The sequence below is a fragment of the Pelodiscus sinensis genome, chromosome 3 (genome assembly GCF_049634645.1).
Source record: "Pelodiscus sinensis isolate JC-2024 chromosome 3, ASM4963464v1, whole genome shotgun sequence".
NCBI classification, from domain to species: Eukaryota; Metazoa; Chordata; order Testudines; family Trionychidae; genus Pelodiscus; species Pelodiscus sinensis.
The window spans coordinates 137,460,195-137,604,373 of record NC_134713.1 but is presented as its reverse complement, the minus strand read 5'-3'; the positions used below and the strand labels follow the sequence as shown (position 1 = coordinate 137,604,373).

Here is a 144,179-nt window from a genome sequence, read left to right as displayed (position 1 = left end):
ACTGCATGTGTATTTTCCAACTCCCCTTGTTTGAATAGGTACCTAACTTTATGCACCCAAGTTTCGATATTTTGGCCATAACCTACTGTGCCTCACTTTACCCAGGGATGAAACAGCTACCTCCATAGAGGAGCTGTGACACTTCATAATTTAAAGTACTTTTGAAATGAACTTTACAGGTTAGGTGTAAAATGTTATCTGGTAATGAGACAGTGGTGACAAATTTATTTACTATGTTAGGGATATATCTTGATTAAGGGAGCATGAATTAATTGCTATTGTTTTCACTAGAGTGCATAATGGTATTTAAAGACAAAGAAGTGACAAATTCTAATTCAAGCCTTCTTTTAAAATCTGTATATGCTCTCAGTACTACAACAAATGTTAAAGCATTTTTTGATAGACTGAAATATTGTTAACAGGATTTTTAGTATGCTATTTTATCCCCAACCCAAGTAAGAGTAGTCATTGCTTCTTGTAAATCAGACTTGTCCTTGACATGATTAACACCTCATAAGCAAGCAGAGAGACAGGATGCTATATAAGGTAAGTTGAATTTATGCATTTGTATGCTGCTTAATAACTTTTTTGGTCAACTAGTACACAAAAATGAAAGGTCAAGTCTCTATGTAACTGGACCTCTGGATAGCCTTTGGACAAATGCAGTCATCCATGAAGTCTTTTGGGCTTCTAGCAGCTACTTAAGTGTTTACCATACCACACTTGGCAGGGAAACTTGGGTTAAAGACCTCCAACTTGGATATGTCTTGGTCTTAGTCTTGATAACAAACACTGCATGAAAGGCCTGCTGGAGCAAGAACAAGGTAACAGCAAAAAGTCCGTGGTCTGGTATTTCCCAACAGTCCCCTTTCTCATCTTACGTGATCTGGGCTGTGTAGGGTTGCCAGATGGTTTCCCAAAAAATACCAAATATGTGGGCTAAAAACTTTTTGAGCAAAAAAACCACTGCCATGAAGACACATACTATGTTTAATACTTAACTTTATTACAAACAGTCTTCATCCTACCCCTTTTCTATGTAAAGAGGCTTAGAAGTAATTGTGCAAATGTGCATGCTGCTTTCATTGTTTTCTATTTCTCTAAAGCAGTGGTCCCCACTGGGGCTGCCTGGGGGCAGGGCCGCACGCCCAGGGGTGGGGCTGCCCATATGCCACACACCTGGGGCTGGCGCCGCTCCTGTGCAGCGTGCCCAGGGGAGGGGATGCCCGTACGCCGCGTGCCCAGGAGCTGGCAGCACCCATGTGCCGCACACCTGGGCTGGCACCGCTCCTTTGCCGTGAGCCCAGAGCCGACACAGCCCTTGCGCTGTGCACCCGGGGGCGGGGCTACCCATATGCTGCGCGGCCAGGGGCCAGCACTGCCCATGCGCCCGGGGGCGGGGCCGGCCCCGATCACTTGGCGGGAGCACAGAAATGATTGTAGAAAACTCCCAGTGCTGATTGTGCCCCACCTCCCAGCCACTCTTTTCTCCTCCCCCCCCGCGCCATCAGGCTTCTGACATTCCCAGAGCGGTGATCATGGTCTCGCCTCTCAGCTGGTACTCCCAGGCTGGGAGGCAGGGCCACAATTGGTGCTGGGAGCCTATGCTTGTGCAGACGCCTAGCAGGGGTGGGGAGAGTGGCTGGGAGTCCCACTTCCAGTCCCTGCCTTCCAGCCACTCCAGGCTTCCATCCGGTGCACAGTTGGAAAAATCAGACAATACCAGACATTGAACATGTCTCGTATTTTCTGATTTATTTATTTATTTATTTTTGACCGGCCAGAGTGCAAATACCAAACTGTCTGGTAGAATACCGGACACTTAGCAACCTTAGGGTGTGAGCCACAGCATCTTCTGAGTTGCCTTAACTCTTCGTGCCCATCTCTAAAAGCTGATCATGGAGGCCTGTGCTGGCTGGTGAAAGGGATGGGTGCTTTCATAACTCCCACTAAATGTGCAAATTGTGCCTTCATGGCACTTAATTTCTCCAAAGGATGGTATTGCTTTAAAACTTTAAACCACAGCTAGAGTGTTTGATTTAGGGTAGTGAACCTGCTGGCTCAACATCCAGCCTGAAGGGCTCCATAATCCCTCCTCTACAGAAATCCCACCCTGCGGTCAGGAGGAGGTAGCAGATTGGAAGCTGTGGAGGGAAGGCTGGTCAAGAGTCAGGAAGGAAAGTAGCCTGTTAGTAGCAGGGGGCCAGGAGCAGCTGCAAACTGGAGATGTGGGGGGAGGTTCCAATGATACAACAGGGGTTGGTCAGAGGCTGAATTCTGCCTGGAGAATCTGCAGGCCAGTGTCTGCCCCTGTGTGGAAAATGGTCTGAAGGAAGTATCCCTGGAACTGGGCCTGAGAGCCAACTTGTGTGTATACCCTTCCAGTGTTCTTGGGGCCTGGAATAGGAGCTGTTTTGTGCATTGCCAGTAACTAGCAATGTAAGTTTCTGGTACCTAGTGAAGAATCCCTGTACTCCAAAGGATGAGTGTCTTGAGGACCCTTTTGGGGGGGCTGAAAACTGGAGATCCCTCTATTTAGAGCCCCCTGCAGCAGTTGCCTCTGAGCTGGTGGCAGACCCAGCAAGCTAGCAGACAGCCAGTGTTCCTGTAAGATGAGTGCTTGGGCACCAGCCCAGGAGAGATTGCGGTGCTGCCCAGCTGATTGGCAGAGCATTCACAGCTGGCAATATGTGTTTTTATTGATAGTGAACATCTGCACATGTCTTAGGGCAACACAGAGAAGGTAATGTGCACTTTCTCATGATTTATCATTCATGGAATATTTGCTGTTTTCTTAAAGCTGGACTCAGGCTATTATCAGAGAATCTCAGACATCGTTTTTTTTTTTTTTTTTTAATTAAAGTTTCTAGCCTTCGCTGCTGGTAATGTGGAACCTAATGCTCCAACTCCAAGAGGCAAAGAGAACATAATGTTTTTTTAAAATCATCCTTTTTAATCTCATGATTGTGGCAGCTTGATGTGCTCTTTTTCCGCTCTCTCCCCTCCCCCCCACCCCCCGGCCCTTTCCCCCACTCCATGCTTAGGGCTGGCAGTATTGTACTTTATCTTGTAAAATGGTCAGTTATGCTATACTGGTTGGATTTCCCTTCTTCTGACCCTCTTAGTGTAGGACAGCCTCTGGCTTCACCAGCACTGCTGGAACTGAGTGCTTGCCTCCTTCAAGGCTTCATTTGCATTGGTTTCCCCCCTCTCCTCCCTGCATTCTTGGGATTGTCCTCTCTCATTTGTTAGCTCTGCAGTACTTAGCATCCATTGTCAGCAATGGCAAAAGGGTTTGAGTAAAGAGTCTTTTTAGTGTAGAGAAGGACAAAGTTGTGTGGATGAAGGCAAAGGGAGTAAAGCTAAATGAGAGAAGGGAGAAGCCAAGAGATCTGGAGTGGGGAGGTCATGGAACTTTCAAATGCTTTGTGGTGTTGGAACTACACAAACTTTTTGTTGGAACAGCCTTCCCTCTAATTTCTTGATGCATATTTACAATGTTAAACATTTGTCTGGAAATTATAAACTGATAAACAGGAAATGTATTCTGGTAAGCAAAGAGCAGGAAAAAGGAAAGCAAAGAGCAGGAAAAAGGAAGAGTTAGCAATCACACAGGAACAAGGCTTGTTAACAGAGAGAGGAACAAACAATATTTATGCATAAGCCATTATCTCTCAGGATAGGGACTGATACCTAAGGTTACCATGAGATCATACGGGACAGCAAAAGGCAGTTTGTGTGTGGGGGGCTGGGGGGGGGGGAATAATGTTAAGGATCAATAGATTTGGTGTTAGCTGCTGCCTTGGTTATGCTCCAGGGAAAGATTTACCACCACCACCGCTTTCATCACTATTCAGTGCCAGGCTCAACCACAGAGATCTTACACAGCTTAGTTTTATAAGCTTATATATGGTGTTAGACAATAGACCTATCCCAGCTGAGCTGTTGGTTCTTTCAGAAGGGTGTGTGTGTGTGTGTGTGTGTGTGTGTGTGTGTGTGTGTGTGTGTGTGTGTGTGTGTTAATGGCATGGCTGTGCGCACAAATAGAATCCTGATACATAGCCAACTAAAATATAAAATACCAACAAAGCTAACCTGTACTTGTGCTAAGGTAGAACAATAATATACTAGGCACTCACCTATAACACTCTTTTGTACAGGAACATTCTATTTCAAAAGAACTTTAGCAAGCTAGGGCGGATCCTTTTTACATATCCTCTGTTCCTTTTTAGCACACATGCTACACGTTTCAGCCACAAAACCTTCTTCAGAAAACCAACTGTTTTCTGTACTGTATCCTTAGTCAAAAATACATTGTAGTGTTTTAATGGTTTATTGTAAAAACCAGATGATTTTCCTGCAAAGTCTTAGTCATAAGTACTGTAGTATTAAGATCCATTTAATAATCAGGGTACTTGTTACCACTTCAGTGTGCTAGTAAAGAATAATTTGAATTTGCTTCCAAATTTAATCTTTCTGCATCTATCACATTCATAATTAATATGCTGAAAACAAGTTCAGACCTGACTGGCTTGCTGCAAAACAGCCATGTTGGACCTTATGTTGAGGCTCAGCTGATTTCTTTCTAGGCAAAATTATAAATGTGCTTGATTGTATCTTCACTTCTTTGAGACTGGTCCTGCTGCTACTGAAGTCTGATGTAGCCAGGTGCTTTTATGGCCTAATCACCATGGTACCTGTGTGGCTGAGAGTCATTAGTGGATTTTGCCCTCATAATACTGCTGGGCAGTAGGATGCCTTAAATGCATCTTACAGATGGGGAACTAGGACACAGGGGATACTTGCTTCTGGTCACACTGGGGGCTGGGAACTGAACCCAGTTGGCTTAGTATTCCAGCCACTGTCTCATCTTACCAGCCTGTTCTTTACATTGATCCAGTTTTTCCCATTGACTTCAGAGACTGGATCCTATTCCTACTGGTCAGTATGGGCCTGATTGTGCCACCCCCTTCTTACAAAGAGTGGTACCTTATTCATCAAGCAGCCCCATTCATCCCATATCAGGGGTAATTATTAATTAAGTACTAATCACAAGTAAGGATGGGAAAACTGGGGCATGAGGCAAATGCATCACGTTCTGTGGGGTGCGCCCTGTGCTATGGTCCATGAGAAACGCCTGGATGTGGGAGACAGATGAGGATGTTACACCCTTGTATAAGCTCTTTTTAAACATGGTACCAATGTGGAAGAGGTGGTGTATTGCTGAGCTGGGGCCAGGAGTATCCACACCATGAAGGCATTTTCCTAGTTCATCTGCGTACAGGCAGTCCCCGGGTTACGTACAAGATAGGGACTGTAGGTTTGTTCTTAAGTTGAATCTGTATGTAAGTCGGAACTGGCGTCCAGATTCAGCCGCTGCTGAAACTGACCGCCAGTTCTGACTTACATACAGATTTAACTTAAGAACCCCAAGCTTCCCAAAGTCAGCTGCTGCTGAAACTGATGAGCGCTGATTCCAGGAAGCCCGGGGCAGAGCAACTCTGCCTCGGGCTTCCTGTAGTCAGCGCTGGTCAGTTTCAGCAGCGGCTGACTTGGGGACGCCTGGGGCAGAGCAGCTGGGGTGCTGCTGGGTTGCTCCAGTAGCACCCCTCGGCGCTACTGGACCAACCCAGCAGCACCCCAGCTGCTCTGCCCCAGGCGTCCTGATTCAGCCACTGCTGAAACTGACCAGCAGCGGCTGAATCAGGACCTGGGGCAGAGCAGCTGGGGTGCTGCCGGGTTGGTCCAGTAGTGCCCAGAGCGGGTGCTGCAGGACCAATCCGCAGCACCCCAGCTGCTCTGCTCCAGGGTCCAAAACAAAAGCCTGGTCTGCTTGGGGGGGGGGGGCACACTATCCGTGCCCCCCCCCCCAGCAGACCAGGGACACGGGGAGCAGAGCGGCAGCGGGGTGCTGCGCCTCTGAGGCTTTGCTCTGGCAAAGTCTCAGAGGCGCGGGACCCCTCCCCCCCCCCCCGCTGCTGCCGCTTGGGTCCCGGTGCCTGTGGTCTGCTGGGGACAGTCCCCAGCAGACCACAGGCACCGGGTCTCAAGCGGCAGCAGCAGCGGTTCCCGCGCTTCTGAGGCTTTGCTCTGGCAAACCCGCCCGGTGCCCCTGGTCTGCTGGAGACGGTCTCCAGCAGACCAGGGGCACCGGAGCAGCTTACGAACGGGGCTTTCTCACCCCGGAGCTCGCAGGTAGCAATCCGCTACCTCGACCTCCGGGGCGAGAAAGCCCCGTTCGTAAGTGCGGATCCGCGTAAGTCGGGGACTGCCTGTATCTCTCCAACATCCACTCTTGACTACTTAGGGACTGGGTTTGGGCGCAAGAACTAAATGGAATAAGATCAGTGGTTCCCAACCTTTTTTTATTTTTATGCTGTGGACTGGCAAACCTAGTCACAAATTTGTGGTGGACTGGTAATATTTTATTTGCATATTTATTATGCAAATAAGGAGATAAAAAATGTTACCAGTCTGTCAAAAGCCCTAGCTCCTAGGGCTGCCGTGAACAGCCAGCATCAGCTCTTGCAGTTGCCCTGGCCCCCTGATCCTTCCCCCAGTTCCAGCTCAAACCTTAGAACCCTCTAACCCCTCCACTACCACCCACTGACCCCAGAGTCCTCGGCCCCCAGGCCCAGCTTCCTGCCCTCAGAGCTCCTCGGTGCCAGCCCCCCAGCTCAAATGCCTCAGCCTGCCCCTTAGAATACCCCAAACTTCCAGTGCCAGCCTCCTGTTCCCAGAGCCCCACTGCACCCAGGGCTCCCCCACTCCCCAATATTAGTCCTGTCCCCAGCCCCCCAGTGCCAGCTCCCTACCCCAGATGTCCCAGTGTCAGCCTCACCACTTAGAGCCCCCACTCCCAAAACCTCCGAGCACTAGCCCCAGGAGTCCCCAGTGCCTGCCCCTTCTTCCCCCCCCACCCCCACCTTGCCCTGCACTGCCTGCCAGCTGAGTGCTGCTGCCTGGGTTGTGGCTGCTCTAAGGCTGCTGTGCAGGGCTCCATATGGCCTTCCTATGGTGCAACAAACAGCTCTTCCAGCTCTGGGAGGAGACCCCACCCCTGCCTGGAGCTGGTTGGCTGAGAGGCAGAGCAGGACCTGCCTCTCCCAACAGCCATGGCAAGAGGGGAGGCGCTGGGTGGTGTAACCCAGCCCTGGCCCCCAGAGCCATTGTGGCCTGACAGCCAGTCGCTTGCAGTCTGGCACCCATCCATAGCCTGGTGGCTGGGAACTGCTGGTCTAGTTAATACTTAGTCCTGCCATGAGGGCAGGGAACTGGACTAGACGATCTCTCAAGGTCCCTTCCAGTTCTGTGATTCTATGTCAGTGAGACTTGCATGTACGTTCCTCCCAAATCAACTTCTCAGTGCACCAGTAGGAACATGAGAAACTCCACTGGTTTGCCAGGCAGGCCTTGTAGGATTACTGACTGGATTTTCCCGGCTTACATTTCCCCTGCAGGTGTGCTGAGCTCAACCAAGAGTGATTCCCAGAAAAGGCGCTGTATGTGTGGCTGACAATTTGCCATTTTTGACTGTTAAACACAGCTTCGTGCATTAGCTTCCTTCACCCAAAGGTTGAGTTCGGTGGCACAGCAACATGTGTGGCTAAATGAGGTCAAGCAGGACAGCTCTTGCCAAATGATGGAGGATGTTAGAGGAACCCCCCCCCTGAGCAACCTCCAGCAGAAGGCTGCAACAGGTTAGGCATACCCACCTCAGCTTCCCTCCTTCAGAGCCCCCACTCATTCTGTGTAAGGGTTTTTGACTGATTAATACATTCTTGATTGGGTGGGGGGGAGCAACTTGTGTTTCTCAATGACCAGTCCATTGACCAGTGCCAATCCTGAAGATATCCTTGACACAGTTTAGGAAGGCAGCAAGCTAGTCCATGGTATCAAAAGGGTTAAGGAACACTGGTCTAGATTGCAGACAACTCTTCAGGGCCAGTATTGTAGAGGAAGGAGCACAGTTACATTGTGACAGATCACACTGGTGGAATCATAACAACAGGATCAAATAAAACATCTTTCTAATGCAAAGTCATGCTGTGGTGTTGAGCAGTGATAAGCATGGTACAAGGAGCAAGTCTCTGTTTTTAGGCATGTAAAATAATACATGCCACAAGATATTCAGCAACGTACTACAGGCAGTCCCCGGGTTACATGGATCCGACTTACATCGGATCCCTACTTACAAACGGGGTGAGGCAACCCCGCACTAGTTGCTTCCCCCCAGCAGACCAGGGAGACGTGAAGCTAGCGCCCCCCCGCCCAGCAGACCAGGGAGACGCGGAGCGGCTTTTCTCAGCAGATACCTCAGCTTGAGAATAAAGGACTGAGGGAAGTGAGGTGTGGGAGAATAGAACTGAGCTCTGGAGAAATGTTCGGCTAGAGTTTCCCCTATAATATGTACCAGTTCTGACTTACATACAAATTCAACTTAAGAACAAACCTACAGTCCCTATCTTGCACGTAACCCGGGGACTGCCTGTAGTAAGTAGAGCTGCTTGGGAATTTGATTTTTTTTTTTAAACAGAAAATGCCATTTTATCAAACCTAAATCTGTTTGTGGGAAAGGGTCAGCTTAGATCAGGGGTGTCCAAACTTTTTTCAAAGAGGGCCAGATTTGATGAAGTGAACATGTGTGAGGGCCGACCATTTTGCCTGACATTCTTTGAACCATTAAAATTAAATGCAAATTAACTATTTTATGCAAAGTTTATTGCAAACGGCAAACGACATAACACCAACTATACATGTTGTGTCCAAATATATTTATAACTGATTTAGACCAACTGACATTAACTGAGATTTTACAGTGTAGTCATCTCAATTGAAAAAAAACTTGCCTACACTAATGTGAAGGGTGAAACTGAGATCTGGACTGCAGCACATAGGCTAGGTCTGGTTCAAAGGCAGTGGTTTTGATGCGCAAAATGTCACGCAGGTGAGAGTCACTTAGTCTTGTCCTCACGCGGTTCTTGTTAAAGTTCATAGCAGAGAATGTCTTCTCACACATATATGTTGAGCCAAACAAGCTCAGCATTTTCTTAGCCAATGTTCGAATCTCTTGAAACCGGCTCTTATCCAGTTGGCGGTAAAAGTTCACAAGAGAGAGCTGTTGGTGACGACTGCGTAACTCGCTGTCACAATGCAGCTCAATGAGCTCGAGCTGCAGCTGATCTGGAGCATCATCGGGGTCAACAGAGAATGGAGAGGAGAAAAGGCTGATCTCCTTTTCAATAGCTGCAAAGTCCTGAAAGCGCCGTTTAAACTCCCCAGCCAGAGATGCAATGTCTGCTGCATACCTGCTCGTTTGCGCACTGATATTGTCCTGTGGAAAACTGTTCATTATTTCCTGCAACGCTGAAAAATGTATGGTATTGGGCTGTGTTTGTGACAACTGCCTTATGAAAAGTTGCAGCTTTGTCCCAAAGGCTTTGAGGTGTGAATAAAGCTGGTTCACCGCTGCATCTTTCCCCTGAAGACTCGTGTTCAGTACATTCAGATGCTTTGTTATGTCAACTAGAAACCCCAAATCAGCCAGCCAAATAGGATCAGATAGTTCTCGCATTGGTTGTCCCTTTGTTTCCAAGAATTCTCCGATTTCCTTTCTGAGAGGTCAAGTAGCTCTTCAGTCACATTCATTTCATCGTCCACCCCTCTCATAAAAATCAGCAACTGAGCTGTGTCAGATAGGTCCGTGCTTTCATCACAGGCTATTGAAAAGAAGTCAAAATCCACTCCTTTGGATGTCAACTGTCTCTTAATATCTGATGAAATCTCTTTAATTCTCTGTGCTACAGTGTTACGAGCCAGGCAAATGTTGGCAAACTCTTGCTTCTTCTCGGGACAGATATTCTCAACCATTTTCATAACGCATTCTTTGATAAAGTCACCCTCAGCAAAAGATTTGCAATTTTTAGCAATTAACGTTGCCACCTCATAGCTCGCCCTTGTGGCATTTTCATTTGACTCACGGGCTCTTATGAAAAATTTCTGTTGTGACATTAAAACAGCTTCAAGTTGCTTCAACTTTTCACTGTGGTCGTGCCCTGTAAGCTTGTCGTATGTGCTATGTCTCGACTGGTAGTGTCTCTTGACATTAAATTCCTTATAAACAGCCACAGTCTCTTGGCATATCAGACAAACACAGTGATTCTCTATTTCAGTGAAGAAATATTCCACTTTCCACCTGTCCTGGAAGTGGCGGCCCTCACTGTCAACTTTCCTTCTCTTATTTACAGTCGCCATTTTTTTAAATTGACCAGAAGGGGAAGGGATCATGTGAGCGCAGTGCCAGAGGTTTAATACACTGCCCAAGTAATACACTGCACTAATACACTGCCCAACAAGAATTCTCTTGCCTTTGTGGCTGTTTGTGGCGAAGTCTCTAATGATGAGCTCCACGTGCCTGAGCCCGTTTGTGGCGAAGTCTCTAATGTTCGCAGCTCCACGTGCCTGAGCCCGCCAGGAAGCTGACAGTGCGCAGGGCCAATCACAGATACTGAGATTGAGCAGCTGCGGAGTCCGTCCCTGCACTCTCAGCCCCAAGGTAGAGGGCTTGCAGGGTCAGAGGCGGGCGGAGAGCGCAGGGCACGCTGGCCTCATGGCGGCCCGGGGACAGGGCAAACCCGTAGCCAAGCGGGGGAGCGGGGCTGCGGACGTGCCCTACATGGAGGACTTTAGGACCGCAGTGGCCGCCATGGACGGCGGCGGCGCGGCCGGAAGCGGCGCCAGTTCAGAGGAGCGCCGGGGAGCCAGGAGAGGGGGAGGAAGCGGGGGCTGTCCCCGCACTCTCAGCCCCAAAGCGGAGTGCAGGGGCAGGGTTTGGGACCGCGGCGGCGGCCCGAAGCGGCGCGCTGCGCGCGCCAGTTAAAAAAAGCACCGGGGAGCCGGGAGAAGCGGGGGGCCGTATTAAATCCGACCGCGGGCCGCATTTGGCCCGCGGGCCGGACTTTGGACATGCCTGGCTTAGATGAACCTAATTTGAATATATATGTATATAAAAGATGTATTTAATTACCACAATGCCTGGTTTTTGACAATTTCCAAAAGTTTGTTTCCTAGTTTGGAACACCTTTTTACATTTTTTTTAAAATACTTTAGTTTATACCAGAAAAAGGTTAATTTAAAAAAAAACCAAACGTTTGGCAGTGGTTCCAATGAAATGTTTTGACTGACCCAATGCACAAAACATTTAGATTACTAGATCATGACTTTTATCCCAATTTATGACAGAAAATATTTGAAAACTTTTGCAGTTCAGAAAAATAGTTTCTTTCCCTCTTCTGGTAAACTACCATATTTAGGGTTGCCAGGTGTCCAGTTTTGAACTGGACAGTCTGGTATTTGAGCTTTCTGTCCAGGAAACAAATTGAGAAAATACTGACACACAAATGTCCAGTATTTTCTCATTCTTATCACGAGTATGGTATGTAGTTGCGTACTGCCTGGCTGGTAGACATGCTCACGCAGTACACAACTACTCAGTAGAGAGGAGTGGGGGGCGGAGTCAGGGTGGGATGGAATCCCTGGGCCTGGACTCACCCGTGCACCCTGCCAGGACCGTGCGTGGGACAGGCAGCACCCCGGAATTTGCATGCGCCCAGGCCAGCCCTGCTCCCTGCTGGTCGGTTCTCCCACTCCTCTTCCCCTCCCCCCCCCCCGCCTTTTCTGGCTAGCCCTGTTTGCCCCAAGCCCCTCCCAGCCAGCCCTGCTTCCTGCTGGGCATTCCCACCGCCACGACCTCCTTCTGGCCAGTCCCCACCCCCATCTGAGATCAAGTGTGTCCGGTATTTTTTTTTTTTTTTAAATCATTTGGTAACCCTAACCATATTCCCAAATGTGACTTTTATAAAGCACTGGATATTTGCACAGTTCTTCTATGGATGTAAACTGGTGTTTCTCCATCAAAGCCAAAGTTTGAACATTTTTGCCTAAGCCTCTACTTTTATTACATTTAGTATAAAGTTCACTGTTGTGAGTACATTAAGACTATAACAATGGATTTATGCTGTTGGTAACTTAATATTCTCAATGGAAAAATACATATAAAACAGATTCCTCCCCAAGGCCCATTTCCCTTCTCCACTATAAATAAGATTATTTAAAAATAGTCAATTAGTTTTGTAGTTAAACAATCATTCTGAGGGATAATACTAGAGAGAATCCCCTAGCAATTTTATCTTTAGTAAAGACGTGTGCCACTAGAGTGTGGGATGGTGTACTGCACCTTTATCGAAGGCAAATAACACATTCTTTGCAAATTCAAGGCCTTTTATTCTTTAGTTTAAAGTTTAAAACCAAATGTCAGAAATACAAGCCAGACAGTCAAGCAAACCGAAGTCTGCAGAAAAGTTAGTTTTGGCAAAAATAGCTAAGAAAATGGAGCAAAATAAAATAGGGGAGGGGAGAGGGTATTCTAGAAACATTGTAGGCATTCATGTAAGGTTTTCACTGGACTAGGTTACCTAGGAAGGTGGTGGAAGTTTTAAGTCCTGGCTTGACGAAGTCCTGGCTAGGATGATTTAGTTGGGGTTGGTCCTGTTTCAAGCAGGGGGTTGGACTAGATCAGTGTTTCTCAACTTTTTTTTAATGAAGTAACTTTAAAAAAAAAAAAAAGTACCCCCAGTACCTACAATCTTTCTACCATTGCGTGTCTGAAAACTGTAACACATTTGTTTAAACCACTTAATCATAGCCAGCCAGGCAACGACATTTTTGGGTGTAAAGTACAAAAATAATGAAGTGCTGTAAAATTTAAAACAAAAAATTCAGTTTTCTCCAAATTTCAGTGGGGTTGATGTGCCCCACCTCCCCCAACTTCTCAGGTACCCCTAAGGGTACTCGTACCACTGCTTGAGAAACACTGGACTAGATCACCTCCTGAGGTCTCTTCTAGCCCTAATCTTCCATGAGTCTAAGCTCAAAAGCTTATCTTGCTCACCAACAGAAATTGGTCCAATAAAAGATACCACCTCACTCACCTTGTCTCTTATTTATTCAAGACAAACTATATCTGATGTATATTTTTGTAATACAATGTACTACTTTGTTTTCCCTTAACCTCGGTCTATTTTAAGGCTATTAGTATTGAAATGGAAATGTCAGGGTTAGTCCCTGAATGTATACAAGCTACTATTCTATTGCTTTGGTTCTCTCCGCATAGGGTCCTACCTTGGCTCACAAACTTTTAAAAATGTCCATACAGTCACCTATGTGAAAATGAAATCGCTTGGCTGCCAGAGCGTTTCTAGAGAGCTTTTTTTCCATTCTGTATTAAAAATATTCCAGATGAGACTGACATCATCTTGCTCCAAATCTTGCCTTACTGTTTCAACTCCCCCACTTTCCCATGTTTTCACTAGCTGGAACTCTTTTAGCAGCTTGTTGGTTCAGAGGGGTAACTTTTGACTCACTGTTTCCTCCTCCCAAGTCTAAAAGGCAAACATCAGTGAGGTAGTGTGAGGGAAGGCTTTAGTTGCAAGAGTCTAACTCCCTAGTGAGCAGTTTATTGGCCTGTTTGAAAAGCTGAGGATGTTTTTGTAGCATGTAACCCAAGTTGATCTTGTTAATAGCCTTTTTGGGGTGTAACACCAGAGTGTTGAGTGTGTGTGTGTGTGGTGGGTTTAACATTTGATTGAACCCCTATTTGTAAATTTAAAATATTGGGGTTTTTTTATTTGAAGACTTGCCAGGCTTGCCCAGGTCTTTCAGGGCAGGAGACTGGCAGCATGCAGGAATCAGAACTGGGCCTTGGAGGTGAAAGGCTGGGAGCATGAGGGATTATAAGATTGAGGGTTGAAGGTAAGGACAGAGTCAGGGTGTGTGTGTGGGGGGGGGGTGTCTCATTTCGCAGGGTCTTCTCTCTTCCCTGGTTGTCAAGGGGTTTCTCTCAACCCCCTGACACTCCTCCAGCCATCAGGGGCCTTCTCTCCTCCCTGCCTGCTCCAGCACTGCAGCCAAAAGCTGGGGGCAGAGAAAGGGTTTGGGGCACTATTGCGTACTTCCTTTCTGTGCCACTCCCTTTCCGTGTTGGGGAAAACAGTCCCATTTTCCTGGCACAATCAAACCCTGGCCTTACTTCAGTTATGATAAGAGGAAGCTGCCTACCAAATTTGGTGGTACCATCTCTTTGTTTAGGAGGAGTTCTTGGCTGGACAGACAGACAGATGCACGCTTCTAAATTATATAGATAGATTTGCAGTTCTCTCTTCTCGAGAGGCTTGTCCACACCAGTTTCTTCCTAGGGTGTGACCACTCAAAGGGACTTTGCCATACCTACACTGTGTATTCCTGATGTGATCCAGTACGCTTCTAGCATGAACCCAAACAAGAGAGACTGCTGCAGTAACACTGTCAGAAAACAGAATTCCCTAAAAGCCAGCTGCAGATTCCAGAACCAGTGGAATCAATGGCAGAGGGAGGAATACATGTGTTGACAAGAAGTCTCAAGCAAAATATTAACCCCTTGCCAGCAGCAGCTGTGGCGCCACCAGCAGCATGAGTGCAAGTGGACATGGGCACCTGATCACAAGTGGCTATGGCTTAGTATCTCAAAGCAAGCTAGGTGTCTAATTCCCCTCTCCAAAATGTGAGCTAGGTTGCTCAACATTCATTTCAATAACAGGTGCCTACATCCCATTGAGTATCTGGATCTGAAAAGTATGACTTTAATGGACAACTTATGAACTGATGCAAACTATATAAATGTGAACATCTTTGCAATACATGGAAAACAGCGAACGCGCGATTTCTTTTACCGGAGTCGTAAGAAACAATCCACTCTGAGGGCATGTCTACACTGCAGAGTTTTTTTTTTTTTTTTTGAAAAACGGCACTTTTTCGGGGAGAAATCCAGTTACGTCCACACTGCAACTGCATTCTTTGAAGAAAAAACAGAGGGTTTTTTCACAACATTGGTAAACCTCTTTCTACAAGGAAGAAGCCTTTATCTGAAAGAGTTCTTTCGGAAAAAGGCATGTGTGGACGGGGAAGAGGGAGTTCTTTCAAAAGAAAAGGAAAAAGCACAGCTGCTTTGGTGGCCACTCCGTCCATAGTAATCCCAGCTTAAACATGAAATAGCGTCCACTCCAAATGGATGCTATCTTTTGAAAACTCAGATCCTTTTTTTGATGTGCTTTTGCTGTGTAGATGCTCTTTTGGAAGAAGTTTTTCCACAAGATCTCTTCAGGAAAAGCTTCTTCCGAAAGAAGCCTGCAGTCTAGACGTAACCTGAGTAAAACTGCTTCTTTTCCCTCCTTCAGCACTAGGTCGCTCGCATAATTTTTCCTATAGGCACCAAGTGCTAGTGCTGTTTACCGGAAGGGAAAGGGACATCGCTAAGATCTATTGCTAACCTTATATTCTCTGGGGGTGTGTGTGTGTGTTCTGAAGACACCATGTTCTTTAGTGGCGTGTCTAGTGTTACAGGTGCAGCCAGGGTTCTGTCTCAGGTGACGTTGAGTCCTGGCAGTATAGTGCTGTTTGCTGCTGCTGCACTTAGGCACCTGCATTACAGCCTCCCTAAACTGTTTAAAACTTAAAACAGGATGCTAGTAAATGGGGAGATGACTTGACTCAAATTCCAAGCAATGTATTCCACAATGATTTGCAAGTGATTATAAAGGAGCCCTGACACACAGAATCCTGGTGCCCCATGTATGTGGTTAGGCCTTGGTTGTGGTATTGGGGCTGAAGCTTATATTAAGGCATCAGTGCACACTGGTCACTTTGTAACCAGCAATCACCTTAGCTACTCGTGACCTTCTGTGTCTGGCTTCTTTCCTTCAGTGAGAAGACGTGATTTGTAACATCAGTGCTTCAGAAATCTGCTCCATTGCTCTTTCTAAATACTGTTGTTCTCTTCATCTCTAAGCTTCCTCAATAGGCTTTTTATAGTCCCTGCCTCGGGTCCTCTTCTAACTCTGTCTTGGATCTCCCCTATCTACTTTTCCCCACATTCCACAGAAACGACACTCCCCAAGGTCACAATCACTTCATCATGGTTAAGCTTGTTGGCTGATACTCCCTTGTCAACCTTCCCTCTTCGATCTTTCTGAAGATTTAGATCCTTCCCCACTGACATTTTTCCCCTCTTTTGGCTTTCATGGCCTTGGATGCTGAAAGAAGACACTTTGGCAATTCAGTTCTTCTTTTCTGCATCTCTCACTCCCAGGTTATGTAGCGTGGGGAAGAAGGATCAAGGAATTTCAAGTGCAAGTGGTGTTCTCATCCACCCTTCCTGTTGAGGGAAAATGTCCGTGTTGGGATTGTTGAATTGAGGAAGTAAACACGTGGTTGCGCAGGTGGTGTCGGAGAGAGGGCTTTTGGTTTCTTTGACCATGGGACTCTGTTCCGGGCACAGGGATTGCTAGGAAGAGATGGGATCCATCTAATCAAGAAAGGAAAGAGCATCTTTGCGGGCAGGCTTGCAAACTAGTAAGGAGGGTTTTAAACGAGGTCCATTGGAGGATGATGGCCTAAGCCCTGAAGTAAGTGGGATACCAGGGAAGAAATACAAGGAGCAACAAAGGAGGACTCCTGATTTGAATGGAGAAGTTAGGGCCGTCAATTAGTTATCTAAGGTGTCTGTACATGAACGCAAGAAGCCTGGGAAACAAGCAGGAAGAATTAGAAGCTCTGGCACAGTCAAAGAACTTGATTGGAATAATGGAGACGTGGTGGGATGACTCACATGATTGGAGCACTGTCATGGAAGGGTATAAACTGTTCAGGAAGGACAAGAGGGGGAGAAAAGGAGGAAGAGTTGCACTGTACGCCAGAGCAGTATGGCTGTTTAGAGCTCTAGTATGCAGAGGAAGAAAAGCTTGTTGTGAGTCTATGGGTTAAGTTTAAGAGGTGGAAGCAACAGGGAAGATGTGGTGGTTGGTGTCTGCTATAGGCCACCACATCAAGTGGATGAGGCTTTCTTCAGACAACTAAGAGATCACAGGCCCTGGGTCTCATGGGTGACGTTAATCACCTTGACATCTGTTGGGAAACCAATACAGCAGCACACCGACAATCCAGGAAGTTTTTGGAGAATGTCAGGGATAACTTCCTGGTACAAGTTTTGAAGGAACCAACCCAGGGCCATGCACAGCTTGACCTGCTGCTCACAAACTGGGAGGAACTAGTAGGGGAAGTAGAGGTGGATGACAACCTTGGAAGCAGTCATCATGAAATGGTAGATTTCAGGATCTTGACAAAAGGAAGAAAGGAGAGTAGCAAAATACACATTTTGACTCCCTCAGAACTGATGCTTGTATCCCCTGGGATGCTTGCATGAAGGGGAAAAGAGACCAGGAGAGCTGGCAGTATTTTAACAAAGCCTTATTAAAGGCACAGGAAGAAATCATCCCAATGTGCAGTAAGAAAAGCAAATATGGTAGACGACCAGATTGGCTTATCAGGGAAATCCTCGGTGAGCTTAAACACAAAAAGGAAGCTTACAAGAAGTGGAAATCTGGACAGATGACTAGGGAGGAATATAAATCTATTGCTAGAGAATGCAGGGGAGTAATCAGGAAGGCAAAAGCCCAACTGGAATTGCTGCTGGCAAGGGATGTGAAGGATAATGAGAGGTTTCTATAGGCATGTTCGCAATAAGAGGGTCATCGGAAAGGGTGTGGAGCCCTTACTGCATGAGGGAGGTAACCTAGTGACAGATGATGTGGGAAAAGTTGAAGTACTCAATGCTTTCTTTGCCTCTGTCTTCAGACAAGGTCAGTTCACCTTCTTCCCATACTGTGTTGCCTAGTGCAGTAGTCTGGGGACAGCCATTGGTGGAGAAAGCTCCTAACCTGTTCTGTTTAGAAAAGCTAAACATACACAAATCCATAGGTCTGCATTTAATGCATCTGAGGGTACTGAGGGAGTTGGCAAATGTCATTGCGGAGCCTTTGGCCATTGTCTTTGGAAACTCGTGGAGATCAGGAGAGATCCCAGATGATTGGAAAAGCAAATGTAGTGCCCATCTTTAAAAAAGGGAAGGACAATCCAGGGAACTACAGACCAGTCAGCCTTACCTTAGTCCCTGAAAACTCATGGAGGGGATCCTCAAGGAATCCATTCTGAAGCATTTGGAAGAGGGAAATATGATCATAAATAGTCAACATGGATTCACCAAGGACAAGTCATGCCTGACCAATCTGATTAGCTTCTATTATGAGGTAACTGGCTCTGTGGACCTGGGAAAGCTGGAGGATGTGATATACCTTGACTTTAGCAAAGCTTTTGATACGTTCTCCCACAATATTCTTGCCAGAAAGTTAAGGGACTATGGATTGAATAAATGGACTGTAAGATGGCTAGAAAGCTGGTTAGACTGTCAGGCCCAATGGGTAGTGATCAATGGCTTGATGTTAGGTTGGCAGTCTGTTTCAAGCGGAGTTGTGATGGACCGGGCCAGTTCTGGGCACAGCTGAGGGCATCTGCTCAGGGCGAATTGCTTAAATGCGGGGCTCTCTAGCCCCCATACTGGAGACCTTCCAAAAAGGGCCACAAACCAGTCCCATGGAGCACTTCAGCTGCCTGCCTGAAGCCTCGTGAGCAAAACCCCTCCGACACCACAGCAATATCCATGCCCCAGATGGCCCCAGGCCTCATACACAGGTGAGAGGTCTTAGAACCCAACCTCACCTACCCTGAACAAGTTCTGTCTGGTTCCAAGAAACCAGCCACAGTTCCCAGGTCAATTTACCCTCTGGATCTTACCCACAAATCATGCTGAGCCAGTCCTTTAGAATCTAACATCTAAAGGTTTATTGCTACAAGAAAGAGAAGTATGAGAGTAAGGTTGTTAAAGTATCATACATTATATGCCTTAAATCACCCAGTTCTCGATGCAGGCTTGCAACAGAGATGCTATAGCAGCTGGCTTACAAGTCCTTGGTGCACATCCTATGTATGCCAGGATGGGTCCACAGTTCTTCCCAGCTCGTGAATCCCTGCGAGGCTGCATCTGGTGTCAGGAGCAAATCTGTAGACCAAGATGGAGTCGGCCACATGGCATATTTATACCTCCTTCCTGGTTTCTTCCAAGCTGGCTAGAGTCACATGGCCAGTGGCCAGGTGTGTCTTTGGCCTCCAGAGATCCATTGTTCCCTGGAGACTTGCTCATTAGCATGTACATAGACAAACATTCCTGGCTTATTACTCAACCACATACAGAGAAACTTCCAGTCTCTCTACAGAGTACATATTCATAACTCCACCCCCAGACATTCAGATATATGAAGAGCATATACAGAACAAGTAGAAAGTAAGCTTTGTTTGACACCTCACATGGCCCCCTTTGTACCGACTTTTGGGTGAACACCCTCCCCACATGGGTGCAGCAGTGACCTGGCTGCTCCCCTCAAAATCCAATAATGTGACAGGAGTGCCCCAAGGATTGGTTCTAGGACTGGTTTTGTTAAGCATCTTTATTGATGAGGGGATGGATTGCACCCTCAGCAAGTTTGCAGATGACCCTAAGCTAGGGGGAGAGGTAGATATGCTGGGGAAGGGGGCAGGGATAGGGTCCAGAGTGACCTGGACAGATAAGAGGATTGGGCCAAAAAAAATCTGAGGTCCAACAAGGACAGTATAGAGTCCTGCACTTGGGACGGAAGAATCCCAAGTATTGTTACAGGCTGGGGACTGACTGCCTAAGTAGCAGTTCTGCAGAAAAGGACCTGGGGATTACAGCGGATGAGAAGCTGGATATGAGTCGACAGTGTGCCCTTGTAGCCAAGAAGGCTAATGGAATATTAGGGTGCATTAGGAGGAGCATTGTCACCAGATCTAGAGAAGTGATTGTTCCCCTTTATTCTGTACTGGTGAGGCCACATCTGTAGTACTGCATCCAGTTCTGGGCCCCCCACTGCAGAAAGGATGTGGAAGCATTGGAGAGGGTCCAGTGGAGGGAAACCAAAATGATTAGAGGGCTGGAGCACATGACCTACGAGGAGAGGTTGAGGGATTGGGCTTATTTAGCCTACAGAAAAGAGTGAGAGGGGAGAATTTGATAGCAGCCTTCAAATTCCTGAAGGGAGCTTCCAAAGAGGATGGAGAGAGGATGTTCACAGTAGTGACGGATGGCAGAACAAGGAGCAATGGTCTCAAATCACAGTGGGAGAGGTCTAGGTTGGATATGGGGGGGGGTCACTATTTTGCCAGGAAAGTGACGAAGCACTGGAATGGGTAAGCTAGAGAGGTGATGGAATCTCCGTCCCTAGAGGTTTTTAAGTCTCGGCTTGACAAAGCCCTGGATGGGATGATTTAGTTGGGATTGGTCCTGCTTGGGCCCGGGACTGGACTCAATGACCTCCTGAGGTCTCTTCCAGCCCTAGGATTCTAATCTTTGCAGGTATCCTTCAAATCCTTCAATGTTTTCTCTTCTTCTTGCCTTACACCTTATGTCCATGTCTTTAGTCTTTGACTTCCAAATCTGCCTCTTCTCATCTTTCCCTCATTGTGGCCAGTGGGTGCAGTGCTTTGGCTATCCCCAGATGGTGGGCACTTCTTTTGGATGTTGGCAGAAATCATAGGGTGAGGTTCTACGGTTTCTGTTATACAGAAGATTAGACTAAATGACAATAATGGTCCCTTCTGGCCTTAAAATTTATGTATCTGGGGTAGGAGCAGCCCACAAAGGGTACATCTACGCTTCATGGCTATTTTGAAATGAGCTATTCTGGAATAGTTACTTCGAAATAGCACATCTACATTAGGGAAGCCTGCCTGGACTAATTCCCTGCAGCGTAGATGTGCTATCGCAATTTAGAGGCACTGGGGAGAAGTAACTTAGAATGGCCTTGGTGAGGGGCTATTTTGAAATAGCAGCAGTGGAGCGTCCACACATGCCTTATTCCAGAATAGGTGTTATTCCTCCATAGAATGAGGCTCACAGATTTTGGAATAAGCTTCTTATTAGTTCAAAATGACAGAATGGCTCTGTAGACGCTCACGTTGTTTCGAAATAATGCTAGTTATCTCGAAATAACAGTGCAATGTAGACACACCTAAAGTGTCCTGTACCAGCACTAAGCAGATAACCAAGAAGGTGTCAGGCTCCCTGATTGTCCCTGCCCTTTCCTGTCTGCTATACTTAAAGAGGTCTGGCAAAGCACACAGCTGAGAATTTTGGTCATTATTTCTAAGCCAACACAATTCTTCTGCCTTCTTCACTGTAATCTTTGAAGCAATGGCTGGCTTTATCTGTCGGCACTAAGATCATCAGTGCTTACAAGTAATAAAAAGTAAATGTTAGCTCAACTCTGGTTCTGCATATCCATGATTACAGATAAAACCTTGTTAGTTTAAAAGGTCAGGTTACTGCTTAGATTTCTCTTTTTTCTTCCCGTATCCAATCATGAATACCTTAGAGACTCTGCTGTTTCTCTTCCTAATATGTGGAAGAAGATCAGTTATATAGGAATATGGCAGTTGATCTGAGAAAGCAAGGCACTGTAGCACCTTAAAAGTGAAGTGTATGTGTATATGGAATAATACCCCCATTCAGTGCAAGAATAATGCTTTGATCACACTAAAAGAATGCAGGAATTTGGAATTACTGTGTGCTTTATATATGGACTCCATCATTCAAATGGATCTTATTTGCATTTCAGTCAGTGAAGTTGATAAACATGAGTTCAAACAGCTAAAATATATAATAAAGCAAATATATACCTCTTACTGAGGAGGGGGGAAATCAAGAGAATTAACTTTCATAATAGATTTATACTGAATTTGTCTATCTGCTGAGGAGAGAAGGGTTTTCATAAATGGTTTACATAAACAAATATGTTACAGGCTCTCTTTGTTTAAAAACAATGGTCAAGTTGCCTGTCATATTTCAATAGCTACATGGCAACTGAGCTAGCATATTTAATTTTTGGATAGGCTACCTTACATTGTTAAAAGTATATTCAAGGCTGGACTAAGGGAAAGCCAGGATGTGAGTCACACCATACAGCAAGGTCCTTTATGGCTTTCTCATGGGTCCTTTATGGCTTTCTCAGTGGTATTGAAGGGGTGAGCTGATAAGTTTTCCAGTGGAATGTTTTTTTCCATCAGAAAATGCAGATTCATCCAAAACTGTGAAAATGGGTTGACTTCAACAAGACTTAGAATGGAAACCTGCTTGTGGCATGGCAGCAGCCCACCTCAACAGCCCACAGGGTTCCTAAGCTCCTCAGAAGCTTATCAGGCAGGCCAGGAATTTAGGCCTGAGAGGCCAAGATGATGGGATGTTTTTTTGGAATTTCCATATCCGTTTTCCTGAGGGCAGTTTTTGGAAGATGGCCCTCCAGTGGAAAGGTTTTACGTAGATGACCTTTGGTTCCAATTTGGAATGGATTCATTTTCTAAGGAATTTCTGCAGGACAAAAATTCCAGTTCTTGCACAGCTCGAAACAAGAGCTTCTCTCAGATAAGCCAGGGCAAGGGCAGCAGCAAGGAGCATCCTTCTTCATCCCAGGAGCTGTAGGAAGTGCACCCTGCTCTTGGGTCCTCTTTCACTTTTTGAAAATAGGTACAAGTGGGGAATGGATTGCTTACTGCAGCAGCTAGCGATGTCTGCTTTGGGGAAGGGGAGAACCAGGGCTGCAGGCTATTTTAGCTGTTCAGCGCACAGTTTTCTGCTGAGTTGGTGTTTGATGGGCCATCTTGCCCTCACCCACTGAGCAGTGGGTCTTGGAGATAACAGTCCATTGAGATACATGAGGCAGTTAGCTACACTCAAAGCTATTGTTTCAGGCTGACTACAGATTGGCAACACATGGGTGCCTCAGTTATGATCTGATCATCTTTCAAACTTTTCTTTGCAAACATGAGTGCTAGATATTGACATTTTTTAAAAGGAAAGCTGAGATGCTGAATTCATCACAACATGAGGCACTTAGACCCTATTCCTGCATGGTACTTATGCCTCCACCCAGCTTTGAATATATTCTTTTTCTTTACAGTAAAGATAGTGGAATAAACTAATAGGGCAAATGGCAGTTACCATACAGTAAAGTTTAGCTTTACTCAAACCCCTGTGTCAAAACGAGACTCTGTGAAACCCATAAGCACATGTTTGAACCCCATTGATATAAGTGCTTTGCTGAATTGGAGAGTCACTTCATACTTGAGCAAAGCTTTTGTTCAAGTCAGTGGAAGCTTTTTTTCCTGGGTGAAAACAGAGCTTCCACTTTTCACCTACCATTTGAAGTTTCAGCAATGTCCCACCTGCGAATAAAATCTTCAGTTTCATTTCACACTGTTCCATTTCTGTTTTAATCCCTTTTAGTTTTCATTCAAGCTTATTTGACCACTTAAGGGTATTTGTGCAAGCACAAGCTGAGTGGTGCAGCCTTGTAAGGCATCTGGTCAAGAGAAAGAATTAAACTTGTAACGAATAAGAGATTTGCCATAAAAACAAGCAAAGAGCTCATTCCTCTTTCATTGATTCCATTTTAGGTTGTAAGCTGAGAAGCGAATATTTTTGTTAAAAAACCTGTATTGTACACAATACCAGAAGGTTAAACATGTGGTCCTCCCCCTCCCCCAGCAAGTGCAAGGTTTTGGCTACAACCCAGCAGACGTTTTTCGTCGTCCATTAAGATTGTCTCCTACACAATGTTCCAGGGGAGGATGAAATTCCTTCGGTCATGTTGTTATAAACATTCATCATTACAAACACACTCCTAATAGAACAGGAGACAAAATGTAAGACTGTGCCACGTTGAATGTGTTCTACGTATGGAGCATCTAGAGGCAGGACTCAACCAATAAAAGCCAAAGATCATAGAAGCCGCTGTGAAGCAATTAGAGAAGACAACTTGCAGATAGGCTCAGTAAAAGGAGAGAAACTGAAAATGTAAGACCCTGTACTACTGAGATACCAAAGGCAAGAGTAAAGTGTGCTGACTTTTTTTTAATTATTATTTTAAATAGCTGAACAAACAGGAAAAGTGCTGAGATCTCCCTTAGGAATATTGTGCTAAACAGATCTTACCTGGGAGCACGCCAGAACCAAAGATTTAGCTTTCATTTCCCCCACTTGTGCTGGAGGCTCTCTGCATCTTCATAAGAACAGCGTGCACTCCTCGTGTTACCCATCTCTTCCTGTTCCCTCAGGTCCCACGTCTTGATTTTGCCACTGAACAGGCTAAATCTGAATCACTTTTTTACTCCAGTTTACACTGAGAAATTAGATCAACCCCCAGTTATGTTTCTCAGGGGTATGACAAATGTACACTCCATCCACCATAGTTAAGTGGTTGACCTATTGCCTTGTGTAGATAAATATAGCTGTGCTGATGGAGGAATTCCTATGTCAATCTAGCTCCTGCCTCTTGGAAGGGTGGATTGACTTTTCTATCATCATGGGAAGCATCTGCACTGTGATGATATAGCAACACAATTATAGCACCATCGCTGTAAGTCCTCTGTCCTCTTTCTTTGTCTTTGCTTATTTGCCCCTCCAACCTTCAACAGTTTTCCTAACTGGCTCTGCTAATTAGACCTCTGCCCTAAATAGACAGGACCTAGCCTTGGGTGAATTGGTGCTGCAGACAGATATTTTTTGGCATTCAATCATTGGCTTGCTTGGAGTCAAACTGGAAGAGAGAAATCTACGTACCCTGCCATTTCCTCGGGTCTATAATTCGTGCACCCGACCTCTCCCACATTCCACAGATGAACGGTTTGGCTGATGCTGCATCCACAGACACCTCACCATCAGTTACCAGCCGATCCTAAATGGAGAAAAGAAAGTTGTTGGGTAAATTTTCTTAAAAGGAGCTTTCTGCTGCTTTCACCCATCGGAGTCCCCACAAAGTTCCTTGCTGCCACAGTGTCCCGATTGGTTGGCTTTTAGTCCTATGCTTTGGGCCACCACTACTGTTTAATAGGCCATTTTCCTTTATGGAAAAGTCCTATGGAATTGAATAGAGGTGAAACTAATAAGGTTCTACAGAAATGTAACAGGGTTGTATTAAACTACTCTGAAAACTCATAGTCTCTATTAGTGAATGAAGGCTTTTATGCATGGTTTTATTTGTAAAACCAACCTACACAATTCTATGATGGGGATGTAAATTTCTATTAAATTCAGTAGGATTGTTGTAGAACACCTACAGAAAAGTTATGTTCTACTACAGCCTGTAGGACCTTTCCATATGGGCCAAAAGCTTTCTGGCTGTGCCTGGCAAACATCTCCTTCTTTGAAAGGAAAAAAATCCATTCTATCTTTTACTTTTCTGTTTCTTCCTTTACTTTGCTTTTATAACTGTGCAGTTTCTTTTTTTTTCCTGCTTCTTTGTTCTGATTTCCATCATTCCCTACAATATTTTTCTTCAACATTTCTCCTGCAATTCTTGTACTATGGCAACTTGAAGGATAAACCCATGTTTGGAGACGGTTTTGTGTTGGAGTCTGCTAATACACAAACCTTGTGATCAGTGGACTAGTTCAGCTCCAACCTCCAAAACAAGAAGAACAAAAGGAAAGGGAGCTATATGGCTCTCTGAAACTAGCAAACCCATGATAGTAACTGCTGCCCTGCTGGTAGAAAGATTTGAGTCCTGCAGTAATATTGATGCACAATATAATTTCTTCCTCTGCTTGTAACCTGCCTCTCTCCTTCTTTCACAGCATCCCTCATTTTCTCTAGTCCCCATTTCAGGATACAGCTACATGGTGAGCCTGCAGTGAGTCCCAAAGTCTGGGTTGACAAACTCTGCTGGGACGGCTAGATCAGTGGTTCTCCAGCTTTTTCTTTCTGAAGCCCACCCAACGTGCTATGAAATCTCCATGGCCCACATGGTCCAGTGACTTTCTGCCTAGGAAAGCCAGGACCAGCAACTGTGAATAGCAAGTAGGGCAAGTAGGGCAAATCTTCCCCCTGTGTCCTTCCCCCAGGATTTAAGCTGTAGCTTCAGTCCAGGGATGGGCAATCAGGATGGACTGTATGATACTTTATTTATATTGACCCTCCACAGGCATGGCCCCCCACGGCTCCCACTGGCTGCATTTTGCTGTTCCCAGCTAATGAAAGCTGTAGGAAGTGGTGTGGGCTGCAGGGATGTGCCGGCTGCTGCTTCCCACCGCTCCCATTAGCTGTATTGTACTGTTCAGCCACTCTGTTGCTCTTGGTCTAATATAGCTTAAAGCAGGTAACTTCAGCAGTACCTGGCAGAGCATTAAAGGCTCTTACATTAAACACATGCAGTGTGGATCTTGCTTAGAAGGAAGCTCTGTGATCAGCCCATATCTGGGGCAGGAGCATGACCCACCCAGTTCCTCTCTTCTCTATCATTCTGTCTTCACCTTCCTTGGTTCCAGACCTCTCTGTTTTTAGCCTACTCTCTTCTTTCAATAGCTCTGCCTAGAAAACAAGTCATAGCCAAACTAAAAAAAGAAATTTGCTGTTCAGTTCAGCAACCACAACCTTATGCAAAATGTCTAAAACTGCTGGCACCAACATTTAAAACTGAGTGCCTAAAAGTAGGCTCCTAAGTTCATATTTAAGCACCAAAATAAATGGACTGCCTCTCAAGAGTGCTCAACACCTCACATTTTCCAGCGAAGTCGGACATTTATATCCTAAATATGGATGCTGAAGGAACATTTTAGGTCTCCCATTTAAAAAAATCTTGCTCAGTCCTGTAGACTTTTACTGAGGCTCTTTCTTACAAGAGATTTCCTGTTTGTTGCCAGCATGAAAATGCCACAAGAACTGTAGCAAGACCTTGTCACATTTCAACATTTCCATGTGCAGTCCTGACTGGTATCAGACGGTAAAAAGCAACTTGTGAAAAAAATGGGTGGGGGAGGGTCTGCACGTTTTCAAAGTTTATAAAAGTTCCTTTCAGGGGATGGTGCAAAAGTTCAGGGCAATTCTTATTTTTTTCTAAAATGTCTGTCCCTAGTTAAAACAGCAAATTAGAAGACAGAAATCCTGGAATGTAATATGCACTGACAAGGGTCTGTGTTGATACAAATAGTATGCTAGAGAACAGGGCTGATATGTGCTAGGATAAGTGAGGACCTTACCCAGACCTCTCTGATCCAGAAGCTGCTGCACAAACTTGGAAAGATGCCAAAAAAAATTAAGTCAGTAGGAGTAAAGGGGACTTGATCTCTCACAGGATCAGGCCCAGCGTCACTCCAAATATTGTTTAAAGGGGACTGCTTTGTTTCAGCACTGCTATTCATGAGCAATTGGAGGGGTACTCAAGCCTCCTATAGTTACAGCTCTGAAATAGTGATGTTTCAGCAATTGCTTACCTCTTCCTGACCGCACGTTACATTCTAGCACCCCCTTGTGGATGATCACAAATACGAGCCTAAGATGAGACAAAGGTGATGTAAGGAGCCCTAACAGATAACCTGGATTTTTTTTTTTCAAGTTAAAACAGATCCTTTCAATATTTGGAGGGCCACAGAAACGGAGGGTGACCCTTACTTTTCCTAGAGAGAGCTCAAGAGCAGCCAAATATCAGGCATTTTCGTATGTGTGGCTGAATATGGAAGAAGTCATAGCTAGTATTTCCAAATACTCACCTTTAACCTGTAGGGTAGCGCCATACTGCGTCTGCTTTCAGAAAGTAACAATTGTGACTTGCTTGCCCTGCAATATCGCTGAGGATTTTAAAAAAGGCTTGCTGTTTTATAGTGTGATTTTTGTGTTCCCACTTGCTTCCATGCTGAATTACGGTAGGTACTCCCAGTGTCACCTGTGTTTGCCCAGTGCTTGTAGATGTGCCTACAATCAGCACCTTTTACTCAGACCAAAACCTATTGCTAGAGGCTCATTCCCTTCCATGTCCTCATCGTCTCACCGAAGGGGACACAACAGCAGCCTGAACATAAGATAATGTATGGGCCACTGAGGCCTGCTTAAAGTGGGTTGAAGAAGACCATTCATGGACTAGGTCCATCTCTGAAAGCAGATTTTTAGTGAGATGACAATCAGCAGCTGGTTTCCTGAATCAGAGACAGCAGGAACCATGGAGAGACATCCAGAACTTTGCCCCCTTTAAGAAGTGGCTAAGACACACAGAGGTAGGGATGTTAAATATCGACTAATTGACTAATCGAATAGTTGATGCATTTTGCATCGACTATTTGATTAGTCGATAGGGTTGTTAGGTGGAGACATCCTATGGCTGTTGCTATTCTTCAAAGGTGAAAGCTTGTGTGTCCAAGGACAGGTAGGGAGGGAGGGGCCCAAAGCTGCGCTCCAAACAGCATTAAGGCTATGTCTGCACTGCGGTTTTGTGTGTGGAAGAGGATATGCAAATGTTATGCTCATTTGCATATCTTCTGATTTTTTTTAAGAGGTTTTGCCACTAAAAAGCCCCGTGTAGATGAGGCCATTTGTCAGAAAAAAAAAAAAAACCCCTTCTCCGCAAGATACTGTAAACCTCAATTTTTGAGGAATAAGGAATTTTGCAAAAAAGGGTGGGTTTTTTTTTTTACCCCCTTTCCCTGACAAATGGCCCCATCTACACGGGGCTTTTTAGCGGCAAAACCTCTTCTGAGAAAAGAATCGGAAGATATGCAAATGAGCACGCCATTTGCACGTTCTCTTCTGCAAAAAAAACGGAGTGTAGACATTGCCCTTGGCCCTGCCCCTTCCGCCAGAGGCTCTGCCCCTTCTGGGGCACAGAGCCACCCTTTCCCCCCCCCCCCCCATGCCTTTCTCTGGTAGTCGACTTTACAGGGTCTGGGTACGTGCATGGAGGCTGCTTGGAGACCCCTCCACCTTTTGGATAGTAATAGAATCCTGAGGGGAAGAGAGATCTGTTCCCATCCCCTTCTCTGGAGCAACAGGAGTGTGGCAGGAGGTCCCTCAAGCTCACCCATTCTGCAGCAAAGAAAGTTAAGGTAATATGGAGATTATCACCAGGTGAATGAACACTTGTTCCTTGTTCCTTTCCTTGGGGTCCCATTAAAGGAATTCACTGAGCTGCCACTCCTTTTCTTGTGAAAGGAGGGAAAATCTCAGCAATGCATAAGCATATATACCATCCAGAATGTCCCCCAACTTAATACTTCTCCAACAGCCCTTAATGTTTTTGTTTATCTTACTGCCCCTGTATAAAACTATGGTACGCCCACATCTTGAATACTGTGTACAGATGTGGTCTCCTCACCTCAAAAAAGATAGTTTGGCCTTGGAAAGGGTTCAGAAAAGGGCAACTAAAATGATTAGGGGTTTGGAACAGGTCCCATATGAGGAGAGGTTAAAGCGACTGGGACTTTTCAGTTTAGAGAAGAGGAGGCTGAGGGGGGATATGATAGAGGTATATAAAATCATGAGTGGTGCGGAGAGGGCCGATAAAGAAAAGTTATTTATTCGTTCCCTAAATAGAAGAACTAGAGGACACCAAATGAAATTAATGGGTAGCAGGTTTAAAACTAACAAAAGAAAGTTCTTCTTCACACAGCGTGTAGTCAACCTGTGGAACTCCTTGCCAGAGGAGGCTGTGAAGGGTAGGACTATAATAGAGTTTAAAGAGAAGCTAGTTAATTTCATGGAGGTTAGGTCCATAAAAGGCTATTAGCCAGGGGATAAAATGGTGTCCTTGGCCTCTGTTTGTCAGAGGCTGGAGAGGTATGGCAGGAGACAAATCGCTTGATCATTGTCTTCAGTCCACCCTCTCTGGGGCACCTGGTGCTGGCCACTGTCGGTAGACAGGATACTGGGCTAGATGGACCTTTGGTCTGACCCAGTTCGGCCGTTCTTATGTTATGTTTATGCTGGTCTGATGTAAATGGAAATCTTAGGCTGTGTCTATGTGCCTGTAATTCTTCACTCATTTAGCTCCACTGGCAGTAGCAAAGGTAAAGACCAGAGTGTGGAAGGGGCTCATGGCTTGACATGGGGTAGAGTGACCTTGGTAAACTCTTCCCTTTGGAGATGCTAAAAGAAGACTGTCCTGTGACATCTGATTGAAATATTAAACACCTGATTCAAATGTAGCACAGGGCCAGAAAGGGTTAATCATCTCATAGGCTGACTGACCCAGGGTCCATCTGTAAAGATTTGCTGGGAAGATAAGTGGTTGTTACGGTAGAACTTTGAAGTGCAAACTTGCATTGTGAGAGCAGTAGATGGTAGGTATTCAAGTATTGTGATGTGAACAAACAATCCTGGTCTCTTACTAAGACTTTGATTCAACATCAGAAGGGAACGTTAATGATGAAAATTGATTTAAGTAATATGATTGTTTATATGTCTCTTTGAAGGTTGTGGTAAACTGCATGGATACGTCTAGACTACGGTGCTATTTCAGGATACTGCAGGTATCCCGAAATAGCTATTCCGTGTCTTTTGAACCAGCCTGTTCTTTTGAGGAAAAAAATTCGAAAGAATGGGCTCACTATTCTGATGTCCCTGTAAGCCTCATTCCATGAGGGTTAAGGAACATTACAGAATAGCGGTTTATTTCCAAATTTGGCACTGTGTAGATAGCTTATTTTGAAATTAGATCGAAATAAGATATGCAATTTGCATAGCTCAAATTGTGTATCTTATTTCGACCTACAGGTGCAGTGTAGATGCACCCTAGGTGACCTGTGTAAAAGGTAAATAACCTTGTGCTAATTGCCATAATGTTTGGGAGACAGAAGGTCTATTGTGCTGTCCCAGACCAAGAGACTGCTGCAAAAGTATAAAGTCCCTTTGGATAGAATGCTTTTTGACACAGAACTGCTTGAATGCTCATGGGGAAAGCTCGAAGCCATAAAGGATAAGATCCCAAGAGATTCTGACTCCCTTATAATGGGCATTGACTTAATATCTCTGTATTGCTCTGAAAAGATCCATCTGCAACTACAAGATCACAATCTCCATTATGTATCTGACCCTCAAGAACTGAACTCATGTCTGCATGTATATTGATCTTTTAACCAATATTCTTGTTTTTTTTTAAAGCCCTGACCATCTAGAATCCCATCTCAGGGATGCCCAAATTAGCCATGGATGGGTGATAAGCCCTTGTAGCCAACCTCATCATACCATCCCCTCCATAAACATACCAATTTCCAACTTAAAATCTAGCTTGTTTCTTGCCCTTCCCACTCCTTTTGGAAGGCTGTTTCAGAACTTCACTCCGCTGATGGTTAGAAACCTTTATCTAATTTCAAACCTAAATCTGAGGGCCAGTTTATGTACATTTGTTTTTGTGCCAGCATTGCACCTCAACTTAAATAACTTCTCTCCCTCCTGGTTTATTCCACTGATATATTTATAGAGAACAATCGTATCATCCCTCAGCCATTGTTTTGTTAGGCTAAACAAGCCCACTTCTTAGTCACCTCTCTGATCATCCTAGTAGCCCCTCTCTGCACTTGTTCTTTCATAAACTAAGGATGCAAAAATTTTCACAGTATTCCAGATGAGGTCTCTCCAGACAATAACAACATGTCTCTATCTCTACTGGAAATACCTCACCTGATGCATTTTCGGATCACATTAGCCCCTTTCATGGTCACATCACAGTGGTGGCTTATAATCTTTCTGTGATTCACAATTACCTCCAGGTCCTCCTCCTTTGTCACTTCCAACTGATATGCTGCCAGCTTTTAGCAAACTTTTTGTTGCTCGTCCTTCAGCGCAAGACCTTGCCCTTTGCATTACTAAATTTCATCCCATTTCTATTACTTCATTTTTCAAGGCCATCCAAATTTTCCTGTGATAATCTGATCTTCCTCTGCATTATGTATACTTCCCAAATTTACCGTATCTTTAAATTTTATTAGCACCCTCTTACTTTTTGTGTTGAGGTCATTAATTATTTAACATTTTCATATTGTTCCCAAAACCAGTCCTTAAGGAATTATATTAGTGACTTCCCTCCAATCTGACAGCTCATTTTTCAGCATGACCTGTTGCCTCTCTTTTAACAAATTCCTTACCTACCTTTTAATTCTAGAGGTTGGACCTCTCCAGTCCGGCATTCTCTAATCTGGCAACACCTGTAGTCCAGCATGATTTTAATTAGCCGGATATCCACTTACCATGGGTATGGCCAAGTTTTCCACAGTTCCATAAAGTTAGTTTACAGCCACCAGTCCTGGTTCTGTGTTCTATGCTGTTGTTTAGCTCTAATTTACCCCTAAATGGCTTCTAAGGGCCCAGTAAGAAGTGGAAGTGCTGGTAATGCTGCTAGACAATATTGATCTCCAGTGGTTCAGCAAATTCTCTGGTTCAGCAACAGTTAGGTCCCAAGGGTGCCAAACTAGTGAGATTCAACCTATAGCAATAATCTCCATCTTCTCTAATTTAACTTCTATTGATGAAAGACATGCTTCTGAGCTCCCTGAAGCTCTTCAGGCCACTGCAGTCTTGTCTCTCTCACCAACAGAAGTTGGTCTAATAAAACATATTACTTCATCCACTTTGTGTGTCAAGTATATTTCAAATTACTTTGTGCTGCCCATGACTACAGTTACCTTCATGCCTCCTGAGGCACCCTTCAAGGGTTCTTAATGGAACAGGTCTTGCTGTCATTTCTATTTGGAAATTGTTTGCATCCCCCACCCCTCCGTGGCTGCTATCTCAAATAAAATGTGTAATAAAATTTGAGTAGTGGGAGTGCAATCTTCTACACTCTCTAGATCTCATCTTCCTGCTATTCCTTTCTCTTGTTTCTGCCTCCCTAGAGTTCAGATCCTCCCTTCAAAGTGCATATCCATTTCTGACTCTGCTCTCATAACTGTCAGCAATTTCAGACTGTCTTAAACAAAATATTTGGTAGTATTTCCTTGGCAATTTAAGTAGCATTAAATTGTAAAATGAAAAATAGATGTAAAAATATTCTAACCTGGCCAAACCTGATGGAAAATGTTATGTACAAAGTATTGAAACATCTTGGATCTAAATTTCTGTGTCGTCTTGACCTTTTCTTCAACCCTTTTCAGGAAACACTGCATTAGCCTCCAAAAGGAAAATTTCTCTCCGAGCCAAATATAGCCTGGGAGTTACTCGGTGCAGTTCGCATTGAAGTCCATGAGAGTTGTGCATTTTTACTGAAGCAAAGCAAATCTGCCATATGCTTCCCAGCGTAGTCTGCCTCCACTGTGACTGAAGAACCTTTAGATGCCCTATCCCCTCAGAACATGCTCCCGCAATGTCAGTATTGTTGTAGTCATGTTGGTCCCAGGATATTAGAGAGACCAACAGAACTAAGTCCTACAAGCGATATTACCTCTCTCATCTTGTGTCTCTGATGGAAGTTGATAACATTTGTCCCTTCTCAAGAGGAACTCAGCACCTTGCAGAGCTGGGCCCCAACTGTCTGCATTTGCCACAGCCATGCCTCCAGTTAGTGAATTACCATCATTACACTTTTGTTCTACAAACTTGTTTCATTTAGCAGCAAACTTAACTATATGACTCTGCGCATGAGAAGAGAAAATCTCTTTTCCCATTAATGTCTGTAACACTAATTGAAATTTGTAAAATGAAAAAAGCCCAATGGAAAATAGGCATTTAAAAAAATGGTTGTGAAAAGTTATTGACGAGTGACCCTGTATCAGGATCCCTACCCCTTAGTTAAGGCACATTTGTTAAGCTTGGGAAACAACCAGTGCTTTGTGGCCAAGGAGATGAGCTCCATTTGGCCGTAAGTCACACCAAACTCATCCTGTCATGCTCCCCCCACCCCAATCAGTTGTGGAATCTGCCCAAACACACACACCTACATAATTGCACAGTTAGCCAAAGAGCGTCTGCTGAATTGACCCAAAGGCAGAGCAAGGGAGTAGCACTGGGGATGGGGGAAGAATCGGGGCTAGAGGCAGAGATGGGTTGAGGGTGGAGAAGTAATGAGGCCAGAACTGAGCTGGGGGTGAAACACGAGACGGAGTGGAGCTGTGACTGGTGCCAGAGCCAGGCTTCAGGTGGAACAGCTGCTGGGATGGGGGTGGAGTAGGGGCACTGTAACTGAGGGGCAGAGCTGGATTAAGTGGCACTCCTGCTATGCCTTCTGTGGAAGTTGGCCTGCCCCCCCCCCCCCCCCCCCGGCCAGGTTCTTACACATACCAGAGGCTTGAGCATGGTAAGGCTCTACCACACCACCTCCTCTCTGTCCCACACGACTTGAATCCAAAATGCCCACAGTAGGCCCAGGGTTGCCAGTCTAGGTTGGATGTATTCCTAGAGGTTTCATCACAGGACATAGGCTTTGATTCTTCTTCAATTCCTGGACGCTCCAGGACAGGGATGGATAACCACAAATAGGGCCCTTCTTCACTTCAGTGGGTCACAGCAGCCACAGACCACTGGTATTCCACCAGTGGCCCCCCATGTACCTCCCTTTCCTATGTGCCTCTCGCACATTGGGGCACCAGAGTCCTGCACTTACCTGCTCCTCTACCTCCATCCCAGAGTTGGAACTCTGCAAACAGCTGACTTGTGACGTTCTAGTTCGAGGAGGTAGGGAGAGGTGTAGGAAGTGTAGGGCTATAGGGGAGCCAGGATGGTTCTCCCTTGACCAGAACAATGTCTGTATTGTCAGGCCTTGACCAAAGTTAAAGTACAAATCTCTAACAAAGCAATCCCTAGGCCTGTCTCCTATCTGGTGCACGTAAGCACACAGGCAAGGCAGGGAAGCTTTGAGAGGCAGGAATGCTTGCACAGTCATGCAGAGACTGCATAGTACTGTGAGACGAGGCCAAAAAGTAAGAAACAACTGGGTACTGATACATTCCATTTTTGAAAAGTGAAAAATGTGAACACCTCTGCACCTCTGTGGGGCAAGACAGAGGCCACGACCTCTCTTCTGACAATCATAAAGCTCTTAGCATTGGAACTGTGTGTGATTTATAGGCATAAGTACATGTATATTCATATTCTTAAAATTGAGTATCTTGTGTATTGTCCTAGGTGTAGGTGGTGTTATATTATAGTATATTATATTGCTAACTATCCCATGTATTGGAATAGATCTGTGTAACCTTGCATTGCTTTCCTTTACTATTCTATGCACAATAAAGTTAAAAAGGGTTTATCTGAGGTATTTATTGGCTCCTCTTGTAATTAAAACACATTGAACCACGTGACAGGGTCTCCTGTGCCTCAGAGCGCGAGAGGCATGTGGGAGAGGGGAGATTGCTAGGGGGTACATGAGCTGCAGGTAGAGCCTCAATGGACTGCATGTGGCCTGCAGGTTGTCCACCTCTGCTCCAGACAATTCTGGAGCATTGGCAATTCTAAATAAGCCCCTTTTCACCTTACACCTTGCAGAAAGGGTGTAAAGTTGGGGTAGGTGGAGTTTGCCAGATTATTGCCAATGGAGATTTCCCCTGCACGGGTTCTTTAAAGTCACTTTGTGCTGTGTCTATTGAACAGATCTTCCCACCATATCTCGCCACCCACACACATGCACTTATACCCAATGTATGCAGGCTTTCAGACAGTTGGGCAACTGGTCAGGTCTTTACTCAAAACAAAAGACAGTCTGTCAGAGCTACCAGGCAGATGGGAGTATTATCCCTAACAAAGTTATGATGTTGAGCAAACTTTCATTAGAAGCCTATGTGTCTGCCTCAGCATGATCTGCTTAGACCCTTGCTTATGGATTGGCTGGATCGTTAGGACTTGCAGGAAATTACTTCAAATGTCTCAGCAAGGTCAGAGCACATCAGGCTCATGTTCAGAACATGCATCACACAGAATACCATATGATTTAGTAGGGGGTGCCAAATTATAACCTTAAAATAATCTCTGATCCTATTTAAATATAGCAGTAATTCTGACTGCCTCATTGGGAGCTACTTTTCTTACTAGTTTTCACTGTTTCCTTCATGTTGTTTGACTTTCTGACTCCACAGGTCAAAATGCTGACTTTTACACTTTGGCAAGTACATTGGATCACAAACTGGACAAGCTCTGGTTCTAATTTAGAATCTGCTCTTAAGAACCTGTGGAACCAAAGAGGACTCAGTTTACTAAAAAAAAAAACAACTCACTAAATAACACTACATAGAGAAAATATAGCTTCATAGCAAACTGTTGTATCCCTCCTCACTGTCCTTACACTACACTTGAGTTATGACATGTGGTTATCCAAAAACTGAGTACTTTTTCAGATACAGTAACTCACCTAAATGACGAGAGCTGACAGAAGCTTTTGTAAGATACTGATATATATTTATTGGGTTGCTTTTACAGGCTTTACAATTTCTTAAGGGCCTTTCCTGCTCTCAGGGGTGAATGCAATTGAATAATACTGAATTCCTGTTTTAAAAAAATTAACTCTTTTCCTGTAGTAATAGAGAGGTAGCCATGTTAGTCTGATCTTGCTAAAACAAAAGGAAAAACTATGTAGCACTTTAAAGACTAACAAAATGCCTTAATAGGTGATGAGCTTTGCCCACAAAAGCTCATCACCTATTAAACCATCTTGTTAGTCTTTAAAGTGCTACATAGTTTTTTCTTTTCCTGTAGAACAATTGGAAATTAAAGGGGTCAGGTTTACGCAAAAGGGGCACTGGCAGTTATGAATGCAATGCTTTAGGAGATGAGATGGGTCCCCCTTGTATAAAATTAAAGGAGAATTATGTAGCTTGTTAAAAGACAGGTGGTAGCATGCAGTAAAAGATAGAGGGGATAAAAATCATTCTCCTTGTCCTCCAGTCAAAGTACAAATTTATTGAAAGAGGTCCTGTAGAGTGGGGGAGGGGGGAATGTAATCCTCGTCCATAGGCTTCATTAAAGAGACATAACTGTAAGTGTGTGAGGAGTAAAATAAATTACTAGACACTTGTCAATGTACAATGTTTGCCATAAAATGCATGTAAATTAAATCAATTTAAAAGTTATAGGGTAGCTTCAGATTCACAGTGGCAACTTTAAAATTATGCAATAATGTTATAACTTTTTGTCCTGTGTCTAATACATTGTACATATATTGTTTTCTTTTTCTACTTTTGTAGTCAAACAAATTGCCAAAACTGTACATTTCCCCATTCACTCAGAACATGTCAGAGGGAAGAAATGCCTATATATGCTAGCTAACTCTTACTTGGGATTTGTGTAACTTTTTGGTAATGATGGGGTCCTACGAGAGCACTTTGTAAACTGTTAGATACTATGTACGAAAGATTTTAAGTGTAAACATACCTTGTGTATATTCCCCCCCCCCTTTTCAGTGGCATGAACTTAACTATCCTTTGAAAAAATGGCTGACGACTCCCATTTCTCAATCCTAAAAATAAAATATACATAAAATCATTCACTTCCTAGAATGGTAATTGAAAGAATTTTTGGCATCTTAAAATAAGATTTACTTGTCTAGATAAATCAGATGACACGTTAAAACACTCTGTTTCAGAAGATTACCATAATGTCATGCCAAAGTGTGTTAGATGTTCCTGGCTTGTTGCATGGCACACAAAATAGCTTTTAAACATGGACTATTTTTGAAGAGGCAGAAAGTATTGAGTCAAATGAAAATGATGGATGAAGTGACCTTGAAGGGTTGCAATTGTAAAATGTTATTAAACATTAATATTGTGTAGACCCAAAGAATATATAAATGCCCATAAAAAAGCACAGTTTTGAAAGTAAGTACATTATCTTTTATTCACATAGGGCTGTATCGGTGATGTTCAACTACTTAGAGGTTGCCCTAGATCAGGGTGGAGAACCTCCAGCCAAGGGGATGCATACGGTTTGTCAGGATTAGCTGCTGATGGGCTGTCAGATGGTTTGTCTACCTGAGTGTCTATAGGTATGGCCAATCACAGCTCCTAGTGGCTGCAATTTGCTGTTCTCAGCCAATGGTGGCTCAGTCCGTGCTTCTTCCTGCAGCTCCTGCTGGCCAGGAACGGTGGCCACGGGGAGCTGTGGGCCTCTTTAACTGAAAAAACTTGCCAGGCAGTGGTTAACCCGCTAGCCAGGCAGTGGCTAACCCTGACGAAGCACATGCGGCCGGTGTACTGGAGGTTCTTTTCCCCTCTGCCCACCCCCCCCAACCTGGACTAGACACTTATTTTGTAAATACAATGAAATAAATAAATCAAATTACATGTATTTCTGATCCAGCTGCGTACATGTGTCTTCTGTTAATCAGAGTGATGTTGCCTTGTTGGGAACTCTATTTCTGCAGTTTGTCCACTTGAACATAGCATGTACCGAAATGCTGCTTACTACATACTACATTTGGTAATGTAGTATTGCCTTACTGGTGTAAGCCCCATTTTACACTAGTACAGTGTGTTTATATTAGGGTTTTGCACTGATGAAAGTATCCTAATGTATTTGCATAATTGCAAATTTCACTAACCTAAATGAGCCCTTGCTGAGCCCAATCTTTCTTTTCCAACATTTGCAAATTCCTGCCTGCATTCAGCTGTGTTTCTATTGTACATGGCAAAAGTGCTTGTTGATTGCATCATTGTCACAGCTAATACTTAATGCGTGATTATACAATTTACATTAAGTATTACTTACAGATGTAAACAAGTTGCAAATGTAGGCCCTGATTCAGGCCTCAAATTAAAATTAAGCACATGCTTAATCACCCTTCCTTTACAGGGACATTTTCCTGAATCAGGGCCTAAGACTGTGATACTGTTGACATAACTGTCGTTTACTGCACAAACCGCAATTGGCATGTCTAAATAGTTCTTTTTACTTAGCCTGATACATGTTTAGGGGCTCAGTTGTAAATTCTGGGCACTCCTCAATGTCCTGTTGATTTCAGTAGGACTTTTGGATGAATAAGGAATGGGAACCCATGAATTGCTTTATAGCATAACACTTTTCTAAATATTAAAAATACAACTTTTTGCATCACATGGTCTGTTGCATTTAAATGTGTTAATGTTTTGTATGTATCCTTGAAACAATTGTAAAAAACAAAATAAAATAAAAATTAAAAGTGAGATTTTATTATAGACATTGAAAACCATTTATATTCTTTTGTTAATCTTAAAGCAACTCTTAAACAATTCAGAGCCTTCTTCAAAATCTTGAAATATTTATAAGAGCAGCAGATAAGCATTTGTTCTAAAACTCACTACATATTGTGGGAGCAGATCATTCCCACTGCAATTAATATAGTTTTGTCAAGTTGCACTGAACGAAATATTAATGTTGCAGGCTCTGGGTCTAATCCTGCCATCCGTATCCATGTAGAACTACAAGTGACTTCAGGGAGTCTGTGTAATCTACAGAATTAATCACTATGATCCTAATTCAGCAATCTATCCTTAGTTAGATAAGCATACTTACTTTAAGCATGTATACTGAATAAGGATGGATTTAAGCATGTGTTTAAATGCTTTCCCAAACTGGGAAATATGAATACAGGTTGGACCTTTCTGGTCTGGCACCCTCAGGACCTGACCAGACCCAACCGAGGGAATTTGCTGGACCAGAATTTATTGGCCCCCAACCCACCATCCCTCCCTGATGCTGGCTCCAGATATGCCCCCTCCCGCCACCATCCTACTGTGGCTCCAGCGGCCTGGGCTGCCATCGCCCTGCTATTGAGGTTGCCACATCCCTGACCCTGTCACACTCCCAGCTGCCATCCCTCTTGCCACTGGGGCTCCCAGCCAGGACTCCCTGGTCCAAGAACATCTGTGGTTCTGCTGGACCATAGATGTTGCGGGACCAGAGAGTCCTGGTTTGGGGAGGTCTAACGTACTTTATAACATGTAATTCCTATTTAATATGCCCATTAAAGTACAAAATAATACATTTGAGTTTGGGTGATTGAAAATTTGACAATAATGGAATATCAGTTAACAAATTGATATTGTCAGTACATTTTCTTTTTGAGGTTCGCATTGCCAGTCAATCTTCAGATGTGACAGAACTGTTGCTTCACTGAGTTGCTGTATATGTGTAAAAGCTAATAAAAACAAAGAACACAGATGGAGAAAAGCTATGTAGTTTGTGATCCTCTTGCTTAATTCTAATATTGGCTTCTGCACAAGAAAAGTGAGTTAATATCACAATTGCTATAACATTTGTTCCCACTAGGTGGCATTGATAGCATTATTTAACTGTAAGACTCAGTGGCGGGTTTAGAGTTAATAGGGCCCTGAGCTCAGCTTTATTTTTGGGCCCCTCCTGGGAACCCAGACAAGAAAAAGAACACATTCTTTCTGCCGCTCCCATTTTGCATTCATTTTTCTTCATCCTCCTGTATTATTGCAAGTAATAAGAAGTAAATGAAAATAAAGTGAGGTACCTTGATTGTTTTTTGGAGTCTAACTTTTACTTTTTTTCTCAGACCGCTTGAAAATTGCGGGGGTCTCGGTGGACTACTTAATGGTCTTTCCAAATACTGTTTGTACCATTAGTTAATTATTGTAAAGTGCTTTGGATAAGAGTGATGTATTTAAAAAAAAAACCCACAACCTTTCCTTAGTCCACCGGTGTGGAGTTCTCAGAGCACAGTTAGAGAACTTCTGGTCTAGATGAAAGCTTGCATTGGCATTAAGCTAACATGGAAAATGTGTAAAAAATAAAATGTTTAGATGAACAAATAAAAGATAACTTCCTCTGAAGAAACGTATTCAACTTATCCTCCTGAAAGTGAGGGGGGTACAGGTCCATTGGCCACCTGACCTCCCTCCCATCCCAGGCTCTCCATCCCCCAGATGCTCTCCCCTTGCCCCATGGGAAGCACTCACCAGGTGGCAGCCAAGAGCGCAGCCAGCTGCCAGAGAAGAAGTGCTTTCCTGCTTCAAAGTGTGGCTTTTTCCTGGTAGCTGTGTAGCTTGCAGTCTTTCCATTTCCTGGCTGCACCTACCCCTGTGGTGGGTGACCACGGCCAGCCGCCCTCCCCACCCCGTGGGCAGCCACCACTCACCAGGAGGCAGTCAATAGCACGAACAGGGGCTGGAAGGTTTCAGAGGAGCACTGAGTAGCTGCACAGCCAATTACAATGTGATTGGAAGGTCACTGAAAAGAACACCTTACCTTTCCATAAATGATATTGAGCTCTTTAATGAAGACTTTTGGTCAGGACTCTCGTTTTCCTTCTTACCCTGAGGAGAGCACCTTCACCAGTCTAGCACATTTGTTCAGTCGTGACTCAGAGGGGAAAATGCCATGTATTGAATCCATAACACACATTGCTGCCTAATTTATCTGTTTCTCAGCATGCTCCTGTCCAAGTACTGACCCACCACAAGCCTGGGAGAGCTGACAGGAACACAAAAGCGAGAAGCGGTGCTTTCCTGCATCAGAGCCCTGCTTTTCTCTGGCCAGCTGTGGGGCAGCCCCTTGCCTCTGACGCCTTCCAGCTCATGGTTGGGATGCTTGCTGCCTCCTGCTGGCTGTCCTGAGGCTGCAGCCTCCAGGTGAAGCTCCCTGCTCTCCTGCCCTCCACCCCGCAGAATGGCTGCCCCCTGTGTGGGTGAGTGCCAGAGCCAGTGCTAGACTGCCTGGCTCTGGGGGCCCCAAGTCATTGCGGAGGTGGAGGGGGGGGGAGGCCATGCCACGGCATGGTATGATTCATTGTAAATCTGTCCCAGGTAAGACTGAGCATCCCACTGATGTTCAATAAACTTTTTTCATCTTCTAGTAAAGAGTGGATAAGTTTAATTTGTAGGTGGTATTCACACAGGAAAAGTGACACGTGAAGATAAAACTAGGTGAAAACTACACAGGAAAAATAAAAACCCTGAATTTAGATAGTGTTCACCCCCTCTCCCCCTCCCCACACACACCACACCACACCACACCACACATTGTTGCTTTATTACTATTTCTCAGAGTGATAGAAAAGAGGGCAGGACATGTCCAAGCAGATGTTTTGAGAGAAATTTGGGACTGGAGGTATTGTGGGGCCATTTTTGCAGGGTGTAACCAAAAGCTGGTGGAAACACAGGGGCTGCTGCGTCTAGACTGGCATGATTTTGTGCAAATACTTTTAACGGAAAAGTTTTTCCGTTAAAAGTATTTGCGCAAGAGAGCGTCTACACTGGCATGTGCCTTTGCGCAAAAAGATTTTCTTTTGCACAAAAGCATCTGTGCCAGTGTAGACGCTTTCTCGCACAAGAAAGCTCCGATGGCCATTTTAGCCATCGGGCTTTCTTGCACAAGAAAATAACTTGGCTGTCTACACTGGCCCTCTTACGCAAGAATACTTGCGCAAGAGGGCTTATCCCTGAGCAGGAGTGTCGGAGTATTTGCGCAAGGACCACTGATTTTGTACAGTACAAAGTCAGTGTTCTTGCGCAAATACTCACACCCATTGTAGACAGGCGTCAAGATTTTGTGCAAAAGCACCTGCTTTTGCGCAAAATCTTACCAGTCTAGATGCACCCAGGGTATCTGAGTTGTGGCAGATTGCTGGCAGAAGCACTGACCCAGGCCTGTGCATCATGCTTTAGGTACCACAAGTACATGCTTGGCTGTTGGGATTCCTATCTATGGGTCACAGCAGAGCTTTTAAAGCACCTACGGTGACCCAGCCCCTTACTCGTCTCTGTTGTACCCCAAAATATGACACTGTACATTAGCATACCAGTCAACTGCTGAAAAATAACACCTGAGGAACTTGCACCATCCAAAAGATCAAATGCCTCCTACAAAGCAGAGAGGTTTTACAGAATTATTTTTGCTACAAGCAACCTAAATCACAGATTAAAATTAGGGTTGTATATAGCAAATATCCTACCACATATTGTGGGTGCCTTCCTTCCTTTCAATTCTTCTCATTTCACCACTTTTCCTGCTTTATATTGATATATTAACAAGTTATCATTTGCCAACAGTGATTTTTTCAATGTCTGGTTATTTTCCCCTTACATCAAAAACTTTCAGGCTTTGTCTATACTGCAGGGCTTTTGTGCAAAAACCTTTTTGCGGAAGAGATCTTCCGCAAAAACTTCTTGCGCAAAAGCGCATCCACACCTCAAAAGTGCATCGCAAAAGCGATGTGCTTTTGCGCAAGAGAGCATCGACACTGCATGGACACTTTTGTGCAAGAAAGTTCTGATTGTCATTCACAGAATGGCCATCAAGAGCACCTGTGCTTTTTCTGATAGGCTCTTTTTGAGCAAAAAACTCCTGCGGAGCGTCCACACTTGCTTTTTGCACATGAGCTGTAGCACATAAAGGGAGGAGAGGAATAACTCTACTGGCAAAAGCCTTCTGTCCTGTCGATTTCCTATATTTTTTTTGCACAAAAATGCACTTGAGGTGTGGATGCTCCACCAGTTTTTGCACAAAAACCTTGTAGTGTAGACATAGCCACAGCTTCTTGGTGGGGGGGGGGGGGGGGCTCAGACGCTCCCCCTGTCTCAGAGCTCCACTCTGAACCACAACTTCAGAGCGCAGCCTATACATCTATTTTTAGGACACTAGTGCAAGCACTGCTAGCCCAACTCTGTCAACCTGGACTTGCAGGCTACATCCCATGGGCTCCAAAATGCTGTGTAGACCAGTGGTTCCCAAACTTTGCGGCATCACACCCCCTTTTTGATTTTTGAGAAACCCTCATGCCCCCCCAGCCACAAAACTTGAGCCAAAAAAAAAAAAGGAACAAAACAGCAAAACTTAGGGGGGGGAGGAGTGGACAAAGGGGGGCTGGGTCACCTTGTGCCCCCCCTGGAATTTCTTCATGCCCCCCAGTTTGGGAACCCATGGTGTAGACATTGGCTTGGTTTCCAAGTGCTGGACTGTGGCAACCTGAGAGCAGGGCAACAAAGAGAGGGGAGGAAGCCACTGGCTTGGCCCCTCTTCTGCACCAGCATAGGTGACAACCAGAATTCTGGTGCTTGCACTCTCCAGGTGCATCTTCATTGCACCCTTAGTTCAAAATAAGCTTCACAATTTGAGCTCTGCAAATTATGTAGCTACTTTCCAGTCAATTTCAAAATAGAGCCCAATTACGAAATAAGCTATCTACACAGCGCCAAATTTTGAAGTACTGTAACCCACAACTCTGAAATGTCCCTTATTCCTCATGGAATGAGGTTTACAGGGACGTCGGAACAGCAAGCCTGTTATATTTCAAAATAACGGGCTTGCTGTGTAGACGCGGGATAATGCTGCTGTGTAGATGTAGCTTCTGAGGCTGTGTCTAGACTGACAAGTTTTTCCGCAAAATCATCTGCTTTTGCGGAAATACTTGCCAGCTGTCTACACTGGCCATTTGAATTTCCGCAAGAACACTGACAATCTCATGTAAGATCGTCAGTCTTCTTGCGGAAATACTGTGCTGCTCCCATTCGGGCAAAAGCCCTCTTGCACAAATCATTTGTGCAAGAGGGCCAGTGTAAACAGCACAGTACTGTTTTCCCCAAAAAAGCCCCGATCGCGAAAATGGCGATCGGGGCTTTTTTGCGGAAAAGCGCGTCTAGATTGGCCACGGACGCTATTCCGCAAAAAGTGCTTTTGCAGAAAAGCGTCCTGCCAATCTAGACGCGCTTTTCCGAAAATGCTTTTAACGTAAAACTTTTCTGTTAAAAGCATTTCCGGAAAATCATGCCAGTGCAGACGTAGCCTGAGTGTTCGGGAGTTGGGTAAATAGAGCCAGTGGTACTCCACACTTTAAATTGTGGAGGTGGAAGCTGGAAGATAGAATGCCCTGCTCCCATTGCTAGTGTTTAAAGCAGTGTTTCCCAATTGGTGCTCCTAGGTTCTGTGAAGAGCCAGCACTCCCCTGCCCCTTGACGAAATGTGGCAGTGGTTGGTTTGTTTGTTTCTCGAGAAAATGCGTTGGGGTTGTAGGGATTCCGTGGCCAAATAAAATTGGGAAACACAGGTTTAAAGACTATTGCTGGAAGAACTGCATGGTGCTGATGAAACAGCACACCCCTGGACCAATGGAGGCATTTTTCTTGCCTTAGTGTGCCTAAGCCAGCGTCTGCGGCAAACGCCTTTTGTGAGGTAGAGCTCAGCACCGCCCTATTAGCTGAATGATAATTTAATTCCCTGGATGCAGCACTAACTGCAGCCCCTGTACATATTAGTCAGACACTGAACATTTCAGGAAGAAATTTTGTAAGCCAAGTGGTAAAACATTTCTAACACACACATGGCATAGCATGTTAGATCACCTCTAATTGCACAATAGGAACAATGGAGGACAGCAGTGCTCAAACTGTGGGTCAGGACCCCAAAGTGTTTTAATGGGTTGCCGGTAGACTTGTTGGAGCCTGGGCCTGAGGCTTGACCCCCCACTACCTGTGGACAAATCTTTAGGCATTGGTGGCCAGGCTCAGGGTTACAGGTCTCCCACATGAGGCTGAAGACCTTAGGATTTGAACCCCCCCCCCCCAACCCAGAGCAGTGGGGTTCAGGTGGACTCAGGCTTTGGTCCTCTCTCCTGGAGTCATGTATTAACTCTTGTCAGAAGGGGGTCATAATGCAATGAATTTTGAGAATCCCTGATGCAGGGTACTCAGAGGGAGAGCTATCGCTTGTATTGTTTCTCATGGTTGGAAGCACTACACCTGCCCCCTGGCTGGTCCTATTTTAGCTAGCAGAAGACTAACCAGAGGAGCTGCTCAGCACAGAATTACTTAGTGCCCAAAACAAAGTTTGTTGGTGACATCACACTGCTTTGGACAATGAAAATATGTTGGCACTCCATCTGAAAAATCTACAGCCCTTGACAGTCAGCCTCATCACCTCACCACTAGATAGTGCTGGAGAACTTGAAATACTCATATGTTTACTAAAATTATTAATGAAATAGTTAATAGTATTGTTGTTATTCAACTTCATTTAGATGAATGAAGCATTTTATCCCCCTCTGCAAAGTATTGTTTTAGTTCAGGCATGTCCAAAGTCCGGTCCGCGGGCCAATTGCGGCCCGCGGTCGGATTTAATACGGCCCCCGCTTCTCCCGGCTCCACGGTGTTCTTTTCAACTGGCGCGCGCAGCGCAGCACGCCGCTTCGGGCCGCGCTGCCGCCGCCGCCGCAGTACTAGACCCAGCACTGTAGGGCACGTCCGCAGCTCCGCTCCCCCGCTTGGCTGCGGGTTCGCCCTGCCCCCGTGCCGCCGTGAGGCCAGCATGCCCTGCGCTCTCCTGTGCTGCAGTCCAGATCTCAGTTTCACCCTTCACATTAGTGTAGGCAAGTTTTTTTTTCAATTGAGATGAATACATTGTAAAATCTCAGTTAATGTCAGTTGGTCTAAATCTGTTATAAATATATTTGGACACAACATGTATAGTTGGTGTTATGTTCCTGTTCATATTTTTTGAACTTAAAAGTTGATAATATGTAATGTACTTTACAATGTTCCTGACATATATTTCAGCTTCCTGGATTTTTTTTTCATCTGGCCTTCAGATATGAAAGGCAGAGTGATTTAACACCTGTTTAGATTTGTCATCCATGTGACGAAATGAAAAGTATGCCGTTTGCAATAAACTTTGCATAAAATAGTTAATTTGCATTTAATTTTAATGGTTCAAAGAATGTCAGGCAAAATGGTCGGCCCTCACGCATGTTCACTTCTTCAAATCTGGCCCTCTTTGAAAAAAGTTTGGACACCCCTGTTTTAGTTTATCCAGATAAGGCTGCTTTGGTTTATATTCAGTTCAAATGCTGCAGGTCCTCATTGCAAAAAGTTATGTTTACATTTAAATAAAAGCATACATCCTTCAGGGACTGATGACTGCGGCCATTCACTAGTTGGAGACAGGCTGAAAACTTGGCCCTTACAGCTTTACGTGTCTTGCCAACTTTTCATAATTTATTACCTCACAGTCCCAACATTCATTCCTCTGACTTACTAACAATAGTTCCAAGCCCTGCCAGCCCCTAAGAAATATCTGCATCAGAAAGCCCAGCTAGAGGTCTAATTGTATAAGAACCAAATGAGACTTCAGAAGTCCAAATCACACCCCCTGAAGTATGGAAGCCAGTCCAGTCCAGATGGGGAGGATCAGAGGAAAGGTGTTAGACCAGATCAGACTTGCTTAGGAGAGCATGAGGTTAACCAGATCCAAGGGGCACAAATGAATTTGTAGGAGGAGGCAGGCAGGAAGGTGAGGCTGGCTCAAGAGGAAACTAGTTTAGAATGAAGCTTCAGGGGGTAGCCGAGTTAAGTCTGTACAAAAAAACAACAAATGGTCTGGTAGCACTTTATAGACAAAACATGTAGATGGCATCATGAGCTTTTGTGGGCTGAAGAAGAACTTTACCTCTGTGAATAGTCCTGTTAAAAATCAAAGTATGGTGTATGAGGGTGGGTGCACCATGCAATGTAAAAGCCTGTGAGGAAATAGCACCCCTTTCTCTATTGTACCAAAAGATTAGCTATGTGTCATTTCTTTCCCTTCGTGACCTAACCCCATCCCATTTATCGACTCTCATTTGCTACCACTGCCTTTGTTGCCCTCCAGTTAAACTTTCAAGCACCTGGTGCTCTCTCTCATGCCACTCCTCAAGCTTGAGAGGTGCTAACTCTCACCATCCGCAGATCAACCTCATTATCCTTTTTCAAAACCTTCCTTTACTGTAATGCCTACAAAAACTGCACAGTGACTCAGCTGCTGTCATGACAAGACCATTGGCTGTCATGCTGACCATTACTCTCATATTGTGTCCTTGTCCTTCCCAGCTATCTGTCCAGATCTACCAGTCTCTTGTCCTATGCTCAGATTGTAAGCTCTCTGACACAAGAGCCAGCTTCGTGTTCTATTCACACAGCGCCTAGCACGGTAAGATCCTGGTCCAGGACTGAGGCACCATGGAAACATGAATAATCAAAAATATATCCCAAATAATGGGAAGGCTTTTAGAAGAACTCAAAAAAGAACTAGATAAATTCATGGAGGTTAGGTCCATCAATGATTATTAGCCAAGATGGGTAAGAACGGTGTCCCTAGCTGCTGTTTGCCAGAGGCTGAAATGGATAACAGGAGAAGGATCACTGCTGGTTCTCTTTTCTAGTCACTCCCTCTGGGGCACCTGGCATTGCTCCAGGTCGGCGGACAGGATACTGGACTAGATGGACCTTTGGTCTGACCCAGGAGGGCCATTCTTATGTTTCCTGCAAAATCCCTGCCCTGCTTTGGCTTCCTTTCTCTGAAGCGCCAGCCACCAGTAACCATAAATGCTGGAACTAGGGCACTGGGGGAGGAGGCTACTGCAACTCTTGGCATGCAGCGGTTTCCATTATGCGATGGGGTTCAATGGCTCCCCGCCCCCTGCCTGTCAAGCAGCCCTGCCCAAAGGGCACTGCTGCAGGCCCACCGCCCTCACTGAGGGGGGCTGGCTACGAAGCGCCACCCCCACCCTGGGTCCCTGAGCCAGCCGGCCCGCGCACGGCCCAGCCCGAGACCACTGGGCGCTTTACAGGCGGTCTCAGGCCAGGCCTCGGAGCGCTACTTCCCTGCCCCCGGGCGGGCGGACGGCTCGGAGCTGGCCGCAGCCCTGAGGGTCTCTAGCCCCGGCGCGGCCCCGCTCGCCCGGCCCATCCGGGTCTCGGCAGCTCCGGGGCGGCCCCTGCGCCGCGCCCGCCCCCTCCGTCCGCACAGGCGGAGCCGCGTCTGCTCTGCGAGCCGGAGCCCCGCGCTGCCCGGTACGTAACCCGGGCTGCCTGCACCCCGGGGTCCCGCCGTCGCCCCCGGCTGCAGGACTCCGCGCAGCGCTGCGGGGCTGCACCCGCCCGGGGATCGGGCTGCGGAGCTGCCTGCGCGCCCTTTGCCTGCTGAGAAGGCGCCTGCTCGGCCAGTGCAGCTGCCCCCGCGGGCAGGGTCTGGCTCCCGCCTTCCCCCGGGGGACGGGTCTGGCGGGGGTGTCAGTCACCCGCCTCTGGACTGTGCCCTGCGCACCGTCCCTGGCTAACCTGCCCCGGGGGGGAGTGAGAGCCGCAGTGACCCTCCGAGCTGGGGCTGGTGCACCTTCCTCGACTCCTCTAACGGCCCCTCTTTTGATTGATTTGTGCGTGTCTCAAATAGCCTCCTTCTGGGCTCAATCTGCCAGGTGAACTTCTCTAGAGTCTGGAGACCTTCCCTTTGGGCTGACTTTTGACCCAGGGGGTGATAACGGTGTTCTGACTACTCCTAAAAATGTTGTTCTGACTACTTCGGTGCATGGAAATCTCTCAGACAACTGTCAAATATGGAACTGGCCACAACAGGAAAATTACTGTGCTTCTTTAAAAATAACATTTTAAAATTAGGCAGATACAAGCCATAGCTTTTTTTTAAGCCTCTGTATATGTACAATAGACATTTTATACACTACATCAGTGCCTGCCGTGAAATAGGCTTGTGCCATTCCATAATGCCATAGCCAGGTATTTTGCATGTGGGAAAAATGCAAACTAAGGGAGCCCTTTTTTATTTTCTTTGAGGGCACTGCAGGGTGGCGGGGGGGGGGGGGGGGGGGGAACAGATCTGCATGCAGAACTGACCTCCCAAATACTTATATATGTGTGTACCTTTTAAGTGCATGAAGTGTGGGTCAAATCTCAAGTTATACACAAAAGTCTTTGTACACTCCCGGCTTAAGTTTTGTAAGATGCTGTGAACATATAAATCCCTAAGGGTATGTCTACACTACCCTGCTAGTTCGAACTAGCGGGGTAATGTAGGCATACCGCACTTGCAAATGAAGCCCAGGATTTGAATTTCCCGGGCTTCATTTGCATAAACGGGGCGCCGCCATTTTTAAAACCCCGCTCGTTCGAACCCCGTGCAGCGCGGCTACACGGGGCACGAACTAGGTAGTTCGAACTAGGCTTCCTAGTTCGAACTACCTAGTTCATGCCCCGTGTAGCCGCGCTGCACGGGGTTCAAACGAGCGGGGTTTTAAAAATGGCGGCGCCCCGCTTATGCAAATGAAGGCTGGGAAATTCAAATCCCGGGCTTCATTTGCAAGTGCGGTATGCCTACATTACCCTCCTAGTTCGAACTAGGAGGATAGTGTAGACATACCCTAAGTAAATAAGTATTCTAGAAAGTGTTGCAGTTCAAACACAATGGAATGTGTAACATCAAACTACACAGATTTCTTCTCTTAATTTCTTTGGAGTTTTGTAACAGATTAAGTCACACGTGTTTGTGGCACATGGGAAGTATCTAAATTAAGGTCTTTGCAACATTGTCACTTACATTGCAGATAGGTAATATTTTATTACTTCTGAAGCTAATGGATGTATGTGATACCTAAATATATACAGTATCTTCTGGCTGGTATAGTCTTAGATTTATGATTTAAGAGTAAGAAACTATTTCTGATGGTGCAAATGATTTCATTTTCCCTCCTTCATTTTCAGACAAACAGAGAAATGTCCCACTCTGAAAACAAAAGCCTGATATTGGGCATCATGGCAGGGGCTGCTGGAATAAGTTTGGTCCTGGTTTGGTATCATAAGATCCGAAAACCTGGGGCAATTGTGAAATTGCCTGCATTTCTGGATTTACACAACAAATTTAATTCTGTGGATTTGCAAAATGAAACTCGTAATGAGCAAGGAAGACAGCTTCAGATACTGGAAAAATTGAATGGCTTACTATTGAGTGTAGAAGAACTGAAGAGAGAGGTGAAGTTGCTTAAAGAAGCTGTTCCAAAGCTGGAAGAGCTTGTTCGAGATGAGCTGCAAGGAAAGGCTGATGTTCGGCGGATTAGTCCTTCACACAGAGCAACCAAAAGAAGAAGAGCCGAGACAGCATATAGTGCAACAGAAACCACCAGCTCTGAGGAGGCAGACAGTGAAGGAGGGTAAGTCTTTAAAATATTTCATGCACAATACACCTTAAAATAGGCATGCAAACAACATTTTAGTACCATAAATGTAGATATATGTTCTGTAAACAGCAGCCTAATTTATGTTTCATGTGTAGTCATTAAATATTCTGTATCTCCACATCTGAAAAAGTTTTCCAAATCAGTAGGACCAGATCCTGTACCCGGCTCTGGCTGATTTACACAGACCTGAGAATATCTTAATTTCGATGAAATTTTGGTCAGAAGAAAATGAAGCATTTTGGGACAAGTGGGATAGAATGGTTCAACATTTTGTTTCAACATTACTTTTAATTTTGAAATTTATTATTATATAAAATTTTGGAAGTCAACATCAGAATAAAATGTTTCAATTTTAATACAACTGTCCCATTTTGATTGACTTGAAACATTTTTTTCCAAAATTATATTTTGCCTGGAATTTTAAATTTTTTGGGTTTGTTCCTATTCAGAATGAAAACAAATTCTGAAAAAAAAATGAAAAATTATATGTAACATAATTTGTAGCTCCTACACAGCACTGCTCTTAACCTTCTCTTGGAGGTATCCCATATCACCACTGCATCAGATGGGATGTTTAAAAAGAAGCTCCTTCTGAAATGTGTCAGTGTGCATAGCTCTTAATACATTTAAAAGGCTAAAGGGCAGTGGTGGGGAGGGACCAGGCGCGAGCCGAGACCAATGATTCCTGGCTCGTGCCCAGTCCCCTCGCCACTGCACCTCTGCTTTTTAAATGTATTAAGAACCTGGCAGCTCCTAATGCTTTTAAAAAGCAGAGGCGCAGTGGTTTTCCGTCTCACACCTGGTCCCCTGCTACGCCTCTGCCCCTCTACCCCTCTACCTCATGGAGATGGTGCTGGAGGGAACTGGCTTTTAAGACGGCTCCCCCCTGTGCTGGCTCCTGCTCTCTTTCTCCCCCCCCCCCACCCTCCACCCATGCCTCTGATAGAGGTGGCAACAGGGTGGGGGTGGAGGAGCGACTAGTTGAGTCACTATTTGACTATCCAATAAGCTTATGCTTATCGGATAGTCGATTAGTTGCTTACATCCCCACTGCAGATATTTAAAATATTTTATAAATGTGAGGAGGATAGAACAGTCAGTGACTAAATGTATAGGTAAATGAAATGTATAAGTAAATGTTCCTCAGTCCTGCCAACAGTTAAGCAGAAGCTTAAATTATGCATTTGAATATTCCCATTGCTCTGTGTGAATAGGGTTACTAACATGTGAAGCTATGTATGGCTATGTGTAGACTGCCCTGTTAAATCAGAAAAAGATATGCAATTTGCAGTAGACAAATTGCAAATCTTTTTTTCAATTTACTTTCAAAAGAGGCTTTTTCAAAATTTGGCGCGTCTGCACGGCACCAAATTTTGGAAAAAACTGCTCTTTTGAGCCATCATTGAGATTATTATGATGAAGCTTATTCACTTGTTATGATTTCCACCACAAAATATTGGTCAGCCATGAGATGTTTACAGATTTTCAAGTGAAGTTGTAGAAAAATGGTCATGTGTGATCTGGTCATCTGAGCTGATGCTTTGTATTGTCAGGTTTACATAAAACCCTTTGGAGTTCTGTGATGGGCTTGCTGTGACTGACATGAGTGCTTCTCAGAACAAACTTGACCTTGGCATTTTTTGCTTATGTGCGAACATCTTGCAATAATCTAGCCTGTGTTTCAGCCTTGCAATAATCAGTCTGTGTTTCAGCCTTGAACAGGGAATGTTTTGCAGGAAAAAAACCCAACAACAACAAATGGGGGAGATGTTATTTCTGCTAGTTATCATTAATGATCATAGATAACACTGAGACCTTGATTCCCCATCAGTTGGCGCTCTTTGCAACTTTACACTAACTCCAAACATTTTCAGTTGGTAGTGAAACAAAACATCCCCTTTTGCCTGACTCTATTCTGAATATTTCACTTATTTTGTCCACCTCTCTTTGCTTTTCAGTTTGTCATCAAACAGCTTTATATTCCTCTTTTTTTCCTCATACCGAGGGGTTAATTTAGATTTATAAACTACAGTGCCAATACTTGAAATGTTTGTTATACAATAAGCAGCTGCATACTTTATTAAAGTATCCAAGCAAACTGTAAAGATACAGTGTAATTTGAATTCTGGTAGCTTTCTTAAAATGATCACTTAAAATGACTGTTCAGGAACTAAATATCACTGTGCACAATATAAGTTATTTAAACTATCCTCAGCCATTCCTGGCAGCACCTTAAAGGGTCTTATGATTAGGATCATACTAAATTCATGGTCCATTTTGCTAAATTTCATGGTCATAGGATTTTTTTTAAAAATCACAATTTTACCTATTTAAATCTGAAATTTCATTGTTTTGTAACTGTAGAGGTCCTGACCCCAAAAGGAATTCTGGGGGCAGTTGCAAGGTTATTGTAGGAGATTTGGGGTACTGCTCCTCTTACTTTCGTGCTGCTGCTGCGAGATGTCATCTTCAGAGCTGGGCACCTGGCCAACAGCCACTGCTCTCTGGCCACCCAGCTTTGAAGGCAGCACAGAAGTAAGCGTGACAACCCTCTCTCCCCCAAATAACCTTGTGGGCCCCCCTGCAACTCTCTTTTGGGTCAGGACCTTCAGTTTGAGAAACACTGGTTTCCCCTGTGAAATCTGTATTGTATAGGGTAAAAGTACACAAAAGACCAGATTTCATAGTCCATGATGTGTTTTTCATGGCCATGAATTTGATAGGTCCCTACTTTTGATGAACACATCTGGTAACAGGACCATGACAGCTCCAAAGATAGTGTTGAAAACAGAGTAAGAACTCACAGTATTCCTATGCTCTAACCACTAGGAAATGCCTCTGGCAATCATGTTTTGCAGATTCTTAGTTAGGCAGAATACATCAAGATTATTTGCTTAATATGCTATTGATAATTAATCTATTTTCCAATTCAGAATAGAGATACTATAGTGTAAAATGTTTTTGAACTTATCAGGAATTGAGCTAACTTCTTTAAAGTTGGGGAACTGGCACTAATTACCATAGAATATTTTGTCAATATTTTTAGAATATTGAGTTATTTCTATAATTTTAGCTATATTACAGCTCACACTGATACAGAAGGAGAATCTGAAGAAGAAAAAGGATTACCTGCAGCATCTGCAAGACCAGAAAAGGAAACAGAATTATTTGATCTTCTGCAGCGCATGGACAGTTTGCATTGTGGTTCAGATGGTGATAAAAAGGAGAGCTTCAGACTGTTACATGAGAGAGAGGAAAAGGTACTAAGGGATACATATGCAATTATTTTCATAGTCCTGGCTGTCAGTTCACTACTGCATATGTTATCCTTTTAAGTCTTTGAAATGTTAAAGCTAAATACAGAAAATATGCAAGGTTTTGTACAACAGTTTACATTAATAACAAACATTCTAAGTGTCATCACATCAGTATTTTTGTTAGGGTAGCTGTAAAAGTTTGTTTTGGTTTGTACTAAAGTTAAACTATATCCAGTTCTAATTTGTTCATGCTTCTTAAGGAACAGACATGTTATGGACTTTTTTAGGCATAAGGAATAGTTTTCCCATTTTTTAAATGTATCTAAATGGAAAAGTCCTACAGCATTAAATAGGGAAGAAACCAATAGAGTGCTAAAGAAATTTATCATGTGTTTACAGAAATAACACTAAAAACCAATAGGGAGAAACCCACTGAAGCCAGTGAAGTGGTGACAGTTTACATCACCTGAGGATCTCACCGATAAAATTGAATAGAGCAATGGAGAGTGTGTTTCCAGCATCCTATAGAATTCTATAGGAGAGTAGGACAGGGCGCTCACCTCTTGAGTGCTTCCTAATGGCTGGGTGTGGTACTGCAGACCTTTCTTGCATCTCACTGCAGATTTGTGGGTCTTCAATGGCTTAGCTCTTTAGCTAAGTCTCACAGTCCGTATGAATCCCCTCTAGGGTAACTCGGTTCCATCAGTGTGCCCTTAGCAGTGTGTTCAGCAATGCCTGTGGACCTTTTGAGTCTAGCCTTTTTCTCATGCTTTTAGTAAAGAGTCTCGCCTGGGACTTCAGCCCTGCTCCTTGGCCTTTTAAAATTAACCCCTTTTCTTGGGCGTTTAAACTAGATGTGCCCCCTTTCTAATGTTTAGGTCATTCCCGCACTTGCTGGTGAGGGACCTGCCCCACCCGGCTCCTCCAGGTCCCAACACCCAGCAGCCACTAACTGCTCTCTCCAGTTTGCTGCTGTTATTCCTTGGGCCTTTCCCCATGCAGCACCCTTCTCTTTGCCATATCTCAGAGCTTAAGTTCTCGGAGCGTCTTCCTCCTCTCTGAATGCAAATACCACCGGAAGCCTTATGCTTTTCTCTAGCACTCCTGTGACCACAGAGGAGCACCCTTCCCAGCTCCTCTGGTCAGAGACAGCTATTCACCCGTTTGGGCCTTGTAGCTCCTTTTATCTGAGTCTGCTGGGCTCTGATTGGCTTCTGCCATGTAGTCTGTCTAGTCGGGCCTATAGAACCTATCTTTTCATAGGGCAGAGGTGGTACAGTGATTCTTAAACTCTTGTACTGGTGACTCCTTTCACAGAACAAGCCTCTGGGTGCCACCCAGTTTATAAATTAAAACCATTGTTTTTTATATTTAACACTCTTATCAGTGAGGTGTAGCAAGGTTTACGGTGGAGGCTGACTGCTTGTGACTCCCCATGTAATAATCTTGCAACCCTTTGAGGGGTCATAACTCCAGTTCGAGAACTCCTGGTGTAATAGGACTGCATGGCCTCAAGCAGGGGGCTACAAAGGCCTGGTATACCCCATTACAGGGGGTTATAATTCTCTATTAAATTCAAAAGGGTGATGTGAAAAACCAGTAGAAAGCTACAATTTTCTGGTACACTCCCTAAGACTGGGATAGTCAACTATTTTTTATCAAGGTCCAGATTTCCTGGTGAAGCTATAGTCAAGGTCCATACTCTAGAGTAATTAATAATAAAGCAATAACGCAATAATGATAATAATAAAGCAATAACAATAATAAAAAGATTTTGGAGTCTGTGCAAAACTGTCTGGCGATGCAAATTTGACCCATGATTTGCCTGTTTACTACCTACACTAGGACTTTTTCTTTAAAATGAGTTTGACCTGTCCTTGAAATCACTGGAAGTTTAAGGTGTGGTAATCAATACAGTGTGCACTCTTCCTACATTTCTTCTGGGTAGGCAGAGATATTAGTGATTCTGATAGGATTCCTCATTTGAGTGTAGAAAATAGCTGTCAGATTGGTAGCTATGATACTTACTGTGAGTGTATGATGCGTATTTTATTTCATACATTTAAAAAAAAAAAAGCTTACTGCATGATATATTTTATAACAGGTTACCTTTTTTTTTGTGATGATGAACAGTTTTATAGAAAGTCCTTTTGCACAAATAACCCAAAAACCTGTACAAATCTAATACACCGGTACTAGCTAAGTCTCCCGGTATTTATTTCTCTTTGTAGAGGAAACATTAATCTACCATGCTCACCAAACATAACAAAACTAGTATGGCAGAAATAAAAATAGCCAAATGGGGGTGGGGCCAGGAGGGAGAGAATAAATATGCTGTTAACTTATTTTAACTATTATTCAAGGAAGCTATATAAAATTATCTTTACATTTTGGTCAATTTCATTGTCTAATATATCTGCTTCTTCCTTTTCCATTCAGTATGGAAACCATGTGGAGTTTCTTTGGAGATTTGCACGAGCTTATGGAGATATGTTTGAGATGACTACAGATGTTGAAGAAAAGAAGAAATATGTTGCTAGTGGTAGGTGGAGTAAAAAGCTGGCTAGATAAAATGGCACCTGACTGTTGTGAAGAGGCTCATGCTGTCAACTTATTGTAGTCCAAGCAGTTTTGTAATCTGTTTGATTATGAGAGCATTTAGACCTTGATGAAAATGTTTTGTGTGATAAAACTGCCACAAGTTTTGGAATCAAACACTTAGTTTCACTCTGCTCAGAAGAGTTCTTGGAAGGGGTTTTGCCAATCAGGATTCACTCTAGTCGATGCTTTTAATGCTTAAATGTGAGCCAGACTGACACAGAATTAAAATTAGCAAAGATCATCAGCCTGATGACAGCTAAATAAATGCCAAGGCAAAGCCAATATTTTTTCCCCTAGGGTAAAGGTAGAGGTCCAGGGTTTCCTGCCCTACAGTCTAGTAACCTTGTCTTAGGTGAGGAGGACTGAATATGACTCATTCTGGAGCCTGGGAATTCTGGGGACTAGAAGCAATGCTAGAGACTGGAAAGCAGAACATGCTGCATCCACATCACCTCGCCTGTCAATCCATCATCTCATCCTGCATGTCCTGTAGTCTGATGAATCTCAAACTGGTCAAAACTGAATTCCTGATTTTTTTTCTTTCACATTACTTTCTTTTTCCTTTGTAACTTTCCAAAGCATCACCATACTGGCCATCACTTGAGTTTATGATCTAGACCAGCATATCTTTAAGTGTGTTCCACAGTCCACTGGTGTGACGTAGAGAGAACAGAATTAAAAATGGCTGCCCTTAAAGGGGCAACACTCCTTTTTTTTTTTTTGCGCAACAACTTTTCCCTGGGGCGGTGTTTCCCAAATGGTACTCCACGGAACCCCGGGGTTCTGCGAAGTGGAACTCAGGTTTCCCCCAAAAAATTCTTCTCCCTTGCTCCCTGCAGAGCCCATAGGCAGCTCCTGCTGTGGCTGTCCCCTCCCCAGCCCACAGGACAGCCCCTGTCCCACAGGTCCTCCAGTGCTGCGCAGCCTCCTCCTCCTCCACATATGCAGGTGGCAGTTTTTACAGTGTCTGCTGTTGCTGGGAGGGGGAGGAGTGGCCGAAGCTGAGGAGCTGCTCCCAGACCTTGGAGTTTTAAAACTGCCGCCTGCAGGGAATCTGGCTCATGCTCTGCCGCCCCCTCCCCTCCCACCACCTGGGGTGTGTTCGGGCTCTGTTGTCCCCCCTCACCACCTGGGATGCACTCGGGCTCTGCTGCCCCCCTCCCCTTGGGGCATGCTGGGGCTCTGCTGCTCCCCCCCACCTGGAGCATGCTTGGGCTCTGCTGTCCTCACCCCCTTGGGGCATGCTCGAGCTCTGCTCCCCGCCCCACCTGGGGTGCCCTCAGGCTCTGCTGCCCCCCCACCTCGGGGTTTACTTGGTCTCTGCTGCCCCCCATGCGCTGCTGCTCTCTCTCCCCTGCACCCCTCCCCAGCTCTGCTGGCGGGGACGGTCGAGGTTTCTACTCGGAGGTCTGCTTTTTTTTTCTTGACAAAAAATAAAATCATTGGTGTTCCCCATAAAAAAAAATATTGTTTGGTGTTCCTCAATCTTAAAATGTTTAAGAAACACTGATCTAGACAGTGCTTGGTCCTGCCATGAGGGCAAGGGACTGGACTCAATGACGTCCAGTTCTAATGGTCTGTGATGTTATGATTCTATAACTGGGAGGCTGTCGTTTGCTTTCTCTTCCCAGTCCTGCACGTTTAAATCTAAATCTTTTCACTTCTTTCTCTTCCAGTGTCTTTAGCATCTCTAGTAATTCATTGAGAAATGCTCATCCAGCCTGTCTTGATCTTGACTATTGCAACATTCGTCTCTCTTCCCTCTCTCAGATCCACATTGCTTCCTCCTCTTCCATACAACACACTGCCACTAAAATCATCCTACTTGCCCATCTCTTGGATTACATCATTCCCCCTGTACTTCATTCACTGGCTCTGCATCAAATTTAGTTTCTCTTTATTGCTATCAGACCCCTACATAATCCACCCTTTCCTTGCTTATCCCTTTGTCTTGTTCTGAGTTTTCATTAACCTACTCCGCTTCCCCAGCGATGCCAGCCTGAACCATTCCTTTGACAGCTTCTCTCCCACACACCACCTCTCCATGCCTTCTTTTGTACTACACATAGCATGTCCTTTCTGAGCTGCTCCTTAGGATACCTGCTTTGTCTGTCAGCCAGTCTCTCAAGAAGATTCATCTTTGTCATGATTCCTGTCAGAAACTTGCAGGCTGATGTTGTCTTGTTTCATGACTGGCTTTGATATGTTAATAATAAACACAAGTGTATCTTTGTTATCTCCCCTTCCACTTACTGCCTATTTGTTTACATGTCTCCTTTGGGCAGGGAAGTTGCCATCTTTGCATGGAACGTGCTCAGCACACTGGAGCTACCAGTATAAACAATAATAATATATATATACACACTTTGGACTCAGATAATTTGCTGCTGCACGTGATTAATTTTAGCACTTGATGGGAGATAATGATAAGGTGCAGGGCAGAGATGAGAAGCAATGGTGGTATGTAAAGTAGGTCATTGGTATTTATGTGATCAGCTGTGTTGAGTGACAGTCTGTTCAGATATTTATCCTGCAGTGGCTCGATATTCTGAGTTCTAAAGTCTCTTGCAGTGATTTTTTGTATGTTTGTTTTTGGAAGAGGCTCAGAGAGAACGGTTTCTAAAGGGGACTTGGCACAGTCACTTATTTTTAATTCCAACTGGACAGAGGATTATTTGTTTTACCTCTTGTTTTTCTAGTTATTTATAAAAATAATAATATTAATAAAAAGTGTGGCTTAATTGGTTACAGAAAAGGCTTTAAATACAGCAAGCTCATCCTCCGGACTCCTATTCAAAATTTGACTTGGGCCAACTCACTTAATTTCTTTATTCCTGAGTCAAAAGGAGAACATCACTGAAAACCAGTTGAGTGCATCTGAAATGAACTATTCTAAGTAAACAAAAGTATAAAAAATGCATTTGTGTATATTGAACGTACTGTGAATCCATAATGTTACAATATCCCTTTCAATGTTTAAATGGAATGTCAAATTGGTTTCTTTTTATAGAAAATTTATATAATCTCAATATGTAGTTCCTGGCTTTAATCTAAGATAGTGAGGTCCTTTAGAACAGGTTGAACCTCGCTAGTTTGTCACCCTTGGGACCTGACTATGGGAAGTCAGTATTGTCTAGCAGCATTACCAATACTTCCACTACTTACTGGGCTCTTAGAAGACAATTAGAGGTCAATTAGAGCTAAATAACAGCACAGAACACTGAGAGCAAGGACTGGTGTCTGTAAACAAACTTTAGGGGACCACAGGAAACTTGGTCATGTCCATGAGAAGTGGACATTCAGCTAACTAAAATCATGCTGGACTATGGATGTTGCCAATTAGAGAGGTTCAACCTCTCTAATCTTTATATATCTTTATTTCTTTTACAGGAAAAATTGTAGCTGAAAAAGCTATTCAGCTGGATGCCATGAGTGCTGAGAGTCACCAGTGGTAAGTTTGAATAATGGAGAAATGTTGTTTGTATTAAGGGTTTCTGCAAAGTCAGAAAGCTGAAATTGTCTATAAACAATGTCCACAACAAATCCTATAGCAGTTAGTTACAGGTTGCATACTTTTATTGCTGTAGATTATTGGTTGACTATCAATTTTGCAGGTTAGCTGTTTATAATTTGCTGTAAACTTGCTTCAATTTATGGTGAAATAAGGCACTGTATCATTTTCCACTAAGTATAATGAAAGGCAGGAATGAATATTTGATTACATGAGTATCTCCTATAATTTTCCATTGTCTTTGTTTTCTTAACCTAAACTATGCAAAACAGTTCCATGTTTGACATTATTTTCTTTGTGATATTATTTTTCCAAGCTCATGCAAATGCACCCATCCAAAGTTCTAGATGAACTTAAATATGTAGCAATAAAAGTTAAATAATAAGCGCCACATTTGAAACCCTTTTCCATATTGAGCAGTATCTTTCTATGCAAGTAATCCCTCTGGAATCCAGAGTTTTAACACATTATGATAATAAATTAAATGGAAAAAAATCATAGGAATTTTATAAGAATAGCTAATTATGAAAAACAACAAAACAAAAAGTAAACAGTGTAAAAGAAGAGAGGGACAAATGGGAAATAACCGCTTATGTGAACATTTGGAGATTATGGGACATTCGGATATTAAGTTCTGCATTTTATCATGTTACTTGATGAAATGTTGTTAGTTTGGAATTTCAAGATATTGGCCAAATGTCCATCCAAAATTGAAAATTCTCCCACATCCTGATACAACAAGAAAGAAACTGTGAGAGTAGTGAATGATTTGCAGCTTTAATAGGATGCCAACAACTTAGGGTCTTATGGATCAAAGGAAAAAGGAAACTCCAAACTCATTTATTCAGCTCCCTATTGTTATAAACCAGGGGGTTATTTGCTGCAGCACTTTAGTTAATCTCATAATACATTGTGAGGAGTAGGTGACTGGGGTATGTAGGCCTATACAGGTTAATTCCGATAACATAAATTGTACCTGAAAAAGAAGAGTAGATGGCCAATGCAGACTATGAAGATCAAATGTGAAGTGTTCTTTATGAGGAACATTGCATTACAAATAGGCCAGTAACTTCTAGACTACCAGAACTTTTTTCTATAGTTTTACTTTTGAAAATTAATATATGTTTTCCTGTAGCTTTATGTAAAAATTAGAGTCATGAACAAAAATGACACATGAAAAGTTGGTACTAGAGTTTGGCAAAATTTAGAATTTCTGTTGCAAGAGAAATTCCAACATTTCAGAATTTTTTTAGTCTCAAATTGGAACAAAAAGTCAACATTTCCTGAAAAAAAGTTGAAAGAAATATAGTTTGATGATATCAAAATGCCCTCATTAAGGCACTTTATTTCAGTAAGACCAAAGGGCTTTGTGTGTACTACTACATTCTACAGTAATTTTAAGGTAATATAATATAGTTGAAACAAATTGTTTTGATCTTATTAAAATAAAGCACTTATCAAAGTCTAAGGCTACATCTACACTGGCATGATTTTCCGGAAATGCTTTTAACGGAAAAGTTTTCCATTAAAAGCATTTTCGGAAAAGCGCGTCTAGATTGGCAGGATGCTTTTCCGGAAAAGCACTTTTTGCGGAAAAGCGTCTGTGGCCAATCTAGACGCGCTTTTCTGCAAAAAAGCCCCGATTGCCATTTTTGTGATCGGGGCTTTTTTGCAGAAAACAGAACTATGCTGTCTACACTGGCCCTTTTGCGCAAAAGTCTTTCGGAAAAAGACTTTTGCCCAAACGGGAGCAGCATAGTTTTTCTGGAAAAGCACTGATGATTTTACATTAGATCGTCAGTGCTTTTCCAGAAATTCAAGCGGCCAGTGTAGACAGCTGGCAAGTTTTTACGGAAAATCAGATGATTTTCCGGAAAAACTTGCTAGTGTAGACACAGCCTAAATGTTCCCATGAAATGTTTTAAGTGTGACTGTCAAGGCTGTTCCCCACTCTGCCGAATGCAGGAGTTGGGGGCTCACAAGAACACTCCAAAACCTTGCCTCCACAGGCTCTGGTATAAAAACTCCTCTCCCCCCCCCCCCCAATCCTAATACCCAGATTTTGGGGAATCCGTTGCTACCACCCAGGTAATTCCAAGAAAAAAAAACAGGGAAGAGATCACTTGGGAAATCTCTTTCCTAAGGTAAAACTCTCCCCTCCCCCAACCTCCATTTTACTTGGAGTTGGGAAAAACAGGGAATCCAAAGATAGCCATGGACTCTGTCCTTGTCACTAGGCACTGAGTCCTAAGGACACAACAATCAACCAATCCCGGTTAATTAGAAAAGAAAACAATCCTTTATTATCCAAACAAAACTGCAGTTGCAAGCATAGTAAAGTGGCTAGATAGAAAGAGCCACCAATTGATATAGATACTCAGAGAAAACCCCTGGGCTAACAGACTTAGTTACAAAAGAAAAACCCCCACAATTAACAGCTCAGACGTTAGTTCCACATCCCCAAACAAGGAAAACAATAAATCCCGATGGACTAGCTAAACTGTTCCCTACTTACACATTGTAAGAAGTCCATTCTTAGAGAAAGAAGTGTCTCCCATCTCCCTCAGTACGTAGAAGAAACTGCTCTAAACCTCAAACAAAGGACAGAGAGAGAACCTCTCTTTTCCATTATGACAGTGACAAATCAGCATACCTGACAGAAAGATATTCCATCAAAAATTGTCTGTTTGTTTCAGGTTGAGTTTCCTCAGTGCTGCTATTTTATCTATTATTTACTTCTTTTCTCATTTCTGATGAAAGTTTTGTTGCTGTTTCTTTCCAGTGTCAGTTTGCTCATTCTTTGCTATTTATCATATTAGTCTGCCTGCTAGGTTGAGGTCTCCACTTCATTGTGTTGTCTCTGAACAGTTATTCTTGAGAGAATTGCTGTACTCCTAAAATGGTGTATCCTTCCCCTTCATTGATGTTCATATCACTTCCCCTTCATCCATCTCTACTTTCTGGCTATGGGCCATTAAAGAGGTATTTTATGGAAGGGGAATTTCGGCTTTGCAAGAGGACATTACCCTTCAAGGCTTTTAATTTATCCTCTCTTCCATGCTGACCTTATCATAGTTTATAAGTAAAATACTATAATGACAGGCCTCCTCTAATGGGAAAGTACATACAAACGTGCGGAAACCAAAATTAGACCAATCAAAAAACTTGTTCTAGAGGCTGAAGTGTGGAAGGAAGTTCCATGCTTCTTAACATGGGGTGTCTCTTTTTTTTTCCAGCAAAAGTATATATGTTGTATAGTTTTTCATCCTTGTATTTTAAGTGCATACTTTTCTTTTACTATGCAACCAGTGACACAGTGTCTTTTCAAAGACATAAAGGCATTGTAAGTTTCATTAGTTTGGAAAGATCAAGTGCTCAGCACTGGTGGTGATTTTAAGGATTGATATGCTATAGACTGTCAAGTAGTTTATAATTCCACTTTGTTTTTGAAGAATATTGCAATATTTTACATTATTCCCCCAATTAGTATAGGATAAGGGTTATCTATAGTTCACTCTGCACATGTGATACAGATGGGCTGCAATAACAAAAGCAACAATAGTATAGTATAATTCCTAGCAGTCAGCTAAGTCTACTTATCTGCTTTTATTAAGGTCATAAACTTTTGTCACTTGAGGCTATGAAAAAAACACCCCCTTGGCGGCATACGTTTTGCCAGCATCAGCACTCGTGTGCACAGTGCTATGTTGGCTCTCCCACTGCCATGCTCCTGGAGCTGGGAGGAATCTGGTGCTACAGAAGTGCTCTTATAGCTGTGCTGCTGTAAGTGGAGACCTGCCCTAAGTTTGTATAGTTCTTTCTCTTCATCTTTCTTCCTTGATGAGAGACACTTATAATCTAATAACAAGGGGGAAATGAAATTTAATTAGACCATTCAAAATTGTACAGCAAATTATTATTCCTTGCTCTTGTGGAAGAAAATTTGTTGTATAATTTGGCAGTAATGTTTCCCTGGATTTTATTTTGTCTGTCTGTTGGGAACATAACATCTATCCGTCTCAGAGGGTGAAGATGATAAGATTTCAAAAAAGCATGTCTCGGAAGTTGATCTCTATTAATTAGGAGCTCTAATTAAACGTAAATAAATTTCTGTATGTACCAAGCCAAAGAAGCTCAGCAACCATGAAGTATAATTGATTGAAAGGGAATGTCTGTATCCAAGGACTGTTAATTCTGGCTGTCTTTTCCTACCCATTCAGATTATTTAGATTTATTTGTCCTGATAACCATATTCTGGATGTTCTATGTTAACCCTGGTGACTTTTTAGCTTGTTCAGAAAAGTCCTGTGATATGAGAACAAGTGATGGGCATTCTCAGCAAAGACAAATATGCCTTTCAACCAAGAAATATCGTTGTGTCTGCCAGGAACTATAGGCTGGAAGCTCTGGCTTCAGCTGGGATTGTGTGGGCTGAAGCCCCAAGCTTAGATGCCCTGATCCCTGACTGGAGCCCTGGGGGGCAGAAGTTGGAGCTCAAGCAGGAACCAAAAGCCCTGGAGGGTGGAGCCACCAGCCTAGGTCCCTAAGCCCAGGCAGGAGCTGGGGATGGAGGGAGGAATCCCTGAGCTCTGGTACCCAGAAACCCAGCTAGAGCCTAGGAGGAGGAAGCAGCCCCCGAGCCTGGGCAGGAACTGTGGGAATGGTGGGGGGCAGCTCAGGCAGGAGCTGTGATGGGCAAAAGCCTGCAGGGAGAAGGAAGCCCTCAGCCCAGGTCTTTGAGCCCAAGCAGTACCTGCAGGAGGTGAAAGTCTAGAACCCCGGAAGGAGGGGAGGAAGGAGCAGCAGCAGCTCTGAGCCCCGGCAATGACCACTGGTGGGGCAGGGAGTGGAGCGGGAATCCCTGAGCCTGGGTAGAGCTGTGGGGGCTGGAGCTGCAGAGGGTGGAAGCCCCAAGTCCCACCTGACGCCCTCGCACTTCCAGCCCCAGCCTGATTGATTTTCAGGGAGATTGGGTTTCATGGGGCAGGGCCAATTTCACAGAGGGGCTGTCAAATTGATATGGGAGGGTCCTACAATTATATCAGCAAAAAAAATCGCTCGGTTAGGATGCACGGCAAGAAATGGGGCGGCCGCTCCCCAGAGCTGGTGGACATTCCAGTATTTATATTTACCAAGCCAGCACAAAACAGCCTCAATAGTACCTTATTGGTCAATCAGAAATCTAAACAATGCAGTTCCCTTAAAGTACCCAGCCTTAGGCCTCCACCCAGACGTGTCAGTCAAAAAAAGTTCTGCCAATCCCAAAAGACTGGACACATTACCTTCCAGGTCAATAAATAGTGCAGACTAGGGATGTAAGCAACTAGTTGAGTAGTCAACTTATCAGGTAGTCGAGTCACTGCTCAACTACTCACTTCCTCCACCCCGTTGCCTCTGTATCAGAGGCAGCAAGGAAGGGAGGAGCAGGAGCCAGTGCTGCGGGGAGCCATCTTAAAAGCTGGTTCCCCCAGCATCATCTCCACAGTACGGAGTGGGAGAGGGGAGGCAGAAGCACAGCAGTCTGGGATCCAGCGGGAGCTGGGACTGCTCAATCCTGGCTCCTGCCAGCTTCCAGACATACCCCCACTGCGCCTTTGCCTTTTGAATGTAGTAAGAGCTGGGCTGGCTGCCTACTACATTTAAACTGCAGAGCTGCAGCGGGGCACCTTATCAACTAATCGTGTAGTTGATACAAATTGTATTGACTACACAATTAGTCAGTTACCTACTTCTTAACATCTTTATTGCAGACCTTATCCCAAATATACACTCAGAGCCCATTCTCATTAACCAAATTAAGATGTATTTTAAAAGGAAAGGGAGAGGAGAGTAGTGGTTAAAAAAATCAATATACATACAGACGTGAGTTTGATTCTTGAGGTTCAGTTATATAAAAGAGATAGTGATCCTGTAGTTGCAAAAAGTTTTTAGAATTTAAGTCCATGGCTATAGTCCAAAATCCATATTCAGAGTGATTCCAGCCAAAGACTAGGACCTTGGTCCTGGTGGTTTAGGTTTCTCTTGTATGAAACCTGAAGCAGATCTAAGACTTCAGTCAATGACCATTAAATGAGCCACTAGGATCTCCTGGGATCTCATTTTTTATGGCTTGCAGTTTTTCCTATGAGAATTCAAGCAGATTGGAGACAAAAAGGATTCTGTCCAAAGAGACCGTTATAGTTGCAGTCTCTTGGCCTGAGACAGATCAATAGACTTTTGATTTAACCTTCTGTCTCCCAAACACCATGGCAATTAGCACAAGGTAATTTATCCATTACACATGTCACATACAGTTTACCACAACCTTCAAAGAGACATATAAACCATAATACCACTTCAGTCAAGTTTAATCATAAATGCTAATGTTCCCTTCTGATCTTGAATCAAAGCCATAGTTACAGACAGGGATCCTTTGTTCATATCACAAGACCTGAGCAAACACCTACCATTCTACTGCTCTCACAATGCAAATTTGCACTTCAAAGTTCCACTCTAAGCTAATGTAACAGCCCTCTTGTCAGTGTTTTTACCAGCAGCTTGGCAGATGCTCAATATTCTTCAAATTAAATTGAGTGGGATAAATATAGAAAGTACTGACCAAAAAATAATTTATCGGTCAGTCAGCCTTGGCAATTGATCTTTCTGCAGCCACTAATAATCTCAAAATTAATGCATGCATCCAGGCTTCAGCTGATGAGTGATCATGCCTTCATTTATGGTCCTTAGATAGATCATGAAACCTTTAGGTTGTTTGATTAGACATATTTAAATGGTTACTTTTAGGCAAACTCTTGATAATGAAAATCATAGCTGTAATTTTCATCTGTCCAATCCAGGACTGTGCAAATATCGGCCCACAGGCCTGGCAGACCTGACCACTATATTTAACTGAGTATCCACAAGTATGGGCGATCACAGCTTCTCTTGGCCACGGATCACTGTTCCTGGTCAATTGGAACTGCAGGAAGTGGTATCTCAGTCTGTGCCACTTCCCGCCACTCCCATTGGCCGGAAATGGCGATCCATGGTCAGCAGGCGCTGCGATTGCCCATACCTGCAGAAGTGAGATAAATATAGTGGTGGCGGCCTTCCTGGCACTAACCCTGGCAAACCACCACTGTTTTTTTGCCCACCCCTGGTTTAATCAGTCTTGTTCCCTTTGAAGAGGGATTAGAATGACTGTAAGATTTTAGCCAAAGATGTAAATGTTGAAGATGCCCCTCGTATGTTTGCCTGTGCAGCATTTTTACCAGTGGAATGTGTACCAGTGTCCATGGGAGCAGAATGCAAAAAGTGGCATTTGACAGCTAAGAAGCTTTTTTTAAAAAACCTCAAACAGAATCTTGTTTTTTGATGTTTTATGACCAAATTCATGATTCATTTGGTCAATTTCATGGGATATAAAATTAGTCAATTTCACGTTTTCAGAGGTTTAGATCTGAAATTTCACGGTATCACCATGGACAGCATCCCAACCCAAAAGGTTGTAATAACAGGGTTGTGGGAGTGGTCCCCTCTGCCCTGGTGTGGCCTTCTGAACTGCACAGCTGGAGAGGAAGGCTGCTGGCCAGATGCCCAGCTGTAAAGCTTGTGCCACTGCCAGCATTGCTCAGAGGTGATGGTAGTCATTGGAGCTCGAGGACTGGACTCTGGATCTCCCACTTCCCTTGTGACTGACCTAATCACCAGGCTACAGACACACGTCTCTCTCTCCAGTGACTTATCCAAAGTGGGATGGCTTCAATGGGTGAGGTTTAGGGAGCCCAACATCAAAATATCCCATAGTCCAGTGATTGGCACACTCACCTAAGAGCAGTGGGAGAGTCCTTTTCATTTCTTCCAGTCAAGCCAAAGGAGGAGCTGAACCTGGGTCTCTCACATGCCAGGTGAGTGCTCTCACCATTGAGTAGAGATGTCGGTGGTTAACTGGTCAATCACTAAGCATCACCCTTACTGGGTGATGCTTACTGGTTAACTGGCAGCCTGGCTGGGCTGGAGCAGCTCCTCACCTGCCTGCGGTGTGGCACAATGGCCCCAACCCAGCCCGGCTTGAGCGGCCCCTTGCTCACAGTGTGGTGCGGTACATGCAGCCTGGCCCAAGCAGTCCCCGTTTGCAGTGAGCCCAGCCTGGCTGGGGCAGCCTGTTGTGCGGCTGACCTGGCTAGACTGGAGCAGTCCCCCTCCCGCATTGCAGGCTGGGGGCACTCCTGCCTGACTGGGTCCATCGCACAACAATTAGGGGGTGCTCCATCCCACCCATGATGGGAGACACCTCTAGCCCAGCTGGACCCTCTGCACCACACCTTGAGCAGAGGGCTGCTCCAGCCCAGTTGGGCAGGAAGCAGCCCCCTTGCCAACCTCTGTTTAAGCGGTTAACTGGTCAAACAACATTTAACAGGTTAATTGATTAAAACGGGATTTTACATCCCTACCACTGAGCTAAGGGTTATGTTGGGCGCCACTGCCACCACCATTTTCTCCTTTGGCCATTTTGTGTGGAGTGAGACGTGTGCTTAACACATTCTCACAAGAAATAACTAAGATGACTAAACAACCTGACTCTCGGGGGAGGAAAGGGTGGAGTTGTTCTTACCTGTGGATCTCCAGCACAGATATACCCTGCAGCCTGGATTTAGGCATCTGCCTTTGTAAAAGGGATGGCGTTGACCTCTCCTATTGGCTGTCATTGGTGGCTCTCTGCCTAGTGTGCTGGCTTTTGTGAATCACATTCTCAGGCACCTATCTCTCCGCATATATTGTATAGGGAGTTTAGGCTTCTAACTCAGGTTCTGTGGATCCCATCATGGCGCCAGTGCTTTTTTTTAGGTATCTAAAAGTTAGGCGTTGCAAGACACAGTTCCACCTAGGTCCTTTGGTGGATCCAGGCCTCTGCGGCTAACACTGCCAACTAGGCAATCATCTGTTTGCTCTGCGAGCTTAAACTTTGACCTGTTATTAAAGGTAGTTCTGTTTTATGTTTGTTTTGTGAAGAGCAAAAGTCACAACAGTAATTCAGTGCAGAGCACTTGTAATTTCCAGAATGGCTTATTGCGAAGGCATGGAGAGTCCAGATATGAGAGAGATGGTTGTGTAAATGCCCAGCCAGAAGGTACTGGCAGCTTCTTCCGTCCCTTGAGAATCCAAACATAGGGATCTAAAAGCATTCTCAAACTGTGAACTTCATGAACTGAAGGGAAACAACTGTCTCAGCCAGGACACACATTATAATCACCCCATTGTAATTTTGGAAGCTTACTGTATCCTAATATCATCATTTTGACTTTACCAGAATTAAGCTTCACCCAACTCACAGTTGGTGTTCTGCTCCCAGTCCTAGCAGAAGTTACTACTGTGCATGCATGAAATTTAAGTTTGGAAATGCTTTAACTTGGCTATTATACAGCTGTGCATGTGTGACTAACAAAAAGGGGCCCGGTCCTCTGGTCTAGCCAACCTGAACATTTCAAATTTGAAAGTACTTGAGTTGTGTGAAGATGGGAGAGTGCTATGGAAGGGGAAGAGAGTTATTTATATGGAGAAAAAGTATCTTTGTATTAACTCTCATCTAACACAGGGCTGAAGGGATTTTACACAAAGTTCCCAGCAAAATAGAGTATACTGTTAGGCACTCACAATAGCAAAAATGTTCTAGACAATTCAGGGTTTGAAAAGGAGTAATGACTATAAAATATTTCCCTAGGGAAACAAAGGTTACCAAGAGTATGAAATACAGGCAGTCCCCGGGTTACGTACAAGATAGGGACTGTAGGTTTGTTTTTAAGTTGAATTTGTACATAAGTCGGAACTGGCCTCCAGATTCAGCCGCTGCTGAAACTGACCAGCGGCTGACTACAGGAAGCCCGAGGCAGAGTTTCTCTGCCCCGGGATTCCTGGAATCAGCCGCTGATCAGTTTCAACCGCAGCTGAATCTGGACGCCTGGGCAGATCAGCTGGGGTGCTGCCGGGTAGGTCCCCGCAGCGCCGCACCGCGGCGCTGCGGGGACCAACCCGGCAGCACTCCAGCTGCTCTGTCCCAGGTGTCCCCAAGTCAGCTGCTGCTGAAACTGATCAGCGGCTGATTCCAGGAATCCCGGGGCAGAGAAACTCTGCCTCGGGCTTCCTGTAGTCAGCCGCTGGTCAGTTTCAGCAGCGGCTGAATCTGGAGGCCAGTTCCGACTTACGTACAAATTCAACTTAAGAACAAACCTACAGTCCCTATCTTGTACGTACAGTCCCTATCTTGTACGTAAGCCCGGGTCCTCAGCGGCTTTGCTCCACGTCTCCCTGGTCTGCTGCCCCCCCCCCCCCCCCAGCAGACCAGGGAGACGCGGAGCAGCTTTTCTCGCCCTGGAGGACGCGGGCGGCGGGACCGCGGCGCGTTTGGGCGGTCCCGTCGCCCACGTCCTCCGGGGCGAGAAAAGCCCCGTTCGTAAGTACGGATCCGACATAAGTCGGATCCGACATAAGTCGGAGACTGCCTGTATATGCAAGGATAATACTTTACAGCTAAAGTTAGTTTCTAACATGGAAGCAATATTTTTACACACTTGTATAGCTAAAGCTCTTAATGCTGGTCTCCTTTAATTATCCATTTATTTTATATTATAGCTGAGCCAAATAGTACTACTCTGCCTAAGATGGAGTAGCTGTTTCCATTATTAACAGTGGTATTAGCGAGAAGTACTGATGAACCAGTAGGATGCTTTAAGCATTCCAAGCCCGGCAAGTGGCAGAATTGCTATTCATTATTTTTTAATTGCATTTTAAAAATCAGTCAAACCATGCAAAACAACTCACCCTTCATTCAATAAATATGATTATATTTTGAAATACTCCACACGTTAATTAGAATTATTACAGGACATTTTCTGAACAGAATGCCTCAACTTGTTTAGAAAAGTGTGATGAAGCAAGATCCATTTATTCTCCAGAAAAATGGGTGTATAGAAGTTAGAAGATGGTCCCAGGACTGACGAAGGGCTAAGATCTTTGTTTCCCTGTAGAGTTTTTCATATTTGACACACTGCTATAATGCACATGAAGATTAAATTCAGATTTATCTTACAAGTTTTAGTATTTTGTATTACTAAAGCAGACTAGTTGGAACTATTTCATTTGCAACTACAAAAACAACTTAGAAATTCATCTTTGTTCTTCTGGAGTTGTTCTGATTTGGATAGCCTTTTAAGTTACTTAGATGCTTTGGCAAATATTTTAAACTGCCTCTTGTTTTATTAGTGCAGGAGAATAACTTAGGGCCCTAGCATATCTGCTGAGAATCATGTTTCTGCTGTCAAGACACAGGTGATAGAGCATGTGTAACAAAGGCTCATTTATCTATAGGTGTCTTTGTTTTTAAGCCAGACATATATCCTAGAACCATCTGCAATTTGTGTGTTAACATTTGGCCTGGTTCTTCTGAGCATGCTGAACGAACTCACTGTACTTCCGACTGTAACAGGTATGCCCTCATTTGTCCTAGTTTTGGCTGAATGCCAGTAGACCAGCTGGAATACCATCCTGGGAAAGGTTGATTCATTGTATGCTGATATTGAAGGAGCTCCATCCACTTGCATAGAGCTTCATTTACTTCATTTCAGCAGGTTTTCATGTGGGCACTGGGGTCCAGCCAACCAGAGCTCATTCCAAGATCAGATCCTTGGTGACTGCTGAAAGCTAGCTGATTTTTCTTGTGTGTGTTTGTGCCAAGAAGAATGCTAACTTTTGTACGCCCATTTTTCTTGATAATAAATGGATCTTCCTTCATCACACTTTTATAAACAAGTTGAGGCATACTTTTCAGAAAATGTCCTGTAATAATTCTAATTAACGTGTGGAGTATTTAAAAATATAATCACGTTTATTGAATGAAGGGTGAGGTGTTTTGCATGGTTTGTGCAAAGAAGAAGAATGCAGGAGAATAATTCTTGTTTTTCGTAAGTTTTTCCTTCTAGAAGTCTAGCCATTTTACCTTTGTTTCCATTTTTCTTGCTTTGCATGTTTTCAGCATCTCTTATAAAGTGAAAAGCATATTTCCAAGTTCATAATTTGATGTAACTTTAGCAGAAACAATGGTGGCTCATCTATAGTAGTTACAAGTATATCCATTATGTTTAGTTAATTAGCATGTTTGAATATGTGGGTATTTGCGATATTAGTAGCATACCAACATTAACTCAGTCATAATGTCATTGACTTGTGGGTCCCTAGTCTTTAAAGATTTCCTCTTTATTTTCCCTCTCCGGGTATTATAAAGTTTTATTCTTTTTAAGCGGTACCTGAACATTTTATTTTTCACCAATTTTGTAATAGCATTATCATACCAACAGTTACTAAATATTCCCTTCATTAAACGTGTCAGTGGGTTCCTACTGGAACCACTAGATGGGGCAAGTGACTGTGGGGTGGTGAACTCTTGAGAGAGGTTTCCTAGCAGTGCCTGGCTCTGAACCCTGAACATGCATGTAAATGATGGATGTGGATAAAAGGGGTTGTTAATATTTCTGTAGGTGTAGTAAAAGCCATACCCCACTTTTATTCCTTTTGCTAGCTTTGCTAATAAAAATGCCAGAAGTCCATACAGGGATCTTTATGCACTGAAGACTCTTTCATCTGTCTATTGTTAAATTCCTCTTGATTTTTTTTCCCTCTAGTGAAACATTTTACCAGTGAGAACTGTTTATTATTATTTGTCTAATAGTAGCATCAAAAACATTGGACAGGACAATGACTGGCACATGTCTTGTTAGTCCCATTCCTGTTTTTAAGGTGCATCTGTAACTAACCAGAGTTGTTCAGATTGGTGAACACATTTAGTAGAGTATCAGTTTGCAAATAAAGATAAGACTCCCCCCTTTTTCATTTGCATTCAAATGCATCCACACCTGGAGATCTGGAAAGCTATGAATTCTGTTTTTAGCCAGCCACTCTCCATAAATGATTGTCCAACGTGCTTTGCAATTTTAACTCCTACACAATTAATTAATTTGTATTCACAAGTTGCTGGCATTGCTATTTATTCAGATACAAAAGTGTAAAGTAGAACATTGCAGCGAGTATATGACAAAGATCCTTATTGTTGGACAGCGATGGATATTTTAGCTTGCTTGTTTTTCATTTTGTATGTTTTTTATTCACAGATAAGCTCTATAAAATACAAGTACTTATCTGAACTGGTTTAAGCGAGGGCCCTTTTTTCCTTGTCACGCACAGACAGGAAAATACTGCAAGATGCTGGATTAGCTTGTTCGCTTTTCATTGTTTTCTTTTCCAGCAGCAATCCGTTTAGCTATGGTATGCTGAGTTTATCTGATTAGCACCTAATGAGTAAAGGGAGACATGTTGCTTAGGGTTGAGCAATTTATGCCAAATAAAGTTTTTAGTACGGTTCCTCTCTCTCTCAGGAGCTGAACTTTCATGACCTTCCTAGCTTCATCCTCCCACCACCCCCACCAGCTCATTTCCATGTGAAATCATGGTATTTTAGTTGACAGGAGTGCCAGCAAGATTAGGAAGATTCTGTTCAGTGGACATGTTGCTCAACAATGACTGACAATCTGCCTGAAAGTCACATGAATTTAACAGCTGTTATTATCCCCACTTCCAGGAAACATCGGCAGTATCAGAAATTAACAGTTCATAACGTGATTACTTTTATCATTGATTTTTATAGTAAAAACATTGGATTTATTTATAAGTAGTAAAATATTTTTGTTCTTGTGCAACAATTATAGTATGTTCATTTAACAAGAATTCCTAGTGAAGCTGAAATTTAAACCATGCTTAAAATAGATGAATACTAACACAGAATGTTCTGCTCTTACTGGCATTTACTTGCAAACTTTTCTGCATAATTCTTACTTCTATTTCATACTTCAATTTATATTTTCTCTTTTAGATTACTTCTTATTTTGATTTAATAATACATTGTGAAATCCTACATGTCATAGCTGAACTCTACAAGATCCAGGAAAGCATATCTATGGGTTTATGCCGCTTTATTACTTCTATACAGTGGTATAAAGAAGTCTTAAGGCAAATTATAGTCCGGCTCAGGGGGTCTGTATTCCTTTCAGTATTCATGCATGGTTCTATTATAATTGAAGTAATATGTGTGCATCAGTAAGAGTGCATAAATTCTTGGAGAGTCAAGAAGATGATAGTATTGTCCAGATAATACAAACGTAGAGAGGGAGTCCATTTAAAAGTATTTTTAAAACAGCACATTTTCCCCACTTACAACTTTATATAGTTGTTGAGTGGCCCTAAATTTCCTTTTGAAATGCTAGTGTCACTATACCTCATAATCTGTTATATATTTTATAGTGTTTGTGTAGCTGTCTTTGTGTCCCTTCGTCCTTCTGTGGGTCTGTTTGTTCAATAACTAAATGGTTAGAGCTAGGATTACCAAATTAGGTATACAGCGACTTCGTATTATAACTTAAAGCAAGATCAGGGTTTTGTTGTGCCCAGACAATGGGACATGTATGTAATGCAATTGTTTCTCATCAAATGGAAAGGGAGAGGTGTGATAACAGAGACAGTTACACTGATGAAAAACCACCAGGGGGCAGCAAGCACCCCAGCCTCAAGGAGCAGCTGCCAGCTAGGCCCCACAGTCCCTGGCACTCCCAGGCTGGCTCTGGGGAGAAGCCAGCAGGCAGGCTGGGCCAGTCCCAGGGAGAAGCTGACAGGTGGGCTGCGCAGCCTCCACCATTCCGGCCTGGCCCCCCGGGAACAGCCGCCAGCAACCCTCACCCCTGAAGCCCTCCCACACCTCCCAAACCTTTGTCCTGACACCTGCACCCTCACCCTCTGCTCTGAGCCCTCCTACCCTTTGTTTCTGACTCCTGCATTCCTCACCCCCTGCCCTGAGCCCCTCCTCACCTCCCAACCCTGACTCCTGCACCCCCCCCATGCCTCCAGCCCCGAGCTCCCCTCATCCTCAAGCCCTTCCCCTGACTCCTGCACCTCCTCTTAATGACCTAAACAATACCGGGTAATTACATTTGCTAGTTTAATATCATTTGAAATGTCTCACAGCTATAAGCAGTTTGGAATGAAGGCCTTGATCCTACCAAGCACTTGATGTACACGTTAAACTTTTATGTATGTGATTTGTCCGATAGAAATCAATGTACATGACAGTTAGACATTCCAGAACTGGCTCTAAATGAATAGCTCCACTGGGACCTCACAGCTTCCTTGTTAAAATGCTGCTTGCCTCCAACAATTGATCATGGGCTCCTGTTGAAAAGGGCTGGGAGGGAAACCACAAGATGTGATAGGGCAGTTTATTTAAAAAGAGGTGAATTTTTCTTGTGATTTTTTTTTTTTTAATAAAAAAGACAAATTAGGGTAACAGTTCCTAAGATGCCCTGAGAAAGAAGGAATGTGATAGAAGTCAGTAGGAGACTTGGCTTGGACTAGAAGGAGCAGCGTTCAGTGACTTGCTGTAACAGAACACAAATTTTAAAATGTTTTAAAATGTAACCAAAGAATACTAGAAACACCGGAACGACTAACATCCTGGAGGAATGGAGAAAGGGGATGTTCTGAAAAGTGAGTAGGATATTTGGAAAACTTCTAGAAATCTAGATAGCAGGAAACCAGTGACAGTATTGTTTCATTCAAGTACAGCAGAAAAAGCCAAAAATAAAATACAGACGATTGAAAGGGCCTATTTATATTTTGACTGTTCACTCGTGAGTGTAAGCACATCATGCAGAGCTAAGAATACTCTGGCTCTATTTAGTGCTACATCATTGTGTACAGTGTAATCTACTTATATAGATTTCTATAATGGAAAAATCTACCTGAAGTGAATGTTAAGCTGGCATTCTTAAGTCAAGAAAAGGCCTAGTTAAGGTTGTGCACATAGTCTTAACTCTTTCTTCTCCTGTACATAAGAATGGCCATACTGAGTCAGATCAATGGTCCATCTAGCCTGGTATCCTGTCTTCCGACAGTGGCCAATACCAAGTGCTTCAGAGGGAGGGAACAGACCAGACAATTATTGAGTGATTGAGCTATCCCCTGCCAGTTCCAGCTTCTGGCAAAGAGAAACTAGAGATATTCAGAGGATGACGTTGCATCCCTGCCAGGTCCATCAGTGGCAGTGAGCCAGGACAATTGTTCATGAATATTCAGAATGGTACAGTTTTTAATTACATGATCACATATTGTTTCTCAAGTACAATATCATAGACTAGTCTCTGTGTAGCTACATCTTGTACTTCTGTTTGTGCTGCTCTCCATATGCTAAACTGAACAGATCTTATGGTGAGCTTTGCACACCATGAACTATCAGTTCTATCCTTTTGCTCTCTCTCCCTATCAAACCTCTACCGCACCATATAACTGATGTGACAATTATTGCGTTATTTAATTGGTTAACCTGTTATACATATTGTTTAAGGGCTAACCAATTAAAAGGAGGGAGCAAGGGGGCTGCTCTAGCCCTGCTGGGATGGAGTAGCCTCCCCACCACAGGCAGGTCAGATTTGTAAATGGCACTTCAGTGCCCGAATTACTTGGCACCTTTGAAAATGTTATCCTTCATCCTTCATCTTAAGCAGTAGAAGCTCATGCTTTCAGCTCTGTAGGAAGATCCTGGTTTCAGTTTCCACTGATGGCCCAAATCAGTTGTACTTTCGCAGTGTCCAACAACTTTTTGCTGCCATTTTATGATGTTTTTTCCAAATATGCACAATTCATGTGATATTTTGAGCCAGCCAATAAATCTTCAAGAGTATTCTAGCAGTGTATGATATAATTATGGAAATATTTTATCATTTGATTCAAAGGAATTTGACTAAAAGGATCATAAATGTGTGAACTTTTTTTTTCTGCTTTGCTTTCCCTCCCCTAGGTTTGCAATCATGTGCGGCTATATGTCTGAGTTTGACAGCATACAAAACAAAATCAAGAATGGTGGTCTCTTTAAGGTATGTTTTGGTAGTTTCATTAGCAGCCATTCTTAATTTGCTTTCCCCGATAGTAGAAAAGGAATGCTTTTGCAGCAAACTAATTTAGTCTCTAGGTATATTTCAGTGCCAGTGTTATGGTTATATGTTCTCCTACCACATATTGTCCATTAGCTTTCAAACTATAAGGATTTAAATATGACTTCATATGTCAATGTCAAGATTTTTGCTTTATTTCTTGACCAAAGCAAAGTGGGGGGAAAGTGATTCTGCCACTGTAATTTAAAAAAACAAGTGGAAAATTGAAACACATATAACACTAATTCAGCAATTTCCTACAGTGATCAGTGTCACCCTTGGACAATAATACTGTTGTTTAATGTTTTCCTTTTGCAGATACATGTATATTTCATATTCAAAACTGTGGGGTGTGTCACTTAGCATTGTAACATGGGGGAAGGCCTTGCCGGGGGCTTTGTCCTCAGAAGAAACTGAGTCTCTGCCACCAAAAGCTTAAAATCTTAGTTGTAATTTAAAAGCATCCAAGGCAAAGTTTAGCCATGTGCTATTGTATTTTAAATATTATCTATTTAGGCCTGTCTGCACCTCTATGATCCAGGTTGAATACCAACTTACTGCACAAGTAGTTCCAATGAATAAATGAGACCCAGAAATAGACATCTGATGTACTTAGGCTGCCAAGCACTAGGGTAGCAGAATTGTCCCATATATTACTATTCACTGGTATCAGGGCATATTGCATTAGACAGTAAATAACAAAAAAGGAAAAAAAAGTACAACCAATGAACTCCTGTGCCAAATAAGGCAGTTTATATAAATAAAAATGCTTTCATAATTAAGTAAAATTGTTAGCAATTGTCTAAACTGAAAGGAGGTGTTTAAATTGGTATGTGAACAAGCATATTGTGTAGTGCCCATCTAGTACATATCTCATTTCAGAGAGTATTCCACCCTAACTGCACCAAGATGATCATTTGAGGGGTTTAGGTGAGAAGTTATAAGATCACCATTATTTTAGTGATCGGCTTGGTTTAAAAAAAATAGAGATGTTGGAAAAAGGAAACCTGCAATATCTGACAATTGAGTTATTTTGAGAGGAAATAATAAAAAGGGGTAGAAAACATTTCTTCAAGAAATTCCTTATTTTTGAAATCCTGATTATGCAGTAAGGATTTATCTCCATAAATGAGATCTGAAAATGGAAGAGAAAGGTGGGCTTGGAAGAAATGTCTCATTTAATTTGAATTATCCTTTCTGCTTTTTTATTCAGATTCTTTTTAACTCCTGAACTGCAGGGCAGAGGGCGTAGGATCTGTACTTCTACTGTAATTCAAAAGTTTGGACTGTGGTTCACTGTTTTAGACATCTATGTCAAATTTATTCTAGATTCCCGACTGTTTGTCGATTATATGTTTTTTTGCCAGCCACATCACAGAAAATCAGGCCCTGCTTCTGAATATAAAATGTTGCATGGTGCACCAACTCATAGTGGTACTTATGCTTCACGCTAGAGAAGGATACACTTCAGTGACTGATCATTAGTTTGAGTATACCATATCTGTGAAGCAAAATAGGATTGTTTGCACTGGATTGATGTGCTATGCTTTTCTAATACCAAATACGTTTAAAACCAAAGTTTGGAATGCACCCGTCTTTTTTGTTTGTTTTAAAGATCCTTCAACTATTTACTTGAACTTTATAGTTGTTAGGTCACTTTCTAAATGTCATGTGTCCTGGTATGTTATGTGCAGAGTTGTTAAAAAATTGTGTTTGTGGTTTTCTTCTGTAAGCAATGGTATTGCCACTTAAAATATTTACAGAACACTAGAACAACTGCAGCAAAAGCAGTCACAAATGAGAATTTAAATAAATTTGTGCTAAATTTTGTATTGTAGTTTTAAAAAGTTGGAAGACTGCTCCAAACAGAAACGAATATCCTATATTCTTTCTTTTGAACTTCTTTTTAACAGGAGCATCTAGATAAAGCAATTGAACTTAAGCCTCAAGATCCTTTTTTATATCACCTAAATGGAAGATGGTGTTATTCAGTAAGTTGTGTTCTGTGCCTAATATTTGGCTGGAATGTGCTGAAAAATGATAATTTGTTTACACTGGAATACTGTAACTGAAATCTGAGAGAAATGACATCTTTATTGAAGTGGAAACTTTGAAATTGTAAACAAAGCATTGCTGTGTTCTTCTCATGAAATAATTTCCACCTGCCTGGTTATTTAATACAAGCTGTCTTACTCCCAGTCGTTATCACAGGTGTTAACTATGCCATATACTCATTTTTTAAAGCCCCTTGTTTTGAATTTTGCTTTATTATTTCTGCATATCAGTGAAATTGTAAATAAGATCTGGAGAGGACACATGGATGGTTATGCGGTAGGTCACTAGTCTGAACTTTGGGAGATCTCAGTCTGCCACAGACTTCTGGTGTGACCTTGGGTATGTCACTTAGTAGTGTCTGTGCTGCAGTCAAATGGGGATAATAATAATAATTCCTCATCTCCAAGGATGTTATGAGAAGATATTTTAATGAGAGGATTTCTCCTAGCACCAGCCTTTTTAAGAAGCAGACATTTGTGTGGTGCTGAAAGACAATTCATTGAGGCACAAGGCTCAAGGAGTACCATGTGTGTGCCTTTACATTTCCACTGTGTGGTTTCCATGATGTGACGACAAACACCTTCTGTTCCATGAAGATATGTCTATACTGCAGCGTTTTTCTGGAAAACAGCCGTTTTTCTAGCAAAACTATACTTAAGTCCACACTGCTATTGCGTTCTTTCAACAGACAGTTGAAAGAATGGAGGGGTTTTTCCAACAGCAGTAAATCTCTTTCCACGAAGAAGAAACCTTTTTCCGAAAAATGCGTGTGTGGACACAGAAGAGGGAGGGTATGTCTACACTACAGCACTAATTCGAACTAAGCTAATTCGAACTAACGCATCCAGACTAAAAAACTAGTTCGAATTAGCATTTTGCTAATTCGAACCAGCATGTCCACACAGAGTGGACCCTGAACTGGGGTTAAGGATGGCCGGAAGCAGTGCCGGCAGGACATCAGATGAGGACTTAGAGTGTGGAGCTGCTGTCTCAGGCTAGCCGAGGGCTGTGCTTAAAGGGACCCGACCCCCACCCCGGACAGACAGTTCTCAGGGGTGCCCAGCTTGCAAAGCAGTCCTGGCTTGGATTGCCCGGAGTACCCACACTGGGCACATCACAGCACTCGGCCATCAGACCGGCTGCACTTGCCGCAGGCTGCCATCTGGGGAGAGGAGGCAATTGGGGGGCTGCAGGAGAGGTTCCACCCCCAGAAGCCCGCAGAGCCAGCACAATCATCCCCATCGGGGGCTCGTACCCCATTCCTCCCTCACCTCCTTCCACTTACCCCTCTCTAGCCCCTCTTCCTGATGTACAAAATAAAGGACAATTGTGTTCAAAAATAGAAACTCTCTTTATTGAACAAAACTGGGGGAGACTGGGAAAAGGAGGTGGGAGAGGGGAAGAGAGAGGGTGGGAGAGGGGAGGGCAACTAAAATGATCAGAGGTTTGGAACAGGTCCCATATGAAGAGAGGCTAAAGAGACTGGGACTTTTCAGCTTAGAAAAGAGGAGATGGAGGGGGGATATGATAGAGGTCTATAAAAGCATGAGAGGGGTGGAGAGGGTGCATACAGAAAAGTTCTTCATTAGTTCCCATAATAGAAGGACTAGAGGACACCAAAGGAAAGGAATGGGTAGCAGGCTTCAAACTAATAACAAGAAAGTTCTTCTTCACAAAGCAAATAGTCAACCTGTGGGACTCCTTGCTGCAGGAGGCTGTGAAGGCTAGAACTAGAACAGAGTTTAAAGAGAAGTGAGATCAATTCATGGAGGTTGGGTCCATGGAGTGGTATTAGCCAGGGAGTAGGAGTGGTGTCCCTGCCCAAAGTTTGTGGAAGGCTGGAGAGGGATGGCACGAGACAAATGGCTTGGTCACTGTCTTTGGTCCATCCCCTTCAGGGTCCCTAGGGTTGGCTGCTGTCGGCAGACAGGCTACTGGGCTAGATGGACCTTTGGTCTGACCCAGGACGGCCATTCTAAGCTCAGGGCTCAGGGTCGATGGTCTCAGTGGACCACCTTGATTTTCATGCAAACCTGCTCCTGGGTGGCCAGGCTGGCAGCTCTCCTGCCCTAGACGGCCGCTTTCCTGTGCCTAGTGCGGAGGTCGTGGACGAGGTCCACGATGTCTGCACTGGACCAGGCGGGTGCCCGCCTCTTGTGGTCCCGAGCAAGCTCCCGGGAGACGCCAGTCTGGACCCGGGAAGAGGGGGTGGGCTGGGGGCATCAGGTGGCTGGCTCGAGCTGTGCCAGGTGCAGGGTCTGCTGGCTGGGTGCTGGCAGGCTTGCACCTGGCACGGGCACTGTAGTCAGCCCGTGCACCTTTAAGGGGTCCGGGGCCGGAGGGGGGCAATATAGTTTCCCTGGTGTTGGCCAGAGTGGCCACCAGGGAAAGCTGGGGAGGGCTAGCCTCCCACTAGTTCGAATTAAGGGGGTACACACCCCTTAATTCGAACTAGTAAGTTCGAACTAGGCTTAGTCCTCGTAGAATGAGGTTTACCTAGTTCGAACTAAGCGCTCCGCTAGTTCGAATTAAGTTCGAACTAGTGGAGCGCTAGTGTAGCGCCTATCAAAGTTAATTCGAACTAACGTCCGTTAGTTCGAATTAACTTTGTAGAGTAGACATACCTGGAGTTCTTTCGAAAGAAGAGGCCTCCACAAAATAACACAGGTGCCCTGGTGGCCATTCTGTCCATACTAATCACAACTTAAATTCAAGATAGCGTCCAATCATTGTGGATGGTGTCTTTTGAAAAAGCACATCAGCTTTTCATTGAGCTTTTGCTATGTGGACACTCTCTTTCGAAAAAAGTTTTTCCAGAAGATCTCCTGTGGAAAAGCTTCTTCTGAAAGCAGCTTGCAGTCTAGACATAGCTTGGGAAACTGATATTTATGTAAGCAGGTTTGATTTAAGAATATTATGCTTAGTTACTTGTGAAGCACTGCACTCAGTGGAGGAGCATTTTCCTTTGGTAGCAGCTGTCTCCCGTCTGGTGCCCCCGCTGATGTTTACTCTGGCACTCTCATTCCTGTGACTCAGCCCTCTAGCCAGGTGGTGACTTAGTCCACCCTTTCCTGAATAATAATTTCCCAACTCAAAGGAACAAATCCCCCTCTTCTGTCCTTCCTATAATCTGTACTCTGCACTCTTTGCCCTACTCTTGGAGCTCTGCAGAACTCCTCCTCACTCTGTCACAGAGGGCTGTCTCCTAAGCCACTGTCCCTTGCGCTGCTTCTCTGGAGGGACAGTCTCAGGGTACAAGTTCCTTTCTGCAAGCCCTTCTATTGTTTCTTTTCCCTTTAGTCTGGGACTTCTTCCTTGCCCCTGTTTCAGAGCTTAATTCCCTTTTCAGAGTCTTCGCCCAGTCCTGCTCTTCTGTCTGGGCATGCATTTTGGGGGTGTTCCCTTCTTCTGCTCCCAACTTTTCTTCTCAGCCTTCTCCTAGTCTGGAGGATCCCTGAGCCTCCTCTTCCCATCTCTCTGTTTTCAGAAGTTTCAGAGGGGTAGCTGTGTTAATCGGTAACTGAAAAAACTTAAAAAATGAATAGTCTAGCAGCACCTTAGAGACTACCAAAAATGTAGATAGTATCATGAGATTTTGTGGGCACAACCCACTTCTTTAGATGAATGGACTTAAGGGGTCCAGTTTCCAAATAAATAGCAGAGAAAGAGAGGGTAAGGGTGGGAGGGAAGAGAAGGAAAAAGAAAGGGAAAAAAGGGGGGAAATATTGTCAATTAGTGCCTCCATGCTAAATGAAGCTGATGGAGTGGGTACTAAGTGTTCTTAAGTACCCGGTGTTTGGCTTTTTATGTCATGTCGTTAGGCTGTAGTAGGGTAATCCAGTTAAGGTCTTTGTTTAAACCTCTGTTGTAGGTATCAAACTTGTCAATGAAATTAAGCTCTGCAGCTTCCCTTTCAAGCTGTTTTTTTAAATTGGCTTGCAATAATACAGTGACTTTGAGCTCCATTAATGAGTGCCCAAGCAAATTAAAATGTCCCCCAACAGGTTTCTCTGTGTTACCTTTTCGAATCAGAGTGTCCAGTTTCAGAGACTGTTTGTATACTATCCCTGAAGCCCCTTTCTGCTTTGAACTTCCTGGCTTTTTAATAACCACACAGCTCCGTCCCTGCTGACACTCATGTTTCATTATGTTTAGCTTTTCCTTTTGGTGTGTCCAGGAGCATAACTGGCCTTTCCAGCCCTCATTAGCTCTTTCAGGCCCCATATGGGATACACACCCCATTATAGTCCTGTAGCGTTGTTAGATTTTCTTCAAAGTCATGCAGACAAACACATGATTTTTTTTATAATAAAGTTTTTGTTGGTCTAGTAATGCAAAAGAGCGATAATCTGACCCAAGAATCTGGTTACAATGGATTTCTGGCTTTTTCCTATTGCGGGAGTGATTAAGAACAGCCAAACATAGCTGTGAAACTCAAGCAGAGCCTCTGCTAAAGGCCATTTAGGTCTTAAAAGTTGACTTTCTTGTATTTTATTCTTGCAAGTTACTCACAGTTTTCAGTCTCACCCTGTGTGTCACTCAAGTGATTTCAGTAATATTACACCAGGGATCAATTTGACCCAATTCCTTATACTATACTGTCATTCTCCTCCTTTCATTCACTGGTAAGTAAAAGCCTATGGAGTTTGTGCTGGATAAATGGGTAGATACGATTGCAGTCTATTATAGCATTTCTCAACTCTTATCCTAGCAAACATGAAAGTATTTATGTTGGAAGCTGATTGTTTACAAGGCTGCTGTCCAGTTACTTAATTTCTTCCTGAGACATTATAAAATTTCTTAATTTAATTCCATCTTAAGACACTGTACTAAAACAAGACCTTCTCATGATATTTAAGTAGGTGACAGCAATATTTTTCTAAAGTTGGATGGGTTTGGAAGTTTTTATTGGGGACAATTGTACTGTGTGTTTTAGTTAGCTATTCCCAAGAAAGCATTGAGGGAGTAAATTCTTTAGGGAGTAGGAGCAAGTTTCTTCCAGGCTGAATTTTCAGATGGAATGAGTTTGTTTCCTTGGTAGCAGATTCTTGGTATGTGAAAGACTTTGAATGTATACAGTTTACATTTTGTTTGTAAGACTTAGACAATAGCACTAAGCTCTGATACCCCTGGATCCAAGGGAAAGGAAAGGCACGAAGGACTTCTTATGTAGCCTTAAAAACTCCAGTAGAGAAGAGTATTCTGCTCCCCATCCTCCAATAGCAGGATTTTGTGTGAGATTTTTGACAGCCACCACCTCTGGCAGCATCCCCTAGGTAGCTTTCTTCCCTCCTGCATGTAAAAGATTCCCTGTCTGCTGATACCATTTCTGCAGGTGACCTCCTGACTGTTCTTCTCTTCATCAGGAGGTGGAATATCTTGCTGCTCTGCATCCCCTCCAACACTCATAGGGTTAATCAGGGAGTTGATGACTTCTTAGGTGCTCAGAGGAGAGAGCACTTTTCAAGTAAGGAAAACAAAAAGGAAGCAGACAGCCCGGAGAAAAGATGTCAAGAATGCCAATGCAATTAATCATTTTGGCTCTGAATCACCTTTTAAAAATGATACACATGAGGGGCAAACTTTGTGCCCTCCCTTTATTTTTGCACCACTTCTATGATATGCAAGAGAGGGAGAGAAGCTCCAATAGGGTGAGTGGGGATTCTGGGGGAAGCTGTTAAACTAGAGCAGGGGTGGGCAAAAGGGCCTTTGTGGGCCAGATCCAGCCCACCAAGCTGGTTTATCCGGCCCACAGAGGCCCTGCCGCTTTCCCACCCTCAGGCCAATCAGGGCCTGAGGGCAGGGGTAGCATGCGAAGTTTCCCCCTGCAAGGAGCATGTGGTGCTTAGAAACGCCATATGCTCCTGGCAGCCTGGGAGGAGACTTTGTGTGCTCCCCCTGCCCCTAAGCCCTGATTGGCCTGGGGGCAGAATTGGAAGCACACAAAATCGCCTAGGGGAAAACCTCTGGAGGGGGAGGCAAAGACTTCATGTGCTCTCCCACCTCCAGACCAATCATGGTCTATGGGTGGGGAAGCAGGGAAGTATCCTGTCGCCAGAGCCATATAGATTAGTTTATGAGACATACCCAAATGAAGCGGTGATTTAAATAATCGCTGCTTCATTTAAATTAAAATGGTTGCCACGCTGAGCCGATCAGCTGTTTGTCAGCTGAGCGCGCTAGTCTGGACACTCCGCGGTCAACATCAAAGGCATTTGTCGACCTCCCCAGTAAACCTCATCCCATGAGGCATAATGGGGTGGTCGACAAATGCCTTTGATGTCGACCGCGGAGCATCCAGACTAGCGCGCTGAGCCGACAAAAAGCTGATTGGCACAGCACGGCAGCCATTTTAATTTAAATGAAGTGGTGATTATTTATATCACCACTTCATTTGGGTATGTCTAGTAGACTAATCTACATGGCTCTGGCGACAGAGCCATGTAGTCTAGACATACCCTAAGAGAGCATAGAGCATTGCAGCGGTGGATTGCCTGAAGAAAGGAATATATTTTTATAAACTCTGCTGCAGCCTTCCTGTCCAGCTCAATAGGGTTTAGAAAACTAAGAGCAGATGAAATGTGCATTGTGAGGAGGAATCATTTTATCTACCCACTTGCTTACATTTCCTCAGGTAAGAAGAGGAAGTGTAAGCAAGTGTGTAGATAAAATGATTGCTCCTCACAATGCACTTCTATGTTTTAACTCATATGCTGCACTTAGTACAGGTTGGATCGTCCTCGTCCGGCGCCCTCGGGACCTGATTGGTCCCGGATGAGGGATTTTTCTGGACCGGGGAGGTCATTTCAGGCCCCCTGCTGCCACTCCCCTCCCCGCCCTGCCATGCATACCCCCTCCACCGGGCTTCCTGGCTTTCCACCCCCGCAGCCCAGCTGAGCTGCACACTGGCTCCTGGCTTCCCCCTCACAGACTAACCAGCTCCCAGGCCCCCGCCCTCTTGCAGCACAACAGGACTCTCTGATCCTGGAACATCTGTGGTCATGCCGGATCACCGATGTTGCTGGACCAGAGAATCCCAGATTTTAGAGGTGCAACCTGTAGCACGTTATTGGCACTACACAACGTAGGGGGTGAACCCCCCTGTTGTTTTAATGAAGAAGGAATAGTGAGCTTGTCAAAGAGTATTTCTTTGCAAACCAAGACTTTGAAAGAGGCATTAGGAAGAGATTTGAAGAAGATAATGAAAATACCACAGTTACTTCTTCATGTTATTTATCCGCAGAATTGTATTGTAGTGGTTTCAAGGGAAAGACAAACTGACAACATCTAGCAAATGAGTATTCCTCAAGTATTCCAGAAGAAAAGTGAAGCTGGACCAGGTTGCTTTGTCTCCATGCAGTGCTACTTGAATGTGGCCAAAGCAATTGAGGCCAGACAAGAAAAATCTGTCTACCCTTTGCTACAGTATGCTGGCTGTATTAATACTTGGCAATGGTGTGTTTTGTATAACAATTTGTAATAAGAAATATTTTAAAATTCATATCCCATAAAAATGAAAAAAAAACAACAACATACAGCTGTGCATACAGATTGAAACTCTGTAGTCTGGCACCTTTGGAACCTGCTGAACCACAGGGGGTCAATATTGTAGTGAGTGGGTTTTTCTTTATTTTTAGTTCACTGAAGCAAATAAATGGAATAGGGCTTGCAATGCTGCTTAATAATGTAAGACTGTACTGATACACTCCATATAAGCCTTTTCCTAGCCAAAGCTTATCAGCTCTCTTCATAATGGAGTGTTAGCATCGTTACACAGTTTTACTGTATCGGTACTAGGAAATAGGATAAAGGATAAAAAGATGCTTATGCTTAGCGGCATGACCAACACTTCCACTGCTTGCTGAGCTCTTAGAAGACATTTAGGAGTAATTTAAAGCTAAATAACAGCACAGAACACTGAGAGCCAGGATTGGTGGCTGTACACAAACTTTACAGGACTGCAGGAAACTTGTTCACACCCGCAATAAGTAGACAACCAGCTAACTTAAAATCATGCCAGACCACATGTTGTCAGACCAGAGAGGCTTAACCTGAATTACCATGATTAATCTGGGATAGATTCTTTTCTTTAATGGAAAGCTGTCAGCTTTCAAAATCTGGTGGATAGTGGCTGACTGCAGCAGAAGAGAGCTGAGGAGCAATGAAACAAGGGTTCGAAAGTTCTGAAGTTTTCCATCTCCCCATCTCATTTACCACCAGCCATCAGTACTGTGGCAGAACAGACAGTCCCGAGTCTTGGGTTACAAAGCAACGCTCTCTCTAAGCTGAGATCAGGCTGCCTCTCACCACATTTTTCAGCTCCTGGTTCTCACATGCTCTTAACATTTCTGCGTTCTTTGCTGCATGCCTTCTTCTCTGGCCCCTCTATGTGGGTCATGCCAACAGTTGCCAAGAAGTCATAGTTGCCAACTACTTGGACATATGCCTTGTCAGTTTTTAATCAGAGTCAGGAAGTATCAGGGATATGGTTAAAGTATTTCTGTCCAGGAGAAGCATTTCCCTCTCTAGAAGCACTGCATCTCTTCCAAACATCAGCTGGAGGGAAATTGGTAGTTTCTCCACTCAGTGAAATGGCCTCCCATTTGAGAAATTTCTCCATCCCTGTGTTGTCATCTCTGTGCTGTTCTTCCTTTGATATAGGGATTTGGCGTTTCTGTTTCATAGGAGGTGGAACTAAAAATATTATGGCAGTAACCCACTCAGCCTCAAGAATCCCTTCTTGTGACTTCAGGTGTATGCCTAGATATATGCAGGGAAAAATGGTATATAGCAGGGCTCCTGAGATTTGGAAGCCCCAGGGGCCACAATGATTCTCACAGTACATGCTGAGGGCCGCAACTTAATTGAGGTTGCATATACAGGCAGTCCCCGGGTTACGTACAAGATAGGGACTGTAGGTTTGTTCTTAAGTTGAATCTGTATGTAAGTCGGAACTGGCGTCCAGATTCAGACGCTGCTGAAACTGATCAGTTTCAACAGCGGCTGAATCTGGACGCCAGTTCTGACTTACATACAGATTCAACTTAAGAACCCCAGGCATCCCCAAGTCAGCTGCTGCTGAAACTGATCAGCGGCTGATTCCAGGAAGCCTGGGGCAGGGGCTTCCTGTAGTCAGCCACTGCTGGTCAGTTTCAGCAGCGGCTGAATCAGGACGCCTGGGGCAGAGCAGCTGGGGTGCTGCCCGGTTGATCCAGTAGCGCCCAGAGCGGCGCTACGGGACCAACTGGCAGCGCCCCAGCTGCTGTACCACAGGTGTCCGGAGCAAAGCCGCGGAGCACGGGGGCAGCGGGACAGACGTGCCGTGGCTGTCCTGCTGCCCTTGGGCTCCGTGGCTTTGCTCTGCTTTGCTCCCCCTCTCCCTGGTCTGCAGACCAGGGGGACGGGCAGCAAAGCGGCGGAACACGCGGGCAGCGGACAGCCCAGACGCGTCTGGGCTGTCCGCTGCCCATGTGCTCCGCGGCTTGGCTCTGCTTTGCCCCCCCCCCCCGTCCCCCTGGTCTGCAGACCAGGGGGACGGGGGGGGGGGGGCAAAGCAGAGCCAAGCCGCGGAGCACGCGGCCAGCTGACAGCCCAGACGCATCTGGGCTGTCAGCTGACCGCGCGCTCCGCGGCTTGGCTCTGCTTTGCTCTGCTTTGCCCCCCGTAGCCCTGGTCTGACGGGGGGGCAAAGCAGAGCAAAGGAGAGCCAAGCCGCGGAGCTTCTGGGCTGTCAGCTGATTGCGTGCTCCGCGGCTTGGCTCTGCTTTGCTCTGCTTTGCCCCCCCTGCAGACCAGGGCTACGGGGGGCAAAGCAGAGCAAAGCAGAGCAAAGCAGAGCCAGAGCCATGTGCTCCGCGGCTTGGCTCTGCTTTGCCCCCCCCCCCCCCGTCCCCCTGGTCTGCAGACCAGGGGGACGGGGGGGGGCAAAGCAGAGCCAAGCCACGGAGCGCGTGGGCAGCGGACAGCCCTGTCCGCTGCCCCCGTGTTCCGCCGCTTTGCTTCCTCTCCCTGGTCTGCTGGAGACCAGGGAGAGGAAAGGCCCCGTTCGTAACTGCGGATCCGACATAAGTCGGATCCGCGTAACTCGGGGACTGCCTGTACGTGCAAATATATATATGCAAATATATGCAACTAGCTTCTTTCACACTGACAGGCATGAATAGAAAGAGTAAGGCAAAACTGCACAACACGCAGGCCCCATTTAAGTCAGTTCTGCTGATATTAATAAAATGCAATATTTACCCGCTTTCCAGCCAGATGACAGCACTTTTAATGAGCAATGGCAGTCCAGGAGTTTAATTACTAACATGCATATCAAGAGAAGACCATTATATTGACTACTTTCTTGTTTTGGCTCCCACTCATGGGCCATGTGTTGAGCTCCATGTAAATTGCACCGTGGGACGCATGTTGCGTAGCCCTAGTATACAGTGTATAGAGTGACAATGGCAGCACAGAGTAAAGAAAACTCCAGGAGGTTCCTTTACACCAGCCTGGATTCCTGGGAAATGAGAGGCTTCTTGGTACATGCCGTTGGAAGAATTCAAGAAGATAACTGGGCACCTGCGTAGAGAGATCTGTGTCACACCTCTGCTCAAAAGATGAATCTGTCTTAGAAGAGCATTACTATTTATTTCAGATCTGGCATTTTAAAAGCTAATATGGGTTTATATTTGGCCTGAACTTTAATCTTCTTATCCAGTGATAATCCTATATTAGTTCAATCAGTATTTTGCACTGAATTTCTCATGAGGTGTACATTGTATTCTTAAAGTAAAAAGGGATTTATTAAAAAATCCTTTAAATGACATCAAATATTCAATGCTTGTATAAAAGATGACTCTTTGAGACAGTGAAGCAAAAATATTCTATTTAATATTCTATTAAAGACCTCTGGTGTTTCTTTGCACACTGAATTGTATACATATGCCGTAATACAAGGCAATATTTTGCTCTACAACTGAAAAGTGAGCTTTAAGTGTATTTTTCCTCTCTGATTTTATTATAGGTAGCACAGTTGTCTTGGATTGAAAAGAAAGTAGCTGCTACTCTTTTTGGGACTCCACCAACTTCAACAGTACAAGAAGCTTTGCAGAATTTCCTTAAGGTAGATCCTATCCAATAGTTTTCCTGAGTATCTATTTACTAAATACTCTGTGTGACTGTTTGAAAGAGATCAGCTGAACAAATCAGCAGATCTAAATTCCAGGTTCCATCACATGTATCTGTAATAACTTTGTTAGTCTATAAAGTGCTACCAGATCATTTGTTGTTTTTTAAGTTTATCACAGACTAATTCGGCTACCCCCTGAAGTTTTTTAAGTTGGTAGGGTGTAGAGGGAGTAACACTACTCATTTGTTTTTTCTCTTTCTAATAATTTCAGTAACCTCCCAGGTTAGTTGCTATCAGATTTAACATCAGAACTACAGATGCCTTTGAGACAAAAGTAACCTTAGCGAACAATTCTTAAGTTAAGCTCATTTTTAAGGGACTTGCATAAGAGAGAATGATTTTTATGCAATTTCAATGGGAAACGATGACACTGTAGCAGTTTCCTCTTTTTAATCTAAACTTTACATTCTCTAGCTTTCAGTGGGACAGCCTTCCTTGTGTGTGGAAGATGGGTAAATATTAAAGAGCACGTAAAATAAAGCAAAATGAATGGCTTCATCACATAGGAGCACGTTCCCATGCATTTGTCTTTGAATTCACAATTTTAAGAAAACTGTGTGCACAAGTTAAAGCTGCCATTGGGCAACTTTTACCTGTCATTGCTGTTTCTGTTGCTGATGAGGATAAGCCATTTAACACATTCAAAAGAATACATTTTCGTAAATATGTTTCCTTCTTGAACCATTTTTCAGATTCATTGGACAAACACATTTTTCCTCAATATCAAACTTGCTTTTTTTCATGTCCCTAATTTGTTTAAAAATTAAACAAACAAAAATTCCTGTATTGTTGGACAATGCATATCTGCATCTATACTACAGCCGCCTTAGTGAACAAGTGTTTATTCTGTTTAAGGGTCACTTCCCACTAAGTCAGTGGAAAAACTCCCACTAACATCAGTGGACTTTGGCTCAGACTCCAGTCCTGTAAAGTAATTGTAGTTTTAAATGATTTCCTGCTCCTGTCTAAGCCTGATGATACATTTTTGTGCATTTTTTTCATTGTCTGGTAATATGCAGTGTCACCAAGTCCAGTGATTGTTTTGGGCTAAGAAGTAGCAGTAGTCATCAATTCCGCTGAAATGCTTAATAACTACAATGTGCTATTTGACTGACACTGCCTCTTGGTTACCAAATGTTTTGTAAAGTGCTTAGTCATCATTAAGATTTGCACATTTCTTCAATGTTCAAAAAGGGGTAATTGCTGTGGTGTGTGCTGAAATACGTTTTTCAGTACATGTATCAAACTCTGCAGGTCATCAGAGGAGTCTGTCCAGACAAAGTTAATATTAGGGAAGAGCAAAGGGAGACAAATCAGATGCTCCCAAATATGTTTAAACACATCTTGAACATTTAAACATTTCCAGAGGACAGGATGAAGAGGAGGGTGGACGCAGAGATAAAAGGAGCAAAGGAGAAAAGGGGAAGGATGAAAAAATGTATGAAGCAACTGGGTTTAGTTCTTGCACAGTTGCCTACAGTGAGCAATGGTCACTTGGTTATTTGACCAGGGAGTAAAATATTACTTTTTTGTTGTTATTATCTTCCACTTGGTATAAATGGGGGAACATTGTTGATTTTGTATCTGAGGTGATTCATTGTCTTGATCCTGTTACAAGAGTTTGAGAGTTCCAGGGTTCAACGAAAGTCTCAAAAACTAATTTTCCAGCTTTTGTGCATAACCATAAGAATTTTCCATGTCTACATTTTTGAACTGCATTAAAAGGATTCTGGAGCGTAGGTATGAGGTGATTCAGATAGCAGGGAACCAGTCTAAATCTTTGAGCAAGCTTTGTGTTTCACTGGAAATTTTATGTTGACCACATTAGTCTCATCATATTATATTTATGTCTCTGTTGTTTCCTGTATTTCATTATGCAGGTTGAAGAAATGCATCCTGGATATTCCAAATACAATTATGTGTATTTGGCAAAGGTAACTAAAACAATTTACCTTAAAAATAATTCACAGATATTGGTATTCTAGAGGGCCTGGTTAATTTTTATGCATATTATTTTCTTTCAGTGTTACAAAGATCTTGGCCATAGAAGCAATGCACTGAAATACTGTGATTTTGCATCGTCAGTGTTACCAGTTACCAATGATGTGAGTACCAAAAGTGACAAGTGTCTGTTGTGATTCTTGTCCTCTCTTTGACACTGCTGTGTCCCAGTACACCACGGCAATAAAGCTACATCCCTTTACCTCTTTAAGATGAGCCCTCCTCCTTTCTTTTTCAGCCAGCGTATTACAATGGTTGAGTCCATCTATGTGAAATATCTTGCAAAAAGGTTGTTTGGGAAGCTTCCTAAAGTTTACTCATCTGGTGTATTCTGGAGAGTTGACCCATTTGTAATTTATCTAGTTTATTAAACCATCTTAAGTTTAAACTGTTTAGTGTGTCCACATTACCCATGCTTCTTACCTGCATGCTCTGGGGTCCCCCACCTTTACCCTTCTGTGGGCTCAAGGCATACCATGATTAATTTAGACAGTCCCATTCCCCCCCAGTTCCTAGGCCTCTGCCGTTGTCCAGTTCCCTGGGCTCAGATCTAATCTTCCAGGGGTTTGCGGGGCTTATGCCACTGAAAGAGCCTTACACCATAATAAGCAGGATACACATACTATTCATACAATACACACACTATTCATACAATGCTCATCACTCCGAATAAGGCAGATGAACTTTTCTTGGTAGCCACTCTGGATCAGGTCATCTGGGGTTCCTCCAGTTTCTGCATGATGTAGCTGGCAGGCTGTTAAGGTTGGACAGCTCTGATCTCTTGAACTGTGTTATGGAGTATAGTTCTGAAGCGCTTCCTTTTAATTGTTTAAAGTGCGACAAAACAGTATTTTTCCACCGATCCTACCCCATTATGAAACAATTCTTTAATCAGTTGTACCTCACCACCATGGTTGATTGAAATCTTGCAAAATTAATTATATAACAGAGAGAAACAATCAACAAATCAGACAGAAATCATACAGATAGACAATAGAGAAGGGAGGACCTTAAGAGCAAAACAATAAGGAAGTGTAGATTTCATAATCACAACTGTTAAGTGATTCCTTGCCACACAGAAGGCTATCAAGTTTTCTTTAAACATCTTAAGATTTGTTTCTTTATCCGGTGGTGGTGGGGAACTGGTAGGACAGGAGTGTATTCCTAACAGCCCGATATTACAAAGTTTTGGTGCAGTTAAGATGGACTGTGAGCAGTGTTTCCCACTAAGTTTTTCCATCAACAAGCAGAGTGAGTTTTGTCTTATGCGCCAACAATGAGGTCATGTGCACTTGTTCAGATGTGTGGCACCCACTAGTGGTGCAACTTCCCAAGAGACTCTGACAGGTAGCGCCCCCCCCCCCCCACCTTGTGGGGACAAGATGAGACAAGCCCTTCCCCAGGGAGCGTTGCTCCATGGGCAGCCTGTGTGCAGGGCAGGGACTGCTCCGTGGGCAGCTCTGCGGGGCAGAGGGAAGCTTTTGCCAGTGCCCAGGGTTTGCAGGGAGTGAGGTGCTGGGGGTGGGGCAGTGCCATGTGTGGAGTGTGTGTGGGGGGGGAACAGAAGGTAGGGGCAGGTAGCTCTGAGGGGCAAAAGAGAACTTGGCGGGGGGAGGGAAGAGAGATACAGGAGGCCCCAGTCCCTGGAGCGGCCGCACCACAGCAGCCGCCACATGGCTAGTCCAGGGAGCAGTCGGGAAGTCACTTTGCAACCCTGGCCAAAGCTCCAGCCCTGGGTAAGGGCTGGAGCTGGCTCCAGGAGCAGCCTTGGCTACCAGAACAGCTCCCTGCCATGCAGCCCCAGGCACTGGGGCAGGCCCCGGCCTCCCTACCATGTGGCCAGGATAAGCCCTGGTCTCCGACTGCCGGAGCAGGCTTCAGCCCCTGCCAGGTGGCCGCAGCAGGCCCCTGAGCAGGACCCAGCCACCGAAGCAGCTCCTGACCTGCCATGAGGCCCCACCCAGCTGCTGGAGCAGCCCCTCACCACGAGGCCTCAGCTGGCCCCAGCCCAGAGTAGTCTCCCGCCATGCCACTCACCTTCTAGATGGATAGTGAGTGCTGCTGTGTGGCTCTGCAAAGGAGATGGGCAGGCATGCACCCTACAGGGAACTATGACTTTCTGCTCCTTAGCTCATGGTTGCTGCTGTCCTAATGGGGCTGCAGAAAAAGGCATCTGGCCTGACATGCTGAAAAGTTTTGCTCCACGTCCACATTTGCTCTGCCCTAAATAATTTCACTGTCAGTGACGCTGGATGCTGGATTTCTAGTTCTGCTTCTAAAAGCAATGCACTCTGGAGCTTGGTGATTCTGCAAGAGCACTAGTGCATTGTGGGTCTGTACCAGGAGGAGGACAAGCTTCAACATGTCTTCAGCCACACTGCTATTAAATTAGTTCAGTCTGAACCAGATGAACATTACCCAGTTACATCTGCTGAAGAAAGTTTGTTCTATTAGATCTTTTGTTGATCATTTGGAGTGCTTTTGTGTGGGGATCTTTGTAAAGTGGGGATCTTTGTAAAGTCTCTAACAATACTAGAGACTTTAACTGGTTTAATTTCTCCAATGTAGACCAGGTCATGGCAGTACGATTCATGTATGTACTCTAATCTCCTATAGGAGCAAGTTCCACAATTACAGATCTTCCACTGAAGATGCCTTTAATGTCCTAAAGTGTCACAAAATCAAAGCTGTGAGCATAACAGAAGCTTTTTCTGTGAGAAAATGGCCATACCCCATTCTGTTTTTGAAGTTAAAGAAGACCTTTAGTTTGTTTGACAACTAAGTTAAATGTTTCTTATCAGAAGAAAAACCATTGCTTGCTGCACCAAGAACAGCTTCTGGGAGGGCCTTAGTATCAGCTGAAGTTAGGATATATTGTAATAATATAAGTAATTACTTAAGCACGGTACAAATATGAATATTATTAATCTTCTTAGCAGCATCTCATTATTTAGTTAATGGTAAGATATTCCCTGAGTTTATCCTTTTTTTTTTAACTAAAGTGAAGAGGTTCCGTTTTTAATTAGCAGTATACAGAATTATGTTGTAAAAGAATCAAGGCCAGTGTATTAGGGGAACAGTTTGTAACTGAACTGGTTTAAGCAGTGACAGTTTAGCAGTATGTCCACATTAGTTGTGTTGAATGGGTCTACGTTTTGCCCCTATGGTCACCTTAGTGTTATCCTCATGCTGTTGCAATGAGCTCTGGGTGGAAAAGTACAGGAAATCACTTTCAATATTACACAATAAAAATGTATCACAATAAAAATGTAGAACAGACAGATTCCAGAAGATTATGGTGGACACAAGATCCCTCAAATATAGCAAGCTGAAAAGATCTGTTCTTTTCAAGGTATATGTGAAAACCGATTGAAGAGAGCTTGAGGCAAACAGCACTATATTACAGTAAAACTCCAGTGGTCCGGCATCCAATGGTCCGGCACTCCTGATGGTCCGGCACCATTGGAGCTGCTCTGCCCCTGGCTTTCCCGATTCAGCCACTGCTGAAACTGACCAGCAGCTGACTCCGGGAAGCTCGGGGCAGAGCGTGTTTTGCCCCGGGCTTCCCGGAGTCAGCCGCTGGTCAGTTTCAGCAGCGGCTGACTTGGGGATGTCTGGGGCAGAGCAGCTGGGGTGCTGCCGGGTTGGTCCCGCAGCGCCGAGGGGCGCATTCCCCCCACTCCACCCCAGACTCCTCATAGCCCCCCCTTCCTATAGTCTGACATATTTGATAATCTGGCACCCCCTGGGTCCTAAAGGTGCCGGATTATCGGAAGTTTACTGTAAAATGCACCAGGGAACATTTACACTCCAGCAGGGTCTTCATTTACAACTAATGCTCTGCACCTTACTGTATTTTAGAAATCACACCCTATAGAATGTAGCACCCCATGGTGTAGACAAGCTTAAGAGTGGGGTCAAATTGAGCTCCCCTTAACAACAAAAGACTTGTTTAAATAAAACACTTACATGATTCATCTTTTTCTGTTTTGCATGATTTTAAAGGTATCACAACATTCTGGCCATGGATTGTTGTTTGCCTGACTTGGCTTGTTTACTTGTAAATTGTTTTGGATTAGATTTGGAAGGAAGTGCAAGAAAAAGAGACATTGGGGTCACAGTGAGTAATGCAGTAAAAGCAATAATGCGTGTGATCAAACAAGCAAAGTCAAATATAGAGATTTGAAAGATGATTTGTGCCAAATGCCAGCCCTAATTTCATCTGAATTAGAACATTGTGGATTGTTCTCATTATTGTATATGGGAAAGACTAATGCTGAAATTGAAAAAAATGTGATGGAAAAGCTCCTGAAATGATTCAGGGTTTGAAGATTAAGGTGGAGATGGAAAAGGCTGTAGTAAGAGTACAGAGGCTCATGGAAAGAAAATAGTAAATAGATACCAGTAAAGTAGCTAAAGTGTCAACAGATCTGAAAATCAGGAGGTCAGAGATTGAAGATGGAGAGGAGACACAGTTGAGGAAGAATGTAGTCAGTATGAAGGTTACTGTAGCATAATTGTCCAGAGTCTCAAAATTTGTCATCTGACATTTGGCTTCAGATGCTGTCACAGTCATGCTAGAAATCTGACATTTCCGACTGTAATCACATCCATCTTCTCAAGTGATTAAAATGTCAATTCAGCAGGGGAATTCTTTGATTATATTTTCTTTTTTTTTACAGACCAGCTTTTATTGAGAAATGTGCACATTTACATAAAAAAGCAGAAGCATAATATAACACTGTGAACAATGCTATCAATCCACGTGTCACTCAGGCCCGTAACCTGGGAGTCGTCATTTGATTTGAACCTCTTTCTAAATCCTCATTTCCAGGCTATGTCTAAGCCTTGGAAATTCTTTCTGTACAGCATCTCTAAAATGTGGCCTTTTGATTGATCCATCTGTCCAGCAAAAACTCTTGCCCGGGCTCTCACATCGTGTCTCAATTACTGTGATATCCTTATCTCTGGCATCACAAATACAGTCTTGCTCCACTGATACCCATTCAGAATGCGACTGCAAAGATCACTTTCCTAGCCTATCATTGGGACCATGGTACCCCTTTCTTTCAGTGGCTCTCTCTTCTCTATCATACCAAACATAATCTACCCATCTTTAAAGTTCAAGGCCATTCACAGCCTATCTCCACCCTATCATTTATCATTCTCAAATGAAAAGTCAACCCCCTCCTCTGAGTGACCCACGATGCCAGCCTCCATCATCCACTTGTTAAAATTTTCAAGCAAGCATCTTTGTGCTTTCTTCCATCTGACCCCTCATGCTTGTGAGATGCTCCCCAAGAATATCCACAGAACTGACCCATTATCCTCTTTCAGACCTCTGATTTAAAGACCTATGAAAAAGTTGATGGCAGTTAGGTAGCTGGTGTGCTGAGACTACTGCCTGTCACACTGTCAAATAATGTCTCATTGTTTCCTTGTGCTTCCCCCCCCCCCCATTTATATCCACCTGTTGTCTCTTGTCTTGTAATTAGATTGTGAACACTTGCTATATGGTCACCCTAAATGTTTAAACATAATCAAAATGTCATTGAACACAGCTTTCTTAAAAGTGTGGACCATGTCCTGCAGCTGGTGTACCAAGGACTAGTTACAGGCATGCAGGAGAAATATAAATTGAAATGGCAGCACATAGGAGAATTGAAGGGAGGTGCAATTAGTTCAATTTTCCTGAAGGGAGGCTCAGATGTCAAAGTTTTGGGATACACTGCTTATTACTATGCTAAAATTAAGAGGTGAAATTTTGTTTTTGAGTTTGGACAATGAATCAGTCAGGATATAAAAATGTACATAACTGATTATCAATATACATTGAACCTCAGATTGTATGTAGAGGACACACCTCTGCAACTCAAATCCCAGAACTAGGGGAAATAGGAGTTTTCAGACTTTTTTATGTTAATTTTTTTTATAAAGTGTAATTAGAACATGCAGCATTGTGAACAGTCAACTGCATGTTTTTCATTTTGCTGGAATTGATTAGAATCCTTGAGAAAGCATGGCTCATTTCCAAGGGAAGACATAAGAAATATCTGAGACTAAAAATGCCCTGTCTTGTGACATGCAGTAACTGTGTAGAAAATTGCAAAATGGGTGATTGTGGGAATTTATTGAAATAGCAAAGGGGAAAGCAATATTATGAAATTATATTTAAATTGATGACTACTATATTCATGCTTATTATTTATGACATTTCTGTTGTGGTTATTAAATTGGGAACAGGCAGCATTTAGATTAAAAAAACTAAATATGTTCATCCACAAGAGATTTTATTCTAATTGGTCACCATTGTATGATATAGGGTTTCTCTTGTATTGTACTTGAAGCTGTGTCATGGGACTATACAGAAATTGTATAGGCAGCTATAACCAGAAGTCATGAGACTGTTTCTCAAAACCAAAATATGCTGTTTAAATGAATATTAGTTTTAGAAACTGGTGGCCAAATTCTGAACTGATGAACATACCTTGCAGCCCCATTGACTTCAGTGAGGTCATACATGACAGATAACTGTATAGAATTTGGACCAAATAGTACAAAATTATGCTTTGGTTGGCTGATGCACCCATTTTGGCAATGTTTCCATGGTGTATTGACTCCCAGTGATGCACAGTTGAGCTTAATAAATATCTGCTGTGTTGAGTATGTTTTATGCATGAGGAATTATTTAGCTGAGAGATGGAAGATAAAAAAGATATTTTTATCTTTCTCCCATATTTGTATTTGCAGTTAAAGAAAAACATTCAGAAATTAGCTGCAAAACAAATGCAGATTAGAGCTAGCAAACCTCTTTCCCCAATAACCTCTTCTACCTTTCCTCTCTTCGACATCCTTCCTTTCCTCTTCGTCCCCTTTCTCAGCTGCCTCCCTTTACTTTTTCTCTCTCTAATCCCTCAGAAAAAAAAGACAGGACTATGCAGCACTTTAAAGACTAACAAGATGGTTTATTAGATGATGAGCTTTTGTGGGCCAGACCCACTTCCTCAGATCAAATTGTGGAAGAAAATTGGCATGACCATATATACCAAAGGGATACAATAAAAAAAAGTGAAACATATAAAATTGACAAATCAGATTTTAGAACAGAGGAAGAGAGATTAGTGTCTATGAGATAATGATATAAGAGGTGATAATTGGGGAAGCTATCTTTGTAATGGGGAAGGTAGCTAAGCATCTTTGTTAAGGCCCATTCGTAATGTGTCAAATTTAAGCATGAATGACAGTTCTGAGGTTTCCCTTTGTAGTCTGGTGTTAAAGTCTCTTTGAAATAATATACATGTAGTGATGTCGTTGAGACAATGCACAGGCATTGAAATGACAAGAAACTGTTTTTTGTTTGTGAAACTGTCTGATTTGTGGGCATTAAATCTTTGGCAAAATGTCTGAGAATTTTTTCCATATATACATAGCTGACGGACATTGTTCTCACATGATGGCATAAATTATATTTCTGGATGAACAGGAATATGTATTCTTGATCTTGTAACTGACATGGTTATGTCCAATAATGGTGTCAGCAGAGTAAATATGTGGACAAAGCTGGCAATGGGGTTTGTTGCAAGGGAAAGTTCCAGAGTTGGTATTAGTGTGGTATGTCCTGCGGTTGTTGGTAAGAATCATCCTGAGGTTAGGTGGTTGTCTATAGGAGACTATGGGTCTGTCTTCCAGAGCCTCTCGGAGTGTAGTATCCTGTTCCAGTATAAGCTGTAGTTTATTGATAATGCGTTTTGACGGGTTTAAGTTGGGGGCTATAGATAATGACAAGTGGTGTTCTATTGTTGGTTTTCCTGGGTCTGTCTTGAAGTAGATGGTTTCTGAATATTCGTCTGGCTCTTTTAGTTTGTTTTTTTTTATTTCCCTGGGTGGGTAACTGAGGTTTATAAATGCTTGGTAGAGATCCTGAAGTTTCTGGTCTCTGTCACTGGGATTAGAGCAGATGCGGTTGTATCTAAGGGCTTGGCTATAGACGATAGATCATATGGTGTGTTCTGGATGGGAACTGGACGCATGTAGGTAACTGTATGAGTCAGTGGGTTTTCTGTAGAGAGTGGTATCTAATTTACCATTGGTGATTTGTACTGTGGTGTCCAGGAAATGGATCTCTCATGTTGAATGGTCCAGGCTGATATTGATAGTGGGGTGTAGGTTGTTAAAGTCTCTGTGGAATGCATCCAGTGTTTCTTGGCCATGGGTCCAGATCATAAAGATGTCATCGATGTAGCGTAAGTAGAGGAGGGATAAAAGGGGACGGGATCTGAGGAAACGTTGTTCTAAGTCTGCCATAAAGTTGTTAGCGTACTGTGGGGCCATGCGGGTACCCTCAGATCTCTCTCTCTCCCTTGCTAAATTCCCTGAAGTTGATGGAAGAGAGACCACTGAATAGGGAGAGAAGAGAGAGGCGAAAAAAGGCAGTGGATGAGTTTATGACCTTAAAATGTCCTTTAGGGAGGCAATTATGGCCCACATAACATATGCAACTCACATTTGATTTAAAAAAAAATATTAGAAGGCTTTAACAAATGTATGTTTTTCAGTAGAAAATCAAAGATGAAAACTGCAGTTAGTCCTACCTGCTCAGCTAGAGCCAGCATTCAGCCTAGGAGTGAACAACTGGGGCTCTTGCTAACAAATTGCTTTCCCTGTCTGCCTAAATCCTCCACGGAGAGATCAAGGCCTTCCCATCCTCCCATCTAAAAATGAATCAATATGATGGTTCATCCCTGGAAGATCAGAGTTCCAGCGAATTTCTAAACTGCCTTAAGGGAAAAAGCTGTCCAGATGTAGGACAGTGATCCACGTCTGCTCCCACAACAATGTGGGATCCTCCCCTGTACCTCTCCATTGCCCCAATGCATACAGGTTGACTGCCCGGGAATCGGAGCGCTCCCTCCATAAATCAGAGTTACAATTAGCAGCAGTGCAGGCTTCTCTTCCCTGCTAGCGTGCCACAACCCTCACCTGAAGGGACCGTATCTAAGGGTGAGATGACAGCTCTGTTTTTATTCAGTGAATGGTTTCTTTGTTACTGTCAGCAACTATCCCAATAGCTGTGCTTTTTACAGTGTCTTCTCGTATCACTGAATGGAACAACTCGAACCATGTAAGCCATCAAATAGTCTTCAGATAGTAAAGATTTCAGTCTTTACTGGTGTGGCCTAGCTTAAGTCCCAGCCAGGTTCTTCATGCTATTACCTGTCTCTTCTTTCAAGTAGTTTTTAGAACAGCCACCATTTGGTTTCTTTCTCTAATTATTTTTTCTTAGCAGCAGAAGCAGATGCAGGAAAGATTGCCCAACTTTTAGCTCTGAGGCTGTGTCCAGACTCAGGGTTTTTTTCGAAAAAAGTAGTCTTTTTTCGAAAAAACTTCACCTGTGTCTAGACTGCAGCCGCATTCTTTCGAAATTAAATCGAAAGAATGCGGCTTTTCTTTCGACGGCGGTAAACCTAATTTCACGAGGAAGAACGCCTTTTTTCGAAAGTGCTCTTTCGAAAAAAGACGTTCTTGAATGCAAATAGGGGTTTTTCGAAAGAGAGCATCCATACTGCCTGGGTGCTCTCTTTCGAAAAAGCGGCTTGCTTTTTCGAAAGTTCCACTTGCAGTCTAGATGCTCTTTTTTGAAAGAGGCTTTTTTGAAAGTATCTTTCGAAAAAGCCTCTTTCGAAAGAGGCTTGCAGTCTAGACATAGCCTGAGTGTGTTGCAACTCTCTGAAAAGATTGCCCAGTGTGTTAGTCTTCCATTTCTCCCCTGGAAAAAGAGAAATATGCAAGACTATTTTGGAGACCTGTTTTTAAAAGGGATAATTTGTGGTGTGAATAGAAAACCCAATCCATCTTTGAAACACTGAACAAAATTCACTAGGATATGACAGAACCTGAGTCTGTATTTATAGCTTTTGGCTGAGAGAAGTGTGAAAAAGGCTAGGATTAAATAGAACTGTGGAGTGTTTTTCTGAGTGATGAAAAAAGTGCCAGTGTACTTATTCTTATGTTAGCCTTGAAAATCATTTCTGAATTCCTTTGAATAAACAGTCATAAATTTGCCAGCCTATGTATACTTCCTCTAGACGAAGATTGTGGCAGTCTCTTGATGCCAAGATTGTGTTTTCCAACTCTGAATTAAGAGCTTTGGACCAGACGCTCTCATGGGGTGCAGTGGCATGGAATTTAAGAGGTGTGGGATAAAATGTGATATGTCTTTCTATTACTAAAAAATATTGTGGCTTGAGTGTACCAGTAGTACAATATGTGCCTTTCAAGGCTCTGATAAATGATTAGGTGGATAGTTTAGCCTATTGTTGCCAGTAAGAGCACATATTCAAAAGAATTGTTCAGCTAACATATTAATGCCTTAATCTGGCCTGATAGCTTAATATGCTTTGACATTTCTTGCATATGTTTTCTATCAGTTTCAAATATTTCTTTTTATTCCACCATGTCATTATAAACAACTAACCAAAATAAAGAGGAGCAGGAGTTTATTCACCCATAAACTATATTTTAAAATGTTCTGTATTTTGTTTCAGTTCTTTGATTTAATAACGCAGTGATCCTGAAGTTAAGCGATTACTTCACTGTCTTGGTCTACAGAATTTTTTTTTTAGAAAATTTCCTTTTCAGAATTGTCTCGACTGTTGAAGAAACTATGGTTTCTAATTTTGGAACTATTGCTACAAAACACATAAGCGTGCATGCCTACACTTTGGTGCATGGGCACCATGAACTTGTATGCATGAATCAGGTGTTCCCACCTGTCCTACTTCTTTGTGTGCCTCACGAACAGGCTTTTCAAAATGTAGCTTTAGCTGATCTGATTCTGGCTTTGTGAGAGGAAGATGTGCGCACGAGCAGGGAGAAGTAACACACAGGTAGCAATTTTCAGGAGAAATGTTTCGATAACTAGAATGTTAATATTTTAGTGCTGATACTTTGTGTATATACTCCCCACCTTTGCATAATGGTTTATATTTAATAGCCAAAAATTAGTCACTTATGACCGTCAAAAGAATTCTGTTGGTCGGGTTTTGCCTTCAGGCACAGTCCCGTATAAGCTGCTCACCTATATACTGCCCTGTGAGGAGCCCAGACTTTTTCCCCCTGTTCCCAAATTATTTCCAAGTGAGAGCAATCTGCTAGAGCAGTAGCAGATTACTTCCTTTTACCCCCACACTGCCTCAGCTCTACTGGCTGGAGAGTTTGGGGAGAGGGAGAGTGGAGTCAAACCTGTATCACTCCCCAACTTCTCACTAATACGTACAGGTGAGGGGGAACTGCCAGGCATGCAGCCCTTTCACTTCCATTCCATGCCTGGAACTGGGGCTAATGAGGCCAGGGTGTATCAACACATCAGGGTTAAGGCAAAATCTGGTTCTAAATCATTAGGTATGTTTGCCACATTTTATTAATAATTGGATGGTAGAGTTCCAAAGAAATGTCAGAGAAATGACGTCTTAGATCCTGTATGTTCACAGCATACAAACTTCCACACACAACATAAAGCGAAATGTCTTTTGATCCAAACTGCACCTGTAAAAGTGTGGGGTTAGCCCCACTACTACCATGGCCAGATGGTGGTGAGGTGGAAGTGCTTTGTCCGAACTGAATGAAGAAGGCTGGCACCTGGTTCTCTCCCACCCCCTCGCTCCCACCATTTTTCTTATGTGATCACTGAAAAAGAAAAGTTAACTAGTTCTGCCATTCGTTGTTTTGTATATTCTATGGCTGTTAGTTGTACATATCAGAGGGGTAGCCATGTTAGTCAGTTTCAAGGAGTCCTCTGGCCCACACACCCCATGTGTAAGATTTGTTGAACTTTCATGTCCTCATGGAATGCATCTGATAAAGCAGATTCCGGCCCACAAATGCTTATGCCCAAATATATGTGTTAGTGTTTAAGGTGCCACAGGACTCCTTGTTATTTTTATGTAATGCCTTGGAGAATAGAGAAATGTGCATAAGCACATATCAGAATGATAAAACAAACTGCAACACAAGGAGCATTCCACATCTAATGACATGTTTGTTTGTTTTCCGGTCTTAGGACAAAGAGGCCCAGAAAGATTTAGAAGCTTTACTTCTAACGCTGCAGCTGTGATGAAAACCACTTTAAACTCTTTTATGCCATAATGCTGCTGTAGAAGAACCATAGACACTAATCATTGGGGGTCTGATCCAACATTCATTGAAGCTAGTGGAAAGACTGCTCTTGATTTCAATCCTTTTTGGAAGAAGCCCTGAAAGCGGATGGCAATTAGGCTCTGAAAACGATGCATTCTGTCTGATTCTAGCTTTATTTTTAATTTTTGGATCTACAGCTTGTTTTAAATTACCACTGCTGGAAGTGTAGTCTCTTGGTATGACGTTCACTGCTGGCAGTGGGCACAGGCAAGAACGCCAGATGTGTTAACATTCTTGGAATGATTAATCAGCTAAACTGCCATGCCAGCCCAGGGCTGTATGGAGCAATTACTTTGTTTCTACATTAAATTATATTTCTACCAATTGATTGGTATACATGTATATGAAGGCATGTCAGAAACACATGCATGCTTGTTCCTCTGCCTTTACTCACAAGAAATGTATAATACTGATGAAGTTAAGGGAAAAGGGAAGGTCTTAAAAAGAGGTATTTTTACTTCAGCCTATTTTTATTTTAGATGGAAAAATTAAAACTTTATCAATCATGTTTTAAAGTTATATTTTATGTTATTTGAAAGGAAAATATTAAAAGCTGGACCAATGAAAGGAAACATTTTGATTAAATCTGTTAGAATTGTGATACATGAGCTCCACCAGAGGAGTCCTGGTAATTTGTCTTTGAATAATAGCCTGTTGCAGTATTGTTGGTCTTGCTTTGAGAGACCCTCTCCTTTCAGCTCTGTGTGTAACATTTGTTCATCTTTCATGTCCACATTCTGGCCAATGGGAGCAGCAAAAGGCCATGCCTGGGATACATGCCTGGGAGTGGCGTGGGCCACTAAAGCAAGGAAGTGCCTCCTGCCCCCTCATGCCCAGACCGTGACCCACCACCCTGCTTCTGCACTATCCCCTGCCGAGACCCCGCACCTCCAGCCTGCTCCTGCAGCCTTCCCTCTGGCCAGACACATATTCCCACACCTGCTCCTGCACACTTCCTTGTGCCTGCACTGACACCCTATCCCCAGCCCACACCTGTATCCTCCCCTCTGGCCAGAAACCTACCTTCACCCTGTTCCTGCACTCTCCCTTGCATCTGCACCCTCCCTCCCACTCAGACCTCGCACCCTCACCTGCTCCTATATGCCACCTCCCGCCCCCATCTTTATTCCACTCACTGGCAGCACTGTCCCACACACTGACATCGGGTGTGTCTACACAGCAGGGCTTAACTCACAATAAGCTAAGCAAATTGAGCAATGTCAATTGCATAGCTTATTTCGAATTGAAATGAGGAGCACCTACACAGCACTTATTTTGAAATAGAGCACTCTTTCTCCGACTTCCCTTACTCCTCATACAATGATGGTTACAGGAGTCGGAGTAAGAAGTCCTCAAGCATGACAGTATTTTGACATTATTTTGAAATAACACTAGTTATTTCAAAATAATGCTGCTGTGTAGACGTACCCTTAGGGTGGGATTCTCAAAGGGACTTAGATTCCAAATTCCTATTCATCCACAGCCTAACTGAGTAGGAACCTAACGCTTTCTGGTGCCTACATTTTTGCATAAATGTTTGTGCTTTTACAGAAAAGTTCTGAAGACACCTGTGTTTCTGCCTCTGGGCATGTGTACTGCTAGCTCATTCTAGGCATCTATTTCCCACCTAAGCTCCAGAGTAATCCACAAACAAGACTGACATGTGGCTGGCTGAGTCACATTAGGTGTACTCAGAGGCTGCCTAACTCTACAAAACAGCTGAGCAAGGTTCTCTGTCAATTAGGCTGCGGTTAGAGCATTCTCCTGGGCTGAGAGAGACTGTTAGTTCAATCATACCCTCTCCTGGTGTGAGTGCCCTAATCTGTAGGCTGTGGAATATGCTAGTGTGGGCTCTCTCCTAATGAAGCTGCTCTGTTTGCATTAAATAATTATGTATTAATTGGGCCAGGTGCAGAATGACTTGGCTGAGAGGTGGTGGAGAGTTATTTCAATACCTTGTCCTTATCAAGAAGGCAGCAGAACTCAAACTAGGAGTCTCCCATAAAATGGGTGAGTTACACTAAGCTAAAGGCTAGAACATAACTCAGCCTCTTTTTTGAACCCCATTGAGCTCATCCACCACAGTAATCCTTGGATGCAGGTATCCACGTTTGTTTCAACCTGGACCTCTTTTTGTTCAGGAGACATTGAATTTTTATACCTGCAATAAATGAGAAGGGAAGTCTGTTTAGCGCACACTGTGCAACAAGCCTTGCAGTCAACACTGTCAAATTTGGGTTCCTCCTAACGTCATTCCCTAAGGCTTGAGCCCATATCTGAATCCTGTTGTGAACTGTGTGGCCTGAAGCACTAGACATGGCTGCTCACTATTGACACCTGTTGGTGAAATGGGAGAAGAGCAGCTCAGAGCTGCTTGAAAGCTCTGGCAGGGAGCCCTGTCGGTATTTATTGGGGAAGAAGAGGGAATGACTGAATGGGCCAGGCACCATTTGCATTTCAATTGTGGTAATTTGGGGACATTTTGGTGAATAAACAGTCACGTTCTGCCTTTGAGGGCTATAAAATGGTGCCTGTTGGGAAACTGAAGGACAACAGGAGTGCATTACCTGTGCCTGGAGTGAAGGGTCATCCTAACCTTTACTATAGTGAGGCACAGTAGGGTGGGGGAGCCTTAAGTGAGAGAGAAAGGGTAAGAAGGATTTCTAACTGCTGAGGGAGGTGTCCCTGGACAAGGATTTTGTTAAGGGTCCTGTGTCCTACAAATGCCTCTCTAAAGAAATGAGCTGAGACAGTTACAAAGCAGTGGCTTATGCACAGCTGAAACTGTAGGTGGGTGTACTAGAGCTGAGATAATAGATGGTGTTGAGTTGCTTTAGGGGAGGCTGTAGTGAATAGCCCTCTGTTTGAGAGATTCTGGTGCTGGCTTTCCTATCCAGCAATCAAAGCTAACTCCACATCAGGTGATAGAGCCCTTGCAGCAACCTTGGCAGCCCGGAGCACCAGAACATTTGGCTACCACAAACCCAGGACAACAAACAGTGAGTAAGGAAGCAGGGGAGGAGGGAAGTGGGTATGAACCACTCCTGAGTGCAAGAGGAGGGCCAAGGTTGGAGCTACTGTTCAAGCAGCCTGTGGGAGAGAGAGTCTTGCCAAACAGATCTTGTTCATGTATTAACTGCTGCCTTTCCCAAGTGCTTTCTCTTGTTCTCCTCCCTAATGCAGTTTTCTGGTTTTAAACCCTGCACTCAGTGCTTGTGGGTGGAGAAATGTTGCTTCTCAGGGCACCCAGGGCAGTTTGGAGTTTCCTAGATTTCTGGGTGTGTGTACGTGGGGGAGGGGATATGAAGCTGGAGGTGTTTGGGTTTTGCTGTTGACAACACTTGGAAGAAGGGCTATGTGTAAGTGGATGACTTTTGTTTAAAGGGGTTAACAAAGAGACAGAAGCTGATGGTAGGGATGTTACCCACAGGCATGATAAGTCCTTGTGTCTTCAATGACATTCCCGGGGTGCACAAGAACCTACCTGTGTTAAACCAGTTCCAACCCTAGAGCCTTAATTAATAAAATGAGCTGTTTCAGATATGGATTATTTGCGCTCTCTCTCTCTCTCTCTCTCTCTCTGTAGCACTTATGTATCTATGAATTACTAAGTGGGATAACAGAATGAAGGGTTTGAAAAAAAAAAAGTTGAACCCCTTGATTTGTCTGATATTTATGCTGCTTATAATTAAACATGTTTAGCATTGTTATTGTTTTATTTAATTCTCATAATTCCATTTACTCTGGTTAATGATAATCTTTACTAATAGGCCTTTATAAAAGTACTGTACCTATTGTGGGTCAGGTTCTCAACTGATTTAAATCAGTATAGCTCCTTCATATAGATCTGTTAACACTTGAGCTATGGCAATTTACACTGGGCAGGGGAGGGGATCTGGTCCACTGACCTCAGTAAAGCTAGGCTGATTTATACCACCTGATGATCTGGTTTGCCATTTTAAGTGAAAATTGCAATGTGAGATGCTGTGAAACAGATGATAAATCCATTGGAGCTCTAGTTTAAAAAAACCTGAAGGGTAAAAGAAACTTGCTGAATGAGGGTATGTTTCTTGTGATGAACAGTGTGCACTTGAACAAGAGCATACAGGAAAGTTTTATGCTGTGTGTCAAGTACTGTTGGATAAAAACCAAGGGCCTGACTGATTTCATTGAAGCCAGTGTAACTCTGTTGGCTTTTGATTCATGCTGGTGTAAATCAGATTGATTCACGTCCTTAATCTCTGCTTTGCCTTTGAGTACTGAAATGAATGCATAATGTGAAAGAGGGCAACTGCATTCATCATTAAATACCATGAAACGGGAGGAGGGGAAGGGCTTGTGATAAGTTTGACTTACGCGGTAGTTCATCTTGTGGTTATATAAAGGCCAAATAGTTTTTGCCTGTTTAGGGATTTAGGGTGGGTTCACAATGTGTAAAAGTGTTTTCCCAAGAGACAGGGAATGGCAGGGCATAATATAAGCCTCCCAAACTTTTTCTTTCTCAGGCCCCTCACTATGGTATAAAAGCTGCATGGCCCACCGGTGCCCCGATGGTTTTCTGAATACAAGTGCCAGTGCCTGGTTTAGGGGCTAGTACTCAGGGCAATTGCATAGGGCCCTGTGAAACTACATTAGTCAGGCTTTGGCTCCCCCCCCTCCCTCCCCCCGGGGTGGTGGGTTTCAGGGCTCTGGATTTCAACCCCATGTGGCCGGGGCTTCAGCTTTCTGTCCTGAGCCCTAACAAGTTTAATGCTGGCCCTGGTTGATGGACCCCTTGAAACCTGCTTGTGGCTTTCCAGGGGGGCCCCTGTCCCTGGTTGAGAACTGCTGATATAAACCAGGTGCAATGTTGGGCAGGGAGAGTGTTAAAACCCACCTTGTGCAAAGGGAAGAAATCACAGCTGACAACCTTCAAATAAGCAACTTCCCTACTTATTTATTTTGGAGAGAAGGGCCAAGCTAATACAAGGCCTGTATGCAGGAATTTATGTGGGGTGGGTGCTTTTTTTATATAAATGTGGGTGTGAATGTACATCCTTCCCCTCCCCCTCCATAGTCCCCCAAGTAAACAGAGAAATCAGCCCCAGTCTTCCCCTGGCTGATCCAGAGCATGGGGGAGGAATGCTCGGGCAGTGAGCCTGCTTACTTGGGGGATCATGGAGGGTGCTTTCGTGGCCTTTGCACCCCGTCTCCCCTCCCCGCATACGGGCCTGTGTAGTTACACAGAGCACACTAATTTTGGTGTGGGCCAGTCAGTTTCTGTAGCTGGTCACTTACCTTTTTGTGGAGGGGGATGGGAAAAGGGCAAATGCTGTTGCAAATCAATGCACTAGCCTTCCTCTGCTAGGGACCTGCCATTCAGATCCTAACCTGAATCTGGAAAAAAAAAAAAAAAACACGTTCCCAGGCTGTGATCCAAAGCCCATTCAAGTCAATGAAAACAATGCTGATAGACTTGAATGGGCTTTGGATCAATTCTCCAGTTCTTAGCAGATATATCTATGATGCACTAAACCACCACATAATTCAACATGATTATAAAAAGTCTCCACTTAAAGGGGGCCCAGCATTTGTGCAGCAAATGTATTGTAGCTGATGCTTGAGCTGCGGTAAGAGAGATTCATGAGCAAAGCTTACTCAGCACTTTTCTTATGCCTGGCTCCCTTCACCTTCTTGAGCTCTGAATTCACTCTTGAATCTTGGTTGTTAAATGGGTCTAAAATACAGTGTAGAGAGGGTGGATCCAAAGCCAATATCTGACCCTGAAGCACAGAGAATGACTAAAACAGCTGTCCTCCAGGATTACCTTTTGGAACTCTCAGTTTACACTCTTTGGAAGGATGAGGTGATTTGGGGAGGGGGGGAGTATCTTTTGCTCTTGAGGAAAATTCAAGTGCCTCTTTTGAAATGTTTCCATTTTGCATACAAGGCATTAGATATGAGCACATTAAATTGCCCCCGTGTTTCCTTAATTGTAGTTCCATTTTTTTTTCTGAATTCTTCTTTTCCTTGGAGGAGATTGTTTCTAATTGTTTAAAGAATAAAAGCAAAACAGGGCTAGAGTCTGTCTGTTGTGAATTGGCAGTTGCAGGAGGCCTGGTCTGCTAAAATCTCAGTCTGTGATCTTGGAGCAATACAAAGACTACATCTAGACTACAGGCTTCTTGCAGAAGAGATCTTCCACAAAAACTTCTTGCACAAGAGTGTCTACGCTGCAAAAGCTCATCAAAAAAGCGATGTGCTTTTGCACAAGAGAGCGTCCACACTGCCTGGATGCTCTCTTGCATGTAAGCTGTGATTGCTACGAACAGAATGGCCACCAGGGCACCTATGCTCTTTCCTCTTCTTGAGCAAAAAAACCCTCTTGCCCATCCACACACACCTTTTTGCAAAAGAACTCTTTCGCAAAAAGGAGTTATTTCCTTGTGGAACGAGGAATATCTACACCGGAAAAAACCCTCTGTTCTTTTGTTTTACTTGCGCAAAAAGGCGGCAAAAACTCTGTAGTCTAGACCTAGCCAAAGAGTCCCTCATGACTTCCACAGCAGGGCATGACTCTCAGGAAGGGAGCAGGTGAAAGTCTATCTGACCCATGTTAGCCAGTGGAGCAGGCTAGTAAGAGTTCAGTGAAGAGTATACCAAACCATGTGAACGAGTGTAGCATGGTGCAGGCTTCCTCTGTGAACTGGGGGAATCTGGGAGGCAATCTTCCATTGTTCCTCTGCTTGCCTTTGGACAGAGTGTGTCTGCCACAAGAATTTCCCAAATAAAAAATTGAACTATAGTATCTGCCCTGTCAAAGGTGACTAGAATGCGTGTCTGTATCCTTCTTTCTCTCCATGGAATTGTTAATTTCAAGATTATAATCAGTGAACCACCCACTAATGCTGTGTTGACTCTATTCCAGTTGTCTTGCCAAACCAAATGGTATTTTCAGTTGAGTTCCAGGGATGAAGAAGAAGCAGCCAAAATGTAACCTTAAGCCAATGAGCCTTTGAGCCAGGATTTCAAGGCTTGTTAAGTGATTTTTGCACCAAGCAGAAGGGCAGGCCACTCGACAACAACCACAAGCCTGTCAATAAGTTTGACCTGAGACAGATGAGCCCATGCCCAGAAAGAAAGATGTCTATAAAAACCAAATCCTGGGCAAAACTTCACACAGCTTTCATTTGCAGGAATCCTGACAAACTCTTGCATGTTATTGTCTGTTTGCAGAGTTCCCGTCCCCTAACGTCTGACTTAGACTTTCCCTGGTTCCTGACACACTAAACTGTTGGAAAACACAGAAGAGAAGAGTCTCAAAGTAACATATTCTCTCCCGCATCCTCATGCAGAGTAGCTTTGATTACTAGTTAGGCTACTTAATTCATATTGTATTGAATGCACGTATTATGTGCAATGCAGGGGAGGTGATGGTCCACTTTCTGACATTATTTCTGTATCAGTTTGGATCCTTAATCTTCTGCTAGCAGAACTAAGTTACATTAATTAGATGTAGTCTGGTCAGAAGACTACTGCACTCTTTCCCCTGTTCTGATCCCCATGACCTTTCAGGTAGTGTTTTCATATTTAGTAACCCAGAGTATCCCAATGTATTTTTCTACAGCAGAAATATGTATTAAGTACTTTAAGTCTCCACCCCGCCCCCTGCAAGGGATTTGCTACAGGTCATCAGAAGTGCCTTTTATTCTAGTTGGTGTTAGAACACCCCAGAATGCAAAGCACTTAAATGGGAGTGAGTCATAAGTTTGATCCAGATAATTTGGGGTGGAGGACTATTTGGCCGTGGCTAAGTTCCACACTGATTTTTATTTGGAGATGGTCCAGTTTTAAAGATGAACCTCCCCCTTCTTCTCAACAAAACCCATTCTTACAGAGTGAGGGGCATAAGAATAGGTTGTGTTTTTGTGCCCATTGTATCTGAATGCAATCTGGTATTATTCTAAGTGGCATAAAGGTAACCTAGCCATAAAATTACATGAGACGATGTTGAACAATCTCTCTTCTCTCTGCTTTTCCCCAAACTGGGAAGATATGGTGAAACTGTAGCAGCCTAGGAAATCAGATAAGGCAACTCAAAAAGGCAGGCTTTTCCCGTCAAGATTTCCAGCACTTATTGTTTTTGGCATACTCTTGCTCATGGCATTTCAGCCCAAGACCAGAGTAACTTCTTAGATAAGTGAGTAATAGTTTGTTCACTATTTCATAATCCTCATGGTAAAAGTTGGGCTTGTATGTGTGTGGGTTCCCCTCCATTTTGTGAGGTGGCTTTACTCTAAGCAATGTGTGGGGTTTTTTTTTAAACCATAACTATAAAAGCAAGACATTCCAATGAATGCATTTCTCTGGTGAGTGGATGAGGGAACACACCCATGACAGGTGTTCCATCACATTGCTTAATGCACAACTGGAAGGTGCTCAGAGAATGGCGAAGAGTGAAGTAATAAGACCAAATGTAGAATAAATTAAACTTCATGAAGTCCTCTGGAACTTTGCTACTGATTTTTCAGAGGAAGTCACTTTGATATTATGGTCATGGACCTCCAGCTACAATTCTAAGAGAGGGAAACAGATCTGGAATCCAAATGCAAATTAGAAAAACTTCTGAGCTAAATGGTAACTGAGCTGAGAGCACATGGCCGGGAGAACCTGGGCTTCCCTTCCATCCCCCTGGCAGGCTAGTTAGTGAGGAGAGACTCACCCAATGAAGCACATACCAGAACAGTTTCTCATTGGCTGAATTTACTCTGAGGGAGCATTGCTGTTTCTAGCAGCTTCTGAGCAGTTTCCACATTAACCCTTTCATGGCCATCGAATATGCTGCAAAATTCACATAATATATGTAGCTGGGATAGGGAGAACATGGTGGGTTCCTGAGGTTTAGTCTGCCCGTGATCTCAGAAGCAATAAAAAAGAGTTGAAAATTCATCCAGTTTTATCACAGGATATCTCCAGAAACTAACTGAACTATTTTTGCTACTCCATCCAAATGTTTGCTGTATTGAAAGTGGTTTTAAAGATTTTTCTCTTTGTGCCTTTTGCCATATTTCCCCCTATCTATGCTAATGTGTAGAGAAGCATGTCGGAGAGCTAGATTAAAAAAAAACCAAAAACAATGTACAGTACTATGATTTTCCTAGAAACAGTGACCACATAAAAGTGCCTGGTTCTCCCCCAACATGTGTAACTATTTAGCTATTCTGATAGTAGAAGTTGTGATGGAAACAGTGATATCGTGCTGCCTCTGCAGCTGCTGAGCAGTTATGTATGTTCTCTGCATGACATTAACTGCTAACCAGTAAAACATTTGATGTTAATTCTATGCATTACTGCAGTTGCTAGACTCTTCAGTATTCACATTATGAAGGCAGGAAAGCAAACAAAGTTAACAATGTATATTGGGATCCTCTCTTATGTGTTTCTCCATATCTTGTAGAAAAGGGCCCTGATTCAGGGTAGAATTTTCAGAAAGACCAAAGAAGCATGAAAATCAACATGTGCTCCTAGCTCACCTTGCTACTTTTGGAAATCCCTCTTTAATGTTATAACATATGAGAACCTTAGTATGTATTGGCCCACTCATCAACCAACAGTATTATATTTCTGGTTTAACTCTTTCCCATGTACTAGAAACAGATGATTTCCATTTGTGCTAGGTTCTCATTCTGGGTGATGAGAGTTTAACACAGTTTTCAGTTCCCTATCAGGATGGGGAAATCAGTTGTGAATTACCTTGGCAACGATATTTTCCAATATGAACTGAGTAGCTTCTTGCTTAAGACTCTTTTTAGCTGTAAAGGTTAAGGAATAAAGTGGAGCCACTACTGAATAATTTAATTTAAATCTGCATGTCATCTATTGTATGTGAACAATTTCAAACAGAGATGGTTCCTACTGAGGTAATCAGTTCTGGTAAGCATATTAGTGAAGAGTGAAATGAAATATAAAATATATCTCCTAGGCTGTGTCTAGACTGCAGGGTTTCTGCGAAAAAAGTAGCCTTTTTTCAAAAAAACTTCACCTGCATCTAGACTACAGCCACGTTCTTTCGAAATTAAATCGAAAGAACGCGGCTTTTCTTTCGATGGTGGTACTCATTTCACGAGGAAGAACGCCTTTTTTCGAAAGTACTCTTTCGAAAAAAAGGCATTCTTGAATGCAAACTGTGCTTTTTCGAAAGAGAGCATCCAGACTGCCTGGGTGCTCTCTTTCGAAAAAGCAGCTTGCTTTTTCGAAAGTACTATGTGCAGTCTAGACGCTCTTTTTCAAAAGTATCTTTTGAAAGAGGCTTGCAGTCTAGATGTAGCCTTAATGTGGTGTGGCTTCTATGGGGGGAAAAAAAACTTTTGTTGTGTGGTTAAAAGAAAAAAATTAATGAAGTTACTGTTTTTTTGTTTTTTTGGGTTTTTTTTGTTTAAATCTATGTAGACAGTAAGTGGTCTGTGACTCCAAAATTGGTGCAGTCAGGAAAAAGTATTTCCAGCTGTGACATATGAAGTCATTTCTTAAAATCTCTCCCTCCCCAAAACAAACAGGCTCTTTTTATTCCAAGAGACATTAGTAATTTACAAGCCACCAAAATATAATTTGATGCTGTTACTGACAGTGGCAAATCCTCACCTTTGTGCTCGCCCTGAGCACAGGCTGCTGTGCATGTAGAGATGAGTAATCCCCCTCATTAGAACCCATTAGTCAACTCTGCTATACGCTGGTATGCCCCCTAATCCCAACATCAGCCCCTCTCTGAACCTTACTTGCATTCTGCAAAGAATCCCTAAAGACTTGGTGTTTTCATCACACAAGGCTTGTGCACCACGGCATGGCCCATCCAAAATCTCCCTCCCTTCCATGACAAAATAGCTCTTCATAGAAATGGCAAGATTTGTCTGTGCTCAAACCATCTGCAGTGCTGTGTGTATTAAAATGTGTGTTTTACTTGAACCTGATCTCCTTGGCTCTGGTAGCCTTTGGGAGGCTACAGGTACAGAACCACATTCACAGCATCTTTATTCTGGAGAAAGTGGTGCTTTCACAGCTAGGTAGAATGAGCAGCTCATGAAGAAGACCCACCTCCATTTTGAATGGCAAACTGTGATACTTTCTAGTTTAGGTGAAGGGGTGCTGGACCAGGAGCCAGAAGACCTTGAATTCCAATCCTGTTGCCTGCTTACCCCACAGAGATGTGGCCAGGACTGCATTAAAGCAAGTCCCAGCATAATATGGGGTATTTAATGGCACTAACCCTGCAGCCTTACTCACATGCTCTGGTCTCACTCCTTCCTTCAAGTAGTGTGTGTGTGTGGGGGGGGGGGGAGTTCCCTTCCATGCAGGCATTGGCATAAGACCCATGAGCAGCAGCATTAAGGGTGGTAGCAGGGATCCACTGTCTGCCGCCTTTCCCATCCCAAAAGGAGAGGCTTCAGATGGAGGTGTCCTTGTTACTTTCCTGAACAATAGGCATGTCTGCTTGGGTAGACATACAGGGGAGCCTGGCCCTCTGTATTCCTCTCTTCCTGCCACACACACACAGAGTCAGGGGCAGCAGGTTTGCAGAAATTTTGCTGGTGCCCAGAATGCCCAGAGCCTGCAACCCTCCCCTGCTCAAATTCTCCCACCGTCAACACTTCCACCTGCCTAAGACTGACAGGGAATGGTGGGCTAGAATCTGTGTGCTGGCTCTGTCCTGGGGCAGGAGGTAGGGGTCTTGGTGACAGGACAGAGATGGAAGGAGAAGGTGCAGGCTCTGGAAGGGCTGGAGAGGTACTCTGCTTACCTGGGAGACCCTCTCTGGCAGTGGCTTGGGGGGAGGGGACCTCTGGGTGTACTCCTGCCTGCCGCTCTGTGGTACCTGCCACCATCACCAGCAGCACATCAGAGCTAAAATGGCTTCCTGCTGCTCGCTCTCTGCAGTTGCCAGCATGGGTGAACCACAGCCCAAACCCTGCAGCCCAAACCATTTTCTTAGTTGGAAAAACCTACTATGTTGCAAACAACTGAAGGTAGCCTGGGCCCTTTGATTGGGTTTCAAATAAAACAAGTTAATATACTTCTCAGGCAGCTTGTATTCTGTCAAAAGCCACGCTATTTGTTTCCAGGGTCTGATCCAAAGCACCATGGAATCCCTGATTGCAATGGCCTCTGGATGGTCCTTGGTTAACTACGCACGTTAAACTCTTGTTTTATTTTTTCCAAGAGAAGATTAAGAGCTAAATTGATAATGGTCTCTAAGGCCTGGCTCCACAAAGGGCGTTCAGTGCTGCAACACTGAGTATCACAATGCCCGAGTTTTAGATGCCTAGAAAATCTCTGGACACCCAAAGCCTCATTTAGGCACCTGGGCCCTCTATACAATCTATGAGGAGAGAGACGCACCCGAGAATGGGATCCACCACCAATTGGAGATGCTGTGGAGATGGGTGTTCTAGGAAAGTAGGTGCCTCCCTGCAGCATGGACTGACATGCCTATCTCACTTTGTAATCTGCAGCTGGGAGCCCCTCTTCAGGAGTCAGCTGCCTTAAGCATCGAAGCCAATTTTTGCAAGAACAGCTTAGCTACCTACCTGACACCATGCAAAACGGCCAGAGGAAGAGCAGCTTCCTTTATAGCTTGTTAGCTCTGTAGGTAAGGTACTGATCTGGCATATGGCAGACAGTTCCCCCTCTGCCTGCTGAAGGGAAGGCATTTGAAGAGGGGCTTCCCACTTCTCAAGTGAGTGCCCTAGTCTGAGTTCAAGGCATTCTCACTCTTTCCCTGGCCTGTTTAATATTATTTAACACCGAGTGGAACAGCTTCAGCAAGAGAGCTGGAAAGTGGTCCATAGTTCAGTGTTTAGGGCACTTAGATGTGAAGAACCCTGTTCAGATTTTTTGCCCTCATCAGGCAGAGTGGGGGATTAAACCAGATCCTCACATAACATAGATGAGTGCTTTAACTAGTAGGAAAAAGGTTATAAGGGAGGCAACCTTCTCTTCTCCCTCCCCATCCCTCCAAATTTTGTGTGGAGGGAAACACTGGTAACAATTTGCATAGGCCATTACTTTCCTTGTATGACTACCTAGGTTTACCGGCTCCATTGAGATGATATATTATTTCACCTTCTCATCTTTGGTGGCATAGTTTTACAATGTTTACATTTAGCAACAGAAATAATAAAGCATAAAGCACACACTTAAATCAAAGAAAAACTGCACTCTACCTTGTGTACCGTCTGCAGTTCTCAGGGCAGATACATTTCCTACAGTAGAGTGTATAAAATAGGTTGCATAAATTAACTAATGATATGTGTGAATACATCCATGGGCCACGAAGTTTTCTGACACATGAGTCATTGGGTACTGGTCTTATTAAAAAAACCAAAATTTAGTTTGGGGTTTTGTAGGTCTTCATTCCCGGTGGTTTAAAAAGATTTTTTTGAGCATGTAATTTTCTTTTTAGCAGCAAGTGATGAAGACAAGAAGAGATCAACAGAGAGAAGCAAGAGAGCAGAATTTAATTTCTAATCCCATTTTTATTTAATTTATCTGAATTGCTCCTGCAATATATCTTCAGTTTAGAATTGTGTATATATTTATGTGGATAACTGAAATCAAATTAGACAGCAAGGAAAGGATTCTAAAAAAATCCTGCAACTGTTTCAGTCAAACAATTTTTTTCTTTGTAGTAAGAAAGTAAAAGAAGCATCACACAGATTATTTAAACACAGATACATATGGTCATAGTAACAGTATTAATTTCTTTTGGAATGAGGAAATCATTAAACCTTGAAACATCACAGTTAAATATTGAATCAAAGTAGCTGGTTTGGCACATGAACTCAGTAATCAAGGCTCTGTGCCAATCCTTATTTGAAACAGAATGACAATTCTGCTTAGTGTCACCTTGGTAGGCGTTCTGACAGTGAAGCTAACTGCCTACAGTTCTCATTTTCTCAAAGGGGAAATGCATCATCATTCAAAATTGCAATAGTGCTAAAATAGATTAGAAGATGAGGGAACTTTCACTGATGGAGACATGTTTGCACATAAAGATTCCAGTCCTCCGTTTATTAGGTCCTTTGCTCCTGGTGACACTTGTCCTGATCCTGTGGGCAAGACAGCTCTTCAGTCCCCACGTCAAAGGGTAAATTTTTCTCTGGATTGTGCAGGGATTGGTTTAGGGGTGATTACTCAGAGCATAAGGTTCTCATTAGTTCAGAAAACAGAACCTTCTGTGGAAAACATGAATGACTTGCTAGCACAGTGCAGCAGCTGCCAAGTTTGTGATAGATCATTCTTGGCCAAGAGATCCCCTAGATTACTCACAAGGCGCAATGTGCAGAAAACCTCATGGAATCTGGCCTAACATATTGCAGAAGGAAGACAACAGTAGCTATGTTGCATGGTCTTCCCCTCTTCCTACACCAGTGGATGTTCCTCCAGGGACAGCGCAGGTTTAGGATACTGTTCGCTTGTTCAGCAAGAATGGGGCAGAGTCAGACAACTGCTCAACATGGTATTGTTACCCTCTTCTGACTGACTGTTTAGACAAATTTGGGTGGTTGTGGGTTGTACCAGATAGAGAGAGAAACTGATGGATACAGCTGAGTAACTTCTTTGCTGCCATCTTTTATTTACAAAGATTGTACATAAAATCTTGTTTCTCTGAACACCGCTGAAGTCAAACAGGAGAAGATGGTTTCTTTGCTGTTGTTTCAAACCTGCCCTATTAGCCAGCAATCTGTGCTCAAATAGCTTTCTTACAGGGCCCTGTTATCAGCATTTCTGATGCTTTTTGCTTGGCTGCTTCTGTGTCTGTCCTCCTTCTCACTCTCTCAAACGCACACTAACCCAAACACTGGCCAGCTCAGCCTTGGCCTATGTAGTTCAAATTTCTGAGCTGCCTTCGCTGTGTCTTTGTTTCAGCTGGAGATGTAGACCTGGGTTTGGGATGGAGGCGGTTGAATTGTTTCAGTCTGATGATTACAATAATTTCCTTACATGTAGCTTTAATGCAAGTGGTGGTCATGCTTGACTCATAACAAGGTACAACCCAACCCATAATAGCATGTGCCTGTAGAACACTGGCAAACTTCCAAGGATGAAGCTAATTTTGCTCCAAACAGAAGAAGCTAGAAAGAGATGCTGTTGTGTGATGTGTGTACATGAGCATGTGTGCGCGCGCACACAATATAATTGAAAAAGAACATAGTAAAGGCTGGTCTGCACAATTTTTGTGCTGCTATAACTTTGAATCCGTTAAATCAGTGCAGTCTGCTACTGTGGACGTGTGTCAGTAGTTTAGAAGTGCTTATATCAGTATTGCTTATTCCTTAGGGCTACATCTACACTGGCCCCTTCTTCGGAAGAGGCATGCTAATTTCTAACTTTGGAATAAGGAAATGCGCGGGGGATGTAAATATCCCCCACTGGATTTAAATAAACATGGCCGCCGCTTTTTTTCCGGCTTGGGGAAAAGCCGGAATTGCAAGTAGGAATAAGAGATCCTCCAGAAAAGGGCTTTATTCCGGAGGATCGCGCCAGTCTGGACGCTCTTTTCCGGCTTTTCCCCAAGCTGGAAAAAAGCGGCGGCCATGTTTATTTAAATCCCGCGGGGGATATTTAAATCGCCCGCGCATTTCCTTATTCCAAAGTTAGAAATTAGCATGCCTCTTCCGAAGAAGGGGCCAGTGTAGACGTAGCCTAGGGGTGTCTCCTCCTGTGATGTAATATTTCCAAAGGAGTCTGCACCTCTATCTGAAACTTTTTTAGGGGTCTGCAAATGAGAAAATGTAGACAACCACTGCTCTAGAGGAATATATTATGCTAGCATAAGCCCCTTTAGGGCATGGCTACACAGCAGGGTTAAAGTCAAAATAAGCTATACAACTTCAGCTACGTCAATTGTGTAGCTTAAGTCGAAATAGCTTCTTTCCGCTATTGGCACTGTCTACACAGCAGGAAGTCCGAGAGACCACTCTTCCTCCAACTTTCCTGTAACCCTCATTTTATGAGGAAAAAGGGGATAGAGTAAGAAGTCCTCCAGCTCAACATTATTTCAACATTGTTGAAATAGTCTGTGTACACACTACAAGCAGTTATGTTATTTCGGAATAATGTCAGTTATTCTGAAATAATGCTGCTATGTACACATAGCCTTATTGCAGAATAACTACAGCCTTATAGCAAAATAACTGCAGCCACACTAGAAAGTTGTACTGTTTTGACTACATCAGTCTCTAAACTGTATTGCATTCCATTTAGCAGATGTCAAAGTCAGACAGGACTCACAGATTTGTCAGAATAGTGATAGAGATGTAGCCGTGTTAGTCTGGGGTAGCTGAAGCAAAATGCAGGACAATGTAGCACTTTAAAGACTAACAAGATGGTTTATTAGATGATGAGCTTTCGTGGGCCAGACCCACTTCCTCAGATCAAATAGTGGAAGAAAGTAGTCATAACCATATATACCAAAGGATACAATTAAAAAAAAATGAACAAATATGAAAAGGACAAATCACATTGCAGAACAGGAGGGGAATGCAGGGGGGGGGGGAGAAAGGAAGGTAAGTGTCTGTGAATTGATGATATTAGAGGTAGGGAGAGTGGGATGTTTGTGAGTTAATGGTATTAGAGGTGATAATTGGGGAAACTATCTTGGTAATGGGTGAGATAGTTCAAATGTTTGTTGAGTCCTTTTTGGAAAGTGTTGAATTTTAACATGAATGACAGTTCAGAGGATTCCCTTTCAAGTGCAGATGTAAAAGGTCTTTGTAGCAGAATGCAGGTGGCTAAGTCATTTAGAGAGTGTCCTTTCTGGTTAAAATGGCAAGAAACTGTTTTCTCTTTGTGATCTTGTCTGATATCTGTTTTGTGGGCATTAATCCTTTGGCGAAGTGTCTGAGATGTTTGTCCAATGTACATAGCAGATTTGTCAGCCCGCTCTGTTTATTTTAGCAAAGCTCTGCTAAAATGCATCCAGACAATGTGAGCACCATACAAGGTTCAAACCCCTTGATTTATACAGTCCAAAGAAAGGATTGAAAGGAGGGGCAAAACTTCACATGATGAGTGTGAGACTTAGTCAAGTATCTTCATTTCCACATCAAGCACACAGCAATCTCCTGTTCATGTCTACTTGGTTCTCAATTGCTTTCTCCCTAACACCTAATGTTCCTTTTCCTATTAACTCTGGCTAGCACTCTGGAATCTGCATACCTACAAACAACATTAACATACTTTTCTTCTTCCTGTTCAGAGACAAACAGTATTCCTTCAACTTATTCAATTATTACAGCATAATTCATCTTTCTCTTACAGTATAATTCTTTCTACTTTCATAATCCCTCCTTTTTGGTCAAGCTACGCCTATGACCAACAATTACTGGGTTCCATACATTAACCTTTCTTTGTCTCTCTGTTCATCAGTGATATTTAAAATCATCAGATTAGCACTCTGGTGAGGGATAGCTAGCTGTGTGACATGTCTTGCATAGTTTTGGATGCAACAGGAGATTAACTGAAAACATACAAAAATCATTAAGATCCCAAATAGGATAGTCAGGGCTCCCTGAAACAACCAGTTTCCTATGCCAGAGAAATTGGACAAGTTACTTAGCCATTTCCACAGGGAACTTGGCTCTTCGTTGGGAAGATATGCAATCTGTTCCAAGTGGCTAGCGCAATCTATTATATCATTGGTGTTGTCAGTTATATATACACAACATTCTTTGCCAATGAGAGCACAAGTCCCTCCTTTTGCTGCCAGAACTATATCCAATGCCTGATGGTTTTGGAGAGCCATCTGTCGGATTGCTCCTGTTTCTTTGGCCAGGGCCCTTAAACTTTCTCCAGTTTCATTTGCCATGATTTTAACTACTGCTTGTAACCTCAGAAGCCTTTTTGCATGATGTATTACTCCCCCAAATGGGATAAAGGAACCACCAATAGCCTCTTCCCAAGTTAAAGGGCTTATGTGATTTACATACCATTGGGCATCTGACAAGTCCCTTCTTTTTCGCCTAAAATTACGGAGGCGTTGTCGTGGGAAGGACTCTAACACTCGGAATTGTGGGAAGAGTTGGGCGGGATAACAGATACCTGACCAGTTAACTGGTAACGTGGTATAGGCTTTTGTCCCGCAGACCCACTGATGCCCTACCAAAGCCGGGAAGGGTCGGTTGCACCCCTTTGCCATATAGGTGTCTACAAAGGAGGAGTAATATTCCCCGAAGGGCACACGGTGATTCTCCTTACGGGGCGTGGTGTTATTTGCATGGCTTTGAAAGATTGTACTGTTCTCACTAGGATGCCTGTAGGGGGAGCATGAGAGTGATTTCATTCTCCAGTCTTAGACAACTGCTCCTCCCCAGATTCAGACCCGTCCCATTACACACCCAACACCAGTGACCTTTTCCTTCCTCCACACTTAACCATTTAGATACATTTATTCCTACTGCTTCCCAAGTGTCATTACTGTTCCGTGTCTTGTTAAACAGATGAGGTCCTCTGGTGAGGCCTGGAGAATTAAGTGGGATTGCCAAGACGGGAACCAGCTTGTGAGTGGGCTGGAATGTGGCTGCAGACCCAGCAATTAGAGATATTAAGGGTCTGAGCGATCCATACTTGCTGGTGGATAAAAGAATTGTCATTGTGGATTCCTCAGACCTTAAGACACCAGTGGCCAAGGAACAGGCCCCACCAGAGGCACATGCTGGAGGCAAGACCCTTTTGGTTCTGACAACCTCCACTGAGGGAACCGCAGTTACGGTTTTATGTCCACCACGCAGCAGGCGCTAGGCTCACTATTGCTTCTTCTTGGGCTTTGCTTTTGGTCCTCGTCTGCTTCAGGCAACCCTTACACGAACGTAGGTTGTAAGGTATTGCAGGCTGTTCCTCTACGTCTTCTTCTGGAGTCAAAATTGACTCTGCGTGGTCCTGAGGCGATGATTGGTCCGCAGGGGGTGGTGCCTTCTTACACTGCGAAGCCTGTATCAATGCTGCAGTGCTGGATAGCTTAACAGCCGTCTGGGTAGTGAGCAGCACCTGATGCGGGCCCTTCCACTGGAGTTCCAAGGCGTCTTTGGTGGTGGTGTCGTATGTAGAGCCAATCATCTGTCTCGAGAGCATGGCAGGCATCAGAGGTGGGTTCCGTTGGCCAGGCAGCTTGAACCTGTGAACGGAAGTGACTTACAGCTTGCATTAGTCCCTTGTAGTACTGAAGGAGTCTACTGTGAGTCAAGTTCAAGTCTGAGACTGGAGTAATGATAGCCATTGTTCTCCTAGGGCCCCCCATAACAATTTCAAAAGGACTTAATTTATGTCTTTGGGATGGGGTGGATTGAATTTCCATAAGGGCTAACGGGTAAGGCTGCTGGCCAGCTTAACCCTGTAGAGTCACACATTTTTGCAAGCTTATTTTTTTTAGCACACCACTTCATTTTTCAACTGCACCTGTGCTCTGTGGTTGGTACGGGCAGTGCAGCAGGTGCGTGACATGTAATACACAATCCAGGTGCTGAACAAGTTGTCCGGTGAAATGTGTACCCCCGTCACTGGACAGAGTGGCAGGAATTCCTTTGGCAGGCATAATATGATTTAACAAACATTTGGCAACAGGCAGTGCATCAGCTTTGTGACAAGGAAAGGCTTCAATCCAACCCGAAAATAAACATACCATAACCAAAAAGACTTGCTTTGGGTAGGCCCCAGAACCCTTGAGCTACCTTTACAGGTTTGCCAACATTGTAGCTTTGGCAAGTGGTACAGGTGGCACAGTGGCAGGCTGCAAAACAGCTGAAATGTGGGAGCTTACCATCCTGCCTTAGTTACAGCAGAGCGCATCCCCTCCTTTCCGACATGCGAAACACCATGAAGCAGGGCGGGGCCACAAAGGCACCAGTAGATGAGTGCCAAAGGGAATTGGGGTGTAGAGAGCAACCCTGGGCAACCCAGGAGTCTTTTTCGCAGGGTGAGTTCAGAAAGGGACGGAACAGAAAGGGAACCGAGAAACGCATCTGGGGAAGGTTCTATGGCAGCAGCAGCAAATGCATTACCCTTAGCAACATCAGTATCTGCTGTGGAGTGGCCAGGGCACTTAACAATAGCTAAGGCAGATGGGAGTAAAACTGCATACAGGAGAGCAGCAATGTAGGGGCCATTCTTGATAGGGCTACCAGCAGAGGTAAGGAAACCCCGAGCTTTCCAGAGGATGCCAAAGTCATGTACAACCCCAAAAGCGTAACGAGAATCAATACAAATGGTGGCAGAGTGCCCCTCAGACAGAAAGCAAGCGCGGGTTAGGGCAACTAGTTCAGTGACTTACGCTGTCACAGAAGGTAACGGCGCAGCTTCTAGGGTTTCAGAGAGTGATACCGCAGCATATCCTGAAAGGAGACGACCTTGGCTATTTCTAAAGCAGGAACCGTCAGTGAATAACACAAGGTTGGAGTTAGAGAGAGGGACATCAGAAAGGTCGGGGAGTGGGACGATGACAGCAGAGACAGTTGCTAGGCAGTCGTGGGGTTCGCTGTCATCGGACAGAGGAAGGAGAGTGGCAGGGTTCAACTGAGAACAGCGCTTTATGGCGATATGTGAAGCCGAAAGCAGTAAAAGTTGGTACCTAGTGAGGCGGGCAGAGGAAAGGTGAGCTGTATTACGTTGTAGCAGGAGAGTTTCTACAGAGTGAGGGACCATGAGAGAAACAGGAGAGCGGAGGACAAGGGACTCAGACATTTTGACTAGGCGTGCCACAGCAGCCACAGCACGCAGGCAAGGTGGGTAAACCCTGAGCAACGGGGTTCCAAGGTGGCAGAGAAATAAGCCACTGGACGATTTTTTTGTCACCATGCTCCTGAGTAAGAACCCTAAGTGCACAACCAGATTGCTCATGGCAGAAAAGAGTAAAAGGTTTATAATAGTTGGGTAATCCTAAGGTGGGGGTCACTGAGAAGCTCTAAAGAGTCAGTTTCTGAGGCAGATAATGAAGGGGAACAGAGGAGTAGATCATTTACATATTGGACCTGTGTCACCAGGGACAGAAAGAAAGCAGAACACAGATCATCAACAGTAAAATGAGTTGCATCTGGCGTGATAGAAGCCAGAATAGTTGCTGGGTTAGGGACTACTGGAAAGGTGGGTACAACAATGCAGTTAATGGCTTGAAGATCCTGAACAAACAGCCATGATTTCCCATCAACCTTTCAAACTGGGAGGCTGGGGGTGTTAGTGCTGGAACACGGGACAATAATGTCTTGTTCCCGCAGGGTGGATATGACCGGAGCTGAAACCTCTAAATCCCAAAAACCCGGTGCCACAACCCCTTCTCCGACCTTATCCCCGTTCTTGGTACCCTCCCCGTTCTCAGTACTGTCTGCCCTGCCCTGAATAATGCTGTATTTGCAGAGCCATTAACTTTTGTGAGGACTGCTCCTCTTTCCTTTTAGAGTGCAGTGGCAATGCTCTGCCACTGCTTGCAATTTGTCCATGGTCTTGGCCTCCCATCCAACACTTATTTGCTTTAACATACTGCTAATAGCAGATAGGAGGCCATTAACAAACGCATGCGCCAGGGCACCCTGTCCATTTTCACCCGGTTGTTGTATACCAGAATGTTGCAAAAAAAAAAACCCCATCAGTCAGTCTGTGTGATAGTTGCCCCGGTTTTCTCTCTGTTGCTGTTTTCAGCAACGTATGGCCATCCAGTTGGTTTTTGGAGTCCATACTTGGGGAATGGCCTCATGCAGGCACTTAGCTTGATTCTTACATTTGTTCCAGTAGGCAGCGTTAGGACCAGTGTCTGGCAAATTAGAAGGATGCTCAGTGGTGGGCCAATTTGCTATCAGGAGCCATTTTTTTTTCTTGCTTGCTAGGGGTTATAAGTAGCTTACACAGTTGCAGGAGGTCTGCTTCAGAGGGTTCATAGGCATTGCACACTAGCAATAATTCCTCTGCAAATTTGGTAGGGTTTTCCTGGGGCTTTGGAAAACCTTTTACAATTGAGTGGAGCTTCGTGTGGGTCCAGGGTTTATAGCTCCAAGTGGGACCGGTCTGAGTCTTCTTGGAGGATGGGGTAAAGGGAAGCACTCGGTCTGGTGGGGGGAGAGGAGGTTTCCAATAAAGCTTTTTACTTATAATTAGAATTTTTTAAGGGAGGCGAGCTTCGATTCAGTCCATCTAAGATTTGCCTCGTCCCACCACTGCATGAAGCAATCTACCTCTCCTCTAGCCAATTTAGTTTTGGGAAGGCCAAGTTTGTCTTTTAAGACGTCCACTTGGTTTTTGTTTCAAGATCCTAACAGTGGCCACTGAGTTTTGGGATCCCCCCCCAGAGTTAATCTAGATCATTTTTCCAGAAATTTACAGGAGTCCGGACCCTTTCTAAATTATATAAACTGAGCCGGGGTCCCTTTAGGGAACTGCCCTGCTTAGCCGTCTAGTTACCCATACAGGAGGACTTCATACACCAATCACACAAGGAGGAAATTCAGGTTCGTCAGAGCGGTGCCCAGTGCAACACACAAAAGAAGCCCACAGGCTACTGCCTCAATCACCCTTGCGTTCACTCCAAGGATTTTATCCAAGGTGCGGTGCGGCTGCGATTGTGCAGATTCCAGTCACACAGACCGCTGGGACAGGAGCCCCTTGGTCAGCCAGTCCCTGGACAGGGATGGCTCCCAGACTCACTCACACCACAGGGAAGACGGATAGACACAGAGACAAGACAGTCCTCAGTCCGGACAAAACATAGAAATAATTACCTGACCAGAGTCCTCATGTTAGATCCCGGGATCCCTACCAGAACACAGCGGGAACCTACAGGTTCGATGGCGTAGACTTCGCTGTGGTTGTACACCTTTCTATTCTGGCAGAGGACCGCTCGGGCCAAATGCCCAGGTGCCGGCTACCACGGTCATCCTGCAAGACAGTCAGGGATCACACAGCTTCAGTGAAGATGGTTGCCATCTCAGTGGGACCTCCAAATTGTCAAAGTCAGACAGGACTCACAGATTTTTCAGACCTCTCTGTTTATTTTAGAAAAGCTCTGCTAAAATGCATCCAGAAAATGTGAGTGCCATACAAGGTTCAAACCCCTTGATATATACAGTCAAAAGAAAGGATTAAAAGAGGGGCAAAACTTCACATGATTAATGTGAGGCTAGTCAAGTATCTTCATTTCCACATCAAGCACACAGCAATCTCCTGTTCATGTCTACTTGGTTCTCAATTGCTTTCTCCCTAACACCTAATGTTCCTTTTCCTATTAACTCTGGCTAGCACTCTGGAATCTGCATACCTACAAACAACATTAACATACTTTTCTTCTTCCTGTTCAGAGACAAACAGTATTCCTTCAACTTATTCAATTATTACAGCATAATTCATCTTTCTCTTACAGTATAATTCTTTCTACTTTATCGTGGACAGTTCTCTGAAAACTTCCACACAGAGTGCAGCGGCGGTCAAAAAGGCAAATAGGATGCTAGGAATTATTAGGAAAGGGATAGAAAATAAGACCCAGAATATCTTACTGCCCCTGTATAAAACTATGGTACACCCACATCTTGAATACTGTGTACAGATGTGATCTCCTCACCTCAAAAAAGATAGTTTGGCCTTGGAAAGGGTTCAGAAAAGGGCAACTAAAATGATTAGGGGTTTGGAACAGGTCCCATATGAGGAGAGGTTAAAGCGACTGGGACTTTTCAGTTTAGAAAAGAGGAGACTGAGGGGGGATATGATAGAGGTCTATAAAATCGTGAGAGGTGTGGAGAGGGCGGATAAAGAAAAGTTATTTATTAGTTCCCATAATAGAAGAACTAGAGGACACCAAATGAAATTAATGGGTAGCAGGTTTAAAACTAATAAAAGGAAGTTCTTCTTCACACAGCATGTAGTCAGCCTCTGGAACTCCTTGCCAGAGGAGGCTGTGAAGGCTAGGACTATAATAGAGTTTAAAGAGAAGCTGGATAAATTCATGGAGGTTAGGTCCATAAAAGGCTATTAGCCAGGGGATAAAATGGTGTCCTTGGCCTCTGTTTGTCAGAGGCTGGAGGGGGATGGCAGGAGACAAATCGCTTGATCATTGTCTTCGGTCCACCCTCTCTGGGGCACCTGGTGCTGGCCACTGTCGGCAGACAGGATACTGGGCTAGATGGACCTTTAGTCTGACCCAGTACGGCCGTTCTTATGTTACACAGATAAAGACTGTAAAGATTTGTCTTGGGTTGATTTCTTCCTATTCTTGAGATTTGACCTTGTTTCAGTTTCCTGCATCGAGCATTATTTTCTCAAGTGCTTTTTCTCAGGATGCACCAGCCAGTTTGCAGCCAACTCACTATCACAGGTGTTTCTCTCATGCAAGTGAAAGAAGGTGGCTTGGCAAAAATATGCAAGGTGTCAGTGAGAGGGGGAATGTTTCACATGCAGAAAGCTTATGAAAAACCTCTCTCCTTTGTTCTTGTGCCACTTGGAAAGGCTACCCAGAAAGCTTCTCTGCAGGCATATTGTTCTCCGGTGTAGGTACAGCTCTACCTCTTCTCTGCCAGGAAGAGCACAATGAGCATTTTTCTGTCTCAGAACAAGTGGCAACATGACACTGTGTTCTAGCAGCTATATGCTCGAATGAACTTCACCAAAGAAAGGAAAAGCCACCATAGAAAACAGCTTCCTCTTTTCTTTTCTTTTCTTTTCTTTTCTTTTCTTTTCTTTTCTTTTCTTTTCTTTTCTTTTCTTTTCTTTTCTTTTAACTCTCGCTGTCATTAGAGTAACTAAACCAACAGATTTCTTCAATAGCAATTTTTCACTTGATTTGAGCCAGTCAAACTGTGCTGGGCCACAGAGAATCAATCTAAGGTTCACACCTTTTGTGGAGAAACTATAGGTAGCCCACAATCAAAATATAACCTGGGTTAGAGAGGTCTGTTTCTCTCACACAGCATCCAAGAGGTACCATTTCTCAGTACTCTGCAGTGGATTGGTCATGTTATTGGTCATCTCTCGGGAGCTGAGGAAGACATGTTGTGTCTTTCATATTTTTTTGTTTTTGTTTTTTGCACAACGTAACCTGTCTGTGAAAAATATTATTATAGTGGGAAAGCCTTTGCACAGAGATGATCCCACTCTCTCGGCCTCAGAAGTCAGAATCCAGTGGCACGAAAAAAATCGTTACTTCTGGAGACTCCTAAGGAGTCTTTCAAAACCTTATTGCTCAACAAGGAAGGTAGAAATGACAGTATCCCCATTTCAGCTACATTATTCAGCTTACAACAGATGTGTACAAAACACCTTAAAACTTCCTTCTATAATTTCCTTACATGTAGCCTGAATGCAAAGTGGAAGCCATGCTTGACTCATAACAAGATACAACCCAGCCCATAATAGCATGTGCCTGTAGGACACGGGCAAACTTCCAAGGATGAAGTTAATGTTGCTCCAGACAGAAGAAGCTAGAAAGAGAAGCTTGATCTCTCTCCTGGTGAATCTAATTTTTTTCCACTTCAGGAGTAGATTGGATGGCAGCTTTCTATCTCCAGTTACTGAACCATTGGCTCACTATATCACCAAGGATCAAATTGGGCAGGGGGGATAAAGTGGTGGTATTTAGCAGAGCACGCCCCCCTCAAAAACTCCATCCACCACTGAAAATAGACAATTGATTCTGTCCCCCATGACCAATTCATTCTGGTGCTCTGCTCCATACAGCTATTTAATTCTGCCTCCCCCTTCCATTCTGACTCTCATAGGCACCACTGATATGGACCTTGTCTGTTGACACAGTTTAGGAGCTGCTGATTTTCCAAGAAACCCCTGGTAGCCCTCTGTTCTCTCTGTATCTCCCAATTCCTTATTACAGCCCACAGCAATTCCACAGAAGGCACAATCAGTACTTTTAGGAGCTGGGCGAGACAAAGAAAAAGTGATAATCCTTCCAGTGAGAAGGGGATGAACGTGCTGGAGGCTAATTTCTGAGCTCTGTGAAATCACTGGGCCCTTGAGACCTTTTTGTGGTAATTTGTGAAGGAATAAAAGGGCCAGGACAGTCAAAGGCAATAATGTGATCTTGCCATTATTCAACACTAAATAGTCACATGTGGTTTGGGGTTTTGAGTCTGAAGACATACTCCTATTGAGTCCCAGAGCAAACACTAATAACTTCACACCAATATTTGGACATCTACTGATTAGGATTCAGAGTGGGAAAAGAATCAGAACAAACATAAAGCTTTTGGAAATTGTGGTTATGCAGAACAAAACTTCATCAAAAATTATCGATGTTCTCTGTTCAGAAAGAGAGGCTATCTTGTGGGCTGCTAGTTTTCAAACTTTTTTTCATTTGTGGATCCCTAAAATATTTCAAATGGAGGTACGGATGCCTTTGGAAATCTTACACATGGTCTGCAGACCCCTAGAGGTCCATGGACCATGGGCTGAAAACCACTGTGTCTTATTTCTCTAGCATTCCTTCATAGTAGTGGAGTAGGAAAGGTTAGTTCAATTCTGAATTGTAAATGACCATTTCCCTTTGATTTCCAAAGTGTCTGTCACAAGCCCAGTTCTCATTATTTTTGACATCATAGATCTACTTTCCAATAAACCCATTTTTGATCCATTAATTTCTGGTTTTGTTCTCCTTGTTTACCAGATATACAACCCAACGAGTGTGTGGAGCGCATCAGGATGCCTTTTTGTTATGACTAATCCAGTCATTTGGTCTCTCTTATACCTTTCTCCATCCACACTTGTTACAGGGATTGGGAAGTGGGTTTGTAAAAAGTTCTGTTGAAGTCTTAATTGGGATACAGCTGCTAAGCCCTCAATACAACACATCAAGAGGATTTTAAAAATAATTTGGGGATTTGAATATTTGTTGTTTAACTTTGACTCACTTTTCTTCTTGTTTGTCGTGAAACAGAATTTCCTAGGAGCAGCATCTATTTTTTTTCTCTCATTTGCCAAAGTGATAATCAGTCACAGGTTAGGGAGGTAATGGCATACACTATTAGGAAATCTGATGAAGGTGTGACTTGTCTGCTGTTGGACACACCCTTGCCCAATCTAGAACCATTGCTACAGCCATTGTCATTTTAAAGCTGGGAACCAGTGGAGTCTGACAGAAATATTTGTATTTCACTTGACCCCATTTCTGGAAGTTGTGATGGTTGGCCTAAGGTGACATGATTTAGAAGCTTCTTTTTGCCAGATCAGCGATTGTAAATTACACCTGTAAATTCACTCCCTCCCCAAATTTTTCCTCAGGCCAGCAGCTGAAAACTGATAGCAAACAGGTGGCTGCTGGTGCCCTACTATAAACTTCAAGCCAAGTCCTCTGGCTGCATCAACACAAGAGGGTCTGTTAGCACTGATGAGTAAAAAAATGTGCCAGTTAACCTTGAAGAGGGAGTTGGAATTCCAATTTTGGACAGCTGTGAAGTACAGACAGAGGGTGGGCTAGTTAGCCAGAAGACAATGGGCAAGGGGGTACTTGAAAAGGGGAAAGGAGACCAAAGCAGTCTGTGGTAGTGGAGCCAACAAAAGAAGGGAAGAGCCAGGGAAGGAGCAATACAAAGTGGTGTGATAGATATTGGGAAAAGGTGAACAGGAAGTGGGGAAGATCAAGAAAGGTGAGATGGGATTGAGAGATCATGGCAGAGTTAACAGGGAATGTTCTTCACATAACAAAAACTGGGAGGAAGAAAAAGATTGATAGGGAAGTTCTGGGAAGACCAAGTGGTGGGATGAGGACCCCTGGATGAAAGGAGGGGAAAAAAGATGGTGAAAGAGGAGAGAATGCAAAAAGACTAGAAGAATAAAAGCCCAAACTGATTCTGCCTTAATCTCAGGTGTGTGTGTGGGGGGGGGGGATGATATTTTGGTCACTGCAGTCTAGCAGGGACAAAGCAATTTTTTAGGGAAGGGGAGGAATCCCCAAAATGAATTATAAACTAAGCAGATTTATTGTAAGATTGTTTTTATTTAATATTTTGGTAGTACAGTGAATGATCCATCTTAAAATGACCACAAAGATGAGCTGTTGAATAACTGCATACATTTTATGAGTATTAAGAAACTTGAAGAATTTCATAGGGATTGTATGATGTACATATTTGACAAGCATTTACACTGTGTATCACCTGATCAAAGCCATCCATACAAATCAATTCAGTTGCACAAGTAACAGTCATGTTAGAAGTCATATATATTTTAAAGCTTTTGGGAGAAGTACAAAATGACAAAAAGGTGTTTTTATTTAAATAGAAAATAATGATCCTTGAATTAGAATAACTATTCTGAAGGTTACAGCCTTTTTATGGACATATAAAAGTGTAAGTGACAAATGTGGTGTTTAGTCATACTCAGATCTATATTAGATTGAATGCTATGTTAAGTATCTTACACAGAATTTCACAGATACAGGCTAAGTTCTGGGATTTCAAAGATGTTATATAATCCACAAAATACCTGAGGGATACTTTTTAGATTTTAAAAAAAGCCTTTACTTTTTAAATATTTAGTTTAAAAAAAATTAACATACATTCCCTACAAAACCAGAGATTTTTAGATAGCTGAGTCAGGTGTGTCACTACCCCTAGGTTTAAGGGGCAATGCTTTTAAGATCCTGATAAAGATTCCTTTGAAGTTAAGAGCAAAGCTCCTATGTACTTTAGTGAGATCAGGATCAGGCCTTCAACACTGCTCCTATCCAACACCAGAGTGAGTTTTGCCTTTGCTATCAATAGGGGGGTAGGATTGTCACCTACTGTATAATGTAGGGATGGGTCCTTCAAATCTTTATTCACATGAGCAGTCCTCACTCTGTCAAGTAGTCCCATTGATTTCATGTTTATAGCACAAGGCCCATATTCCTCTGTATTGCACAAAGTCTGGCATTGCTTGAGTTGCACAGGCTATTGCAGTGTTTCTTAAACTGTGTTCCAGGAGGCAGTCAGAGGGGTGCTGTGGAGAACAGAATTCAAAATGGCTGGCCTTAAAGGGGCAGGCGATCTTTTTTCCTCAATAACCCCCTACCTTTTTCCCCCAAACCCCTGACCTTTTTTTTTTCCCCCCCTCAATAAAAAATCCTTGGTGTTCCTCGGTCTTAAAAAGTTTAAGAAACACTGTGCTATTGTAATTCTGCTGAGTAGGGTGTTAAATTTCGATTAATCAGCTAATTGTGTAGTCGATGGAATTTCCAGTGACTACTCGATTAGTCAATAAGGAGGGAGGGGAGCACTCACTATCCCCACTGTGGCTCTGCCTTTGAAATGCAGTAAGAGCTGCCTGTGGCTTTTTTAAGCCACCTCCCACCAGCACCAGTTCCTGCTTTCCCCTCCACCCTCCAACATAGAAACAGCAAGGGAGTGTGTGAAATGTGAGTAGTTGACTCAACTACCTGATAGGCCAAAGCTTGTTGAGTAGTCAACTATTCGACTACTCTTTTACATTCTTAGTGCTGAGTGTTCTTAACTCCCATGGATTTCATTTAGAGTTGAGGGGATTTGTATCACATGAGGTGCCCAACACTATGCAAGAGCTGCATTTTTATATATCAAAAGGCAAGTTCTCTGAAGGTACATCTACACGGCAGGCTTCATGTGCAAGAGAGCATCCAGACTGCATGGATGTTCTCTTGAAAGAAAGCTCTGATTGCTATTCACAGAACAGCCACCAGAGAACCTGTGGCTTTTTTCCATTGGCTCTTTTTGTGCAAAAACCCTATTGCGCTTCCACACACACCTTTTTGCGCAAGAACTCTTGCGCAAAAAGGAGTTGTTCCTCATAGAAAGAGGAATATGCACACTGCAAAAGCCCCTCTGTTCTTTTGAGTTACTGTAAATTTACTTGTGCAAAATCACACTTGAGGTTTGGACGCTCTGTGGGTTTTTGCACAAAACCCCTGTAGTGTAGACATAGCCTGAGTGGCATTCATTATCCTACATAAACATCACACAGTAGTTCAAGACTGAAATGCTTCTCAGGTATGTTTTACTTAACAGCTGATCACAAGGCAATCTTTATTTGAAATTTTTAAGTGTTTTGTGAAATAATACAAACTAAAAATGGTTTGAATTACAATTTATGGGCCCAAGTGGGATCTGTAACCGAAACTCCCATTATTTTGTTTCATGTACTTCTTAGAAGTAGATCCCATTAATGGTATGTGATGAACTATCATAGGCATAATTGTAACTCAGGCTAATAATAAAATTACATTCTTATAATGGCTCTATTCTGCACAGTATCTGATCTTAGTGGCACAAAAGTTCTAAAATGCATGTCCTTCTGCAAACCTATGTGAATTTTAATGGGACTGCTCATGTGGTTAAGTGTTGGCCTGGTAGGACCAGGCATGAGCTTTTAACTGAGAGAATAAACAGTCCACAATAAAAGGCCACCCTCACATAGGTTTTCCTAATGAAAATATATTTTTTCCTTTGATCTGTACCTTTGATTCTGCTTATGAATAAGTTAATAGATTATATTTCGTGTCTGCCATTTGGTGACTTACCAATTTTAACCTTTCTGCCTGCAATGCAATGAAATAGTTCCGTACTTTCCATTTGTTCGCATATAGATTATGAAATACATTTCAAAATTCCATTGTGCTCATAAACCAGTCTCTTTTTAGTTCCATTTTAAATACTTTGGAATGTTAAAGGCAAGCTTGATTTTTTGCCAAACTTCATTTGAATGTTTACCATCAAGGCACTGAACCACATCTCAGTGCTCCTCCCAGGACACCATAGGAGCGTATGGCAGTTCCCCCACATAGTGCACTTGAAGAATCCGGCTCCAACAATCTAGGCACCTCTTTCCATACAAGATTTCACTTTGGGATGGAGTGTCTTTGAAGGCAAATTGGGACTTTGAAAGGGTTGCCCAAGGAGTGGCAGGGACGTGCCAGCTAGGCAGTTAATGAAGAGGGTGTTAAATTAACTGTCGTGTTCTTGTTTGTTCACCAAAAATGTACTTTCAAATCATGCACTCTGCCTATATTTCAGCAGTTAATATATTTCTTGCCTCTTTCTGGAATTAAAAAAGAAGGCCTGCTTAATGCATGGGCAATTCCACTCCCCAGTGTTTGGGGCACTTATGTTACAGAAAGCTCACCAGCACCGCACATTCTTATTTACTTAGGCAGGAGTCTCCTTATGTATTTTATTCAAACATCAATGTTCACAAATGTGCTGATACGTGACTTTCACTAGCTGTTTTCTCTGCTTGAAATCTTTGGACAGCTTTATCTAGCAAATCCATAGTATCCCTAAGAGTGACGTTAACTGTAAATGGTTTAGGTTTAATAGTCAACCCATAGGTAAAATCCATTTTAGTGTCCTCATTTGGATTAGCGATAAAATTACACTGGTGTACCAGTATGGAGGTAAAGAGAAATAACTGCATCTTTGATAACTCCTCTCCAATGCACCTGCGTTTACCCAAAGAGAAAATCATCACATTGCTAGTAAGATCTTTATTAATTAATCCATTCTCATCCAAGAATCTTGTTGGCTCAAAATCCTCAGGGTTGGACCATTTTGCTGGATCATGATTCACTGACCACTGATTGATGAATACGACTGTATCTTTGGGAATGAAGTAGCCCATTATGGAGGTGTCAACTGTTGTGGCATGTGGAATAGTGACCGGCACAAAACTGCTGAAGCGCATGGATTCATAAAGGAAAGCGACAACATAGGACAAATGAGGTTGATCTTCTGCACAGGGCAAGCGATCTCTGCCAACCACCCTATCCACTTCTTCTTGCATTTTAACTTGCACCTTTGGATATCTGTTGGGATGTAAAAATATATACACATCATCTCTGCAAGTGTAATCTAAATTTTCAAACAGATTTGCTTTTAAAAGAATTGTATTTAACTAGAGTTGCTCAAATTTTTCCACGATTTTCAAATGGCGTTGTGTCAAAATAAGATATTTCATGTAAACATGTTGATTATGACATTTTCAATAGGGAAAAAGTCAATGATTCGTTTCACAGTATTTTGATTTAATTTAGACTTCAATATTAAAATATTATTTTATATTACATTTAACATGTTATATATATCGTGTCTATTTTGATAAAAATTGAAATGCAATGGATTGAAATGAGAATTTTTTTTTTTTTTAGAATTTTTTATTTTGTAGGAAATGTTATAATTTCTGCATTTCACTCTAAATCAGAATTACTTATCCCCACATTCCTTTCCAAAAGTAGGAACTTTGGAAATTCTGTTTCTTGAACAGCTTTATATGTAACTAGCAAATCCATTTGCATTATTTGAATTAATACTCATGGGACTATATTATGCAAGGACTAGAGCTGTATGTATCCTTGTTTAAACTAAAACAAATATTTATCTGATCTCTTTTAATGATCTGAAAGTTCAAGAACACTCGAATCTTTGTGGATATTTACTAATATCAAATACATTTTTTTCTTGATACTACATTATATTTAGCAAAAATTATTCCAGATTTGTTATACAGACTTGGAGAAGGATCTCAAAGAAAAAGAGATTATAAAGGAAATTAACAAAAACATATTTTAGGAAAAATGTGACACATCTCCTTGTTTATTTTTAACCCTCTTACCTACCCTCCTTAAAAGCCACATAGCTCTATTGTCTCCCTACACCTATAATTTTTTTGAGATCTTGGGGCTTTTTTAAACTCAAGTTTGGCCTTTTCATGTTCCTGTGTCTCTCACTCTCTTCTCTGAATAAGATAAGGGGTGAGATGTAATCTTTTACAGGCTGAACCTCCCTAGTCTGGCACTCTCCAGTCCAGCAACATCCATGGTCTGGCATGGTTTTAGTTAGCCAAATGCCCACTTACCATGGGTGTGGTCAAATTTCCGGCAGTCCCATAAAGTTCGTTTACAGCCACCAGTCCTAGCTCTCAGTGTTCTGTGCTGTTGTTTGCTCTAATTTACCCCTAAACATCTTCTAAGAGCCCAGTGGGCAGTGGAAATGTTGGTAATAATATGACTTCCCATGGTCTGGCATATTCTATGATTTGGCACCAGTCAGGTCCTAAGAGTGACGGATTAGAGATAGTCTAATACAGGTTGAACAACTTCTGTTGGTGAGAGAGAGAGAGAAGCTGTCGAGTTACAAGTAGCTCTTCTTCAAGTTCGGGAGAGGTATCCAGAGTATCACAGCTAAATACTGTACAACAGTTTAGAAAATGTGCTACTTATTCTAAGAGACTAGTTAAGATGAAGTGGCCCAATAAGGCCCCTGTAGTCATGAGCATCCGGTATCCTAGGCAGGGAAAGGCATTGCCTTCCCAAACTGCCAGCCCAAACTATAGGCATTCTGAGGGCACAATGTTGTTGCTCCCAGTGGCCACGCTCCCAGTGGCCACCCTCCCAGTGCTCCTGGCTGGGGAGGCTGAAGCTGCTCTGTCCACCCTCCCTGTGCTCTGGGCAGGGGAGGGGGAAGCCTGTGGCCATGCGCTACACACCCTCCTTGTGCTCCGGTGCCGGAGAGGCTGGAGTGTGTGTACCCTCCCACCCACCCTCTTCCCTGTGGTGGTGGGGTTGCAGGGAGGCAGCTTGACTACCATGGGAGGCAGAGGCAGGGCCTCATCTGAAGGGACGGGGGTGGGGCTGGGGGCTTGCCTCCCCTAGCCCTACATTTACCAACCACCCATGCCTGTAGTCATAGTACTAAAAGGGACATTTAGTGGATTACAGATTGTTGTAATAAGCCATAAATCCAGTATTGTTTATTGACCATGTTTTTTTGCAAAATTATGAAATTAATCTTCCAGCTCATCTTTGAAAGTGTTGTGCATGTTGCCTTTGAGGTTTGATTGCTTTGTGAAATGTATGTCCGCATGGAAAACAAGTCCAAATGTAAAGTATTCCAGTTAGAATGCCACACAGGTTATATAAGCCTGAAAGTGTGGCCATGGCACAAGTGCTGCTAGAGAGATCTCCCAGTGCCCTCTGTAAACCTTCTCTGCGAGGGGAGTAGCTAAGGGTGCATCTACACTGAAATAAGCTATGCAATTTGAGCTACGCATATAGGATAGCTTATTTCAAGTCAATTTCAAAATAAAGCGCTATTCCAAAACGTCCCTTAATCCTTGTGGAACAAGGTTTACAGGGACCTTGGAATAGCACGCTCGTTAGTTCGAAATAACAGGCGCACTGTCAAGAAGCAGAATAGCTATTTCAGGATACCAGATGTATTCTGAAATAGTGCGGCAGTATAGACGTATCCTAACAGTGCTGGGAGCGCAGCTCACAGTGCTGTAGCCTGGTTCACACTGGCACTATACAGTGCCATAACTTATTGCGTTGGGGGGGAGGTTATTTTTTCACACTCTGAGCCAGAAAGTTACAGTACTTTAAAGTGCCAGTGGAGACTTGACCTAGAGGAGCATAAAGAGATGATGTTGCGAAGTAGTACAAATGATTAAGAGAACACTGGGGGAAGGAAAGGAAGTAACACCAGTTTCCTGCTATGTAAAAGCCTCTTGCAACCACAGTATTTTTGCTGAGTCCAATCATTTTCAGCAAGATGAACATTATGATATGTTTATACACACAGGCTGTCCCATAGGTCCACCTGTTCTTAAGCTTTGAGGCTGTTTTTTCCCACTAGTCATGAAAACACAAGAAAGGAGCGGTAAGATAATACAGGGTTTGTAAACCAGTGCAAGAAGTCTTTATCTTGCTTAAGTAGATGCTATCCTGTTCCTAGGACCTCTTTGATCCTGATCTGGTAAAATCTGTTACTGTTTTGGGTTTGTTTTGTTGCCTTTTTGCCAGCCTCGTTCTTCATGGACCCAGTAAACGTTACATAGAGTGCCACTGGGATTACGTTTTTTTTTTTTTTTAATATCTTCAGTTTTGGCAGTTTTCCCAGAGCTTCTGTGTGAGTTAATCATGAACAACCAAGGTACTTCAGTGCCCACAAATACAGGGATTGTTACCTTATGTTTATTTTCAACTAGAAACAAAGCACTACTGAGCAGATCAATTCAGTGTGATGCTTGCACGTCACTGGCAATCTAAGCATACTGCTATAATAATGGGCCAATTTGTTCATGGAGTGTATTTAATACATTAGATTTTGGTTGCAGGAATTATTCCAACTTGTCTCTTATGTCACACAAAATGATCTCGACAGCTAGACCTATTAGTTTCTAAGTATTGTTTATTTTAGTTGGCTTTTATATATGGATCCTTTCCAACAGCTGCATCTAATTGGGTCTGAGGAACTGGCATGAGGAAATAGACTTGCTATTTGATCAGTGACACAATATCATTGTCACATTTCAGAAGTATGGCTGGGAAGAGAAGAAACCTTTTTTTAAATGAAACTGATAGCATATATTTCCCCAGAACACTGAAATTTTGACTAGCAAAGGGCAACTTTACATCCTTCTAGCTTAAGTCTAAACAATAGCCATAACTGCATCCCATAAACTGATATTAAACTCAACCAACCTGAGGCAATAAAAAGCCAGGTGGCCCTGATTCTGAATTTCCTCTCACCCCCTCCCTTTCAGAGAGATCAGAAGAGAATCAGGCTCTGTATTTGTAAATTTATTTTAACCCTTGCCGAAAGCTCTTGCTTTAAAAGGAAGGTCACTGCCATGTTTCCCTAAAGAGGGTTTGAGGATTTTTTAATCAAGTTGTGACAAGATTTTCACAGTCCGCACCCCTAAGAAAGCTGGGAGGTGGTCTTGTTGGAAAGAAACAGCTGCAGTCAGGCTAGTGTAGCAGCAATAGTGAAGAGGGTCTAGGACTTGGCAACTTCATCCCCATTTGGTATAGGTAAGAAGAGCTACAATCACTGTAAGGATGATACCCATTTCTTGTATAGCACTCTGCACAATCTTTACCATGTACTTGATCCTGCCAAGGTAGGGAGGTGGCGTACAAACGAAGTGATTTATGTAAGGTCACAGCAGAGCCAGGTACAGAACCCACGTCTCCCCTGTCCTAAGCCACTGGAGTAGTGTTCAGGGCTGGCCTTATCATGAGATGAACTGAGGTGGCTGCCTCGGGTGCCAGACTGTGGGGGGGGGGGGAAGGGTCGCCACCAGGACCCAGAGTGTAGAAAATTGTGTCTGTTGCTGGTGCATATGTACAGGTTGTTCCTGACTTATGAATGAGTTACGTTCCAAACACTTGGTCGTAACTCAATCTGTTCGTAAGTTGGACCCCATTCATTTAAATGTGACTGAGCTGTTCGTAAGTGCGGATCATATTTGTAACTTGGGGACCGGCTTAATGGGAGGTTGGTTGTAAATAAGAACGGTCGTAAGTCAACGCATTTGTAGGTCGGGGACGACCTGTATTCTCTCTGCTCTACATGCACAAAGATGGTGGCGTGCCAGGAGAGGAGCAGAACAGGAAAAAGGCAGAACTGAGTCCTTTCAATGTTTTGGCCCAAGCGAGAGGGCATGGGGGCATCATTTGAGCTCCCCACCTCAGGTGCCAAAATGTTGTGGGCCGGCCCTGCTAGTGTTCCCTGTAAGCTGAGTGCTAGGATGGCTGCCCAGGAGAGATTCAGGCACCGCCTAGTTGATTAACAGAGTGCCCACAGAGCTCACAGCCAGCAGCATGTATTTCTATGGTGGTGCACATCCAGATGTGCCTTGGGGCACATAACATTCATGTTCAGAATAAATGTTAAAACAATGAGAGGGAATACTGCACTGGACTCTCCTTCTCCTATGCAGGATCTAGTTCATGGCCTGGGGGAAGGTGAGATAAGGGTTAGGATCTTGCATTATCAGAGAGGCTCAGTTCATGCCAATTTCTGAGATAAAGTGTATGGAGGTTGATTGTAGGCAAGAAGGCAATGCCAGTCCAGAGCTGGGTGGACATCACACTATGATGGTCCTGATGCAGGGGTGGGCAATAATTTTTGACCGGGGGCCACTTCAGAAATTTTTAAAGTGGCCCCAGGCTGCCCCAGAAGGGATGGGGCCTCAGGCAGAAGTGGTGGGGCCAGGACACATCTGTGCTTACCCATCCACAGACCCTGATTGGTCTGGGGGTGAGGGAGCATGCAAAGTCTTTGCTCCCTCTACAGAGAGAACCACCAACTGTTCTTAACAGCTGGCGGTTCCCTATAGGTGCCCTGCTCCTGGCAGTGGATAGAGACTGCATGCTTTTCTTTCCTCCCTCCACCCCAAGTCAATCAGGGACTGGGAGAAGGGGAGCATGTGAAGTCTCTTGCTCCTTACCCTCACCCTGCAAGAGAGCTCTGTGCTGCCAGCTATTGCTCAGCTGGCAGTTGACTTTAAGGGCCAAGCCCCTTGCAGGATGGGAGGAGTCCTTTCAGGGCTTGAAGGCAGGGGGAGTGTGTGAAGTCTCCTCCCCCTCTGCCTGGAGCACATGGTGCTTCTAAGCTTGTGCACTCCTTGCAGGGTGGGGATGGTGGGAGGAGACTTTGCACGATTCCACACTGCTCCCAGAGGAGCTGAACTGGCGATTAGAGCCAACTGCCAGGGTATGACTCTAAGCTCTACGCCCTCCCCCGTTCCTAGGCCTTGATTGGGCTGGGGAGCAGCAGGACCTCGGGCTGGATCAACCCGCTTGCCAGGCCGGACCCAGCTGTTGGAGGCCCTTTTGCCCATGCCTGTCCTAGTGGGCGACCAGTTGCTGACCCCATATTAGGAGCTTTACCTTATTAACCCATGAGTTGGGAACCTAAGGCCTGTGGGCCAGATGTGTACCCCAGCTTGCCTAGACCTGGCCCCTGAAGCTCCGGATCCCCGTAGCATTAAAGATCCTGTGCGGGTGCTCTTGCCTGTGGGGCTGGAGCACACAAAATCTACTAGCCCCACTAGGCTGTGGTGTGCAAGGGGAATGTCTTTATCCTCAGTCAAGGGCCACATCAGTGTCTGTGTTTATTTACTGCTTTGCTTCTCTATGGTGTTCGGCCCCTAATTTTCCGTGGGTCAGCGGCCTCCAAGCCCCAAACAGGTTCACCACCCCTGATGTACACAAACGCTCCCCAGAGTGCCCCCCTTTCACAGTCGCCCTTATGGCTGCCTGGCCCTGGCGGCCCCACCCCGACACCCTGCGTACAGCGGTGGGGGCGCGGGCTCTTCCAGCCCAGCTCGGCCCCCTTGCTCCGCTCCCGGCCTGCGCGCACTCACCGGATGAGGAAGATGAGGAGCCACTGCAGGGCCGTGGAGAGCGTGTCCTGGCTGGCCCCGAAGATGTCGGTGACTGTGGCGGGCACGTGCTCGAGCGGCAGGCGCGGCTGCTGCTGCTGGAGGCGGATGAAGGCGTCCATCATGTCGCGGGGGGCGGCCCCGGGGCGCAGGCTGCCGCGATGCTGCAGGAACTTGCCGCGCACGAAGCCGTAGAAGTCGCGGTTGAGCTGGCGGAAGGCGCGGTAGGCGGCGCGCACCGGGTTGGGGAAGCGCTGGAGCCAGGGCAGCACGTCCACCAGGCTGCCGGCCCCCACCGTGCGGCCGAACTGCTCGTTGCGGCCCACCAGCCGCAGGAACTCGGCGTCGCCGTGCCGGTAGCGGCGCCCGAAGCACAGGGCGCTCATCACGTTGGCCACCGCCACCACCAGGCTGCGCGCCGGGTCCACGAAGGCGCCGCCCGCGCTGCCCCGCACCAGCAGCCGCACCAGCGCCCGCGCCTCGCCCAGCAGGTGCTGCTCCAGCAGGCGGCGCGGGGCCGGGCAGGCGGTGGAGAAGGCGCGCACGGTGGAGTGCGCCAGGCGGCGCTGCAGCTTCCACAGCTCCGAGTAGCCGCCGAAGGCCAGGCTGCGCCCGCCGGACACCAGCTGGAAGGAGGCGAAGCGCGGCCGGCCGGCGAAGGCGGCCCCCTGGCGGATGAGCGCCCCGCGGATGGCGCGCTCGCCGTTCAGCACCACCACGGCCCGGCTGCCCAGGCGCAGCTGGAACACGGCCCCGTAGGTGCGGGCCAGGCGGGCGAAGGCCAGGTGCGGGGCGCTGCCCAGCTGAGCCGCGTTGCCGATCAGAGGCCACGGGAAGGGGCCCGGGGGCTCTAGGCGCCGCCGCTGCAGCAGAAGGCGCTTCGTCAGGTGCACGGCGGCAAGCAGGCAGAGGAAGAGCAGCAGGGCGCTCTGCAGGGGCGGGATGCTGGCGAACGCCTCTCCCAGCCGCCGGAGAGCCATGCTGCGGGGAGAAGGAGGCGAGATCAGCGCGGGCAGTGGCTCAGAAGGAACGAAGGGTTAATGGGCGCGCACCTGCTGGGCAACAAAAAAAAGGGGGACTGGGGTGCACATGGCAGGCTTCGCGGGAACGGCCCGTGTAAACAGAACACGGTCTCACGCCGAGGTTGGTTCGGACAGTCTCGCCCCAGAGGCGCCTGGGAAGCGCCGGGCAAGGAGCGAGCCGCACCGATCGCTTGGCCGCACAAGCGGAGCTAACGGCTGGGCAGTTGGGTGTCCCAGCCCGCGGGGACAGGTTGCCTTGCGGCCCCGCTCGCGATAAGGAGCTGCCGCGGCTTGGGGGAGCCCCAAGAGGCTCCTGCCTTTTACCTGCCGGCGGGGGAGGGGAGGGGAGATCGCGGCAAAGTCACCCCACGTCGGTGCCCACTGCCTGCACCTCGCACGCTGAACTGTGCGCGCGTTTGGACGGAACCGAGGAGAGAGGCTGTAAGTCAGGATAACACTCCGCTTTCTGTAATGAGGCGTGGGCATGCACCGGCCCCAGTCCGCAGGCACGCATCGGCGGGGAGGGGGGACAGCCCCGGGGTTATAGGGATATAATTCACACTCC

The 144,179-nt window shown here is 44.0% G+C and overlaps 2 protein-coding genes across 5 annotated transcripts; one reads left to right on the top strand and one right to left on the bottom strand.

The window, feature by feature from the left end:
* The first annotated feature begins 48,243 nt into the window (after nt 1-48,243).
* RMDN2 (regulator of microtubule dynamics 2) lies at nt 48,244-136,088 on the top strand. 4 transcript variants are annotated; one of them, XR_012902853.1, is made up of 12 exons: nt 48,244-48,498; nt 50,200-50,645; nt 53,746-53,932; nt 56,369-56,471; nt 59,921-59,981; nt 76,912-76,987; nt 78,958-79,035; nt 90,108-90,206; nt 92,153-92,206; nt 92,297-92,377; nt 96,279-96,393; nt 104,332-104,976. XR_012902853.1 is itself a non-coding variant. In XM_075924967.1 (11 exons), the coding sequence occupies exons 2-11, from the start codon at nt 50,212-50,214 to the stop codon at nt 136,007-136,009; spliced, it is 1,218 nt and encodes a 405-aa protein (XP_075781082.1). In that variant the 5' UTR covers nt 48,244-48,498; nt 50,200-50,211; the 3' UTR covers nt 136,010-136,088. The 4 variants fall into 4 exon arrangements, 3 of the variants coding, with proteins under 3 accessions (XP_075781082.1, XP_075781081.1, XP_006131367.2); XM_075924967.1 differs by lacking the exons at nt 96,279-96,393; nt 104,332-104,976 and adding an exon at nt 135,965-136,088; XM_075924966.1 differs by lacking the exon at nt 96,279-96,393 and having other exon boundaries at nt 48,245-48,498.
* CYP1B1 (cytochrome P450 family 1 subfamily B member 1) lies at nt 132,406-143,894 on the bottom strand. Its single transcript, XM_006131307.4, has 2 exons — nt 142,575-143,894; nt 132,406-136,230 (listed from the first exon to the last, which is right to left on the bottom strand). Exons 1-2 carry the CDS (start codon nt 143,570-143,572, stop codon nt 135,618-135,620), a joined length of 1,611 nt encoding a protein of 536 aa, XP_006131369.2. The 5' UTR covers nt 143,573-143,894; the 3' UTR covers nt 132,406-135,617.
* Nucleotides 143,895-144,179: the final 285 nt, after the last annotated feature.

Coding starts and splice junctions, on each gene's coding strand:
- CYP1B1 (XM_006131307.4), bottom strand. CDS start 143,572: ATGGCTCTCCGGCGGCTGGGAGAGGCGTTCGCCAGCATCCCGCCCCTG. Junction 136,231..142,574: donor CTCCTCATCTTCCTCATCCG/GTGAGTGCGCGC, acceptor ACATCCCAACAG/ATATCCAAAGGTGCAAGTTA.
- RMDN2 (XM_075924966.1), top strand. CDS start 50,212: ATGTCCCACTCTGAAAACAAAAGCCTGATATTGGGCATCATGGCAGGG. Junction 90,207..92,152: donor CTTTGCAGAATTTCCTTAAG/GTAGATCCTATC, acceptor TTCATTATGCAG/GTTGAAGAAATGCATCCTGG. Junction 92,378..104,331: donor TGTTACCAGTTACCAATGAT/GTGAGTACCAAA, acceptor TTCCGGTCTTAG/GACAAAGAGGCCCAGAAAGA.